Source organism: Chenopodium album, chromosome 8, assembly GCF_948465745.1.
Source record: "Chenopodium album chromosome 8, dcCheAlbu1.1, whole genome shotgun sequence".
Classification (NCBI taxonomy): domain Eukaryota; kingdom Viridiplantae; phylum Streptophyta; class Magnoliopsida; order Caryophyllales; family Amaranthaceae; genus Chenopodium; species Chenopodium album.
The window spans coordinates 7,259,761-7,393,989 of NC_137841.1; the positions used below are offsets into that span (position 1 = coordinate 7,259,761).

At 34.6% G+C, this 134,229-nt stretch overlaps 8 protein-coding genes, 1 long non-coding RNA gene and 1 other non-coding gene across 14 annotated transcripts; 6 read left to right on the forward strand and 4 right to left on the reverse strand.

Annotated features, from left to right (window-relative positions):
• The first annotated feature begins 13,547 nt into the window (after positions 1-13,547).
• LOC145642700 (putative inactive purple acid phosphatase 27) lies at positions 13,548-21,639 on the forward strand. Its single transcript, XM_081693873.1, has 13 exons — positions 13,548-13,891; positions 14,670-14,757; positions 18,134-18,403; positions 18,640-18,748; positions 18,850-18,964; positions 19,072-19,204; positions 19,472-19,659; positions 19,764-19,950; positions 20,065-20,132; positions 20,317-20,410; positions 20,516-20,704; positions 20,887-20,967; positions 21,102-21,639. Exons 1-13 carry the CDS (start codon positions 13,548-13,550, stop codon positions 21,156-21,158), a joined length of 1,923 nt encoding a protein of 640 aa, XP_081549999.1. The 3' UTR covers positions 21,159-21,639.
• Positions 19,566-26,748, reverse strand: LOC145641684 (pentatricopeptide repeat-containing protein At3g58590-like). Of its 3 annotated transcripts, none has more exons than XM_081692594.1 (4): positions 26,621-26,748; positions 22,686-25,347; positions 22,278-22,353; positions 19,566-19,684 (listed from the first exon to the last, which is right to left on the reverse strand). In XM_081692594.1, exon 2 carries the CDS (start codon positions 25,338-25,340, stop codon positions 23,034-23,036), a length of 2,307 nt encoding a protein of 768 aa, XP_081548720.1. In that variant the 5' UTR covers positions 25,341-25,347; positions 26,621-26,748; the 3' UTR covers positions 19,566-19,684; positions 22,278-22,353; positions 22,686-23,033. The 3 variants fall into 3 exon arrangements, with proteins under 3 accessions (XP_081548720.1, XP_081548722.1, XP_081548721.1); XM_081692595.1 differs by lacking the exon at positions 19,566-19,684 and adding an exon at positions 19,810-19,942; XM_081692596.1 differs by lacking the exons at positions 19,566-19,684; positions 22,278-22,353 and adding an exon at positions 19,805-19,942.
• Positions 26,749-37,091: 10,343 nt separating this feature from the next.
• On the reverse strand, positions 37,092-53,173 carry LOC145641685 (crossover junction endonuclease MUS81-like). 3 transcript variants are annotated; one of them, XM_081692599.1, is made up of 15 exons: positions 52,843-53,173; positions 52,078-52,166; positions 51,920-51,944; positions 51,239-51,325; positions 50,962-51,087; positions 49,709-49,922; positions 43,333-43,540; positions 43,128-43,186; positions 42,639-42,781; positions 41,263-41,320; positions 40,322-40,480; positions 39,031-39,110; positions 37,998-38,235; positions 37,771-37,857; positions 37,092-37,520 (listed from the first exon to the last, which is right to left on the reverse strand). In XM_081692599.1, exons 1-15 carry the CDS (start codon positions 53,037-53,039, stop codon positions 37,410-37,412), a joined length of 1,881 nt encoding a protein of 626 aa, XP_081548725.1. In that variant the 5' UTR covers positions 53,040-53,173; the 3' UTR covers positions 37,092-37,409. The 3 variants fall into 3 exon arrangements, with proteins under 3 accessions (XP_081548725.1, XP_081548724.1, XP_081548726.1); XM_081692598.1 differs by having other exon boundaries at positions 51,866-51,944; positions 52,843-53,172; XM_081692600.1 differs by lacking the exons at positions 43,128-43,186; positions 43,333-43,540 and having other exon boundaries at positions 51,866-51,944; positions 52,843-53,168.
• A 65-nt stretch (positions 53,174-53,238) lies between these two features.
• TRNAV-CAC (transfer RNA valine (anticodon CAC)) lies at positions 53,239-53,312 on the forward strand. Its single transcript has one exon. It is a non-coding gene; the product is annotated as a tRNA-Val (tRNA).
• A 2,098-nt stretch (positions 53,313-55,410) lies between these two features.
• On the forward strand, positions 55,411-56,111 carry LOC145555767 (uncharacterized). The gene is made up of 2 exons (XM_081617489.1): positions 55,411-55,485; positions 55,573-56,111. Exons 1-2 carry the CDS (start codon positions 55,431-55,433, stop codon positions 56,049-56,051), a joined length of 534 nt encoding a protein of 177 aa, XP_081473615.1. The 5' UTR covers positions 55,411-55,430; the 3' UTR covers positions 56,052-56,111.
• A 10,462-nt stretch (positions 56,112-66,573) lies between these two features.
• LOC145642701 (uncharacterized) lies at positions 66,574-68,441 on the forward strand. Its single transcript, XM_081693874.1, has 2 exons — positions 66,574-66,913; positions 68,392-68,441. The coding sequence occupies exons 1-2, from the start codon at positions 66,574-66,576 to the stop codon at positions 68,439-68,441; spliced, it is 390 nt and encodes a 129-aa protein (XP_081550000.1).
• An 895-nt stretch (positions 68,442-69,336) lies between these two features.
• On the forward strand, positions 69,337-71,213 carry LOC145555768 (uncharacterized). The gene is made up of 2 exons (XR_014091551.1): positions 69,337-69,666; positions 70,917-71,213. It is a non-coding gene; the product is annotated as an uncharacterized LOC145555768 (long non-coding RNA).
• A 10,406-nt stretch (positions 71,214-81,619) lies between these two features.
• Positions 81,620-83,811, forward strand: LOC145555769 (protein JINGUBANG-like). The gene has a single exon (XM_081617490.1). It carries the CDS (start codon positions 81,872-81,874, stop codon positions 83,162-83,164), a length of 1,293 nt encoding a protein of 430 aa, XP_081473616.1. The 5' UTR covers positions 81,620-81,871; the 3' UTR covers positions 83,165-83,811.
• Positions 83,812-97,771: 13,960 nt separating this feature from the next.
• On the reverse strand, positions 97,772-99,432 carry LOC145642702 (uncharacterized). Its single transcript, XM_081693875.1, has 2 exons — positions 99,112-99,432; positions 97,772-99,019 (listed from the first exon to the last, which is right to left on the reverse strand). Exons 1-2 carry the CDS (start codon positions 99,430-99,432, stop codon positions 97,772-97,774), a joined length of 1,569 nt encoding a protein of 522 aa, XP_081550001.1.
• Positions 99,433-106,104: 6,672 nt separating this feature from the next.
• On the reverse strand, positions 106,105-113,080 carry LOC145555770 (glycosyltransferase-like KOBITO 1). The gene is made up of 11 exons (XM_081617492.1): positions 112,640-113,080; positions 111,932-112,081; positions 111,768-111,820; positions 111,135-111,243; positions 110,908-111,042; positions 110,749-110,793; positions 110,013-110,200; positions 109,088-109,229; positions 107,186-107,232; positions 106,982-107,069; positions 106,105-106,794 (listed from the first exon to the last, which is right to left on the reverse strand). Exons 1-11 carry the CDS (start codon positions 112,976-112,978, stop codon positions 106,519-106,521), a joined length of 1,572 nt encoding a protein of 523 aa, XP_081473618.1. The 5' UTR covers positions 112,979-113,080; the 3' UTR covers positions 106,105-106,518.
• Positions 113,081-134,229: the final 21,149 nt, after the last annotated feature.

The window sequence follows — 134,229 nt, forward strand, 5'->3', positions numbered from 1 at the left end:
TAATTCTCATTAATTTTATATATACATATCATGTTCTATTTCATGTTTAGCCATACCGATCTTACTAGTTTGTAGCCAATTCGTTTATAAGTGGTCCGGTTCATAAAACAATTCGACTTGCAAGCGGTTCGGTTTATATACAGTTTGGTGCAAACGGGTTGCGGGTTGTTAACGGTTTGGTGTAAACGGTTTTTATCTCGGTTCAAACGGTTTCAGGTTGAAAGTGGTTTCGGGTTAGAAACAGTTCGAATCTTTTTCGGTTCGGTTTGATTACAGTTCGGTTTAGAACTGGTTCGGTTCATTAATGGGTTCGGTTCTTATACGGTGTAATGTAATTTGGATCAGTTCGGTTTTGGGTTCATTCACATACGGTTCGCGTCGGTTTTCGGTTTCAAAAAAACGGTTTTTAATCGGTTCGGTTCTCATTTGGGTCGGTTTGTTTCGGGCAGTTAAACGGTTTCGGTTTGAAATTTGACAACACTATGCATAGTTTTTTTTAGAAAAAATGTTTATTATTTATTATTGCATTATAATATTTACTACAATGTTATATAAAAATTTTCTACAATGATAGTTAGACAAAATATATTTAATGTTTCATCATCTATTGAGCTTATATGTTTAGAGTGGAAGCTTAAAAAATGTATATTATTAGCTATCAATATCTTATATTTGTAGGCATCGCTCGATGTGCGCCTACGTAAAAGCATGTGTAATATGCTTGGCACTCATAGGAATTGGGAATTGACATATACGATTAGGGACAAGGAAAGTAGGGAGCCGCCAACAAGTTTTTAAGGAACTTGTAAACCGTTCACGGATCATTTAAGGCAACCACGATAAAGGGACAACGAAGGCAACAACGATTGACCCGTGAAGGTTACACCCCATTCATAATCCATGAGATTACTAACTCCATATGGTTCGGAATCATGAAAGGAGGATCGGGGATGATGGTACGAAGTGAGTCATGGAGTCACATTCGCCCGTATTGGCCTCTATTCGATTCTTATAATGAAAAGTGATTCCTGCGATCTCAAAGGCATACAAACAAAGATTCAATTTTCTCCAATCTATTATTAAGCTAAATTGGTTGAATATTAATGCAACACATAATTCTAAAATATTAGTGATCACTTGATTAAACAACAAGATTAAAAAGGATCCTAAACCGGTTGTCCAAATTATCTTATTAGGCGTGATTTTCAATTACATATTCCCTTTAAACATGCTATATGGTGATCAATAAATAATAATAGAATAAGCATTAATATTGGAAGCAATTCAACAATAATAGCGTTAGTCAAATCAAATATAAATCAACCTAATCATGATACTAGCAATATAAAATAATAAGAGTAATTAAGTGAATTAATTACTCACTTTCCGCGTTTCCTTGAATTGCTACATCATGAATAAATTGTTAGTAACTTCAATAAAAATATAAATCAAATGAAAATTAAATTAAATTAAGGTAGATTTGATTTGGTCCAAACCCTTATTCAATTATACCTTTCACGCCTTGGTTTAATTATAGAACTTTGGGTATTGTATGGACTCCTTGTAATGCTTAGGGGAAGTATTATGGAAGAATAGGGAGGCTAGTATTTAGGATAAAGAGGGAGAAGAGAATTATTTTGTGATCAAGCTTGTTGATTATTGAAAAAGGGAAGATATGAGATCTATTTATAGAGAAAAAAGAGGGGTCGAAGAATCAAGAAAATATCGAGTTCGAATCGGATTAAAACTCTTGCGATAGACAGCAGTTTTTGCGGTTTTTGTTTTTATCATATCTTTTGATCCACAAGTCGGAATGAGATGAATAAGATATAGTTGGAAATATCTTGAAGTCTACTTTCTAACCCAATTAGAATCAGATTAAAATATCTTATAGAATAAAAGATATAGCTGAAATAGTGAGACGGTGTCAGTTTTGGATAGAGTTTGACATTTTATTCATATCTTTTCCGTTATAGCTCGGAATTGATATTATAATATATAATTGGAAAGATAATTTCAAGGGCTATCCAACCATATAATATTTGGATAAAAACTATGAGGTGCAAAAATAATATCTGTCTATCTTTGAACGTCTTTCAATTCGAATAGAATTAGGACTTTCAAAAAGAAAAGTTTTATTGAATTTCAAATTCTTTAATCTTATGTTTTCAAAAAGGATAATTAGGATCTTCTAGAAACTTATAGAAGTTTCTAATTAATCCTAATTGGTTTAGGAATTGGATTAAATCATTTGGACCCTCCACGTGATCATTGGGTCGTAGGCAAGGTGGGCTTATGTTCGGTTTGGGCTCAATTCAATATTTTGGCCATAACTTATTCGTTATAACTCGGATTTGGGCTTATAATATATCGTTGGAAAACTCTTTTCAAACCCCATCCACTTATTCAATCATTGGACCCAGATTATGGACCAAAATAAACTGGATTAAACGTTTTTATAAAAAGGATACGAAATGAATGATTTTAAAGGACACGAAATGAATTATTTTGGGTTTAAAGGCACGAAAAGAGGAAAATAAGTTATGATTTGGGGAAATGAGATAGAATTTGGGTTGGTTTATGAAATGGAAATATGAATTTAAGCACTCCAAGAGATTAAATACTCAACCCAACCAATAATGGCGGTGAAAGGTTGTTCATCATCGGGTTTGGTTTTGGGGAGACTTTTTAGGTGTCTACAATATTGTTGTTATAAAACCCCGACCCCAAACAAATTAGGGAGGGGCCTATTGGAACAAAATGCGCATCAAGGGCCAACAACTGTCCTCACAAACCAACACGAGTCATTTCGGCACATTTTGTCCTCACTCATGCGCGCCCCAGGAAAACTTCCCAGGAGGTCACCCATCCCAAGACTACTCCCAACCAAGCACGCTTAATTGTGGAGTATCTTAGCAAATGAGCTCCCTAAAAGGAAGATGGACCTTGTTGATATGAGTAGTATATCAAATCTTTTTAAAGCAATCATGAGGGGTATTACATACACCCCCGCAACTGGGTAGCTAAAGTGTTACATCCAGTCTGGCTATGGCCATATGGCCCCAGAATTCTCCCCTGCTAGACGACTGACATAGGATTAATTATCCACGGTCAGCACGCGGTCGCAGGGTTGCTCTAATACCATTTGTAACACCCCGACCCCAAACAAATTAGGGAGGGTCCTATTGCCACGAAATGCACATCAAGGGCCAACAACTGTCCTCACAAACCAACACGAGTCCTTTCGGTACATTTTGTCCTCACTCATGCGCGCCCTAGGAAAACTTCCCAGGAGGTCACCCATCCCAAGACTACTCCCAACCAAGCACGCTTAATTGTGGAGTATCTTAGCAAATGAGCTCCTAAAAGGAAGATGCACCATGTTGATATGAGTAGTATATCAAATCCTTTTAAAGCAATCATGAGGGGTATTACAGTTGTATATTGAAAAGATTCAAAAGTAGTAATGAGTATACAACAATATTGATGCCAAAGTCAACTTTTGTATTTTTAGTTTTAAACCTACTTAATCCTAAAATCTATCAAGTAAAAGGAAAGGGCAAAAAAAATTAAAAAATAAATAAATTGATGACATCATAAGTGAATTTGGAGGGAAATTTTTTAATGAGATCTTGACATGTACGACACTTTAAGAAATTGATGAAATTGGCACGTTTTGTTTTAGTAATAATTAATAGATGAGTCAAAAGAGACAGACGTAAAAAAATACTGGTCGCTAGTAACCAAGGTATTTTAATTTGGCTCCCTTAAATTTTGTATTTAACCTTAGTCTTTTTTTTTTGGAAAAATGGAAAAGAAAAATCCAACCTTTGAGCGGTCTTCTCATAAAAATCCAACCTTCCATTAATCTTATAAAAATTCAACATTTATAGCCCACCTTCTTTAACAGGTCCATTAGACCTTTAACCTGTTAAACAGGTTAATTATTTTTTTAAAAAAAATTCTCACTTTCCTTCTCACTCCTCTTCTTTCTCTCTCCTCTCTACACCACCACCAGGCCACCTCTGCCACCACTTACTGTAGGAGATTATAGGTACTAATTGCGGAATAAACATGAATCATATTCATATAGTACCTAATCCCAAGATCTAATGCATAACACATAAAGAACATATAATTGTACCTTTAAAGCGTGATTCCACGTGCGATCGAGCAAGAACAATAGGATATAAAGAACCTCAAGTGTGATTCCTCTACTTGGTCCATGGGCAAAAGTTAAACCTCCACTAATGCTAGTTAGTCGTGATTGAACGCTTAAATCAACCTTCAACGGAGAAGAGAGACACGAGCTAACCACGAACCACCACGACGAACACCACAAGCCACCACGAGGGGGCGTCGGACGCACGGATGTGAAGGGAGAGGGGAGCGCCGTGAGGTGAGGAGAGTGTTTAGGGTTTTGGGACTTGGTTGCTTGTTTCACAATCCACTGAATGTTGATTGTTATCTCCAACCTTAGGCATGGATCTTATTTATAGATCACATCTCTAAATAAGAGTCCATGTCAAGCCCAAACACCTTATCCTAAACACACTACTCTAGACCAACACTCTAAATGGTATGTCATAATCTCATGAGGCCCATTAATGGGCCTCTTACTTGTTTAACCCTATACCCTTGTTGTGTGACCTTATAGGATCCATTCTATTGGGCTTTGGACTATTTAACTAGCACAAAGATCATTTGTCATATCTAGCAACAAACAATAACGATCCAAAAGAACGAACTTATTATCTCCATAATAGTGATCCTTGATATATCTAATAATTGCACTTGTCGAAGACACAATTCCTTCACTTACCCCACCCTACCCAAACCCCAAACCGAAACCCTCTTCCTCCTCCTCCACTCTCTCCTTCCAAACCAACGCCCCACCCAGCCTCCTCTTACCTCCCCATCCCTCTTTTATGCCCGCCATAACCACCACCCTAACATCTCCCTCACCCAACCCCAACAACTGCATCTAAAGGGTTTTTGAAATTGGGGCCGAAAATATGCAATTGAGGGTTCTCTATTCGAATTGGTGGTGCGATAATGGAGAAGCACCGTAGTGGAGCGGCACCGCCAAATTGGGTGGCTGGAATGTTGACGAATGCTTGCGGTCAATTAGGGCTGCTATGGTGGCTTAATTGTTGCAGGTTGTTGCTGGTGACTGGACGCAGCTGTGATGGAGTATGCAAGAGAGGAGTTGCGGCGGTGGAATTGTTTGGTACAGGTTGAGTGAGGAGGTGGCTGCAACGCCGGCTAATTTAGGTGGAGATGGAGCCGGGAGTAGCAATCGGTGTGGGTTGGAGCAGGTGCAGCGGCAGTATAATTGGTTGTTGGTTTGGGATTTTGGGCTGCTACTATTGGTTGGCCGTGATTATGGCTGGGCGGTTTGGAGTCGGTGGTTGCGGTTTGCGAGGTTGCTGCAATGGAGGGTGGAAATGGAGATATTGGGCGGTGGTGTGAGCTGGATTTTTTGATTGGTGGATGTGACTGTTGTGGCGCGGCAGTGTGATTGTGTTGCTGGTGTCTTTGGGTTTCGGTGGGCGGTGGGGATGGGGTGGTCAGGGACCGTGGGGATGGGTAGTTAGGGAAGAAGGTGGGGTTGGCTTTTCTGATTTTATTTTGTTTAATTTTTAATTATTTTATTTTGTTTTATAATGATTAAAAAAATAATTGACCAATTAATGACTGACAAGTGACACATAACTTATAAAAATCGGTCATCAACAGATAATGGATCTGTTAGAGAAGGTGGGGTATAAAAGTTGGATTTTTATGAGATTAATAGAAGATTGGATTTTTATGAGAAGACCGCTCTAAGGTTGGATTTTTGTTTTCCATTTTTTTTTTTTTTAATCCACAATAATGTTTACGAATGGTTAACCTTAGTCTTGTTGCATGTTATCCAATCAATTGTACGTGGTGGTGTGTAATCTTGTGTAGTGTCAATAGTATACAAAATAAATTAATTGCTTGCTTTTTCGGATAGAGTATGAAAATGTAACCGTTGATGTTAGACCTTTCATATCGTTGAAATGTTGCAATCATACGAACGGCAAGAGTTTGAGCTAATTAAGGATAATGATCCAAGAAAAGGACCACCAAAAAAATCAAATTGATTTATGATACTTATTGTCATTTGTACCTATTGATTAATATGTCTAAATTGGGGTGCTAGAACCTAGAAGTACTTGCCGACTACTAGGTGTTTATTTCATTTTTAATCTTCAATAACTCTATACGTATTATTACTAGAGTAATAGAAGTACTTATTGTAAATTTGTAAAGATGGCGTGATTGTCATAAAAGACAAACGTTTAAGAATTAAATTGACCAAGATTACATGATTTTCTTATTTTATTTATAATGTGAATAATAAGAGGCAATGATATAAACGACAATCAATCACTAGTATTGTTCACTAGTATTACTAGTGTGGCCACGGATTTGCCTGTTAGTTGTATAATACTCCGTATGTGACTATGTATGGCTATATAAGTGGGAGTTGTGAATATGATTAATTTCAAAGTAGATGCTAATTACAAAATTTTTGGTGCATTCGGGTAAACCATACACATACATCGTTCTAGAGCACAAATCGATCTAGGCCTATGCACATTATAGTAATATTAGTAATAGTAACATTATAGTATAATTAAGTACAAAATAAGAAGCTCAAGTGATGGATAGTTCAAGTGGTTAGAGCTTCCCTCCCGATTCCAGGAGATCCTGGGATCGATTCTCACCCCCGCCCTTGTGGCTCTCTAAACACCAAAAAAAGTACAAAATAAGAAGCTAAGGTTGGTGTGGCAAATATTAACACGTAACGTTTGCCTCCAAGAATTAATGAATTTATAAAAGCTGCCGTATTTAGTTTAGCAAGTTTATAGTAGTATATTGCTTAGGAGTTAGGACATCCTCAAGGCCTGCTGTCACCGTTGACTTTTATTTTTTATTTTTATTTTTATTTTTTTGCGTCTTTTTTCTTGGTTTACCTTTTGGACTACTCTGAATTTGAAGGTCAGTTTTGGATGGTTAGGTTCCAATCCCCAATCAATTATTGTTATTGCAAGGAATAAAAAGCACAATCCTCCCTACTAAATACAGTCCTAATCACAACTGCACCAAAAACCAATTGGTTAACGTGTTGAGATACTTTCAACCTAGCTAGCTTCCAAGTGCACGACTTAGTTCATAATTAATAATATAAAGTTTTTAATCCATAATATTTCCTCCATGTAATTGATGTGCGTTAAATTTTGATATTAATTGCAAATTATACTTTGACTAATCATTGTGATTTATAAATGCGATAAAATTTTATCCTATGACATCTTATTTAAAATGTCTCTGTTTTTGTCCCAAAAAAAAAGTCTCAATATAAATTTAATTAACATCAATTTTTTTTAATTAACCTTTAAATGTTCATATTTAAAAGATATTAGTCGTTAAAATTATGTATTAACAAATAAAAGAAACGTATCAACTAAAATAGAATGAAATATAAGAAAATCAGTTTGGAAAAATTGACAGGAATATTATGACCTTTACCCGGTCCGCCAAAAATAAAATCACCTTTTGATAATCCTCCAATAAAACGACCTTTGACATGCATCTTCCAAAAATAGAACGAAACCGGTTAGTAACCTGTTTAACAGGTTTCGTGTGACATGTGTCGTTTTGTAATTGGTAGATTGGTTTTTTTTTTCACAATTTTTTTATACCAAAAAAATTGATTTTAATTTTTTTTAAAAAAAAAAACCCCAAAACATCCCTCACCCATCAGCAACTACCACTCGACCACCAGTCCACCCCAACCAGCCCTGAACCTTATCACCGGCCCCACCCTCACCTTTCTCCGGCAATCCTACCCTACGCTCACCAGCCTAAAACCCCCACCTCACTATCGGCCCGAAACCAAACCCACCATCCACCATAATCGAAACCCCTCAAAAAGGAGCCAGATGGTTTGGGATTGAGCAATTGAGCGAGGGTCAGGGCGGAGTGGTTTAGGGATCTAACGCGAGGGTTAGGGCGGGATGGTTTAGGGTCTAGCCGAGTAGCCAAGGGTCAAGGAGAGGATGGTTTGCTGTGTGTTCTGGCGGTTTGGCGAGGATCGAAATTGGGGTCAAGGTCGGAGAAGGGGATGTTTGCATGGTTTGGCAAGGGTCGCAAAGGTCGGGACGGTGCACTTTGGTGGCGCTGTGAGGGGGTTGACCGAGGGTAGTGGTGGTGTTGTGCGGTGGATGGTGTCATGGTGGTGGCTGCTGCAAGGGAGGCTGAGATCAGGGATGGAGGTTGGAGGGATGAGTTGTTTTAATTAAGTTTTTTTCAAAAAAAATAAAAATTAGTTTTTAAAAAGAATATTTTTAAAAAGATATATGTTAAAATTAAAATTAAAAAATCCAAACCAATCAACCTAAGAAACAGGTTACCAGTCATTTATCCTATTTTTGGAAGATGCGTGTTAAAGGTCGTTTTATTGGGGGATTATCAAAAGGTGATTTTATTTTTGGCGAACCGAGCAAAGGTCATAATATTCATGTCAAATTTTCAAATCAGTTTTCAAACTTGTAATTATCCCTACAATTTTTCAAATCCTTAATCTTTAGTCTTTCCATGATCTTTTTAAAAATTAAAATTAGTAATAAATAAATAATTTCTCATTATTAAGCTTCCAACATTATTTCTTGGTGCAGTGATGTATTGGCGCTGGTGTATTATAGTCTGTTCTAACCAATTAATAAGATTTATCATTTTTTTTTTTTTTTTTTGGTGTTTCACCCGGTTTATCCTTTGGGCTAATCTGAATTTAGAGATTAGTTTTGGATGGTTGGGTTCCAGTCCGCTCCCAATTGTTGTTGTCGGGGATTGAACGCAAATCCTTCCTACCAAGTGTACATAGTCTCAATCACTATTACACCAACATCCAATTCGTAGATTTATCAATATTGTGAATCTACCGTGAATCAAAATGGGCATTTCAATTGTAATAGTGTAACATGCATAATCAAGAAGTTCTAGTCAAATTTCATTAAATTGTATTAAAAGTTAAAAGTCTAATCTATTAACTATTACAAAAACAGAGTATGCTGACGTCACCGTTGCATATATGTCGCTTCCTTACTAAAATAATTTCCCGCCTAAATGCAAGGATGATGTCATTTTCTTCTTCTTCTTCTTCTTTTTTCCCTTTTTTTTGTTTGTTTGTTTGTTTGTTTTGCAGAGCTATCATGTTTTGCAATTTTGAAATTTAAATGTTGGAACTTTTCACATTTCAACTAAAACCTATCAATTTATCCTAAGAATTTTAAATATAATACTAATAAATTACCTCCAACGTTTTTTTAAGGCCAACATTAAAATGTATATTAGGTGACGTTGAACCGATAATATTTAATTTCATAATTTTGATGAAAATTTAAAATTTTAAAATTACTTTTTTTTTTTTTAAGGTGCATAATTCTTATATAGGTTTTATATAAACCATGCATCGCACAGGTTTCAATTAACCTAGTTATATTGATAGAAGATAGTTATATATCTATTCTGTTTACCTTTTTACTTATTTCAGGTCTAATAAGTTCTGATAAATTCAATTAAGTTCAAATAAGTTTAGTTCAGGAAATATAAAATTTAAGAAGGGCTACCAAGTACAAATTAAAATTAAAATAAGTTTTAATAATAAGTCTGATCTAGATAAGTTAAGTTTAGTTAAATTCAAATAAGTGAAAATTAGGTAAATTGAACACACCTTAATGGTCGATTGATAATTATTATTTTTCTTTTTGTGTTCCACCCGGTTCACTCTTTGAGTTAATCCATATTCAAGGATTAGTTTTTCCGATTGATGACAATATATATTAATACGGAAATTTTGCCAACAACTACCATTTAAATTACCATTTTTGAAAACAATTGCCATTTAAATAACCACTTTTGATAACAACTACCATTAAAGTTTTTTTTTTTTTTGTTTTTTTTTTAAAAAACTACCACAAAAACACAAAAGGTTTGAGTAGCACTACCACATTTATTGTTGTCGGGAAAAATCTCTATTTTAGGGGCATATTTAATAAAATTACCCTAAAAAATCCAAATTAAATGAAAAATATTGCTCTACATTAAAACTAAATTGGATAATACCCACTTCAATTGCTCAAAATCCCCCAATTTCGTGAATCCCTTAATTCAAATTTTTTACCATGCATAAACCCAAATTGTAAGATTTAAGTGCGAAATAAATCAATTATAATGCGAAATTAAAGATAATTGACCTACAATTGTGTTAGACTAGCAAAATCTCATGCACAATTGATTGAAATTTTATAAGCTAGACTCTCTCAACCGGAAATATTCTTGCCAGAAAACTAAACATGATAGTGCTACTCAAAGCTTTTTGTGACTTTGTGGTAGTTTTTTTTTTTTTTTTTTTTTTATAAGAAAATTTTCAAAAGTGGTCATTAAAACATGGTAGTCGTTCTCGAAAGTGGTCTTTAAAATGGTAGTATTAACAAAATTTTCTTTTAATAACTTTGTAGACTCGTATGATATAATCAAATTTGTATGGTATACAAGAAGGTTGGGTCTACAATAAGTTATTGTAGACCCGGTCTATTCTAGTCTTTGTATGTGAGATTTTAAGTTTTTAACTAATTAAGATAAATATGTAAAATCATATAGAATCATAGATCTAAATATCTAATCGTATGGCTTACATAAATCCGATAAGTAAGATCTCAAGATTTGAGTTGTGATTTTGATCAATAACTATGGTTTTCAATCAATGGCTTTCAAGGCCTTAATTATTCCTCTACCTTGCCTTAATTGCCATTAATTAACTTGAAAATTATTTTTCTCTACCTTGCCTTAACATTCATTAATTAATTTGAAAAGTATTACTCCCTCCGTCTCCAAAACTTTGACCCTTTTGGAATAATTTTAGTCCCAAAACGATCGACTCATTTGCATTAAAATACCCACCAATTTACAACAATATTTAAGCAAAATTAGTTTTCCCATAAAAATTTTATTTTTTCATATATTTTTAATATCTTATCTCTCTATTTTTTTACAAACCCCATGTGAATTTATCCTTTCAATATGTTTTTTATTTCTTTTTATTTAAGTTTCTTAATAATCGCGAAATCAACCCAAAAGGGGTCAAAGTTTTGGAGACGGAGGGAGTATCTGTTATAGTACTTATTTTATATTTAAACTTAGGTTGAGTATATTTAGGGTTGAAAATTAAGGTTGTCCATGATTTAATTTAATAAGTGAATAGAGAAAGTTTTTTTTTTTTTTTTTTTTTTTTTTGACGAGAAATAGAGAAAGCCTTACTCAGCCTAAAAAAAAAAGGGTAGCCTTACTCAAAATAAAAAATAAAAAATAATAATAATAAAAAAAAAAAAAAAAAAAGGTTAAGGTAGCCATGTGGTGGATTATAATACGTAGTATTATTTTACCGAGAATGTCCTTTTATATAATGTTGTTGGTACTACGTATATTAGTACGCATTCGTGGATCAACTCTCGGTATTATCTAACAATTTCCGTTTGACAATAAAAGGTTACAATAAATTTCGTCCAAAAAAAAGGGGTTTTAATAGATCAATAATATAATTGAGTAAATTTGAGACTTTGAGTTACGTAATTTAATGAAGATGAGATGATCTCATAGTCATGACGTATAAAAGCTAATTCTCCACATTTCTTTCTAAAGCTAAACTTTTAGTCAGGTCACGAGACAGCGACGCTTGGCATTCCAACTTTTCGCCAAGTGTCGCGCCACGTTGGATGTACTTAGATAATACCAATACCTGCTAGAATCGGGACATGGGTGAGAATTGATCCCAAGACCTGCTAGAATCGGGAGGGAAGCTCTAACCACTTGAGCTATCCCTCACTCTCATAAAATACCAATATTATTATTAGTCATTTATGCCTACTACATAGTTTAAATCGTTACAAAAACACATCAATTCCTAACTAATTGTGTATTAAACATATATTTTGAAATTTGACATTTTGATTAAAAATTTATTTCAAAATTTAAAAAACAACTCGGGCATCGCACGGGGCACAAAACTAGTTTTAAATAAAATCAATTCAAGCCCGTATAAATTTAACCCTTCTCTTACTAAATAATGATGAAGCTAGACTTAATTAAGGACAGGGGCCAGTCTAATAAAAATATAGGGACAATAGGGTCATATATGAGCCAATTCAATTGGCTCGAGTAGGGCGAAGCACCAATTAGGGGCCATGGCTCTCATAGGACCCAACTAAGCATCGCCCCTGTTATTAAACCCCATAAGGCCATAACTAAGCAAGGCTTGTTCTCATGTGCTCACATTAAACCCTATTTTGTGATTAATAGATCAAGACTTTAGCAGTTTACTCCCAAATATCATCTCCTTGCCTAATCTTAACATGGTATTAGAGTTACTCTAAATTAGGGTTCTAACATTTAGCATTTAACAATTTAGAAACTTTACTTTTTCATGATACAAGGCTGACCAATATGATGTGCAACAATGTATGTTGTGATCAATTATTTAATTGTATGCCGATGAAGGCGTTGTAATAAATTATATAACAATGCAAGACTAACCAATATAATAATGTGCAACAATATGTCAATATACAGTATATGTTGTAATCAATTACTCCGTACTATTTAATTGTATGCGATCAAGGCATGCAATGTAAAATAAATTATAAGTTTACAATTGCAAATTAAAAAAAAAAAAGTATCATTGTTGCCAAAATAAATAAGATAGGAAGAAAATTCCACGATATTAAAAATTTAGTGTTTCATTATGTGAAATCTTAATAATCTTTTTTTATTCTCATGTTTCTTTTTGTATGTTTCTTTTTACAAAAATATCAATACACACGCATAAATATGAAAAGACAAGTAAACTAGTTAGGACCCTCAATTTAATACTTCGTATGTGATTTCTGTCCGTTAATAATTTCGAATTTGTGAGTATTCACATGTTAGTATACATTGCCAAAACTAATTTCAACTGAATTTAGTTTTTACTTTATTTTTTAAAAAAATTTTATCTAATCAATATTATTACACTGAGTAATAATACTAGAGAGCATATAAATAATTGAATATACTGTATGATAATCAACATTGCCATGGTATCGTTTGAAAATCCAAAGGAATATTTCCAATATATACACTATAAAAATCAAATTGGATAATCCCCATCAATTATGATTTCCTTATTTATTGTTGACTATAGACATACAAAAATAAATTGTGAATAAACTATACCAACCAAAAAAAAAAAAATGGTGTGAACACAAAATTATGTAAAAAGAGGTTTTCAAAAAAAAAAAGAAGAAAAAAAATCTAAAAAGTGTTTCAAGGTTTATCACAAGCCACATCATAAAAAGGCAAATCAAACTAAAACTTTACACATCACTACTCTTATAAATACTCATCATATAATTAATCTAATTACAATTTGCAAATCATTTACAAAAATAAGTGACACATACATGAAAAGAACGAGTAAAACCATGTCACTCCCTACATTTTTCAACCCCAAATTTCTTATAATTTTCACCATCAAAATCTTCATTCTTAGCTCAACAATTTCTAATGCACTTCCAACATCATCATCTCTTTCAAATGTCCAATTCGAGGCCGAAAATTCGCATAATAATGAGCATGAAATACCCCTTTTTCGAAAACTTAATAGACGACACTTGATTGATTGTCTTTCTTCTAACCCTTATCTTCAAATTAGTGTCAATACTTCTTCACGTCTCTCTAATGAGCAATACATCAATGTCACCGTCTCCGGTATATCGCGACCGTCCGATAAGTATTGGGTTGCCATGGTTTCTCCTTCTCATTCTAGGTACGTACATAATTAAGCTCGTTCTTATTCTATGTCATCACGCCATTTTCTTGTTCACGAGGTTAATTTTCTCACAAAAAATGTTAAAGAGTAACAAAATTAACCGGGTTTTTCTCTCAAAAAGAAGAAATTTTCAACATTACAACAAACTATACTCAAAATTTTTTTTGGTATACCACATATAATCATTTGATTTTCCTAAAAATAAGTACCAAGAGAACGCTAATTAGTTTCAACTCCATATTAGTTATGTATCACTTAGTACTTGTTTAATAACTAATACATAACATTTTAACTACTCTCTTCATTTTTTTTTAGTTTTACTCATGTTTTATTTTAATATATTAATTCTTTTTTGTCCTATTCACTGTACTTTACCTTATTTTTGACATTTTTTTTTTTTTTTTTTTTTCTGATCCTTTGATTTTACTTAATTACACATTTCTACACTCGCTCTTTTATTTTATTCGGTTTTTTCTTACATAAACTCACATTTTTACATTTGATATTCAAACTGGATATAGACTATAGTGAAGTTAAATTAAAATTATTTATATGTTAACAATTAATTGTATTGAAAAGTACGTATCAACCAAATTATTATACACGAAAAATTGAAAATTTGAATGAATCTATATTGTTGTTAAACTTCTTGAAAGCTAAATTTATTTAAAAGAATATTGTAATAATTTGTTTTAACATTTACTTCTTGAAAGCTAAATTTATTTAAAAGAATATTGTAATAATTTGTTTTAACATTTAAGTTAATATTTTTCAGTGTGAAATACTGCCCTCTTAACACTTTGTTGTATAAACAAACCGGGGATTTGAGTAATCTTCCTCTTCTTTGCCATTATCCTGTCAAGGTATCACTTATTTATTTATTTACTTATTTATTTACATATTTTTCATGTTAATAATATTTGTTAGAAATGTTGAATATATCAAGGTTGCATTCATATTAACAAATTATTTATGTTGTCTATTATTCTTTCAATTATTAGAGTATATGATGCAATGTTGAAAGTTGTGGTAACCATCTTATAGATGATATATGCGTTATTTATGGATCGAACATAGTATAGAATAAAGTATTTTATGCGAATATAAATTAAATAAAGTATAACGGTTCAATGATTAAATAATTGAGTTGCGGAATGTAGAAGTTAAGATGATATCATATATGTGGTATGTCATGGAAAATGCCTAAATTTTATTGAAAAGGAGAGAAAGATATAAGTTAAGTTGTTTATATCCACATACATCTAAATGGGAGGCCCCCTAAAATGGTACTTGAATTACTTTTTAACTAAAAATTACGAAAGAATTGCCTAAACTTTTAGTTATTACTTACCTTAATTGGTTATAATTAGTAAGGTATAATTTAGTTTAGTGGATGAAGTTTCTTAAGTTACGGTTTATTATATCATGTCATCATGGTTCACACGGTACGTAACATGTTTGTGATAATAATAGGAAAAAAAATATATAATAATAATAATAATAATAATAATAATAATAATAATAATAATAATAATAATAATAATAATAGCTAGCTTAGACTTGTTAACACGTTAGATTTTTAGTACTATGTATATTATTATAATACTTCAAAAAAAATGTATATTATAATAAAAGACTTAAATATATAAATTATATTCTTTTCAAGAACTTCAACTATTAATTAATGATCTAAAGATATTTTTCTTGATTAAAATTTATTTTATTTAGTACACTGTATGTTTTTATTGATTAGAATTTTTTAGGAAGAATTAATTGTGACTAAACTTTTTTTTGTATTAATAAGAATTAATTGTTTTGATCCACTAATACTTTTATATATCATACTTGTTGATTTTAAAGCTATAATTAGTTAATTACTAACCAAAAGGAATTAATGATCGCATTTGTTAAATATAAAAATATTTCAATTTTTCTAGTTGGAGGGAACACGCTCTTAGCTAACTCAAGTGACCCTGCATTGATCGATCATAAGGTAATGGAGAATTTCATAATAATAGAAGCATTGACAAAGTTGTACCAACAACTAATTAGAATGCCATCTGGCCTTAAAAAAATAAAACGTAGTTCTTCTATATATTCCAAGATAAAGAAACATTTTTATTTGAATTGCATAAAATTGAAGAGATAAACCAACATATACCTCCTCCATTATATATTACTTCAACACATTATTTTGGCAAGCTCTCTAAGATGAATATTAGACTATAAACATACAAATTAATCATAATAATTTTACCACCAATAAAAAGAATATATTAAGTAGTTATGGTTTAAAATTTATCACTTCATTCATCGGTTAATCTTTTTTAATTACTTCCTCAAATATAAAAAGTGTTGCAAGTAAAATTTAAAAAATAATAATAAATAGTCTCTTGTTCATTTGGAATCACTAGAAAAGCTTTAACCACTTGAGTTATTTCTCGCTATATAAAAAATAAGAAAAAAAAATCTTAGAGTATTATAAGTTAATAAAAGTCACTTTAAATCCACTAGTTTATGTTCACACATTTATTATTGGTCGACATTATAAGTACCGTGTCTTAAATTGGTAGCACTAGATGACTAGAATTATCTTGAACCAGTTGAATGTAGATCAACTTTTTCCAACTACAAACATTGGCATCAAATGTCACATGAATTATATTCAAACTGTTTCGATACAAACATACGGAGTATCAAAATTGTAATCAAACATTTTATGTGAATGCTTTTCATCCATACTTCTTCAATAAAAACCAACCACAAACTCTTAGAATTAGAATCAATATCCAGCTATCAACTCATGGACCAACACATGCATTGATCTTGAAAAGAAACTTTTAACTTGTATTCAATTCGAGTACTTAACTCCATCTGTTCTTTTGAGATTGTTCAATTTTCCTCATTTCACTCTACTTAGGGCATGTTCACTTCAACTTAATTTCAGTTTAGTTTAGTTTAGCTCTTAATTTTCTTCTCTCATTAAATATTCATTCCAGTTCAATTTAGTTCAATTCAGCTCCAATCAGTTCAGTTCAGTTCAATTCAGTTCCAATCAGTTCAGTTCAGTTCAGTAAATGTGAACAGGTCCTAGACTAGTTTGAATGAATCAATAATTTTGTCTTCATGCATGTGAGGTAAGGGGTAAAGTACAAAATAAAGATATGGTGTTCTTATTATGGATTAACAATATAACGTAATTAAAATGACTTTATTGTCCATAATAAAACGAGGCAAGGATAGTATTAGTTAGGGTACACATGTTAAGTTCTTATATATTTTTATTGATGTATATTTATTGTACTCTCAACAAAAACCAAACACAGAACATGTTTAGGGTAAAAATTACCCTAGACAGGTGTCCCAATAAGAGAAGGCCACGTGTCGAGCTCAGGATGGCCCATGTGGCTCAACATCCTCTTGAAACATGGGCCGATGAGAGGTTGCCACGTGTCGAGCTCAGGACGGCCCACGTGGCTCAATGTCCTCTTGACACTTGGCGTCCTCAGATGTGTTTCTGGAATGGCGGCTTTCAAAGGCCCAAACTTCTAGGAGCGCCGTAAAACGGCGCAGCCCACTAAAATCTAGGTCAAGTGACCTAGGTAGGGGCACTTTTCCCAACGACCCTATAAATAGGGAGATATTTCCCCACTTTGGGGACACATTCAATCATTTATTACACCCTTATTCTCTCACATCAGAGAAAGACCTGAGCTTGGAATCCGAGCAGATCCCCACCTAAATTTTCGTTCTTTTTATTCCGTTTCCAGTTACTGACTTGATCGTCGGAGGCGGAGCTCCAACCACCCGGGGTCTCCGTTATTTTGCAGGTACAGCCCAGCCGGATCAGACTTCGTGACGTAACTCTCCCAAGGGACAAAAACACCCAAAACAGAACATATTTTTATGTCAAAATAAATAACGTTCATGCTCATACTCGTACCTGATACTCATCCCACCTTTTAATCCTTAAACCCTCATTTTTACATACCAAATGCTCCGCCAATTTTCAAAAACTTCCCATAACACCCCCCCCCCCCCCCCCTATGTTCCCCGGCTGCCCAAAAGTTTGTTATGAATACAAAAATGTGTGTAACCAATAATCCAATATGAACTTAGCATATATTACTTCTTTTTGTGAGAAGGGATTCCATCGAAATTGAATTAAATTTGATAAAATTGTTTCTTAATTTAATAAGACTTTTTATTCCTAACTTCATTCTTTGCTCAAAATTATAGGCTGCATTTCTGAAAAATGATCCAGATTTCTTAACCTGCAAAAAGAGTGAATGCAAGAAACAAGGAGCTAATGGAAGCTGCAGTACCAAAACTTGCACCTCATCAATTATATTTCATGTCATCAACATACGAACAGACATCGAATTTGTGCTCTTTGACAACGGCTTTAATGCACCTTGCATCTTAAAGAGAACTACACCTCTTCCATTTGCTACTCCTAATAAGCCACTCTATGGACATATTTCAAGCGTGAACTCAGCAGCTACCTCGGTAATACACATATACAACTAAACTCGATAATTAGACAAATCGAACATTATGTAGTTAATATTTGAGGCCTTCCTCTGTCTAATCTCAGAGCTAAGAGCTAACCAATCACCTTGAGCTGAGACCGAGGAAGTACCAAAGTTTACAAAAATATATTTGGAAGTTTTCTTTGTCGTCATGGATTAGTAGATTAGAATTTTAAATTATGAACTTCGTAATAATTTAAACAAAAACTGCAGATGAGAGTAACATGGGTGAGTGGAAGTATGGAACCTCAACAAGTTCAATATGGTAATGGCAAATCAGTAACATCAAATGTTTCAACATTTACACAAGATGATATGTGTGGTAATAACCCATTGCTAATATTTGAGCAAATTTCATTATCTTTTCCTGTAAATTTTACATGTTTTTATAATCTTGGATGTCCAAATAATACAATCATATAGGTGGCATTGTGAAGAGTCCTGCAGAGGATTTTGGATGGCATGATCCAGGTTATATACATACAGCTGTTATAACAGGACTTCAGGCTTCTGCAAAATTTTCCTACAAATATGGAAGGTTGTTCTTCTCTACTGTTTGACACACCAATAGTCTTATTCCCCCTTGGTTCTTTGAGTCTTGAATTGTGTCCTCAACAAGTTTGTTTCTGCTGCGCTGCTGTGCAGTGGTGCAGTTGGATGGAGTGATGAGGTCCAATTTAGAACACCGCCTGCAGGAGGATCAGATGAACTGATGTTTTTAGCTTTTGGTGATATGGGAAAAGCTCCTCGAGATTCTACAGTAGAGCATTATATTCAGGTAAGAGCCATAGCATTTTCTCCTTTTAAGGCATGTAGGCCAGAATTAGTCCTAATGTGCTTAAGACCACAACCTTGGCTAGAATCATAGTTTTCTTGACCTGCATTTTGACAGTGCGGGTTAGATTGTAGTAAGTCAACAATCCTAACCATATATTGCATTCGTCAACAATCACTAAATTTAAATAACTGCTTTTGACTGCAGTCATATAAACATATTTGATATTTCATCAATTTCCAGCCAACTAACCTTAATTTATGGCATTAGCCAGGATCACTCTCAGTGGTGGATGCAATGGCAGAGGAAGTTGCTACAGGCAAAGTGGACTCCATCTTTCACATAGGTGACATCAGTTATGCCACAGGTTTCTTAGTCGAGTGGGACTACTTTCTTCACCTCATCACACCTTTAGCATCTCGAGTATCTTACATGACCGCAATTGGGAACCATGAAAGGTTCATTATATTTTTCTTATCTGATCTGAAAATCCAAACAAACTCGCAATCAGCATCTTTATTAATGCTTCTTTCTTGTTTCAATTGTCTTGCCAAAACAATAGGGACTACGCTGATTCAGGATCAGTGTACCCAACACCAGACTCCGGTGGAGAATGTGGTGTTCCTTACGAGAGTTACTTCCAAATGCCAACCTCATTAAAAGATAAGCCTTGGTACTCCATTGAACAAGGTCCTGTTCACTTCACTGTCATCTCAACCGAGCATAAGTGGACGCCAGGTTCTGAACAGGTATAATTCAATCATTAATCCTCATTTCTTCCTAAATAAAAATTATTTTTCTTCTGAATCATTTTCAGTAATTTTTGGTCCTTTGATTACCCTTCTTCCGTTGCACTTTTGCAGTACAATTGGATGAAATCAGATATGGCTTCAGTTAACAGGACAAGAACTCCTTGGCTAATATTTAATGGGTTAGTTCAATATTTTCCATCACTATTCTTCGCTGTGTAGTGGTTTAAATAGTCCTTCTGTGCAACTTTACATATCAATGGTCAAAGAGTAATCTTAGAAAACAAACTCAGGAACAGAGGGAGTATTACAGTTGTAACCTTAATGAAAGCCAATCTTGACACAAAAGTTATGGTTTCATTTCAGGCACAGGCCAATGTACACTTCTGCAAAATCGGCTCTAGTCAGTGTTGATCCGTTATTTGTTACTTTTGTTGAGCCATTACTACTCCAAAACAAGGTTAATTCTTCTCATCAAATGAATTTATATTAGTATATATTTGCACTAGTAAATGAAATTTTTGGTTTAATAAAAAATTTGACAACTGTATATGATTTGTGTTAGGTTGATTTGGTGTTGTTCGGGCATGTTCACAACTACGAGAGGACTTGTGCATTGTATAAAGGCAAATGCAAAGCCAAACCTGTGAAAGATGTGAATGGAATAGACACTTTTAATAACTCAAACTATGCTGCTCCTGTTCAAGCTGTTATTGGGATGGCAGGGTTCACTTTGGATGAATTCTCACCTATAGTAAGGCCTTGTTAACTTTTTCCATAGTATAAGGTCTTACATGTTATTTGAATAATTTCATAATTTAAACAAGTATATTGTTTTGAAAAAAGAATATTTGAAAAAAACATAAGTTTCAATTCATTCTAAATATTAATCTTCATCAAATTATAGAAATGTTTATTAACACTATTTTGTTACAGGCACAAGATTGGAGTTTAAAGAGGATTAGCAAGTTCGGTTATTCAAGAATACATGCAAAAAGGGAAGAATTGAATTTTGAGGTTTGTTTTTGCAAAATAACTCATTATGAATCCATTAAAAGAAAAAAAAAATATTGAAGCACTCTTTAGACATTATTGGTAAAATTTCTTATGTGACTATTTTCGAATGTAATTCTTCTTTTCATACCTTGCAGTTTGTGGACTCAAATACAAGGCAAGTCGAGGATTCATTTCGGATTATAAAGAAGTAAACTTAATCGAGGAAGGGAAGTTTTTGCACTTGTTTCATTTCAAACCAACCCATACATTAGAACTAGCTCAAAGCTAATCAAGGAAAGAGAGTGTGTCCCCATCATGTTTCATTTCAAGTCCCGAAGAAGAGTTGATCAAGGATAGTTTTTTTAATCAAACTAGCTAGTTTCGTATAGAATCATATATAGTGTCAGCAATTTCAACACATACAATAGTACATTCTTGTGATTCATTGAAAAATTAAATTTGGCACTTTGTATGAAATGAAATGTGTACATGATCATAAGAAATTGATAGGAAAAAGATGGTTGGAATTATATAAAGTTATGTGAATTTTTGTATGTGGTGTTTGGAAGCTTTCATGTTCATATTGGGTGTTACTCAGGTGATACTGTTTGTATTCAGTAATTTCAGTTTTTCATTATAAGATACACAATTATGCAGCTAAAATTTTCTTTACCAATTGTTTAGGCCTTTGTCTCATAATTTAGGCAAATATGGACTTTATAATATAGATTGAGAGAAATACATTCTAATTTTTCCCTTCCTAACACAAAACAAAACAAAATTTAAAAAAAAATAAAATAAAAAAAATAAAAATAAAAAAAATGATGCATTAGAAACACACACATTTACACAATAATGATAGTCTCCGGGAAAATCAGCTCAGAAAATTTGAAGAAATCTGGGGGGGGGGGGGGGGGAGCGAATTTCAAAATGACCATCAATTAATAAATAATCAAAAAATGAAATTAAAAAAATAGCCCTTTGATTGGAATCTTTGGATTGAGAAAGTTGAAGAGAAAGGAAGAGAGGAGAAAAAAAGGGATCCATTCATCCATCCGCCCTTGTTTGGATACCATTTAGTAGGAGGGAAGGGAAGGGAAAGGAAATGAAGGATTCATTTTCACTCCATCTTTAATAAACTATAAAATGTAACCTTACCTTCTCTCCCCCCTTCCTTTCCTCTCCCTTCATTCTGTCCCCACTGCCTTCTTCTTCAATCCCTTCCCTTTCCCTTCTACATTGTTATCCCAACAAACCGTAAATGAAATAAAAAACAACAAATAAAGCTCTATTTAAATTATAAAATGAAAAGCAAGAAAGGGAGCCCTAACCTAAGCCATTAGAAGGATCTTCAATGGTGTGGTAAGTATGGCAGAAGAATGACAGTCTGAGAGGAGATATGTTGTGCTGAGGAAAAAGTGGCAAAAAAAAAAGGAGGAAGCTAGGGCATATTGCCAGCTAATTCACATTAACTGCAACATAAAACAATCAACCAAAATGACAAGTGTTGGTGAAACCAACGATGCCAGATTAAATTAATGGTTAATGGTTTCCTATTCAATACCAGCATATAGATTTGAGGGTTATAATATGCAATGAGAAGTTTGTCATCTTTCTGGAAATTGTTAAAATTAACAAACCCAAAATTCAAATAATTCAATAACACATTATTCAAATAAAAATCAAAGAATAAACTCAGATTCTAAAATCTAACAGTAAACCAAAATAAAAGAACTTACAAGTTAAAAGCGATTTCCATCAAATTCAAAAGCTTGAATTGGCTTGTGCACCGTTACTGTCTTCATATTCTTGATCACTCTCACTGTTATTTCTGGATTTGTTCTTCAATTGAGAGGAAATTAGCAGAGAGAAAGAAGATGGTAACAAGAGAAGCAGTGTGAAAGGGGAGATATATAGTGCTGAGGACATAGTGGGAGAAAAGGAGGAAGACCAACTAAGAGGAAGTGAGTCTGCACATGAAAAGCAACAAATTTCATGTGATCTTCAGGTGCATGTAGCTGCTACAGTGTTTTCACCATTTACACACTCAGATCAATATTCATAAGCATATATCAGTTTCATACTTTTTAATGGTTGGAAATATGTCTCTTGCAGCCTTCTAGGAAACTACGCCATATAAGAGCATTTGGAGGGAATGGCATGCTAGTGATCACTTGCTCTGCTTCCTTTAAATGCCCATGACGAGCTAATAGGTCCACCACACCATGATAATGATCCATCCCTGGCTCAAGATCATATAACCTTTGCATTCGTGAAAAGAGCGCCATTCCTTCTTCAACTAAGCCTCCATGTCTGCATGCTGAAAGCACAGCCACAAATGATACAGTATCTGGCTTGATTCCCAGGAGCTCCATTTCCTTAAACCTTTTCAAGGCCTGTAATACAAAGCCATGATGCCCAAGAGCAGAAATTATAGTAGTCCATGTAATAAGGTTCTTATCTTGTGTAGCATCAAAGACTTTCACCGAATCTTCAACACATCCACATTTTGCATACATGTCTATTAGGGTGTTGCAAACAAATGTGTCACAACGTTCAAAGTTGGACTTAATTAGGAGACCATGGATGGAAATACCAAAAGCAAGGCAGCGCAGACTGGTGCAACTACACAGGACACTCACGATTGTATAATTGTCAGGATAAATTTGTAGTTCCAGCATGTGCTTAAAAATTTCAAATGCTTCAGTATGATAGCCATTATGAGAGCAAGTAGACACTAGAATGTTCCAAGAAATAATGTCAGGTTCATCCAGCTTAGAGAGGATCTCCATAGACTTATCAGACTCCCCCTTTCTACTATAAGCAGCAGCTATGACATTGGAGGAAACCACTGGAATTGGTGTCTCCGCATAATTGGCAATGAGCAATGCATCAGATATTAGTCCATTTTTGGCATACGAGGTAATCAGCGAGCTAAACACATACTCATGTTGAAGGTATCCCGTTCTTATAATCAAACAATGGAGCTGTTGCAGCTCAAGGACAGAAGATACTTTCAGCACCGTAGAAAATGTAAACTCGTTAGGACAATAACCAAACTGAAGCATCTCTTGAAATAAAGATAAAGAGCTGCTCTGACTTTTAGAAGTGACAGCTGCAATCAAGCTGTTCCATGAAACAACATTTCTATCACATATTTCATCAAAGCACCGTCGAGCACAAACTAACATATCGCACTTCCCATAGAAGTCAACCAATGCACTACCCACAGAAACATCATTTTTCATTGAGTTTTTTATAACCTTAGAATGGACATAATCTCCACAAAGTTGTATCCGCAGATTGGCCGAACAATTGATAGCACCAACATAAGTAGTTTTGTTAGGCAAAATCCCTTCGCAGAGCATATGACAGAGCAGCTCTAATCCCCTGCCAGGACTGTCACTTCTCGCCAACGGCCCAATCAAGGTATTGTATGTCACAACATCACGAAATGGCATATCCTCAAACATTTTTACAGCCAAAGAAAAGTTCATGCATTTCACACACATGTTGAGAAGGGAATTTGAGGTAGAAACTTCATGAGTTAAACCGGTTTTAATAACTAGACTATGCACTTGTTGTCCTAATTCTTGCGCCTTTTCTCCCGTAAAACCAGACAGTAAACCAACTATAGAGCCCTCGGAAAGCTTATAACTTGCCCTGGTCATCTCACGAAATAAAAGCATAGATTCTTCCATGAACCCATGATATCCTAGCAAAGATATAACAGAATTCCATGTGACCAGACTCTTGTGAGGCATATCTTCAAAAACTCGAACAGCCTTGTCAATACACCCATGTCTGCCAAACATACCAATTAAAGCAGTCCCAGCATGAGGTTCAGCAAATAGCAATCCATTCTTCAACATTAACCCATGTAAAATAAATCCTCTCTTCAAGTCCAAAGAAGAACAAGAGAGAAGACCACCAAAAGTGAATTGGGTCGGTCTAAAACCACAAATCCACATACAAGAAAAGAGTTCCCAAGCATCATCCACCTGCTCATTGCGACTATATGCACTCATTAAAGCATTGTAGGAGACCAAGTTCTTTTGGGGTATTTCGTCAAATACCTTATGTGCACTCTGTAACTCATGGAAAGAAGCATACAAAGAGATAATGTTATTAGCAAAGTAGGTTGATTGTCTAGCATATGAACCCAGAGTAATGGTAAGAGCATGTAAGGATTGTACTGCTTTGAGGGTTGCAGCTTTAGTGCATTTATGCAGGAAATCATGAAGCTGTTCATCTTGATATCCAATTAAAGTATGTTGGAGTGTACTGAACAATTGACAATGCCTTAAATTAGCAGTAGAAGAACAAGGCAATTTCAACAATACAGAGCACAAAGATTTTCGGAGGTTTGCGCTTGGTATATAGGAGGTGATCATGTACAACCTGCTAAAGAAGAAAAGTCAGTCGAGTAGACCCAAGTTCAGAGATGAATTACAATTACAAGTTACAACCCAAAGTCAAAATTAAATAGTAAAAGGAAAACATAAGTGCTAGAATGGAGTGTATTCTTAATACCAACAATGGCAAAGTTATGAGTAATACATCACCTGCTCAATTAACGATGCTTTTTTTTTTCCTATATCATATGGTAGCATAAAATTTTACTATAAAGCCAATGTAGGGAATATCATGTAAAAATCAGACATGATTTCACGACAACAATTAAGGACTAGTATAGTATATGTATATCTGCTGAGAACTAAATTAGAGTTAGTGCAAAAGGTATAGTATAGCAGCCTTCCCAAGCGAGCCTCCAACAAACCCCCATGACGTGATAGGAAGGATATTACGGGAAGCAATGAGGAAATATTTTCCTGCCAATGGAATCGAATGAGGGGAGAACTTTACATCCAGTTGAGAGGGCAGGACATCCCGACCCTATAATTATTAAGCTTTTGCAATGATACTTGGATCAACTCTATTCGTAACCATTTTTTGCATTTGGAACTTTCTATCTTCTTGGGTCGATAATCAATCGACTTTCATTTGGATAGTGAGTAGTTTTTATAATACTAAGCTTTGCTAATCACCTTAAGAACATGCAATTGCTATATCAATCCTCATTGCTAATCATATCATTTAAGAACCCTCCTCAATCCTCACCTCTTAAGTTGACTCTGCAACCATCCTCAAAGCCACAACCGTCTCTGAGGTAAGGCAGCAGAGGCGGCCACCTCGGCCAAGATAAAAAATTCCACTTTTATAGTTCCGCCCTAACATTAAAGGGTTTCGCAACACATTAGCAACCACATTTGACACAATTATCAGATTGAATTCTTCTCGTTTAAGAATTCCAGGAAGAAAATTTCCATTTATATAGTTCGTAACTAACATCAAAGGGTTCTGTAACACATTAGCAACCACATTTCACTCAATTGTCAGATTAAGTTCTGATCGCTTAAGGATATGATAACCAAAATTCTAACAACAAAACTTCTCGTTGGAATCATTCAGTAACTATAACTAACTGTTCAATTATCTACCTAAGAAGAACCCTAAACTGACTATAATCTAGCAAAGAAATTTCTCGTTATAATATTTCAGTGTTGATAACCAATAGTTCAATATTCTACCTTAGAAGAACCCTAAATTGAATGCAATGACTAAATTAAAGATTAATACTTGAATGTGAAAATGAGATTCGATGAAAGATTACCTCAGAGTGAAGCTACTTCAATGGAGGAGAGAGAAAGCTCAAGAGCTGCTTTAATGGAAAACTCAGAGTATGCTTTCAATGGAGAAGAGAGGGGGAGCAACAATTTCCTTTGAATTCAGCAAAAGAAATTTTTCAATTTTTTTAAAACGATGCTGCTAATGAGCGCCCGAGACGTTAGTTAAGGATAAATTATATTACTTGAAATGGTATTAAGTTAGGAATTCATAACAAAATTACGCGTTATTCGGTGTAATTAATGTTAATTTTACTCTAATATTTGCACTTTAATTCTCTTATCTAACGCCCCGGGAGCGCTCATTAGCTTTTGCCTTTTAAAAAATACCTTTATTACTAAGGGAAAGGCTAATGAGCACCCAGGGCGTTAGATAATAAGAGGAGTAAAAGTGAAAATATTAGAGTAAAAATAATATTAATTACATTGAACGAAGTGTGATTTTATCATGCATTCTTAGCTTAATACTCTTTCGGCCAATATAATTATTCATTATCTAGCGCCACATAGCTCTCATTAGCAAGATCTTATTACTAAAATGGTTTTTTTTTAAAAAAAAAATAATAAATAAATAGATAACCACCTCTAAATGATTGAATGTACCTTTTTGTTGAATTAATCACTTTTTTTAATTAAAAAATATATTACCCCTAATTTACAAAATCAGCAGGTTTCACTACCCCTATCTCTAATTCTCTATTCTAGCTAGTTTTCCCAATATGGATGCAGTAAGCTTTGAGTGTCAAGTTGCTAAGAGACTAAGGGTCTGTTCTAATTTACTGAACTGAGCTAAATTGAACAAAATTGAATTGAACTGAACTGATTGGAGCTGAACTGAACTGAATTGAATTGAACTGAACTGAATATTTTATGAGAGTAGGAAATTAAATTAGGAACTGAACTGAAATAAACTGAAATTAAGCTGAAGAAAACTGGTCCTAAGGTACGAGCGTGTGTGGTTTTTTTAATTTACATTAAGATCGTATCAGGTTTTAAGTTAGTAAGTTACCCAAAAAAAGGAAAAAGTATATCCCAAATTGGCTAAAAGTTACCCGATGTATACTAATGTTATTGTAAACCGAATGGACACAAAAGTTTTTTATCACAATCGGGTGTACAACATTAATTGTACATCTATTGTAATATTGTATTAAAATGATCGAAAGTCACCCTAAAATGAATAAAAAGTTATCCCAAAAATGTTCTAAAAATTCTAAAATAGACCCGATTTATAATAACCTATTGTGCACCCAACCATCTAGCACATCATTTGAAATGTGATTATATCATATAAAATGTTATTATAACATTCTAAAGGTGTAAGTACGTCATTCAAAAGTGGTTGTATCATTAAAAAAACGTATCAAGCAGTAATTATATCGTTCGAAAGATAAATCATTTTTTTTTTTTTTTGAAGGAGAGGGGCAAACCTTTGTTATATCATCCAAAGATAATAATATCATTTGACTAAATTACTTAAAATACAACTATAATATTCAAAATATGACTCATAACAACCTAATTACATAATCTAAAAAAGTGATTATATCAACCAACATGTGACTATATTATATGAGGGTGTCAAAGATTGGCTCTAAAATAATTTAGTGTAGATCGGGTCCATACAAGACTTTTTAATAATGTTATCCAATACAAATAAAAGTTATCTACTTTACAATTTATTGGTAAACTCTTTTATATGACTTAAAATCAAATCTTAGTGATCGAAAATAATTATATATTGCCATTGTAAAATTTAAAATTATGTCGTTGTCTATTAAAACAGGATCGAGTATAAAATTACTAAAATAAAGACAAAAAGTTGACCCAATTGGCTAAAATTAAAGTTGTCATAATATTATCACAAACTAGTAGGTGTATCACAAACTATTGGGTGCGGGAGGAGACAACGTGACGATGAAGACGACGGCGACGATAAAGACGATGAAGATAAAAATGATGGATGAAGACATCAATGACGACGATGACGATACGGTCTGAAAATGGTGGTAGCAATGGTGGTTTTGCGATATAAATCTAGATTTGTGATTAGGTGAGAATGGAGGAAGAGAGAGAAAGAAGTGGTGGAGATGGGTTCGATCGGAAGATGGGTAGTGGTTGGTGGGTGCGGTGGGAGTTGCGGTGGGTTCGGTGGGTGCGGTGAGAATAGGCGTGAGAATTTGTGGCGTGAGGAGCCAAATAGTTTGTACATAGAGGAAGAAGAGGGAAAGAGGAGAGAGAAGGAAATAAAATAAGTTTGTATATATCATTCAATACACTTAACATATAAGCCAATTAATGATTGAAACATGTAAGCCAACAAAAGGAACATATCAGCCAACAAATGAAGTGTATCAGCCAACAAAATAAAACACATAAGCCAACAATTAAAATACACATATCAGCCAACAAAATAAATCATACGTATTAAGCAGGGGCGAAGCCAGGATTTTCAAGTCCCGGGGCCGGACTTATTAGACAAAAGATTGATGGAAAAAATTAAAGTGTACTAATATTTTATTGTCACCAAAAAATATTACTTAAATCGTACTTGATGACTTTTCATAGTAGCAAAATCATCAATCAAAGATTAAATATTAAAATCTACGACAATCTCTTTTTCTATGTATACAACCAAAGCATCTCTAAGAAAATCATCTTCCTTTTTACACCTTAGTTGAATTTTGACAATATTCATTGCAGAAAAGACCCTTGTTGAATATTAACTATTTGTAAAAAAAATTTGTCTTTGAAGTGGAACCCTCATCTTGTTGATTATTAACTTTTTTGTAAGAAAAATATAGTGTTTTTTATTTCATGAAGTAATCTATATCAATACAAAAACTACAATTCTCAAATTAAGTAGAATATAACCCTAAAAATTGGTCCTAAATGTCCATTCAATAAATTAAAAATTACCCAAAATTATTAAGTAAATAAACATATTAAGCAAGTAAACAATTAATCACCCTCCTTCAAAAAAAAGTAAACTGATTTGGTTTGCTAGAAACCCACATTGAATAAAAAGTTTTAATTAAAAAAATATGTAGGAGATGGGATTCGAACCCAGTCCACTGGAAAAATTAAACATTACCCAACCAACATGACAAGGTATATTTATTGTTATAATTGTGTGTCTTGAATATTATATATACTAATTTAAAGGGGGGCCTTAAACTAAAATATATGGCCAGCAAATCTGGGCCGGGGAGGCCGGGCATCCACTAGCCCCCCCCCCCCCCCCCCCCTCCCTTCGCCCTTGGTATTGAGATGATTATATCTTATTTTAGATTTTTGCCTACAAGTTTTTACCTTTCACTTGAAAGGGTTTTTCTTGTTTTAGGCCTTAGTAATTTATTTTAATTACTTAGATATATTTGTTAGTTTAATTCGATTAGTATAAGATAGCTTAACTTTAAAGATCATATTTGCAAAATATTATCTTTACAAGTTAGGATAAGTTTCCTAGTCAGATTAGAATTTGTTCTACACGATTGTAAGCTAATTGTTTAGCTTATACGTGGTTAAGAATTAATTAAAAAAAATCAGATTTGAATTTTGTTTATCATAGAAAAAACGTGAGCTTAGCTCGTGTTTATGGTTTGTTAAACCTTGTCATTGTGCTAAACTTTGATTCTTGAACCGAGCCTTCAAGTATTGCCTCTCAACTGAGCCTTAGGAGTTCTATCGTTGTGTCACAAAAATTCTTTAACTCGTTTTCCTCAAGAAAAACGAATACATACAACTATAATCGTATAATAAACATATTAAAATTCAAGAAAGGTTTAAAGATTGTTTCTTTTATTTAATAAATATATCAGCCAACTAAAGAAACATATAAGCAAAATAATGTCAGCTATCAGTCAACGAAAGAAACCATCAAAAATTAAAAAAACATATCAACCAACAAAAAGAATATAAAAGCCAACACAAAAAATCATACCAGCTAACAAATGAAACATATCATCTAACACATGAAACATATAAGCCAACAAGTAAAACATATCAGCTAAGCCAGAGGCACGGAAATTTCTGTGCGGACATTTGCATGCAATACGCTCTCAAATATTATTCAATTTACACTAATATTATTGTAAATCAGTTGTAAACAAATGTTTTGTTAATTTATTATGCTACTAATATATCTCCAATGTCTTTACTTTGTGCCTAGGTTGCAAAATAATGAGTTCGGATACGGATATGGATACAACACAAATACGGAAAAACGCCAATCTCAAAACAGAGTACACAGATATAACATGTAACAATTCACACAATATATTTAAACTATTGAATTTAACAATTTATTCAATAAAATCACTAAAATAATGTAGTATCAAAAATCAAAATTGCATTATATATTAGTCCGTCATCTAATAAGCCAAAAAAAAATAAAAAAATAAAAAAATAAATACATGCACATAGAAATATAGAATTGTGAATGCAAACATATAAATTACCCACTAATTGATCTCTTTCCCCCTTCTAGTTCTATATACAGTATACTCGGTATCATTTTGGTACTCTATTGGATCACACATTATATTATTAACAATATTTTAATACTCCCTTCGTTTTTTTTTTTTTTAAATGCATCACTTCCATTTTGGGGTGTGTTTTTTTTTAAATGTATCTTTTTTATCTTTGGTAACTTTAAATTATATTTTATTATTTCTCTCTCTTCTATAAGAGCATGAGCAATGGTGGGTAACTCACAACCATTACAACTCATCTCATTCATTTATCTCTCTTCCAAATCATATTCCACCTCACTTTCCACTATCTTAAAGCTACTATTATGAGTCACCTCTTTTTTTTTTTTTTTTTTTTTTTTTTTTTTTTTTTTATCTACAATGGTAAGGTTACTCACCACTCTTTCTCCTAATTTTTATCAACCCATCATCTATTCTTTATTTGAATTTGTAATTATTGAACTTACATAATTATGTAATAAAACTAAGACATTGTTAATTGGTTTATTATTTTAATTGGAGCATTATATTTACTACAAAAAAAATCTTAATAATCACTTAAATATGTAAGCTTTTTTTTTTAATTTTTGAAATGAAAAATACAATAGTAATATAAAATTTAAATTACAGTTTATAAAACAAAGAGATACATATAAATATAAAATACAATCTTCATTAAAAGTGATTTTGCTCATCTATTCATTCGTTGCTGAAACATCCCCATATATGCTCAACCAAGTCTTTTGTTAGTGCAATATGGGTCTCCCTATCACGAACATTATATCTATTTGTCATATAACCACTTAAATTGAGTCTATCCAATTGTCCACTTCTCAAGATAAATGGTTGATTGTTGTTACCAGATGATGACCCAACTACATTTTGCGGTTGATCATTGATACTTCGGATGCATCGTAATGAAAATATCCATCTCGCTCATCTTCAACAATCATATTGTGCATGATAATACAAGTCATTACGATTTTCCATAAAATTTCAGTCGAGCATACTAGACCTGGTTGATGTATTGTTGCAAATCGAGCTTGTAACACTCCAAAGGCTCGTTCATGATCTTTTTGATAACTCTCTTGCTTCTTGGTAAATAATTTGTGCTTAGCAGTTTGTGGGCGCTTGATTGCTGGGATAAATGTTGCCTGTTTTGGATAGATACTGTCTATAAATAATAACCCATATTGTATGTATTTCCATTGACATTAAAGCTAACCTCTGGAGCTTGGCCCTCACATATATCAGAGAATACTGGTGACCGTTGGAGGAAATTTATATCATTACAAGAACCTGGTGTACCAAAAAAGACATGTCATATACACAAGTCTTGTGAAGCAACTAGATAACAGTTGTTGTTTTACTTCTACGTTGATACACTCCTTTCCAAGCACATGGACAAGTTTCCACTCCCATTGCATGCAATCAATGCTTTCCATCATACCAAGAAATCCACGACTATAACTTTCACGTAGGAGTCGTTCAGTATCCGTTGTATTCGCCCTCCTCAAGTACTCCGGTCCAAACTCAGAGACAACTCCTTCAACAAAGTGAACGAGACATTCCCTTGCGGTACTTGATGCGAATTTAAGATATTCGTCAACTGCATCGGCTGATATGTCGCGCGTATGCTAACATCCGAATTGCTGTAATGCATCATTTTTGGAGGGGGGATGCACCTAGTCTTCCGGTGGCATTCGACCTTTGTTGAAAGTAAACATCACTTTCGCTTAATTGATTAACAATGCGTGTGAACACATTCTTACGCATCCGAAACCATCGGTGGAACATATCGTCTGTGTACAATGGTTGGGACTAAAGTAGTCGTTATATAATTGTACATCAGCATATTCTCGATCTCTTGGTACATACCACCTTTGGTACGTAGGTTTAGGAGTGAAGGGAGCCTGGTGAGTAGAGGTTACAAAGGGAACAACAACTGTATTGATCGCTTCCTCGATCAATTCGTCTTCTTTTCGCCTTTGGGTAATTGGTTACCACTCTATATAGTCGTTGACCATGTAATCAAATAACCCTGAACTAGATGCATTAGAAGAATTTGAATCAGAGTTCATTTTGTAATAATTTTTGGTTGAGAGGAGGAGAGTTTTGTTGCAAAAATGATACTTATTTTTATGTTTTGAACCATGAAGTACAACCCCCTTATACATAACTTCTAAAATAATTCAAAACAAATAACTAGTGTTTATGATATATTGGTACAAAAGTATAAGATATATGATTTTCGATAAGGTTTATACATTTTCTACATTTGTGATAGGGTTTATAGGTTTCTTTTGTATGACATTTCAATTCATGGGTACACATGACAGTTAAAGATAAGATTTTCTGATGATGCATATAGATTTTCTGTCAACACATGTGACATTTCAATGTAGCATTATTGTAGGTCGGTCATATTTTACATATTTTCAAAAGTTACTACAGAACATTTTTCAATATGGAATTGATATTAATAATTTAATTATTTGCAACAAATAATTTATGATGTTAACAAAATTAGAGAATTAATAATAAAAACTTCAACTTCATTGCATTAAGAAAGAACTAACAACAAAATATTACAAAGGAAATTTAAAACAATAAAATTAAAGTAATATTACATCAATTAAAAATAGCATAATACATGGAGTTTAATTAACTTAATTGATATTTAAACTAACCCAAAAGATGTGCAAATTCTTACTTTAGTTGTACATAAATTTCTTTTTCATCTTCTGATAGAATTGGTTTTGCAAGAAGGACACTAAATAGCTTGAACCTTTTTTCCTCCTATTTTTCTAAGCTTTGGCGGCATCTCGTTCCTTTTGATACTGTAGCATACGTTCCGCTACATCAATACGCCTCTCATCAACATCTTTATGTTGTCCTATAATCACATTCATCTCTGAAAGGGCTTGAGTAAAAGACTCTAAATTTTGAATTTCAGAACTACAACCATTTTGAATTCTTGAATTAACAGCAGATTTACCTTTTCTTTTCGCTGCTTTCACCCCATCCGGACGATAACGAGTTTTTGGACCTTCATCAGTTCGATTATCTGAATCTAATCTTTCTGAATTGCCACCGTCACTAGAAGGTATGTCTAGATCTATCGGTCTCCATTTGTCTAAGTCTTTCAACATCTCCCAACAGCCAATTAAACCAAAGCGTGAACCATTACACGTCCCACTATATATTTCATGAGCTTCAGTCATCTCATCATGAATGTTGGTACCACACCTATACCTTTTTTCGCTTCATTATAGCAACCAACCCATGTACTCACATCTTTATTTATTCTTCCCCACCAACTTTTTATAGATCTCAAAGTTCTTAGGCGTATGATGGATTGATTTTCTTGTCTATCTTGATCATAAAGGGATTTTATGTTCCTCCACATTATGGCCAAACTTTGATCTGTTGCCGTCTCTGGATCTTCAACTGCACATTCTACCCAAGCCGAGACGAGTACGTCATCTTCTTTTGCAATCCATTTTTTTCCCTCCCACTTGTGTTGCTCCTGCGCGAAGCTTCAACATCGTCATCATCAACAGCACCATCAACATCATCATCATCAGGTTGTTATGAAACCCTTGGATTCTCGGGTGGGGTTAAGTTATTACAACTTCTTTTTCCCTCAGGAATTGTTGGACTATTTTGAATTATTTGATTCCCACCATAATGTTGTGACATTGGAAACATAAAACCATATGGTAAATTTTGAGGAATTTGTTGTAATTTTGGTTTGAAAATTGGTTTGGGAATTGTGGGAAATTTTGGTTTGAAAATTGATTTGGAAATTGTTGTACAAATTGTTGGTTTGGATGCGTTGGTTGGTTAGGAATGTTATAAAATAACATCCTTTGAGCATTTGGATTAGTAAGGTTACTTGGATCAAAATGAAATTTACTTTGAAAATTTGGAGAATTGGAAGTTCTGTAGTTTGAATTATTTTGAGATGAACCACTTCCATAATTAGGATTATTAAGATCCATAATCTGAAAATATTTTAGCAATAAAAAAAAGAAGGGTAAAATTTTTAGTATGAAAAATTATATCAATATTAGGCTCTATTTATAGATAAAATTATAAGTATGTCACTGGTGCAATTATTTTTTGAAAAAAAATTAAAAGCCTTGTATATTTCACCGTAACAAATATTATCGTTGTAAAAATAAAAGTGCAAAAACTAGCCGTAATTCAATGAATTCAAATACTGCTTTGAAGGTGACATTTGTCATGTTTCTATTGGATAATAGCAAAAAAAAAAAAAAAAAGTAACTTGTGGGTCAGTTACTCATTAGTGGGGCGTTCTCCTTACTACGGGTAACTTGTGACTCACTTTCCACAATGATGAGTTAACTCACAAAGAGGAGAGAGAGTGTTGCGAGTAGGGTTCTAACTCACCATTGCTCATGTTCTAATACTCCATCCAAAATATTTAAGCATTTCTCTCTCTTTTATGGTCCCCACTTATATAATTAGGGACCGTTTGGTTCGCACGAGGGAATTGGAATGGAATGAACAAAGGGAAAGGAGAAGAATGGAATGAAAATACCCTATTTTTGCTTTGTTGTTTGTTTTTAAAACAAAGGGAATCATTCCCCCACCACACCACCACCACAACAACCACCACACATTTCATCAATTTTTCACTTCCCACCATTTCCGGCCACTGCCGCACCTCCTCCACCACTCGCCGCCCTTCACCGCACCTCACCCTCCCCTCACCGCGCCAGCCCCGATCTCCCCTCCCCCGAAAAAACCAGCCCTAGCCCCGATCTCCCTCTCCCCCGAAACCGTCGGCTAGGGTTTCGAGGGTGGTGGGAGGGCTAGGGGACGATTTCAGGGGAGAGGGATATCGGGGCTAGGATTTTCGAGGCTAGGGGTGGTTTTTGCAGGGCTAGGGGTGGTTTTTGCGGGGGAGGGGGTGCAGCAGCGGTCGGGGGAGGTGCAGCGGTGGTCGGGGGAGGCTCGGCTGTGGTCGGGGGAGGGGCGGCGGTGGTCTGGGCTGGTTTTCCGGTGGTGTTGGTAGGTGTGAAGGTGGTGATGTGGTGGTGTGAAGGTGGGTAGGGAATGGGAAAGTCTAGGGGGGGTGGGGAATGAAGTTGGAAGGATTTGGGGTAATGAGGAGGGTAAAGGGAATGATTAAAAGTGTAAAACAAACATCAACAAAGGGAATCGAGCCAGTTGATTTCCATTCCCTTTCTTGATTACCCCCAACCAAACGGCCCCTTATATAAATCAATCTCTCTCACATACTATTTATTTCATGACATACATTGTACTTTTATCAAAATAAATTAATCACCCACTTGCCCCACTTGCACAATATAATATTAAAGCAAATTACTTTCCTAAAACTCCGTGTAAATACATCAAGTGATGCATTTAAAAAAAACGAAATGAGTACTATATTAGCTCACATTTAACAATGTGCTATATTGTAAGTATACTTTTACCCTGTCTCTCTTACTTCACTTTAATTTCCATTGGAAAAAAAGTTGAAAAGGTGAAGTGACGTATCAAAAAGCAGAATGGATTGTATCATAGTAGGACACTGTATTTAAATGTGTTCAAGACATATCATTATGTGTCGAACAAATGGTGATGTCGAACACAAACACAGCTTTTGGGTGAAGTGTTCATTGTGTTGTACTAGTAACTTAGCAATTATGGTTTGTGGTTAAGTGTGCATTCTCCTGATTAAATCTAATTACCCTTGATTTTCATGTAATATGTAAAATTATCCACCTTTTATTTTTATTCAAGGGACCCGACTTGACCGACATATTTGTTCATTTAAAACTTTGACTAATGATACCTTTAATTATCAATAACTTTAGATTTAAATTATAAAAAATTGTTTTTGTTTTTAAAATCATCCATTGAGACCGATTTTAGCAAGTACTCATATGATTATATATAATCTCATGTATGACGTACAAACATTGGTCGAAAAGGTGCATATAAATAGTGTCAAAGTCAATACTAAACACTTAAAAAAAATGAAGGGTGTGTTTCTCTAAGGCAAATAGGACTTGCCCTAAAAACTACGAGTAATATTAATCACAAAATAACCAAGTTAGACTAATAATTCAGACATTCTAGGTCTACCCTTCCTAAACACAAACTAGTGTACTGTAAAAGATGGAAGCATACAATAATTGAACTTCCAGTCATCATACCTAAGTACTAAATGACAACCTTCTCTGGGCAGTGAGCTTCAACAGATATAAATACATAGTTAGCTTGAATTATCCCAGAATTTGTTTGCATCAAAAGGAGGTTCCAACTAATCTTGCCATACAAAGCGGTAGATATTTCTACTAGCAGCAGCACTGACTGCACCCTCACTTTTCTTCATCAGCAACTCCTGCTGCGCAACAATATCCTTATCCTTATCCTTGCAGAACAGAGAAAGGCGAAAGTAATCCATTAACAAGTGTTGGCCTTAATCACCAATCATAAAGACACAAATTTAAGAAGTGCAGCTATCAGGCGTATCATAAATCAGTATTAAGTGATAATGACAATATACTCACATGTATGCAATTGAATATGTTTATGGTTTCGAGTCTTTTAACTAGAACATATCATGCACAACATAATCGAATATGGATCAGAATTAACAAAAACAAAGGAAAACTACTCACTAAATCAGCATATGCATGAGCAAGAGAGAAGAGAGTAGGATAACATTCCAAGACAGCCATGGCAACCTCCTCAGTCACCTGAGGAACCTGCAAAACCATAGAAGAGTAATTCTAGATGGTAGGGAGGGGCAGCTCAGTTGATAATATAGACAATCTACATTGCTGAAAACGAAAACTTGAACTTCTGAATTAAAAATAAAAAAGGTCTGAGCTACAGCCAAACCCACCTGCATGAGCTGTATGGCAAAAACATCACTAACTGTCAACTTATCAGCATCTTCACATGTTTTGATAAACTTGTTATACTTGGGACAAACACCTGCGGTTTTGCATCCTTCAGCTGATGAAATCAGTTTATAGTGATCAGTAATTGCCAGAGTTAAACAGCCATATCGGTGAAGAGTATCAACCAGGCTTGTTGTTCTTTGCACATCAAACCCCTCCAAAATCTCTGTAGTAAAGCAACTAAAGAAGACCACAAATAGGAAACAGTTGTCAGCACTTTCATAGATAATTTAGCAGTTAAACTTAGGAGATATTACCTCCAGAAAATTATAATAAAGTAAAACATAAAGAAAACTATAATCATGCAAAACATGAATGAAAATTATAGACCACATCAGCGCAGGAACAACCAATGAGTAAAACAGTTCAAAGTCACTTCTTTTATTTTATATAAATGCAACTTTCACTACAAAGGTGCAATATAACTTCTAATAGCATAGAATAGCACCCTTTTTTATAAAACAGATGGATAAAATAGCAACAACTCAGTGACCATAATTAATATTCTTATAGGAAAGTAACCATTGTTGATGAAGCTTCACATGTAGCTGAAGATGCTGTGACGTTCCTCTCAGAAAACCAAAAGGCCAGTGAATTCTCAATCAAGGTTATTCTGTAGATCCAAGAAATTTAATATTTTGCTATCTTCTTCTCTTCTTGTTATAATGTGGAAATGAAATGAGCAACTCTGCTTTGAACTAGACAACCCAGATTAGTTGTCTATCCAAGCTACACTCCAATATTCAATGTTCATGCAGTTTTCAGTCTTGCCATACAGCCAAAGTCTTTATTAATGAAAATAAAAAATAAAAAAAATAAAGGTAACCCATCCAATACCCCTGCCAAATTCATCTATGGCCTGGCAATCAGCTGCTCACTTGTAGTGGAGGAGAAGGACAATTATGCTATATACATAGATGCACATTCTAGGATATGCAGAAATGCACATAGAAATATAGAATGATAAATTCTTACGCAGTTTTAATGCTATCAGCTCCTTCACAAGCATTAGGATCACCTTCCACCAAATATATAATCTTCTTCATTCCAGTTCTCTGAAAGAACAGTTAAGTTCCAGAAGCATGAGAACAAGATCAAATAACCCAAAAGCTGAAGAAAATATTTGCATAATTATATATTCTAAAATAAATTGTTAATGTTACGTCGCTTAGGGAATTATATAATACCAGGATAGTCAGAGTTCTTAAAAAGAATCAAATGATGAATTCAGAAACCAAAGATAGGCAAAAGTGAAACAGAAAGAGAAGATTCTCATGAGATTGCAAACAAAAGAGAATCACCAGAAAATCAATAGACAGGTGGAATGGTTCTGATATTGATAGTTCCTATAGGAAGAATGCAGGATACCAACCAAAGCTTCTCTTTAAGGAAATTGCTCTCTTAAACATTCCAAAAGTTCTTAAAACTGCCTATATTATTTTTACTTTTTTACAGGAAAAATATAAGGGATGATTTTGAAAGGAAGAATATTAAAAACAAGCCACAGACACCATCTTTTCAGGCCATTGATTATCATTAGTTAGGTAAATAATTAGAGATCTCAAACTAACATAGAATAGACTACAACAGGATTCACATCATAAAGCCAATTTGGAAGACAGATTAAAGCATGGATTCAACTTCTGAATCACTCTCAAAGATACAAGAAAAAAAATCTAAATACAAAGACACATTCTAAAATTTGTCAAGAGTAATTGAAAAAAATCATACACAAGCATATATTTGGAGAAAGCATAATTTATCAACTTAACTTCAAATGAATTCTAAAAACCACATTATATCTCAATTCTCATTAATAAACTTGACATATTTAAGACTCCTGCAAGGAAAAACACTTACAATTTATTTAAACTAAATAGCTGGATAACTATGTGACAAATCATTTATGATGAGGACCTCAAATTGTTACTTTGCCCCCTGTTCAACTCCTAAGATAAAAGCTGAACATATAATCAGCTCAGCTGCAAATTGAATCTAGTCATACACTTGAATAAAATATTGTAACATCATTACAAAAATTAGACATTCAAAATTCCAAAACAAACCAAAATGCATCACGCCACGAAGTACACTCTGCACATTATGACCTAAATCAAGCACAATTGATCTGACTAAGAGGAAAGAGTTTTAATGACCTTAATGAAAACAATGATTGGAAAAACTTACTAAGAAAACATAGTTTCATAATCACAACCCGCCACGGAATCATGAGAACCTTAAAGGTTTAGTTCTTTAGACTGAATACCTGAAGTCTCAACTTCTGATCCTTGTAGCGGTTATCTCTTATTGAACTACGTAGGTCATCAACATTTTTCCTCTCAACAATGAAATCAAGAACATATTCAGTGGAATCTTTTTTATGACGTGCAATCCAGATAGCATCTCCAACGGGCAAACGTCTGACCTGCAGGAATATCAGCAGCACCAGTCAAATGAACCGGCATCTTTGGGGCTTGCAAAGATCACTTCAAATATCTATGCATCTTACTTACAAATTATCTCTACGGTCCATTAATGGGAGGTCAGAAAATTTTTGAGACATACCCAATTAAGAAAAATGTCCAAATCCATTTCAAGTGACTTTCAGCTGATTGTAGTAAAAGCTACAAGTTGACCTTGTGCTTTTTATTATACCCAGAGCAATATAGAAATGAAAGAGGAGAAAAAAGATGCACCAAGAGTGGAAATTTACGTCCACAACATTCTCCAGAATTATCTAGCTAATAAGAAAATTTAAAGGACTGCATTCGAGCATACTGACACAAGCTCAAAGTACCACTTAATCACCTACCAATGGTGTCATTTATAAACTTCCTTATTTACTTTTAAGTTTTGACTGCTCCACAATTCTTGATCAATAAGACCCTATCAGCTCAATTACCAAGACGAGCAAAAAAACTAGAAAAATACGGTCATTACTTCATTTATTCCCATCTTTTAAAGTACTGCTTGTATAAAGAGATGCAAATCATGCAATTAGTACTGTTAAACTATCTTTTTATAACTATTCATCATCAAAAGATGACTAACTAAGTTAAATGGATAATAGTGAATTAGAAAACCCAAACAATAAAAATGATGTAATTTTGTAAGAGGGTGTAATCTCAGAACATCTGAAGTGAGAAAAAGACCAAGTTTTATGACAGTTGGACAAAAATATAGAAATATTAAGAAGCAAACATTTACCTCTATTTGAATTTTATATTCCTCAAAGATCTTTTCTTTAAGATTTCTTGACTTTGTCCTGAAACCAGAAAAGACAAATCAGACTAACAAACAGCAAGTACACAAATCATATCATTAAGAAGCTAGGAAGACATCAGCAATGAGGCTACAGTATATATGCATGTCTACTACTAAATTATTCTCCCACAGAAGAAGAAAAAAAAAAAACATTATGAGAAAAATAATTTACTTGGAAATTAAGTGTGTTCTCTTCATTTGAGTTTCACTTATCTTATAGACTTATACTTCATTTCTTTTTATTTGCAACACTTCTCATTTCACGCTCACCAATGCATTATTTCATTCACGAATGAGGCAAATTTAACTAACTCCCACATGACTATTTTTCTTAAACTATAGATCATTCAAACAAGTTAAAGAAGAGTATATGAACAGTGCATAAGTCAAAGGGTTGCGAGTAAAAAGAAATGGAGGATGTATTGTCTCATCTGATTAGCCTTAAACCTATCTTTATCTAAACTTATTAACCCTTATCTTATTTAAACTTATTAGTCCATACATATAATATCTTATTTTATACAGTATTATCTAATTCAACCTTATTAGAGCTTATAATGAAGTTTTATTATACCTTATTGAACCTTATTAACCTTAAATTGATATTATCTTAACTTTCCAATTCTTGTCTAATTTTATCTTATCTGGATTTGTTAGCCCTTAGAGCATCCCCATCAATGAGCATTTTTTTGCTCATGAGCAAAAATGGTGAGCAAAAATGGTAGAAGATGTTCCCCATCAATGAGCATATTGAAAAATGCTCATGAGCAAAATGAAAATTGCTCATAGGATGAGCATTTTTTAAGATGAATAGTAATCATGTGGGGTCCACAATGCAAGTAAAAAAAAGAATTAAAAATAATATAGTAGAGAGAAATATAATAGGATATTAGTAAAAGTAAGAGAGAAGATGTACTAGAGAGAGAATGGGGAAGAATTTTTTTTTGATCATTGGTGGGATAAAAATATGATTACAAAAATGCTCATGGGTTAAAAGAGAGAGAAAGTGGGTAGAGAGAGAATGAGGAAACCAATTTTTGCTCATTGTTGGGAATGCTCTTATATTACCTTATGTTATCTAAATTTATAGGCATTATCTTACAGACACTTAACTTAATAGCTTTCAGATAAGTAAAACTAAGATGAGGAGAACAGAGCCTTAATATTAATGACCAATAATTCCATCATGAAAGTACAACATACAATCAAAAGGAAGAAAGAAGCCAGAACCACCACGATGTGAAAGTAAAACGAAATTGAAATTGTATAGGAATGCATACAGTCACAGCCCGAAGTATACAAAAGAGATAGTGACCCACTTGGCAAAGTGTTCTCGGTCATCCAAAATCAAGACGATTTCGTATGTATCTTCGAACTTCTGCAATACTTCAAGTGGTGGCAGTCTAAGATCAACTGGACTGGTTTGGCAAGCAGGTTGACTAGCCTTTTTTCCCTGAGAATCCTAAAACATTTTCAAATAGAAAAGGTGATGAAAACCAAATTCACAAAATTAGTATATCCAAAGTAGCAACAGAATTTCCATAGAGCCAATAGAAACCAAATGTAGCAAAAAGAAAATATGCCTCCTCAAATTTTAATAATTCCAGACGTGTAGCCCATCCACTTCAAACAGACATAAACACACTTTCCAAATATAATCCAAAATTCAGAAGGAAAAACGCAGCATGAAGGATTAAGCTAGTTGCTTGCTTTTAATTTCTAATATTTTTTTAGAGATAAACATGCATGTGCAATTGGCAGCTTTCAGCAATCCTCAACAAAAAAAGGTAAATTCGTTGATTACTGACCAAGGTTGATGAGGAAGTAAGACCATTATGATTAACTACACCAGTCACCTTTTGTTCACCTTCAGCATGAAAGAAAATGGAGGAAAAATATAAACAAAAATGACAGTGAAATTTGATTTCTGAATTAATAGGGATGCAAAAAAGATCAATGATATAAATTATCCAAAATCCAAGACTTATGATATGGCTTATTATGGCCCTTTACCCTCAACATATCTACAGCTAGTAGATGCATCATCAGAATTTCTTCTTCCAGTTGGCTGAGGATCAGTGTGAAGACCATAAACTTCGTTTTCTCGCAGTTGGCAAAGAACTGTGGGCCAGAGTGTAGATAATTCTTGGGTTGGCGAACATACAGAAACTTCAGCTAAAGCATGTAAAACTTGTTCACTTGTGTAGCCCAAGGTTGTGAACTACAAATGCAAGATTACAGAAGAAATACACATTATTTCTTTTGCAGAAAACAATAGGCAGCCAACCTTTTTTTTTTTGTTAGGTGGAGGGAGGGGTTGTCAAGTATTATGCTTTACACTTGCATCCAAAACTTCAATCATGAATTATCATATAACATAGCACATAAAACACAAAATCAAGATTCACAGAAAAAACAAAGCTATTACTGGTGATCTTCAACCTTAGAGTCAATACGCAAAAACATAGCTAAGCCTCCATCACAAAATAATAGTAGTGACAAAAGAAGATTTTGACTTATGAATTCATCAAATAGAAAATGAAGATACTGCAATACACCCACAAGCCCCACCCATTTTAGTGTATAGCAGGAGGCCAAGGAGGGGACAGGATCAGCAGGAAGGACAGGATCAGCAGGAGAGGCAGAGCACTTCTCCACCACCTACACAAGCAACGGGCCTCTGATTGTAGCAGGGAACACTTTTTGGCGCATTAGCCTTTTAACTGTGGTAACTCTAGCTTGTTGACAAGTTGTAGTAAATTAGCAATTAAGGCGTTTGTCCATTTATGTATGAATTGTAGTAGTATAAATAGAGGGAGGCTAAATTAGAGAAAGCAGGCAGAAATTTGTAAGAAACTTTTGGAGAGTAATGGCCTAAAGCCATTGTTATCATTCACGCAAGCATTTAGCTTTAAATCAATCAAACAACCTTCTTTCTATAATTTATCGTACCACGTAGTTCGTTGCAGATACACAAAATATCGACTTTCTGAGAAAATCATAAAACCATCAATCCTCCATGTTCATGAGCAAATAAAAAAGTTATAATGCTCATTAATGAGCCTGAAAGTTGTTTTCACAGTCCATGTAAAATAATTTATGCAACTTTGCTTTCATAAGTTTGGATTTATGGTACTCTTAAGCAAGTGTATATGAAGCTTTTTACAGTTAATTATCATAAATTCTCCTCTTTTATTTTTAGTTCAACCACTTTTCTTAGGCTACTATATTAAGAACTTGTTCTTTTCAACTTATTTCATTAACTTATTATTTATACTTACAAGAACCAAACAAGATCAAATCAGACTAAAAAAAACAAAAATCAAACTAGAAGTTCTAATATTTGTTTACTTACACATTGGGACAAATCTAACGGGATACATTGATGTAAAGATACAGTTAATGTTTATTCAGACCATGAAACAAGATCAAATCAGACCAAAAATCTGAAAATGATAGAACCAATGTCAAACATCCCTACAATATATGGTCAAACTAAAACAGAACAAAGAAAGTACAAAAAAAAAAAAACAAAGCAAATTACTTGTCATCACAATAATTAGATTATTTAGATTAAGGTTATAGTTAAATGATAGAGTAATTTCAATTAATGAGCTATTGGTAAGACTAACTCCGCCAGTGGGTTCCCCGCTGCCAGTCCCAAGCCTGGATAAAGGAGGAGGGTTACGGTAGGCCAGTGACAGCCAGTATAAAACTTCGTCACATCCAATGACATGAGCCAAACAGATATTTTCGTGGGGGCGTTCCCTACTCAGCGACGCGCTGCACTTCCTAGACCCGGGTGTAGTGATAAGTATGCAAGGGTTGCTAGGTCGTCGCCCAGAAGCGACGCGCCACATTGCCCGAGTGTGGTGTCAAATGAGCAAGGGCGTGCCATTGGGGCGTTCCCTACTGAGCGACGCGCTGCACTTCCCAGACCCGGGTGCAGTGATAAGTATGCAAGGGTTGCTAGGTCGTCGCCCAGAAGCGACGCGCCACATTGCCCGAGTGTGGTGTCAAATGAGCAAGGGCCTGGAGTTGGGACCAGGAGGGAGCGTGGGAGAAAGGAATTTAGTTTGCGGATTGGTTCTTGGAATGTGGGGTCTCTTACGGGAAAATCAGCAGAAGTGGTAGAAGTAATGAAGAGACGACGCGTGAACATCATGTGCCTCCAAGAGACAAGATGGACAGGAGAAGGAGTTCGAGGCTTGGTTTTGGGGTATAAGGTATGGTATGTTGGGCAAGAAACGAGCCACGAGACAAGGAATGGTGGAGCTAGGAACGGAGTTGGTGTGGTTCTCGATGAGAGGTTGGCAAAAGAGGTGATCGAGGTCTATCGGAAGAACGATAGGTTGATAAGGCTGAAGTTGCTATGTGGCAAGGAGATTGTGAATGTTATCAGTGCTTATGCTCCCCAAGTGGGTTTAGATGCGGAAGAGAAACGACAATTTTGGGAGGATCTAGACGAGGTGGTACAGGGTGTCCACCACTCAGAGAAGTTATATATTGGAGGGGATCTAAATGGGCACGTTGGGGCGAGCCGAGATGGCTATGGGAGTGTCCATGGAGGCTTTGGGTATGGGCAGAGGGACGCCGGTGGTGAAGCTATTATGGATTTTGCCCAATCATATGATTTAATTTTGGCTAATACTTGGTTTAAGAAGAGGGATTCACACTTGATAACTTTTCGGAGTGGAGCAAATGCAACTCAAATAGACTTCCTGCTCACAAGGAGCATAGATAGACAAAGTTGCCTAAACTGTAAGGTTATCCCAGGGGAAAGTGTGGTCACCCAACACCGGCTATTGGTAATGACTATTCGTCTGAAAGAGAAGGCGAAGAAAAAAGTTAGACAAGAAGAACCGAGGATAAGATGGTGGACCCTAAGGGATGCAAAGGCTAAGGTTTTTACAGAAAAGGTAATTGAAGAAGCGGATTGGGATGGAGAGGTGGATCCGGACATGACTTGGTTACGAATGAAGAACTGTTTCCTAAGAGTGGCCAAAGAGGTCTTAGGGGAAGTAAGGGGAAGAACTTCGATACAGAGAGATACTTCGTGGTGGAATGAAGAGGTGAAAGCAGTAATTAAGCAAAAAAGGGAATGCTATCAAGCCTTAGGAAAATGTAGGAGTGATGAAACCTTTGCAGCGTATAAGGAGGCTAAGAGTAAGGCAAAGGCAGCTGTTCGTCAAGCGAAAGAAAAGGCATATCAGGAGGTTTATGAAAAACTTGATTCCAAGGAGGGAGAAAGGATCATTTATAAGATGGCAAAGAGAAGACAAGAGGCAAGGAAGGATATTGGCATGGTGAAGTGTGTCAAAGATAAGAACCAAATGGTCCTAGTGCAAGAGGAGGACATCAAGGACAGGTGGAAGGGGTACTTCGATGAATTATTTAATGGAAGTAATGGAGTTGTGATAGGAGATACCTCTGTGAGTGATGAAGAAATCAACATGGAGTATGTGCGAAGGATTAGGAGAGTAGAGGTGGAGATTGCACTGAGGAAGTTGAAACCTAAGAAGGCGGTTGGCCCTGATGGGGTACCGATAGAGGTGTGGAGGTGTTTGGGTAAGATTGGTATTGATTGGTTAACAAACTTTTTCAACAAGATATGGACGGCTACAAGGATCCCACAAGATTGGAGGAAGAGCACCTTGGTCCCGGTTTATAAAAACAAAGGAGACGCTCAAGATTGTTCTAACTACCGAGGAATTAAGCTTATGAGCCACACTATGAAGCTGTGGGAAAGGGTGATTGAACAAAGGTTGAGGGCATACACAAGCATTTCAGATAACCAATTTGGTTTTATGTCTGGGAGATCTACTATGGAGGCAATCCATTTGATAAGACAAATGATGGAGTTTTATAGGGTAAAGAAGAAAGATCTTCATATGGTCTTTATTGATTTAGAGAAGGCATATGACAAGGTGCCAAGAGAGATACTTTGGTGGGCAATGTTGAAGAAAGGTATCCCACGAAGGTATGTAGACCTAGTTAAGGATATGTATCGGGATGTGTCAACAAATGTGAGGACATGCGGAGGGTTGACAAAAGATTTCCCTATTACAATCGGATTGCATCAAGGGTCTGCATTAAGCCCTTTTCTTTTTGCAACGGTTCTAGATGAATTAACTAGACCATTTCAAGATGAGGTTCCATGGTGTATGTTGTTCGCGGATGATATCGTTTTGGTGGATGAGACTAAGGACGGGGTTAATGTTAAGTTGGAGCAATGGAGGCAAAGGTTGGAATCTAGAGGGTTTAAGCTAAGTCGGAGTAAGACTGAATATTTGGTATGTCGTTTTGGCAATCAGAGGGGGACAAGCAATGAAGTGGTGAGTTTGGATGGAAAGGATTTGACCATGAGTGAATGTTTTAAGTATCTTGGGTCGATCATCCAGAAGAATGGTGACATTGATCAAGACGTAACCCACAGAATTAAGTCAGGGTGGCTTAAATGGAGAGCGGCCACGGGAGTGTTATGCGACCGCAGCATTCCCCTACAGTTGAAGGGAAAATTCTACAGGACTGCCATAAGACCAGTGTTGCTCTATGGTACAGAATGTTGGGCTTCTAAGAAAGAGCATATTAAAAAGATGGAGGTTACGGAAATGCGCATGTTAAGGTGGATGTGTGGAAACACTTTAAGAGATAGAATCAGAAATGAGGTTATTCGCAAGAAAGTAGGTGTGGCAGACATTGCAGATAAATTAAGGGAAAATCGTCTGCGTTGGTTTGGACATGTAAGACGGAGACCCGTGGGTGCACCGGTGCGAAGAGTGGAAGAGTGGGATCATGGAGGGATTAAACGAGGAAGAGGGAGACCAAAAATGACTTGGTTGGAAGGAGTGAGGAAGGATATGAAGTGCATGGATTTACGTGAGGATGAAGTTTTGGATCGTAAGGGATGGAGGAGAAAGATTTATGTTGATGACTACACGGAATAATCATATTTGGTTCATGTTAGCCGACCCCACTTTTGGGATTAAGGCTTTGATTGATTGATTGATTGATTGATTGAGCTATTGGTAAGACTAATAATAACTAGGGTTTCAAAGCACTGTGACATTTACAAGTCCCCAAACAAAATGGAGAATCAATGAAAAGGAAAAGGGATATAGACAAGAAATTAGAATATCTATGTGCATTTGCAAAACTGTACCTTTTTCAACAATATATTAATATAATTTTCTAAGGTCTTTTTATTTCACCCTTAAAAAAATCGTGAAAAAATTAAAAACGTGAAAAATAAGTTCTAATAAGGACCAATAATGGCAATAAGGGGTACCAAATTCATTTTACAACTAAACTTAAGCTCATTCAATTTGCTAGGATTTAGCACAGAACAGAGTAGTCAAAGCAAAGAAAACAGAGTAACAATGGCAGCCAAAAGATAGTTATATTGCAAATCAAAGTAACTTACAATACACGCCTTCTTTCGAGAGGAAGGTTCTCTCCACAACAAACTTCTTAACAAATTTTTGCATGCATTTCCCTTGACCCCAATTCCCTATTAATACCCAAAACTGAAGCAAGCAACCGACTCTAGAAGCTGCCAGAAAAAGGAATCAAATAACAAACTCCATAGCTAATTTATTTATGGATTACTATTTTACCCTCTCCCATCCAAAACTGATTTTCTAACAAAATTCCCTTCTCAAGCATTGCTAACATTCTTGGGCCTCCTTGCATAAGTGAAGCGGATACTAGGCCTAGTCTGATTCCTTGCACAAGCCAATATATTATATCATATTTTTTCGAGTAAAAAGAATGTACTCCAAGACAATCAAAATAAAGATAATTAATATAGAACTCCATGTGTCCTGCAATATATTTCATCATAGGAAATAGCAGAATTTTAAAGAGTTTCTTTCTTTGGTGGGACATGTAATTCCTTGTGGAATAAAAAGGTACACAGATCGAAGATAGTGGGTAATTTTATGTAGAGGAAAGACAGAGTAAGAATATGTTATTGGAAAGAGTGTGTAGATTTAAATTTAAGGAGCATAATATGCAGCATGCAGGGAGTAGGTGCCTCCAAATGAATTTCAACTAATGCGCACAACCTAATATTCCACATGTTTGCAGTATCCTACATATAATGAACCTCAACTATGTTGACTGCAATTTCACCTCAAAAGACTTTTCACACTTTTACTGATAAGTCATGCAAAAAGATGCCACTGTATAAGTTATTACTGCCAAGAGTGCCAACATTATCACCATGACTACAACTAATTACATAATACTAACAAATCCGGACCAAAGAAAGTGATGAAAGGTAAAATATACGGAGGCAATGCACCAAAGACCTTACAGTTATGAATGTGATATAATTTTGATATCTTTGAGTGAGAAGTAAAATCCAAATGAGATTAATAAAATGTACCCTCTCAAGAAACTCCAAAGGAATATCATCTTTCATGCCCTTGTTCTGATGAGGAGATGTGGGTGAAACAGTAGCTACAAGCTCCATAATCTCTTCTTCGTCATCTGAAATTGAAGCTTCTTCTGTGTCACTAACATTTGCAGCAGAATCAAGCATACCTGATCGAGACAAACACTCGAGCGCTACTTCACGACCCTTGTCAGATAACATATATCTGTACAATAGAGATTTTTTTAATACTCCCAAACAAATTCTGCCTAGGAGTCCAATCAGTCCATGTCATGACCTTTATTGCACATAATATGAAATAGAGGCAGTAATAAAAAATAAATAAAAAAGTGTACAACAAAGTTACAAAAGTGAACAGTCCACACTAATATAGTTAGTAGTAAAGTAATTTCACCTTATAGATCTTCATTACAGAAAAATGATGCATTTATTGTAAAACGTCCTAAAACAAAATACTCGCATATTTCATGAATAGAGAAATGATAAATTATTTCCTTACTATACCCAAACTATTGTTTCAAATTTTTTAGTAATAACTAAAAATAATATTTGACATTCCTAAAAAAAATAGGCAGCTAAAAAACCAAGAACCCAAGCAAGCCACGCCAATATGCTTTCCTAACAATTTAACATTGCCTTGTGCAAAAGTTCATAACATAGCCAGCTTACTTTGTGCTTCTTTCTCAGCTTTACTTCGTTCTTTCTTTAAACAATATTTTGCCCAGAACCTTCAGGGCCCAACTACTACATTCCTCACACTTATTCGAATTTCAGGTTTCAACTCTAACACAAGTACACATTAAGTTTAAATTGCATTTGAATGCCAATGATTATACTAATCATATTTCAGATGCCTATATCTAGAAAGAAAGTCAAATGCCAATGCAAAAGGGGCCATTCAACATTCAAGGCTATACAGCTGCACATGTGTGTGCAGCACAAGCATTAAGACAATTGCAACAATACATGTCATATCACAGTCTTATAGAATACAGTAAACATGATAGTAATGAAAAAATTCACAAGACTATCCATTTCCACAGGGACAACTACAAAAATGATGAATTATTTCCAAGACAAAAACATCACATACAAACAGCAGCTAGTTTTCTGCTTCATTACTAGAGCACTTAAAAAGAATTGACTAAGACCCTAAGAGAAGCTATGCAAATTCATATTTACATAAAATAAGCATAGTAAATACATATGACTAATTGCAAGGAATAAAAGAATAGAAGCCATACTTTGCCGGACAACTGTTCTTATATACAAGATTTTTGTCAACCAATGTCGTCATTGCACTCCATCCACTATACCAATCCCTAGGGGAACTACCAAATTGCTTCTGCTGACCTCTGCCTGCTTCTGGCCTAAGTACATACCAAATGAACCATAAGGTTAGATGTCTTTCATTAATAGCCATCCAAGAGTAAATTCAGCATAAACCAGACGTAAGGATTAAGGAGTATCAATAGTTTACAAAACAAGAAAAATAGAAACAGGGTAATCAGATCATCGTACGCTATTGGCACTCGTGAGAGACCACTAGCTTCAGCTGCATCAATCAGCTCTTGCTTATGCATAAATTCTTTTCCATTAGTAGTTGCCCTGATGAGGAAAAACACAGGAAGTAAGTCTACTTTGCAATAATATACTAAAAGCTCAATAAATTCCACTTATCTCTTTATTAGTTTAGAATGAAAACCAAACAAATTTTAAGGCTACATTTTTAAAAAGAAAAAAAATGTTTTCATTTTCCTTTGTTTTGTATTGTTAAGAAGTGGAACACAATTTTTCTAAAACTTTTCCATGGTGGATAACATTTTCCTTTTGTAAAGAAGGAATGTTACATTCGGCTCCCTTACATCTCCTTTTCCACTTCCATTTCCGTTTTCATTAACTTTTCTTTAACAAAACTAACAAAGGCGAAACCCTTTTACAATTGTGTTTACTCTTGATCATTATTTTCCATGAAAAATGAATTTTGATTGAAAATGGTTTCCATTAGAACAAACAAAGCCTTAGAAGAAAATCAATCCTTTCCAACAACAATGTGAATATTAGTATGGCTAGCAAAATCTAAGAAATCAAATAACTAACAAAGTTAGTTTCCAAGAGCATTCTAATATATCAAAAGTAAGTCCATACCTATGTAAAGAGATCAACAATGCATAAGCAACAGAGTTTTTTTGTGGTATATACCTTCTGGGGGCTTTAGCCTTCTTACCTGGATCATTCAATAAAATTAATAAGCAATGTCCTCTCTATATAGTTAGAAATTTATCAACAGAACTCACACCATTATTCAACAAAAAAAAAAAAAAAAAAAAAAAAAAAAAGGCTGAAAAAGAATGCAGTACCTCCATTCGCCAAATTATCATCTTGAGAAGCATTAGAATTACTGTTGAAAAATCCTTGCATCTCATTCGCAAGCCACTTCCCAATACCCCTAGCCAATTATTTTAACAAAAAATGACAACACAAGTATAAAGAGGGGAAAAGCAAACAAAGTATTGTCAAAAATTTAACTTCACCCCATTAATTTTACCCTAACTAACCCATTCATGAAATTAAACTTCACACATCCCTAATTTCCTTTGGCTAAAATCCATTCATGAAATGAAACTAAACCCGCCTCAAAATCTCACCTAACTAAATCATTCATGAAATGAAACTTAACCCGCCGCAAAATCTCACCTAACTAAATCATTCATGAAATGAAACTTAACCCGCCTCGAAATTTCACCCTAACCAAGACCATTCATGAAATGAAACTTAACCCAACTCAAAATGTTCACCCTAACTAGAACCATTCATGAAATTAAACATCACCCACCTCTAAATTTTACCCTAACTAAAACCATTCATGAAATTAAACATCACCCACCTCCAAATTTTACCCTAACTAAAACCATTCATGAAATCATACATTTAAACAAAACCAAGTCCCAAAATTCACTCAAACTAACACCATTCATGAAATTATCCATCACCCACCTCCAAATTTCACCCAAACTAACCACCATTCCTAAATTTAAACTTCAATTATCAAAATTCCAGTAAGCAAACAGTAATTATAACAAAATTAGACAGAAATTTGAGATTAACAAAAAGATAAAACTCACTTAATTGCTTTAAATTCCTTGAGAGTAGTAATGGGGGCTTTATGATCACAAACATTAGTGAGAGCTTTTTTAACAGTTTTCTCAATATTTTGGGTACGAGCTTGGAGATTTTTCTCCATCCTTTCATTCCGCCATTGTCGCATGTACGCAACCAGCGCATCGTTCTCTTCACACACTGGTCTCTTCTCAATCGCCATTTTCGTCGAGGAGAGAGAGATTTGATCAGAAATTTGGTGGAGTTTTTGTAAATTGCTAGGGTTTTATGGAAATTAATTTGGGGTTTTGTATATTCATGTTTTTGTAGAGCGAAAAAACCCCACTATTTTTCTCTCCTAATTTCAAATGAAAACATTTATTTGTTATAAATTTGATATCAATGGTTAATTAGACATGTAAGTCTGGGTGGTGTAGTCGGTTATCACGCTAGTCTCACACACTAGAGGTCCCCGGTTCGAACCCGGGCTCAGACATTTTTTAAGCTTTTAAATATTATGTTAATTTTAATTTGTTCTTTCTTGTACTTGACAATCTTTTTTTTTTTTTTTTTTAAAACACATCTTAATTAAATTTTAACGGAGTGATTTCGCTAAAAATTGTTTAAACAAACAAAAATTCCACAATTACTCTACTTCTAATTAAAAAAATCCCTTACATATCGTCCACATCATACAAACAAACAAAAAATCAAATTTTTTGTATTTAACCGTGTAAAACCGCTAATTTAAGAATTTTAACATGATTTGAATTGTATTAAAATCTAAATTCAACAAATATATGTGTTTTATAGTTTTTTCTAAAAAAATTCTAAATTAAAGTAGTCTGAGTGAAAACAGAATAAGATTATGTATGTGATGTTTTTACTGAACTGAAATTATTTTTCCTGAACTAAAATTAATTTTACTAAATTGAACTGAATTATTTTTACTTAATATTATTTTTTTTAAGGTGAAGTGAACAGGACCTTAGTTTATTTTCCATAAGTTAAGGGTTCGTTTGGCATTGTTGCGGTTTTCAGTTTTTTGGTTTTTTGTATTTTAAAAGTGTATGATATATATAATGTAATGAATAAAAAATTAGTCAAACTTATTAAAATCATGCTAATTTTGAAAACTGGCAACAGAAAAGTGAAAACACCTTTTTCTTGTTTCCTGTTTTTGGTTTTTTGTTTTTAAAAAAACTGAAAACTCAAAACAAAAAACAATGCCAAACAAGCCCTTAGCATTAGAATTTGTTTATTTTCTTATGATTTTCCACTTCTCTCCTCCTTGTCATTGTACAATTTAAATGGAGTTTTTGTCCAATATATTTTGGGTCTATTCTACTAGATAAGGTATTCTTTGTTTAATTTATAGTTTATACTTCTTATAATTGTGCCTATCCTGTTTTAAAATCATGGATACTAGCACCAACTTAATAACACCCTAAGTTTACCAAATCACAATTCTTAAATTAGATTATTTTATAATAAGAAACATTCTAGATATTAATTTTATTCTCCATAGTATGATAGTATCATAAATTCATAACCATTCAAAATAAATTTGTTTTCAATAAAGTCTACTAATGTACAACCAACATATAATAAGATAAAATAAATTATTAAAAGTCAATGCATTTGAACCTCAAGTGATGATACAATAAATTAACAACGTATAGCAAATCCACTTTTCTTACATTGGTAATTCCATTTCCTTCATTCCAAGAATGAAGAATCAACAAGGGCAATTGAGCATATAGGTTTTTACTATTCTTTAAGTAAACATCTTCTTAAACATGCCACTTCAAGCAAAATTGTAACCCAAAACGAGAACGATGTTGAAATTCATCAACACGATTAGTTCTCTCTATGTTTGAGTCATCTTATATGAATTATCTTATTTATTTATGAAAGAATTGAATAACATAACAACTACAGAGTATATATTTTCAAACGAACAAGGTAATAAAAATGAGACTCAATTAGAACTACACGTCATTAGTGTGTATTGGTGAGCTATATAAGAATATTGTAAGTATATAATATATTGGGTGTTGACTTCTTAATTCTTATTTACTTAGTCAATTGGCCTTTAAACATTAGAATATATATCATCTTAGCATGTTTGCTACTTGCCTCATTTACAGTTCATTTTACATCACTTCTAAATAAAATTATAATTTCCAAATTCCAATTAATACAACAAAGTACATGCCATTATATAAAATAATGCTCCAAATCTACAAAGTCTTCTATAGAACGTGGAGAATTATGTTCTAGAACGCAAGTTAAATTCCACAACTTCACAACACAGCAAATGTTCATGCCAACATTGTTAATATATTGTACCTCAAAATTCTACTTATCTTAGTTAGATTTAAATTTACAGAAGTTCCTAGCTAAATTTTCGACTCAAAGCGTAGATTTATAAGTTACTACATTACCTAAAAATAAATATGAAGGTGAGTTAATAATTTCTTCTTCAGCTATTTATCGTTACAAGATGTACTTGTGTACTTTTTTTTTTTTCCTAATTTATTAATTCGATAGAAGTTGATTCAATGATCGTAAACATGAATTTTTTCAGCAAAAGATTGTAGTTAAAGTACAAATGCGGTGTGGAAAATGCAGGAAAAAGGCGATGAAGATTGCTGCAAGTGCAGAAGGTACGATTTATTACTCCGTCTAATGGTCTTATAAGGTGGATCATGTAAAAACTTACCAAAGGAATTCTGTACTGTAATGTGATGCAGGGGTGATATCAGTAGCGATACAGGGGAACGACAAGGACGAGATTGTTGTGATAGGAAATCAGGTGGATTCAGCAGGTTTATGCACGGCGTTAAGGAGGAAACTAGGGGATGCAAACTTGGTGAGTGTAGAAGAAATCAAAGATCCAAAGCCGGAAGAAAAGAAGAAAGACGAAAAACTCGAAGAAAAAAAACCAGCAGCAGCAGCTGCAGAGGAGAAAAAAGTCGAGGAAAAGAAGCCTGCAGAAGAACAGAAAAAACCAGCAGCAGCAGAAGGAGGAGGAGATCAGAAGGAAAAGAAAGACGGAGGAGCGAAACCGGAAGCAGCAGCAGCTGCAGCTGCAGAACCAACAGTTGTTAATTATTATCATTATCCTCCTAATTATTATCCACCCCCTAATTACTGCGGCGCTAATCAGCCTCAATGTTACTTTTACACCACTCATTATGAAGATAATCCTGCAGGCTGCATCATTATGTGAATAATGTGATTTTATTGTACTGTAATTTTCTTTAAATTGACATCCAAAAAAAAAAAAAAACATTTATTTTAATCCGTTGGCATTATTAGCATATATAATTTTATTAGTTTTTTTTGTATGATTTTGTTGTTTTGGTTGAGTATGGTAATGCAATAATGAAACAATTTCAAGCTGTAATTTAAGTTTCTTGCTTGTTAATTATTAGTTTAGTTTTTATGTTATTTTCAACTCTTAATTTTCCTTTTGTATCTTTTGAAGATTTTCCTCAATGACCTTAATCGTTTATTTGATTAGAAATTTCATAATTTCTCCTCATCATGTGCAAGATATCTCTATAGCATTATTAAGGTTAATATATATATGCATCATGCATGGTTGGACTTGATTAGGTAGGGTGCTTTGTGAGAAGTTTGGAATGTGATGATTAAACTAACTAGTGTAGCTATTTATAAAGATTGGCTACATTTGATATTTTAAGAATTGATAATATTTTGAAATGTGGCAGTGGAAGGCTTGGAAGCATAGGTATGGAAACACTGTTTTTGGTTCGGTTAATTACAAGAAAAATAAAATCTTTAACGATAAGAATTAGTGGGGTCCAAAAGGCAATCGAAAATGATCCAGCCAATACCTTTCTTCATGACTTAGAATTCTCGTTACAAGATGAGTTAATTCGTTACATGAGCAGGAAGAAATGTATTGTTTGGCTCGTTCCAGATCGGATTGGCTTTTAAGTGGTGATAGGAACACCAATTTCTTTCACCTATTAGCTACAATTCGGAAAAAAAAAATGCCTAAAAAGCGAGGTGGGGGAATGGATTTCTGATCTTACTGCTATTCATGACCATATTATTCACCACTTTGCCTTTCTCTTTTCCACAAACCCATCTGATCTTCCTGACCCCCCATCTCCTCTCAGTTAATTTCTTGCTCGTCCCTTCCATCTATCTCTGAAGTGAAGGATGTTGTGTTCTCTGTGGGTGCTCTCAAAGCACCAAGAGAAGATGGTTTTCACGCCTTTTTCTTCCAGCACTTCTGGGAGTTTGTAAAGGGGGACTTTCACAATTTCCTCTCCTCTACCTTCGCCAACAAAGATGTCCCCCCTCCATAAATAAGACAGTGATCTGCCTGATCCCCAAGATACAAAACCCAACAAAAATTGCTAGCTTTCGTCCAATCAGTCTTGTAAACTCTTGTTACAAATTCCTGTCCAAGATCCTTGTGAACAGAATAAGGCCTAAGCTTCACTCTTTTATCACCCCTATCCAGAATAGTTTCTTGCTGGGAAGGGGGACTGATATCAACTATATTATTGCCTCAGAGATTATTCACTCAATGGGGAAAAAGAAAAAAGGAAGGAAAGGCCTAGTTGCTTTGAAAATCGATTTAGAAAAGGCATATGATAGAATGGAATGGCCTTTCATCCGTCACTGCCTTCTCTATTTCAACTTTGACTCGGATTCAATTGACCTCATTATGACTTGTGTCTTCTCAACCTCCTCTTCCATCCTTATTAATGGCAAGCTTTCCTCTTCTTTCACTCCTTCTAGGGGATTGAGGCAAGGGGATCCGTTGTCTCCTTACTTGTTTATAATTTGTATGGAATACCTCTCCCATATGATTCATAAACAGTGTGAGATTAAAGAATGGACTCCCTTTAGAATTAGGGAGGAAAGACTCAAATTTCCCACTTACTATTTGTCGATTATGTGTTCCTCTTTGGGCAAACCTCAAAGAAAACCCTTCACTCTCTCCTAAACACACTCAAAATTTTCTTCAATTTGTCGAGCCAAAAGATAAATGATCTCAAAAGCTCCATCGTTTTCTCTCCCAACACCCCTCAAACAATGATTGATGACTTCGAACAAGATCTCAATGTTACTGCCTTCCCAGATCTTGGAAAATATCTGGGTTTTCCTTTAACAATAAAAAAACACTCCAAAAGAAATTTGAAATTCATCATTGATAAAGTGGGAGGAAAGCTAGCCTCTTGGAAGTCCAACATGCTTTCAAAAGCCAGGAAAGCAATTCTCATTCAAGCCACCCTTCAATCAATTCCCGAATACTACATGCAAGTGCTCCCCTTTCCCAAATCCATTTGCAAAAAGTTGGACTCCATATGTTTAAACTTCTTATGGGGGAGCTCAAATGAGTCCAAAAAACTCACCTGGATATCTTGGGATAAAGTTTGTCATTCCAAGAATGAAGGGGGTTAGGCTTTACTAAGCATGAATGAACATATCAATACTATCTCCCTAACAAAATAATGTTGGAATCTATACAATAAAAAGGGATGGGCAGCCTTGTTACTTAGGGAGATATATATTGATAATAAGAGATATTCAACCCCTTTCAATAAAGGTTCTCTTGTTTGGAAAGGCATAGGCAGGGGATGGAATCTCTTTGAGAAAAATCTTAGTTTGGGATGTGGGAACGGGGAGAGACATTAACATCTGGAATGACAGATGGCTTTTGCATCAGTCCCTTAGACAGATGCAAATACATCCCATCCCCTCAAACTGTTTGCCCCTGAACCTTGCTGACTGTTATTCTCTCTCAAAATCTATCGGAGCTGGAGCAGCTTATCTTATTCGAGATTACTGACTCCTTTTTTTGAGCTGTTCAATTCAGTTTTAATCACTAACCATCCTGATAATGCTTACTCATGCTGGAGTTATAAGGGTAAATTCCAGGCTTCCAAAGCAAGATTAGAGCTCACAAATAGCACCACAAACTGACACCCCTTGTTCGATTGGGGGAAAATATGGAAACTTTAAATTCACCTCAAAATAAAAATGTTCTTATGGCAGCTTGCTTGGGACAGAACACCTAATAACCTTAACCTGCACAAAAGAATTCCCAACCACCATCCTTTTCTGCTCCTTCTGTCCTTCTCAGGAAGAATCAAACTTCCACCTTTTCCATTCTTGTACTCGAGCTAAAGAAATATGGAATTTGATCCCTCCTCCTTCACCTCTTCAAACTGCAACTTCATGGCAAGATTGGCTTCAGGAAAATCTTTGCATCTCTTCTCCTATTCACAATGGAATCCCTTGGAATTTCCTTTTCTCTTTTACCCTATGGCATATTTGGCTCAGAAAAAACGCATGGATTTTTAACAAAAAAAAAAAAAACAACAATCACACAAATCATCCTCCAGTGCATATGGGTTGCTTTTGAGTGCCATTTCTCATTGCCAACTCGAAAAGTCTAAAGCCCTGCTCTCCTACCTGGTCTCCTCCCCCTTTTCCCTCCCTTAAAGTTAATTGTGATTCTTCCTTCATTGAGTCAAATAAGCAAGTAGGTGTAAGCGCAATCTGCAGAAATCACTTGGGTGATTGGATAGAAGGGATCACATGGAAAAGCTATTGTCCTACCAGCCACGATGTTGAGCTTAATGTTATATACCAAAGTCTGCTTTGGGTTAAAGACAGAGGCTGGGAGAAAGTTACTATTTATTTAGATTCTAAACGAGCGGTTGAAGAAATTAATTCTAACTAGACTCTTGCAAATTCATTTGTTTTGATTACAAATTACAGGGCCCTGGTAAGGGAGCTCCACCCTTTGGAATTGCACTTTGAAGGGTGAGAAGCAAACTCAGTAGCTAACTTAGTGGCGAAAGATGCGAGGATGAACCTGGAGATTATGAACCAAACTTGTTTTTTGTATAATCCACCTCCCTATGGTAGCTTTTGATAGAGAGCGTAGCTCAGAACATGTTAACCAAACTTTTAATTTGGCTGGTGATGTCCCAGCGTTGAATATTGGTGTTGTAACAAACCTTAACTTAAGTAATTAATCCTCGCCTTTCGCTAAAAAAAAAAAAGGTATGGAAAAAAAATATGCTACTTAAATCACATGTTAGAAAATAATTCACTCGAGGGAGGAAATGAGAAAAATCACTCAAACGAGTCACAAGAGGTTTGAACTCTTAACCTTAACACTAGTAGAAAAAACGCTATTTGTAACTAACAAAAACGGGCTTTTTGTAACCAATGCAACATTGGTCGTTACAAGCACTGGGGTTACAAATAGTCATGTCATTTGTAACGGACATTGTCCGTTACAAATAGGTACCTATTCTACTAATCTTAACGAGACAAACCACCTTAACTTTTGTTATTTTCTCTCTAATTGAGTTGTATCACAGTTTCATAACACAACTAGTATAAATAATATAATAATATAGTATTAGTATGGAGACGTATAGAGTAATTAAATATTATTGAAGAATGCTTTAATTGCCTAGCTAGCCTAGCTAGTTTCTACTCTGTGGCTGGCTACCTTCATTCATATGGGCTTTGGGGTGCCTTTAATAAGCACAATGCTTATATTATTGTATGAATTTAGTGGAACTAACCATAACCATTACTCCCTCCATTTTATTGACTTCGCATACAATTTAATTTTGTGAGCCAAGGTTGGTCAAAGTGAGAAAATCAATATAAAACGGATAGAGTAGAAAACATATTTGATTACCCATATTTGGTTTCTAGCAACATATTATGACCTCACCTTCCTAGAATAATTGAATTACAATATAATGACCTCACCTCCCACACTTCAAGCCCAATCGGATCTTGTGTGAGGGGGTGTAGACACCTACTTTTGGCCTCTTATCCCGAAAGGAAGTGCAATGATGTTACAAAAATCCGTTCTTCATGCTAGATCAAAGTTAAAGTGTTTATGGACTATGAAAAGAATTATGAAGTAAGTTGAAACCCATATTTGAGACCAATTTATCTTAGAGCCTTGTCCCATTACTAATTAGGCCTAAAACGTGTTCATACATGTTTAAACTTGATTAATAACGGACCCAAATGCGTCAAATGCAATGATTACATTCAATGGAACCTACATTGTTAAAAAAAACCGAGCCAAACAGATGAACCAACTATAAAATACCATGAAAAGACTACAGATGAATAGCCCTTTCAAAGAGCTTTCCAACGGTATATTATAAGCCCAATTCCGAGCCAAAACGAAGAAGCTATGATCAAAACACTAAACCGGGCCCTAAAACCGATACCCTTGCACTCCAACGGCCATAACTTTTGATCCATAACATATTTTAACCTAATTCTAACGGAATTAAAAAGTAAACATTCATAGATTTCCAATGATGTCTCACACGCCTTAATCCGACTTTGCAATCAAAAGTTATGGAAGTTTTTAAAAACGCGTTTTCGTATAAGGCAAACCGCAAACCAGCACAACTCAATCAGTTGTGCGCGCGACTCATTGAGATGCGCGCGGCATCAGCGCGACTCCGAGAGTTGCGCCACCATCTGACGGCGTGGCTCTAAAACTCTAAACCTAGATCCCTACGCCTATAAATAGGGGTCTTCGTTCAGCATTATGGGGACCGAAAAATCAGAATTAAAAACCCTATTATTCTCAAAACCCTAATCTCTCTACTTCTCTTACTATCATACTACTTTTCCCTCTTTCTTCCCAACTACTCTTCAACCCTAATCCATCCATTGAAGCTCTTGAACGTACGAATTGAAGAAGAAAGAAAGTCCATAAACATATTAAAACGGAGATTTAGCATAAAAGAAGTACGGTTAGTTTCCTGAGCACTTAGATAAATCACTTTTCTTTTATTGTTTAAATAACTTTAATTGTTTAATTAGTGTTTTTTGATCACTTTAAAAAAACTTTTAATTACTTAATTCACATAGTATTCTTTTGTTAATCAAGAATAGAATTTGATAATTAATTGTTGTTTTGTCACTTAAGACAAGGTGAATCTTGTTAATTTATATTATTGTTCTTTCACAAATATTATTAAATAAGAATAACGACTTTCGCAATGTAATTCCTACGTGATTAATGTGTGTAAATAAAATAAACTAACTTAGTTTTAGGTATCGCGTTGCATATATTGTTTGGTAATGAAATTGTGAAAAAGGAAGAGCTGGTAGAGGCCGTACTAGGGCTAAGATAGCGATTCCCCTCTAAAGGGAACGTTATCTTAGTACCCTCGCTCCCGAACTCATTTCTGGTTTATGTAGACCAATTTGGGCATGGGTAAACTTATGAATCGTGCTAATTATTCCATGAACTCCATATGGAAGAAAGGCATGAACGAGGTTTATGAGTTTTCCTAAAACTCATTGGCGACTCCTACTTGTTTCTTACAAAAAAGCGTGATGAGAGTATCATTTCTAATTCAAGGTCTCCCAAACAGTCAGGAATTCAAATCCTAATACACCCTAACAAGTGTAAAGTCCTAGGCTTTTAAATGGCCATGGATATTTAAGGAGAGGACCCCTTACGATGGGAACCCCCTCCTTACAGGGGGCAACATAGAGTATAAAACATATTATTAGACCTCAACTATCAGCTTATGATTGAGTTAGCCCTTTGACATATCTCCACAATCAATCTTCTTCTATATATCCATATTTAGTACGGAGTAAGTGTTGGGAGAGGATTCTTAGCAAGCTACAAAATAGGAAAAGATCAATCAAAGAATACAATAATTGACTTCACTCACACATAATAAGGAAACAAGTTGAAAATAGAAAGATGCATGGTCAAAGATACCAAAGAATATTCAATAAAATTCTAGCTCATCAATCAAGAACTTGATTGGGCTAATCAAGGAGTCAACAATCAATTAAAGATCTTATGAAGACTATGGTATCAATCAAATAAAGCTAAATAGTGAAATGAATAACTTGATTGACGGAATATTATCCGCGCAGTGGTCCCAACTGAGTACAGACAGTACGGACTCAAGTGCACCTTTCTGAGTAAGTCGATCACCTTACTGAGCCTTTTTGAGTAAGGCAGCTTCCCTTCAAAGCTCGGACCATTTGAAGACACGTAATGAATGCTTGGGCAACAAGCACAATCAAGTCCCATGATTGAAGGAGCGAATCAAGGAAATATCAATCACCAAGTCAACATTTCCTAAGATATGAAGATTCCAATCAATATTGTCAACATTACCATATATAATAGCAAGGATTTGTCAATATTTACCTTTATTAAACTTACAAATCATTATAAATAGGATGCTCTAACTTTGTAATAGAATTCATTCACACATTCATACATTGGCTAATACAATTTACCACACTTTTTATATTAAAATCTCTAATTTATGTCGTCTGATCCTTACTAACACTAGTTCGTCCTTACTCAGAAATGCCTCTCTTATCTTGATCTTTGTTATTTGATTTATAATTATAATTATAGTTCTATTGTTTTATTGCTCTTGACTAATTCATTTGGAGGTTGTGTTTATTTTCTTTTGGCAGATTTGATTACTAAAACCCCATAAAACCTTTAACAAATTCCTAGCTTAGAAACCCTTTTCTAAGATTTGTCCTAAACAGTAAGTGGACTCTAATGTCTCTAAATGAACAACATTTCCTTCAGCTAGGCCTTGGCAGCTAGTGTTATGGCTAAACTAAGATATGAACTAGATTAAGGGCCTATTCTGTTCAGCTTAATTTCAGTTTAGTTTTGTTTAGTTCCTAATTTTCTTCTCTCATAAGCAATTCATTTCAGCTCTATTAAGTTTAGTTCAGCCCCAATCAGTTTAGTTTTGTTCAGTTGTTTTCAGCAAATCGGAACATGCCCTAAAACCCTATATAATGCGCGGAGTAATTCACCATGATTCTCTTGATCTAATCTAAATTATCGAATATACTTGTACATTTTTTCTATTATTTTAAAATTTGTTTTCATAATCTTATATATGATCTGAACTCGTTTATTCTAATTATAAAAAAAATCAACTTTTTTTTTTTTTGTTTTTTTTTTTTTTTTTTTTTGTTGAGGAAAACTTTTAAAATTTTCTTTTTTTTATTCACGTCCGCATTTTATTTCATTTTATTTTATGAGAGAAACACAGTTTGCCTCACATTTTCAAGATAAAATTATAATTTTTCTAAATGTAGTAAGATATAAGAATATTACTATACAATACAAGTATAAAACTCCCTAGTCTTTGACCATTAGATTAAAGCTGGCTTTTCCTATAATTTGGGTTCACAATTTTGTTACCTTGTAGATAGAGTATTGTTCATATTAATAGAAAAGGATAAGTATTTTAATTTGCTGTAAAATCTCGACAACATTCATTTTTTATCCTTGCCAACTCCGTTAAACACGAGACATTTACAACTTCACATCCTCGACCATTATATATTAGTCATTCTCCCTCAAATCAAATTACGGCAAATTAATAAACTAATTTTATTATTTCTTTTAGTTTTTTTCTTTTTTTATTTTTATTTTTTATTTTGAGGGGGACAATCTCACAAATCTACATTATATCAATGGCATCACTAGTAGCTCCTACGGTCCGTTCTACCGCAGTTGCCCTTCTTATGATAGCTTATGTTATCGGGTTTATTGAAAGTCACAACTCTATGGTTTATGGCCAGTCATGCGACGGTTATAGGCCCGATATGACAGGTCTAACTAGCTATTGTAACATGTACGTGAGAAAAGACGGCCCTAGTATCCAGCCCTCCGAAGATTGTTGTCGTGTGATAAGGAATGCTAATATGCATTGCTTATGCAAGTATGCTACCAAAAGTTTAGAAAGTATTATTAGCGTTCCTAAAGCCGTTTATGTTGCTCAATATTGTGGTGTTGTCCTTCAAAGTGGAGCAAAATGGGAAGTAAGTATCTCAAATTTCTAATTATATATTCTCTTAAATATGTATTATTGATGACCCTATGATAATTTTTTTTTTTTTTTTTTTAATTTATTTCAATTACTACATATCTATCTGTTGATTTTTAGTTGCAACAAAGAAGTATTATTTGTGAAATACAAAAAATTCCTTTGTTGCAACTAAAAATTAATGGAGATAGTTTAAAACTTATTGGATTTCACCTTTTTATCTTTTAATGCAAGATTGATACATCACATTGGCACTTCTCTAATAACGTCCATACTTATTTTGGCAGGTTACACAATTCCAAATACACCATGAACGCAATTCAATTGTGGTGTTACTATATAACCGGTTGTATCTTGTATGTTATGTATGCACTATGATGCCTACTAATCACATACGAGAATACGAGAATAATGCATTATGATGCCAGAATGTAAATGGGATGTTATAATCTTTGTATTTGATTGATATTGAACTCCATCAAAAGTTTATTCGTAAAGTGATCTTCTAATTAATTGGAAATTTGCCAATAAATTTTTTTACTTAATTTTGAATAAAAAATTAATGTTCATAAACAAATTGCATCATTTGCATGTGTCAAAAAGTCAAGTTAGGAAATTGTATGATCCTTTTTATCTAAGATCAATATGGAGCAAATAATACAATAACTTGAGCTTTCTAGACTCCCAGGCCAGGCCAGATCAGTTATCAGAATATTTAAAGATCCATCCGAAAAATCGAATATATATATATATATATATATATATATATATATATATATATATATATATATATATATATATATATATATATATATATATATTATGGATTAGATTCAAGTCTTATATAAATTTTATTTATTACTATTGCCGACTTCATCGTTCCCTAATAATTGATGCAATCAAACTACCCATACACTATTTTGACCTTACATATAAGTAGTTAAACATCAATAAAAAAAAATAAAAAGTTTATTAAATAAATAAAAAAAAACGCATTTTGTGCACAACTGGCCACACTATGTGATCTTTTGTAAGAGAACAAAGTAATTTAACCCCTATAACACTGACTGAGTAATCTCTATAATACTGAACGAGTAACCCTTGTAACACTAAACGCGAATAACCACTATAACACTGACAAAGTAACCCCATAATGACTGGCGGTGCAGCTAGTCATATATAAGATTTGGTGTATAACTTTACATTAATATCTATTTAAATAACATTTTATATGACAATTTATTATTACTATACGTTAGTAGAAAACCAAAATCAAAATTAATACTACATAGATGAATAGTAAAAAAAAGGGTCAAGTGTGTCAAGTGAAATGATAAGAAAGATAAATAAAATTGAAAGAAAAAAAAAATACCTTCTCATAAAATTGTAACATAAGCTAAGTTACTCAGTATCATAAAGAAATAATTAAGAAAAATTTTACTATATAATATGCAAAATCGGGTTTGTATCTTAATGAGCTATTCTGAAATGACCTATAATTCAAAATTTTAAATGGGTAGGAGTAATATTACATTACCTCCGTTAATTTGTAGTTTTAATAAAGTAACTTTTTATATCTCACAAATAAGGTCAAAGATCAACAGGGTAGTTTAAAGAAAAACGTACGGAGTAGTAATTAAGGAAATGCAAGTCAATTCCTTGTCAATGAAGTCCAAGTCAACACGCGCCAAACTCGTCAACGGTCGAACCTCAAAGTCTCCAAACGACCAAACCTTATTCTTTCTCTCCAACAACCCCAACAGAACAAAAATTATCATTCACAATTTAATTCACATCATCAACTACAAGTTATTCACTCCCTTAAATTAAACCACAACATAATTAGATCCATAAACCATAGATTATATCAATATGGTACCATTAAAATCCCCAAGAGTACGATTTACCACTATTACCCTCTTAATGATCGTTTATGTTATCGGGTTTATTAATAAGCACAACACTATGGTATACGGCCAGTCATGCGCGGGAGATATCCCTAGCCTCGTTAGCCAATGCGCTAAGTATGTGCGGAAGGTGGGCGCGAAATCCCCACCTTCCGCACAGTGTTGTGGTGTGGCAAGGAACGCGGATGTTGTATGCTTATGCAAGTATGTTACTCAAGGAGTCGAGAAGTTTGTAAGTGTTGATAAAGCGGTTTATATTGCTCAATATTGTGGGATTCCATTTCAACATGGTGCTAAATGTGGAAGTAAGTTTTCGTATTTTCTCTTATTCTATTTTAAGTGTTTTATACCTTTTTGTTTATTTGTATGTTTATGTATTGTCTATGATGATCAATTGTTTTTCCTTTGCTTTATGTGTCATGAATTCTTTTTTTTTTTTTTCTTTTTTTTTTTTTGGGTGTTTAGAGAGCCACAGGGGCCGGGGTGAGAATAGATTTCAGGTTATTTTGGAATCGGGAGGAAAAGTGTCATTAAATTAAAATATTGGTAGCCTTGTTTTATTTGATGACGGTTAAAACTTTTGTTGGAATACTTTTGGATGGTTTGGTGTCCAATAAATCAATATTACGGAGTAATATTTAATAGGAGTAATTTTTTAAATTATATTTAAAATTTTGTATGATTTTCTGAAATTAGCTAAACATCCAAGAATCATAAGGAGTTCTAGGTTCTTTAGTTTTCAAAAAGCTAAGGTAAGTACAAATGTTGTAAAGATAGCCCATAAACTAGATGTCTCTAGTTCTCTACTAGGAAGGGCTTGTAGTTTACTTTCTTGGCTGTAAAAAAAAAAAATGGGTGTCGTTATAAAAACTTGAGCAAAATAAACAAATAATACTTCAAACCTTTTAAAGTTGAACCAATATAATTTGTCACAACTGAAACTTATTGTTTATTTAAAATCAAGAAGTGGTCAATCAAGAAGTGATCTACGAAGTTGGGAAATTATGCAGTTAGTTATATCCTTAAATTAGTGAATACAAGCTATATGATCCACCTTCAAATTCAGTGGTATTTTGTGTATATAGAAGGACAATCCATATTGTTTCAAGGTGTATCATATATATATATGCACTAGTGTGTGAAGCACGCACGCGTTGTCTTGAAAATATCTACATAGATGATGTTTTTATTATTACATGCAAAATGCATAGCATATATAGGCAAACATTTGTAAGTATATATACTTCCTCTGTTCCTTATACTTACAAAAATTCTCATTCACATATGCCAACAATAGAAGGTATAAAATGGATAAAGTCACATATATGCTTATTCGATTAACATGAATTATATGAAAGTATTAAACTAATTAGGAAACGACATGAAGTGATATTATTTGGTTTGCAATTTTGCAAACATCATATATTGAAATGTCTAGGTAAGTTGAATTTTTCATAGAAATTTATAGTACTCATACTAAAACTAATACATTTGGAAGAAATTAAATGAACTTATATATATGTGAAAAACCCACTTTATTAGAAAAAATCTTCCTATATTCAACCAAACAAACACTACTATGTCACCTTATTTAAAATGGCCTACATTTCATATCTTCATTCGGTCATTCCATCATATTCCACACATTATAAATTTCACCAACTAAATGGATACCAAACAAACACTTGTTAATCACATTCCACAAATTACAAGGAGCACACGTTGTTTTAATCCATCTATTATACCATGAGCATGACTACATAAAGCCTATTAAATTTTCTAGTATATCATGAATATGTTTCATTCTCTCTAGAAGAAATAGCAATTCTGTAGGAATTAGACTTTTTTTTAGTGGTATACCTTCAGAAGTGGTATACCTTAACAAGTGGTTGCATTTAAGGGCATAATTTTAAAGAATCCCTTGCTAAAATGGGGTGGTTGAGTCCATTATTATTCAGCTTTAAATAGTTCCCTCCACCAACTTTCTTACCCCAATATATTATGTTAATTGATTTAAGATAAAGTCTATACTCTATAGGTGTCACTTAAAACATAGAAATGAGTCAATGACTATGTTGGAGTGTTGGACATACCCGGACCCAAATCTCTATCACCAACCACCCCAAAAAATGTCTCTAAGATGACTAATAGGTTGTTCGGATTGCATTTAGTTTGATTCAATTTAATTGCAACCAAAATTGGACAGTAAATAAGTTTGATTTCATAGTTAGGGTCTATTTGTTTCCCACTCAATTGTTAATAAGCTATTTTGTATGATGATTAATTAATATATTGACTTATTGATTTTCTTTCCCGGTCAATTTTTGTCGATCTTTCTAATTATGACTTCTAGGACAATATGAGTGGATGATTTTAAAAACCAAATTAAATGAAAATTTTTATGATAGATCTCTTGCAATATATATGTTGCTTCTGCATTTAAAGTTGTAGTATCATTTTGAATTGACACGTTTGTTACACAACACACCATAGTTAGCGCGCAATTCTGGTTCTACCGGGACATTTTAGTAAATTGCTAAACTAAAAAGGAAGTATAGTGGGACCCAAATTTGCCTATATATACTTCCTCGACCGTCATTCATTCTTCCATAGAGCAAATCAAATAAAGAAAAAAAAATAAAAGAGAGACAAAAGAAAGTGAGAAAATATATCGATCAATTCTGATTCTTTCTTTTTTTATTGATTCTTTTTCTGATCGAGATGAATATGGCATTAGCAACTCCTACATTGCGTTTTACTACAATTACTATCCTTCTTATAGCTTCAATTTTTGCCTTTGGCAACGACAACTTCATGGCTTACGGGCAATGCGAAGGGGATATTTCGGGTTTAATTAGCCAATGTGCTATGTATGTGAGGAAGACGGGGCCGAAAACTCCGCCCTCCTCACAATGTTGTGCCTTAGCCAAAAAAGCTAATATTCCAAGCTTATGCAAGTATGTTACTAAGGATATTGAGCAATATGTTAGTGTTGAGAAGGCTGTCTATGTTGCTCAATATTGTGGTGTTAATTTTAAGCATGGCTCTAAATGTGGAAGTAAGTGTCTATTAACTCAATCTTTTTGAATAATTAACTCTTTTTTTTTTTGCCTGAAATCATAGCATTTTCTTTTTAATATGGACATGAACATGATACATACTAATATACTATATCTAATATTACTATTACTTATATTGACATTAAGTAAATGTTCGCTTAATATTGTCTTTTTAGGACACTCAAATATTACCTTCATCTTTAAAAGCTTTTTTTAAATGAGATAATTACCGTTAATAGAAAAATGATTCTTATGAGATGGACTAGTAGAGGGAGTATTATTATTGTTACATAAAATTTGTGAAATAATAGTAGAGCAGATAATATAAAAGTAAAATACCATAAAGAAAAAGCTAAGAATGATTCATGATTTTCATACATTAAGGGATATAATAAAAGTAAAAAAATGATAGAAGACTGACCAACACGAGAAAATCATCACATCAAAAATGAAACAATGAAATTGTCTCCTACACTCCTACTACTGTCGGTTGCCATGAAATAAAATATTGATGAGAGATTTGTATTTATGTAATGATTGTGAATTTGGCAGTTTGGGATAATTAAACGTATAAATATTATGTTGTTGACTTCTTATTAATACTTGTATGTTAATGTTGTTTGTTGTTATTAGATGACCAATTAAACAGGTATAGTATGATTGGGTAAGAGTTGAGTGAGTAGAAATTTAATTCAATCTTGTGCACTTAGAAAATTGTCTACGTGCGTTTAATTTGTGTCTATGTTAGAGACTGATTCGTGATTTAATGTTCGCTTAATTTATGTTGATTCATGATTTAATGTTCGCAATATGCAATATAATTTATTATTGAACGTCTTAAGATGACAATAAATATATACGTAGTATAAAATTTTTTTGCCTCTTCTAGCGATCAGGAGAGGATCTTAATTGAGGGTCGTAATGACATTGTCTTCCAAAAAATTTTAAAGAGCAAAAGAATGTATTATTCGAATATGAGCTACAAGTATTATAAATTAAATAACATATTATGGAAAAATGATTAATTATATATTTATACTGTGTAATTATATTTTTAAATAGAGGCTAAAGGTTTAACGTGACTTCCTCTAATTTTTGGTCTAAAATTTGCCTATGTGTAACTAGCTAGCTACCCATTCTTATATGGCTCATCCATTTTAGGTATAAGAGTACCAACTACCAAGTACTCCTTTTCGATGTTGTAAGATTTGTAACATTAACATTTCTAACTTAATACCTTTTTTGGCAGGTTACACAATTCCATGAGCACGTCGATGACAATTATGCCACCGAATACAATACAATACAATAAGCAAATGTTTAAATTGTGTTATGTATGTACTACAAATAATAGCTAAGTTAGTTACGAGCATAGTAGTTTTATATAAAGTAAACTTGTAACATGTATGTTCTTGTTAGAGGACCAACTTAACCAAAAGTTTAAGCTGATGGTTGAGGCCCAGAAATATGTTATATACTCTATCAGTTCTTTCTGTTTTTTTAATGAATAAACTCTTTTTATTAATAAAGAAACACTTTTTATTTATCTGTTATAGTAAAAAAAAAATGTTAAGGAAAGAACAATTGAACAAAGGTCTATTTATGATTATGAAAATAAAATAAGGGTACGAGTACAAATTAAATACAAATTCGAAAAGGTATGTATCTTGTGTCGTGTCATCTAAGCTGGTGATGGGCTCTTTTTTAAGCGGGGTCATTGTAGTGTCGACCTGACTTAAGCGTACAAACACTGAAACACTACAGCCAAATAATATTTACTTACAAAATAAGTAATTTTTTAAGACTAACAAAGGGATGAATGAGCTGAATTGCACAAAACTACATATGATATTATGTGAGAATGTGAGATATGAGAATCATATGTACAATATTTTGGACCATGAAAAGGCCTCATCTTGTCATCTTCTTTTCTCATGGGCCTATCCTGCACACTACATTCATTTTCTACCTGGCAACTTGCAAGTTATACCGTGAGAAATAATCCAAACACTGAGAAGTCAAGCTAAGAACTACTCGTTCTTTAATACTTCGTATCTAACATTCTATTGAAACAAGTTGTTTAGGTCTATTTTATTACTTGGTCAAATGTATTATGGAGTAGTTTGAATGGATTTGTTTTGATCTAAACTAGTCTGATTTAATGTAATTGTCGGATTAAATTGATATTTTTACACTAATGTAAACAAAACATATTACTTCCACGTAATCCTAATTAGGAAAGTCACAAACAACTTTAGATTTAATCTCTAGACTCTAACAAAAAATAAAGACATTCCCAATTCGAACACCCTAACTCGAATCTTATGCCAAGTAGATACGATTGTACTTATTAACTCAGGGTTCGTTTGGCATCACTATATTTTTTTGTTTTTTAAAATCACATAATATATGTCATATAATGAATCAATAATTAGAGCCTGTTCATATTTACTGAACTGAACTGATTGGAGCTGAACTGAACTGAAAAATTAAAATGCATAAAAATATATGAAAATATTTATGAAAATTAATGATAATATATATAGTGGATTGTGAAAGATATAAAAGTGTTTTAAAAATAACTCTGTATTTTAAATTATTAAATTTTTGTGTATTATATATTAAATATATATAAAAAAATAAAAAGTATTCTTCAATATTTTACTGTAGTCAATCGTTGCTTGTTGTACTCTACAAAATTTTGTTCGTTTACATGAACTAGGGATTCCATTCACGCATCAAGTTGAAGTCATGGGACCAACAGAAGATCATACAATGTACGATGATAACAGAAAAGCAGCTATGGATATTGTACGAAACCAAATAACTGATCAGATATGGGAGTCAATTCAGAGGAATGCCGAGGTAATAGAGCAACTTAATGAAGAAGAAGAAGACGAAGAACTAACCGATTATGAAAGCTAGTAACTGTTGTGTAGTACTCTCATTTTGTCAATGAGTTCAACTATAAAAAAACATGTGACCATTTTGAACGACGAATATAATTTAAAATAATAATAATTATTATTATTTTTATTTTATTATTATTATTATTATTTTATTATTATTATTATTATTTTATTATTTGTTGTAAAATAAGGAGAATTTTAAAGATTGAGAGGGAATTGAAATGTGTATTCTACTTGTCTTTCATATGATAGAGGTATACATATATATATAGTATAATAATTGATAGAGTTTGCTTGGAGAATAATAAACCCTAAACTCTAGAAAGTTCTAGAGTGATACAAGATGGATATCTACAAATATGTTTAGATAAGATTAAACCATATATCTAGAATATTCCGGAATGATATAAGGAGCATAATGGTCATCCACACGATATTTCATAACACTCCCCCTTGGATGTCCATTATCGAAGACTGTGCCTCGTTAAAACCTTATTAGGAAAAACCCCGTGGGATAAAAACCTAATGAAGGGAAAAGAGTACAACATTCTTCGTAATACGCTCGAGATGCTGTCTCATTAAAAACCTTACCAGGAAAACCCAATGTGGGACAAAACCATGGTGAAGGAAAAAAGAGTGCAGCGCGTATTTTCTCCCCCTGATGAATACATAACTTGAGATCTTCCAGTGCCGCAACAATGAATCCAATATGTTTGGATATCTTCTCATATGTAGTAAGTAAAATATCATACATTGATCTTCGAATCTCCTAAGCTGAAGTTGCATCTTCAATTCTTCAAGCCTTCACATGAACATGTGAAGTGTTTTCATTTCACCATACATGTGTTTATCTCTAATATCATTATTTCAAATCTCTGTTTAATAGTTGATTTATAAATTAAACTTATGCGATTATGACTTCTTTTGGAAGTTGTTAATAATAGAAATTGATGATCATTATTTGATCAAACATTTATTAATAATCATTTGATCACAAAACTTGACATTATTAATCACTAGTAGAAAATATCAAAGTGGCACCCCCTAATTGGCACCGGTTCAGTCCAAACCGGTGCCAAAAATGGCCTACAAAATTGGTGGGAAGCTAAACCAGAGTAAAAGGCACCGGTTCACTTCAAACCGGTGCCAAAAACATAAAGGCCACCGGTTTGAACCGGTGCCTTTTGAACCGGAGCCATTAAATATTAAAAAAAAAAAAGGCCCTTTAAAACCCCCCAGCCCTAACATATTCACTCCACTCACCTCCTCTCAGCCGTTTCTCTTTCTCTCTCCTCCTCTCATCCTCTTTCTTTCTCCTCTCCTCCTCTTTCTCGATCTCCTTCCCCTCCTCTTTCTCGATCTCCTTCTCCTCCTTCTATTTATCTTCCCTCATCTCCTTCTCCTTGGTTTCCTCCTCCCTCATCTCCTTATTCGAATTTAAAAGGTTTTTTTTTCGATTTTGATATATTTTTCTTCGAATTCTTGGTATTTAATTTTCGATTTCATTTATGGGTATTATTAATGTTTTTCGATTTTGATTCATTTTTCGATTATTATTTGTTTTTCGATTTCTGGGTATTTTTTCGTTTTTTTTTTTAATTTTCTGGGTTTTTAACTAATTTTCGATTTTAATTTTTTTTTATTTTTTTTTTAATTTTCTGGGTTCTAATTTTTTTCGATTTTCTGGGATTTGATTTAATTTTTTCTTCATTTTCTGGATTTTCAACTCATTTTCGATTTTCATTTTTTCGATTTTCTGGGTTTTAAATTTTCGATTTTAATTTTTTCGGTTTTTTTTTTAATTTTCTGGGTTTTAAACTAATTTTCGATTTTAATTTTTTTTAATTTTTTTTTATTTTCTGGGTTTTAATTTTTTTCGATTTTCTGGGTTTTAATTTAATTTTTTCTTCATTTTCTGGATTTTCAACTAATTTTCGATTTTCATTTTTTCGATTTTCTGGGTTTTAAATTTTCGATTTTCTGGGTTTTAAATTTTCAATTTTAATTTTTTTCGGTTTTTTTTTTAATTTTCTGGGTTTTAAACTAATTTTCGATTTTATTTTTTTTTTTAATTTTCTGGGTTTTAATTTTTTTCGATTTTTTTTTAATTTTCTGGATTTTTAACTAATTTTTGCAGCTAATACATTTTAATTGATTTTTTTGGATGAACTAATTGGCGCAGGTATACTATTTGCTTTGCAAGCCCAAAATATTGCACATAATCGAAGAATCAAGAATCAAGAATCAAGAATTGTGATGTTTGGGGATTTTTTTTTATTGTGATGTTGTAATATTTTTTTTTGGTTATATTGTAGTTCTTTTTTATTTATTAATATGTGGTAATTGTTTAATTTTATAATTCGTATATTGTAATTTTTTTCTTGATTATATACTGTAAATTTTCGGTTATATTCAATGATATTTGATTAATATGTTGTTGTTCTTATTTATTTTAGTCAATTTGATTTTTAAGTGAAAAATGACAAACAAACAAAAAAAAAAAAAATTTTTTTTTGGGGCTTTTTGGCACCGGTTAACCGATGCCAAAGACTTTCAAATAATTTTCTGTGGGCTTTTTTGGCACCGGTTTGAACCGGTGCCTTTTTAAACCCCTTTTTGGCACCCCTCACATTGGAACCGGTTCAAACCGGTGCCTTAGGCCGGGTTTGAACCAGTGCCAAATTCATTTTTTCACGTAGTGAATGTCATTCTTCAATCTCATATGAATTATAACATATGTAATTATATACATTGATCATGGTTCTTCTGGACCATAAGAAAACAGTCTCACGCATAAGTATCCCGTTTCTTTAGAAGTTTCGTAATTAACTACACGATAATTTTTCTGCGAATACAAATTGTAAATCTCACTAACTCTTATGTGCTCAAACTTCAGGTTGAGATGTCACTGATGTATTTACATAGACTTTTCAAGAGTTTGATAGTAATTGCATTATTCTAGAGATAAACTTTATAGGGCTAGATATATAAATACGTCGTATATAAGTTCTTCAGGAACTCTTCTTACATGATTCATAACATGCAATTAAATAGGTGTGATCAATAATTTCATTACAATTGTAAGCCAATTGGAATATAAATATATCTTTCTAATTTTCATCAAAATTGTAAATATGTCTTACTATACTTTGAATGAACATTCACATACACCACATTGTAAGAAATCAATCCATGCAATATGATATATAAAATATGATAACATATTAAACAAATTATACAATGAGTAATGCATCTAATTTCCTACATATGTAATAAACCATTAACCTATGACTCACATGCACATGAATATAAGACTCAAAATGATGCAAGACACTGTACAGTGTGGATTTAAAAATCCATATTTCATTGGACTTCGGGTCCATGATAAACTTATGATCATTATCATTATGTCGACATTAAAATGTACATATATTTCAGATCCCTTACTTATTAGTCCATTCCATTATGCATATGCATATTATTCATCGGTTCCATTATGTACCGGTATCATAAAATTCCTTTAACTTACATTCCGCATGCTATTTTACTATGATATCTGAATACATTTCTCATTGGTACCATCATAATTTTTCTTACATCATATGCCATTTATTATAATAATTCAGATATCTATACCAGTTTTAGGGTATTTCATACACTATGGTATTTATATACTATTACACTATTAGTGTCAACTGCATTATCTTACCAAATATCATATCTATTAAACATATCTTTATTTTGGAACCGATCATATACAATCTACACTTTAGGTGTAGTGATTCAAGTACAATTGGCAAGATTTTATCTCAATGTATACACATAATTAATATGACCAAAATGTATTTTCAACGCTATGCAACATGAGTCATAACTGAATACAAATCAAATCATAAATGTGCAACATATCTTGATAATATATATACAAAAGTTGGCATATATATAACTTTTCAAACTACCATTATAGGGATAATATATATTCTTTATTTATTTATTTATTTATTTATTTCGATTTTCCCAACTTTTGCTATTTCTTCTCCCCCTAAGTTGGTAATATATCTCTTTTATAGGGGCGTCTAATTCTATACCAACTTAGTATATAAATTTGCATTAAAATTCATTTCATTGGGAGGATCACAATCAAAATTTATCTCTTCTGGAGAACAATTTCGATGAAGAATCATTTATTCATTAACTTTATATTTCATGTGTATTTATTATTAAATTTTCAATAATATTTTCTCTTCTGGAGATTAATGTCAATGGGGAGACATATGTTGTGCAGTTGTACGTTTTTCTTTCTTCTCCAATTTAATATGTGCTGACATATAATAGCCCCAATCAAAAGAATTGTTATACAAGCATAAATCACTTGCTCGTAATTCTAGTAGGTGATGATCTTCTGAATCGTTAAAGACTTAAATAGTGTATTTGATGAGCTTCTGATCACTTGATAGTTGACAATAATATATAAGTTATTTGGGTGAACTTCTGGTCAGCCATTACTCCTTTATCAGCCATTACTTTTTTATATAAAAAAAAAATCAAAACATGTTAAATCTTGAAATTTTCATCAATACAAATTATTATAACTCACAATCCAAATATAGCTCAATCTCTATATTACGTCTTGCCATTCAATTCATTTTATATATTTAACATTGAGAAAGTGCAGCACATTATCAAATGAAACTTCATGTTTCCATAACGGGTAATTATTAAACCCGGATGACCTAATTTAATTATCACATCCAATCACTTCTCTAAATTTGAACTCTGGTTAGTTTTCAACACTAGTGATCACTTTATTAAACTTACTATATGCATGGCCATGAATGTGATGTGATTTTAGAACACCAACATGTGTTTCTTTATACAATTTGCAAGACAATCAATTAATATTTTATCCAATAATTACTCATACTCAACTGGAGTTTAAACTATAAACTTTGATACAAGTTAATCTTGTTGGATATTTCATACTCTTCTGGAGTCTTTTATATAATCATGAAACATATGAACTTTACTAAAAGTGATTTCTTCTAGAAATGTAATGATATTTACCACTTCCTCAAATTTGTCATTGTCAATAGTGACTCCTTTCCTTTCCAAAGATACTTAATTATCTTTAGAACCTATTGATTTATCACGCTTCAGGCATGATATAGGTTCATCAACAATTGATGTTGTACTCTTATGACATCAATTTTAAATTAGAGCATTTACAACTAGTATATGATAAATGTCATTTGTTTATATCCATCTTCAGGATGGTATCATTTCAAAATATTTAATGAACATGTGGTCACTTCTATTAAATAAATCGTTGATATTTAAGTTATTGTATGTATCAAACTGACTATCAATATATTTTATTATTTATATGCAAGGGTTACATACAATCTCCCCCTAATCCTTGCATATGGGGGTATGGAATGAATCAATCCAACAACCTTTAAAATCCTTGCAACTTTTAAGCCATAAATTCTTTTGGCAATGTCATGTATCAAGTAAAGTGTTCCTTTTAGCAAAAACATGCTTATATAAAATTATACTTATAGAACACTTATCATGTTCCTCATGCCCAATTACATTCATCTTAAAAAAAAAACAAAACCTCTTATATTTATGGGCATAATAAAACGTTGATTATGTATAGTTTCTCACAATGTCATGTTTAATTACTTGAACTCATAACACACTTTTTGCTATATATTTAATTAATTAAAGAACTTCAAGTCTATATGTTACGAGAATATATACCAATCCATCTACATTTTTCATATTGAGAAGGTAAAAATAAGACATGACATAATCAGTTCGAGCTTTAATCAAAACATACCTTATTCGATCCACTCAACTATACTAGACAAATTAAAATTAATCTTTGGAAACATAAGTAAACATGACATCGTGTTTATAGAATCACGTTAGTATGTAGTGGATATCTAAGCAACATGCTTTAGCTTTGTAGATCATGCACATTTCTTTTATGTTCAAGCTAGGAACTTTAAGTCTATGTGTGTGAATACTCTTTATAAATATAAGGAACTTCAGGTCCGCACATCATATTCAATTTACATTCATTCCAATAATCTAACTTCAAGTAGGTACATAATACTATAATTGAATGAGAAGGTAAAAATATGAAAACCTACTACTTCACGCTTTAATAAAAACATACATGAATCGATTGAATCAACTATACTGTCGGATCAATTATATCAATATATTGCCTGATAAAGCTTAATTAGAAAATAGAAACAAGCACATAAGCAACCAAAATTAACACGTTCACGTTAGTGGAAAACCACATGTTTCATATCATACTTGAAATTTAAAAACATAATTCAATACATAAACTATAAATAGTTTCACATGTGTCTTAGGCTTATTTCGTACAAACATTCAAGGCATTAGACATAGGATTTCACAAACAAATTATATGTAAATAATTGCTAAATCAAACCATTCATATTTGCTATGAAGCATAGAGAAATAACCAAACTCATTTACTACGGATAGGAAAAGTAATACCAAAATCTAGCAAATATATGTAATACAAGTTCATGAAAATCATAAGTTTATAAAATTAACACCAATAATAATTCTAAATACCCTTTTAGATTCAAAATAAACAAAACTCATAGTCAAAACAAAACTACTAATTAGTTATTTTCTGCATCAAATCCAACTATTCCCAAATTGCTCATTGAACTCTAGGAATAATAAAAATACGAAAATTTGGGAAACAATATAAACATATTATGTAAATGTTTAAAATTAACAATAACAGGCTAGTTGAGAATGAACTTTCCTGATATCAAAACCTTTCCCACCATAAAAACCAGCCTTATCGTCAACTTCATGCTGTCAACGTCATCTGCTAGCCTGTAACTCATGAAAACGTAAAAGAAAAGAAAATAAAGTATAGCCCTTGATTAAGGCTAATCTATTATATTATGGATATATGAGAAAGATGATTCAAGATAAACAAACCAATGCAACCGAAAAATAATACGAGCAGTTCTTTGTAATTAAATAAAGCGGCACTACCATTAACATTCCAAATTATTAATACCATGAGACTCCTTGTACTAGACCCAAATTAATTAATGAGGATTGGGAATGATATGACATTCTTGAAACGTGTGATTTCATTATTAAAAGATCAAAACCCATGCTCAAGATTAATCACCTTCTAATTTCTTCCCAAGATGCGACACAACAAGATAATAATGAGTATAATTTAGCACATTCAGTATACAACGAATTAATCATTAACCTAAGAAATCAACAATAAAATTTACATATTGATTAGAGCTTTGGTGCTGATAACGTGTTGTAAAATAAGGAGAAATTTAAAGATTGAGAGGGAATTGAAATGTGTATTCTACTTGTTTTTCATATGATGGAGGTATATATATATATATATATATATATATATATATATATATATATATATATATATATATATATATATATATATATATTACAATAATTGATAGAGTTTGCTTGGAGAATAATAAACCCTAAACTCTAGAAAGTTCTAGAGTGATACAAGATGGATATCTACAAATATGTTTAGATAAGATTAAACCATATATCTAGAATATTCCGGAATGATATAAGGAGCATAATGGTCATCCACACGATATTTCATAACATTATTATCATCATCATCATCATTATTATTATTATTATTATTATTATTATTATTATTATTATTATTATTATTATTATTATTATTATTATTATTATTATTATTATTATTATTATTATTATTATTATTATTATTATTATTATTATTATTGTCGTTGTTGTAATATGCTAAAACATCTAAAACAAAAAATTAACAACTGAGCTGAACTGAACTGAACTGAGTTGAACTGAACTGAACTGAACTAAACTGAACTGATTGGAGCTGAACTGGACTGAACTGAACTGAACTGAAAATAAGTAAATATGAACAGGCCCTTAGTCAAAATTATTAAAATCATGATAATTTTGAAAACTGACAACATAAAAGTGAAAACACCTTTTTCTTATTTCCTGTTTTTTGTTTTTTTTTGTTTTCAAAAAAACTGGAAAATGAAAACAAAAACAATGCCAAACAAGCCCTCAATTTTCAATTTTTGATAGAGTTAAACTCAATTAAATAACATTTTTTTTAAGGAGAAGGTCCATCTTAGGAAGGCGGGATGTAAGGGAAATCCCTCTTAAAATGTGCTTGGTGAAATTCGATCCCTAACTTTACACCTAAAAATCGGAGAATTAGCCAACTACTCTAGTCTCCTATCTCAAATAATTTGAGTTGTCTCGAGTCTCTCAATTCAGGGTCTATCCTCCTCGGCTTATTTTTAGCTCAGTTCAGTTTAATTCAGCTCCAAACAGTTCAGTTCAGTTTCTAATTTCCTTCTCTCATAAAATATTGAGTTCAGTTCAGCTCCAATAAGTATAGTTCAGTTCAATTCAGTAAATCAGAATAGACCCTTCGCACTCTTACTTACACACAGCACACAGGCCCACAACTATCCTAATAATCTGACATTAGATTGTTCTACGCGTCCCAGGAAGCAACAATACATTAATCTAAAAAGTACTTGCTACCCACAACAAAGAACAAAAGAATGACGGCCGGCAAGCAAGGAACCAATGCAATACATTATACATACCATTATCATATTAAGCTAATAATAAGACCAATTAAACGACTAAATGCACCACAAATAAAGTTTAATTGCAATAAAAAACACTCAAATAAGCAAACATTGATACCAACTAACGTGACATGGAATCCTAACATTGGTCCACAATCCCACATTTGGCCAAAAACTTTGAAACCTTCTCCCAAAATACAAGTATATTCATCACAAAAATATAAATAATTTATATACATTTAAAAAAAATAACAAAAAATAAAAATAAAAATTGCATTACAGCCAATAAAATTAAAAAGCCGTTAAATCGGTCCTAATGTGGACCCCAAAAGCTACTAATAAAAAAATAAAGTTTTTATAAAGCCAAATTTTTTATTTTTATTTTTATTTTATGAAATCAAACTTTGCTTTATTTTTTCCTTAATATTCAAAATTAGCCGTTGCAGTTACACCCTCCCATTCACAACATTTAAATATTCTACCCCTTCAACAAAGCAACCTCCCCTCCCTCCCTTTAATTCCCTCACATTTTCCTCCGCTCCTCTACCACCAAATTTCCCTTCATTTTCCTCCCTCGATTTCGTAACTTTTCCTATTTTTCCAATTACCCGTAACAACGTTATACGTTCTATACAATGTGTTCCATTCTCCTTAACCCGAAAAGATCACTATCTACCCCGCTACTATACCTATCTAGTAGCGCTACGAATAGCAGTAGTAGTACTAGTAGTAATAGTAGCGAGACAACCGAGGATAACCCGAATAATATTATTGGTTATCCTCGGCCGTTTGAGATAGTGAAAAATGTGGAAAAATTAATGGCAGGGTCAACATCAAAATCGTACAAGCTCCTAGATGTACTTTCGGGTCATGTAGGAGCGATTTCGTGTTTAGCGTTATGCGGCGAATTCGTGTTGAGTGCGTCCCAAGGAAAGGACATTATTGTATGGCAACAACCCGATTTACGGCTTTTTACTAAGTTTGGTGCGGGAGAAGGTTCGGTCAAGGCGCTTGTTACGGTAGGAAATAAAGTCTTTACGGCCCATCAAGATAGCCGAATTCGGGTTTGGAAGGTGTCTAAGAGATCGGAGAACGTGTTTCGACTCGTGGATACGCTTCCTACGACGAAGGATTACCTAGGAAAGTGTATGAAACAGAGTAATTATGTACAAATTAGAAGGCATCATAAGAAGTTATGGATTGAACATGCTGATAGTATATCATGTTTAGCAGTTGAAAATGGGTTAATTTATTCTGGTTCTTGGGATAAGACTTTAAAGGTTTGGAGATTATCTGATTTAAGGTGTTTAGAGTCAATTAAAGCACATGATGATGCAATTAACGGGTTAATTGCTAAAAATGGGGTTGTTTACTCTGCTTCAGCTGATGGGAAAATTAAGGTTTGGGGTAAGGAGAGTGGTAAGAAAAACTCGAGTTCGAGCTCGAGTTTGCATAAGTTAGAGGGGGTCCTAGAGGGTCATAAGGATGTTTCAATGAATGCCGTGATCGGACCCGATCACAGCAATGGGGATGGGGATGAGAATGAGAGGGTGTATGGAGGTGCATCAGATGGGTATTTGATGGGGTGGGAAAGAGGGAAAGAAGGGGAATGGAAGTTGGTTGTTGAGGTGAAAGCACATCAATTGTCAATATTATGTTTAAGTTTTATGGGAGATATTTTGTGTAGTGGATCAGCTGATAAGAGTATTTGTTTATGGAAAAGAGATGATCATTATAATATTAAAGATGGATTAAGAGGTGGGATTAGCAAAATTGGGGTGATTAGAGGGCATGATGGTCCAATTAAATGTTTACAAGTATCACCTAATTGTGTTGGAGGTGGGTTTTTGTTGTATAGTGGAAGTCTTGATAAAAGTTTAAGAGTTTGGTGGGTTTCTAAGGATATTAGTGATGAAGATAAACATTGAATTTCATACAAGATCTCATCAATTTTGAATTTTTTTTGGGTGTTTAGTTTTGGTTGATTAAGAAGAGCATTGATCATTAATTTTTGAGAATGTCCAATGCTTTACAAGTTGATTGATACATTATTTTTTATTTCATTGTTTGGTTCTTTGATGTATTCTTCTTGTATGGTTTGTATAAGGTGTGGAGTTTGTAATTGGTAGTTTGATTTGTAATTTTTTTATTTAAGGAGTTGTTGCATAGGATATATGATGACAAGAGTTTTGGTGTACACTATCCATTAGGAAATGTTAATAGTGATGGATAGTCTATTGTGTTGATGTGATGTATATGCTCATAAGTTGTCCGTTATACTTTGTATTTCATTAGAGGTTGTAATGATTGTTATAATAAATGAAAATCCGTTTTGTCTTGAATTAGTTGTTTTATTTATTTTTATTCATTTATTTATTTTTTTTATTATTATTTTTTTCTTTAAGATTTATTTGAACATACAGTTGACAGTGGAAATTGTCAAGACATATTTTTTAGATCACACTACAAAAATTGTTAACAAAGAGTGCAATTTGTTACATCTAAAGCAGACGAGTTTATTTATATCCCTTTGTTAGGTCAAATAAACATGGTAAATTGAGTTGTATTTTGAGTGGTTCAATAATAAAAACAATAATTAAGGCGGTGTCTTATTGAGAAGCAAGAAGCGCGAGAAGATGTCCTCTTTAAGTCCTCCCTAGCCAAAGGTTCATCTCGTCTTGGCAAGGTCCTTCCTATGTAGGGGTTCAAATCTTGTATTGGCCACTTATTTACAAAATATTTGAATATTATGCAAGTATTAGTTGTATTGATTATTTTTTTTTCTAGCTATTCATTATGATTTATTTGAACAGTTGACAGTGGAAAATGTACGCCTACATTTTTAAGTTCACACTACAACAATTGTTAACAAAGAGGGCAAGATAGATATCCCCTTGTTAGCTCAGGTTAAACAAACATGGCAAATAGAGTTGTGTTTTGAGTGGTTCAACATTAAAAAAAAAAAAAAATAAATATAATAATAATAATAATAATAATAACCTCTGGTCCTTTGCTTTTTTCTTTGGTTTTACAACCTCTGGTGTGTAAAATTAGAGAGACTTTTGATGTATGTCTTCAGGCTTGGTATTTAGATGACGGCACGATTATTGGAGACACTTTGGTGGTGGGGCAAGTTCTGCAGTTGATTATGGAGGAAGGACCTCGTTCTGGGTTATGTCTTAACGTGGAAAAAACTGAAGTTTTCTGGCCTACGGAAGACCCTCGAAGCAGGCTGGTGGGTGTCTTTCCGCCTAATATTGCTCGACCTTTGCGTGGTGTTAGGTTGCTTGGAGGTCCCGCTAGTTCCGATTCTGGTTTCTGTGGTGAGCTTGTAATGCAGAGGGTGACCAAGACCATTGCCCTTATGGATAAGGTCGCTATGCTAGATGATCCTCAGTGTGAACTGTTGTTACTTAGGGCATGTACTGGAGTTTCAAAACTCTACTTTGCATTACGTACTTGTCCTCCTAGTACTTTTGAGGTAGCTCAGCGCACTTTTGATGGAGCTCTTCGATCTTCCTTGGAGCGTATTGTTACCGCTTCGGGGCCTGGGTTTGGTGATTGGCAGTGGCGGCTTGCCACCTTACCATTTGCGTTTGGAGGGCTTGGTGTTTATTCTGCAGGTGATGTTCGTCACTATGCTTTTCTTGCTTCTCGGTTGCAGTCTGCTGGGTTGCAGACACAACTTCTTCGGCATACTGGCATTGTTGGTCTTGGACGAGCCTTTGAGGATGCGTTGTGTCTGTTTAATGGAATAGTGGAGTCTGACATTTTGAGTAATCCGAGTGAGGTCGCTGCCCCTAAACTCATGAAGAAATTGGCAGATATGTATTTCACAAAGATTACCGCTTCTGCAGAATCTGCTTATTCTTTAACTCCTCGACAATCAGCATTGTGGAAATCACAGCAGGGTGATCACACCTCTGCTTGGCTTCGGGCGGTTCCTATTTCGGGGTTGGGTCAGACGATGAACGCCAAGACTTATCGCTGTGTGTTGTCCTATCGGTTGGGTGTTCCATTGTTCTCTATCTCGACGTCGTGCTCTGCTTGTTCGAGGGTTTTTGCTGGAGATATTTTCGGTGATCACGCGGTGTCTTGTGCTGGTATTGTGGGTATTAAACATCGGCATAATGTTGTTCGGGATACCCTTGTTGATGTTTGTTATCGTTCTGGGATTTCAGCGAGAAAAGAGGTTGACATTGGGTTGGCTGGAGGGAACGACGAGGCCCTCAGACCTGCGGATGTGTTACTTTATTCATGGGATCGTGGTCGCGATGTCTGTATTGATTTGACAGGGTCTTCTCCTTTGACACAGTCAGGGCTATCTGACTTTATTCCTGGGCGGGTTGTGGCTGATGCTGCTCATCGGAAGCGGGTTAAGTATGAAGCTCGATGTCAGGCGATTGGATATGGTTTCATTCCCTTCTCCTTTTCTTCGCTTGGGGAATTAGAGAAGGAGGGTGTTGCGTTACTGAAGCGGATTCAGAGGTTCTCGATGACGCAAGACATTGGGGCTCGTGCTGCAGCTCATATCTTCACTAGGGTAGGATTTGCTATAGCTAGAGGAGTGGGGGCCCAGATTGTATCTCGGCTTCCCACTAATTTATTGTAGGTTGTATGACTTTTGTTTTTGATAATAATAATAATAATAATAATAATAATAATAATAATAATAATAATAAAAAAGGTGGTGTCTTATTGAGAAGCAAAAAGGGCAAGAAGAGGTCCTCCTTAAATCCTCCTTGGCCAAAGGTTCATCTCGCCTTGTCAAGGTCCTCCCTAGGTTTGGGTTCAAACTTGTATTGGCCACTTGTTTACAAAATATTTGAATGTTATTAGCTAGAGGAATTAGTGAATCACCAAATAGTATTGTTATTTGGATTTATATTCTACCTCCGTTTTTTATTCTGTGTAACAAAAGGGTGTTATTTTTTAGACATAAAATATTCCTTTGTTGCACATAATAAGAAACCGAGGTAGTATGTAACTACTAACTAGAGAAAAAGGACTTGTTTTTGTTGATTATATCCTAACTTCCATCAACAATTTGTTCAAGACCAAAAGGGGGGAGAGGAGAAAGTGAGACATGAAAAGATAGACAAGGAGTGGTCATTTGTTTGCAAATCAAACATGGTACTCAAAGGTGATTTATAATATAAAGTATTTATCATAAAATAAAATAAGACCAAAATGGAGATATTAATTCTATTTCATTTATTTTTAAACCTCAAAAGGTGTAACTACTACCTACAAAAGCACCATGTTAATGGATGCTTGCTTCGAGTACTGCGAGTACTAATTATGTTCTCCCTTCATTTTATAAGGGTTTGTACAACTTTTTAATAGCTTTAGCTATATCAAATAATTTGCATTAGGACCAACCATATATGTCCATAATGGATTTGGTTAATTCTGATTAGAGATCGATAAATTAAAGTCTATAACGTTTTAACTGCCCCCGTGAATTTTTTTAGTTGCAATAAAGTAATTTTTTATGTCTCACAAAATAATATTCCTTTGTTGTAACTAAGGGCCTGTTCTGTTCCGTTGAAATTCAGTTCAGTTCAGTTCAGTTCAGTTCCACTACAAGAAAAATCACTTTTCGTAGCGATTATTTCGTAGCGATTGTTCATTCGCTACAATATGCAAGTATGTTTGTGAAATAATTAAGGATGTCGTATCATTTTTACAATCGCCATGGTTTACCCATCTAAAATCGATACGAAAAGCATAATAATACATATCCACACTATTTTTACACATTTATATAATTTTGAAAAATCGTATCATTTACAATCGCCACTAAATCCTAAAAATCGATACGAAAAGCCTTTTCAACACTAGATATATAAATATTGTTTGAAAAAGAATACATAAAATATGTCATAGCTTATTGGTGAAACATTTAATATAAGAGTTTGAGGTTGCATGTTCGAATCTTGTAAAGATCATACGCATGTTTATTTTTATTTATTTTTTTTTTTAAGAAAATGAGTTGAACATTTATAGCGATTGTAATCGCTACAATAATCACCACGATTGGATGTAGTTTTTCGTATCGATTATTGAGGCCAACCCCAGCGATATTGAAAACCACTACTAAAGGCTAAGGCAACGGGGGATATTGTATCGAATGACCATTCGTTGGGAAAGCTTTTTGTTGCAATTACAATCGATACTAAAGGTTAAAATAATCGCTACGAAAAGGTTATTTTCTTGTAGTGTTCAGTTCAGTTCAGCTCAGCTCTTAATTTATGTCTAATGATATTGCTAATGATATAAAGCCAAATTTCATTCTTTTAAGCTCTTATTACAACGACAACAACAACAAAAACAACAACAACAACAACAACAACAACAATAATAATAATAATAATAATAATAATAATAACAATAATAATTGAAATAATAATACTAATAATAATAATCAATAAATAATAATAATAATCATCAATAAATAATAATAATAATAATAATAATAATAAATAGTATATGTGTTTAAAATGTTTAGAGGTTTCAAGTTTTTAATATATTTTCCATACATTTTATAATATATTTTCCATACATTTTATAATTATAATTATATAGTATATTTTTCGTAAATATTTTAATATGTACATTTGTATATACACATATGTATAGTAATAAATAATCAATAAATAATCAAAGATCACTAATCCGTAGTTAAAAATCACTAATTAATAAGTTCAGTTCAGTTCAGTTCAGTTCAGCTGAGTTCAGTCAATCGGAACAGGCCCTAAAATAAAGTTAACAGAAGTAGTACTATTTTTGATGAATAATACATAATAATAATATGTGAAATCTTGTTAGTTTGAGTACAACTTTCTTAAATAAAAAAAGTAATATCAATGCTTATATTAACATATTATACATTGCTGTTGTCAAAAAAAAAAAAAAAAAAAAAAAAAAAACATATTATACATTCTAGACAACATACTTCGTATTAAATTCAAAGTATAATGTACTTTACATTTCTTTATCAAACTTTACAGGTCAAAAAATATAATTGAATCATGTCGAAATAGTATATACCTTACAGATGGGACAATGTTACCTCTCATTTGTGACTTATAGTTTTATGTTCTAACTACTTGTGACCTTAAAGGTCTCGAATGAATCATTGCATTCAGCCAATTCTTGGGCAAAAGTGCCAATATTGTTCATTTTATATTTGTGGGGAAAGCTTACAATCTATTTGTAGAAATTATGTGATTTATTATGAAAACTAGTGACATTATATCCGATACCACTTTGTTTTTTGGTAGTAATGGAAACTGAATCCATGTTTAGCTTAAATTTTCCAAATAAAGAGGTTTTTCTTAAGAAATTCCTTTTTTATCATATTGAGAAATGAAATTTGTTTTCATAGGGGCATTTTCATAAACAAATCAACAACTTTTTCATTATCGTGGGCTCCACAATTGAATAAAGTTGTCAATTTATTTACGAAAATACCATGTGAGAAACATTTTGTTTCTTACTATGAGAAAATGGGGCATCCTCGTTTTTCTTTTTGGAGCTACTGTGGTTTTCTTGTAACTTCTTACCTTAAAATTTAATTCATCCGAGTGAGTCTTGGATGGGAGATTTGAGTTTGTATAGGGTAAGATCTCGTTGGTTATCTGGTTAGTCTCTAGTTGAACTTTTCAAATTTAATATACCAGTAATTATTATGAACCAAAAATTTTGTACATTTTCAAATAGACTGTTTAATACGAGTAAATCCAAGTTGATATCTAATATCAACGACCTTTGTTAATATCAGGACAATGCTGTCATTTCACATGGTTTAGTAAGGGTACGGAGGTCATTTCGGCTGATTTAGTGAGGGGTAGTGGAGTAAATTCAAGTACAATACTACTAACAGTTAAAAGAAATCCACATTAATTGGTTTCCTCGCTAACTCCGTCAAAGCTACCACCTCCATTATCACTTCTTCATCACTAAAAATTGAAACCTATAATGGGGAATGTTCACCTGCAATGGTCAATTCGAAGAAGATGTTAAATTCCTAACCTTTACGCTTTGTTTGGATAGCAAAGAAGGAAGGAAAAGAAGGGGAGGGAAAATGGAGGAAGGGAAGGGAAAAGAAAGGGAGGGAGAGGTGAGCTCCATTTTCCCTCCAAATCTCTCCAATTTTGGAGAGATTATGGTTATTAAAGAGAGAGGGAAAATGGATCTCTCCCTCTCCTTCCTCTTCCTTCCCCCAATCTTTTACCCAAATAAGAGATTTTGTCCCCCTCCATTTCTCTTCTCTTCTTTTCCTTCCATTTCTTCCTATCCAAACAAAGTGTTAGGGTTAACCACTTAACTATGCCCTTTGTTTTACCTTTTATTCTTCTGGTTTTCGTTGATTACGGCGGCGAAGCTGCCAAAAATATGGTGGAGGTGGACTTGGTTGGGCATCTTCAATGGAGGACGGAAGGTTGTGCGTCGTCAATGGAGGGTGAGAGCTTAAGAAGACAAAAGCTCATAACATTCCATTAACGAATGCAAAACAGAGTAAACGACGTGAATATGCTTTAATTTTTTTAGCTTTTTTTTTCCCATCCACGTAAGATTTTGGATGATATAAACGTTGGGTTCTTTATATCTGATAGTAACTGGGTCTAGCTCGTTTAATACAAAGTACTTGTTAAGTTCAGATTGGAAAGCATCAGCACTATTAGGAATTATGAATCATATTTGTTTTGTAAAGGCTTATAAAAATTGTCATATCTCCTAAAATAGCAACAATTATGATTGGGAAAGGAATGAAAACATCGAAAGGATTCCCCCTCCCGCGAATCATTAGGGACTGTGATAATGTGATTACTGATTCCAAATGGAATAATAATTTGAGACTTTTGTTAAAGATTGTCTCAATTCTCTCAAAGTTATTATGTATCTTATGAACGAATTCAGGACTTTCTATTATGTCTTTCTGATTTTGTACAAAACAATGCAATTGCATGTAGGATTAACTATTACCAAGAAGGTAAGCAAGTTTATCCCCACCTTGATGCTATAGCAGCTTACAAAAAAGCTCTTCTGACGTGGGCTACATGGATCGATAGACATATAAATCCTCACAGAACCCAGGTTTTCTTTTGAAGTACAGCACCAGCTCATTTCAGGTTGGTTCTCTGCACTAACATATAACTTACATAAGATTATGCGCATCAAAGGTTGCAGTGAACTTTTTCACTCTAAAAACCTGTCTGGTTTGCTGAACAGAGGGGGGCAAAGGAATACTGGTGGACATTGTAGAGAAGCAAAGAGACCACTAAATGAAATGTACATAGACAATCTTGATAAAGATCATTGTTTATGCTAATTTTTGTTAAGTGGGATTGAATATCAAAATCTAGGCTACGGATCAACTAAGCAAAATATAATGTAAGACGAAAAATAAAAAGTAAGTAAACGACACAAGGAATTGGTGACGCGGAAAACCCAAAGAAGGTAAAAACCGCGGGTAGAATGAGGATCTACCAAACTTTCACTATGCAAAATAACGTTGGTTTACAAGTTTGTGGTATAGGATGAATGCTAAGAACTGATGCCATACTAGTTGCCACTACGACCCTTATATAGACGATTTGCTAGGTCATACCATAGCCGTTGAAAGGAGATAAGATCGTGCCCTCGATTTTAGGATGTTAGTTGCGGAGATTCCCTCTCTTCTGTTTTGAACTCTAACGGACTGGGATGGTTGAAGTAGGACTAAGTCTTGAGCTTATCTTTTCCCCAAGGAATAGGAGGCCGTTATTTGACTCGGTCTTCTGCTGATATTTCAAGATTCGTCACTCTCACGGCTTCGTCGATGGACGTCTTCGACGTTGACCTATGTTGACTGTCGTTGACTTGACCTTGCGTATTTTTACCCATAACAATTTGCCCCTAATTGCTAAAACGTGGGCGACTACACACTTTTTGGCAATTATTTAAAAAATAAAAATACAAAAAATGCAAGATGGAAAAATAAAAAATGAGAAATGACAGAAAATATAACCGAAAGATTTCAAATTATCTAGAGGGCGTTTTCGTCTTTTGCCACGCACGTTCTTCAGAGCAGTTGCTCAACTTCTCCCACTTCCTTACTCTAACCGTCATTTCACTCTTTATTAATCCTGCAACACGCTTCGCGCTTCCCCAAACTTCTACTCTCTTCCACTCTTTTCTCTTCAATTCCTCTTTTCCTTGCGAGGTTTTTCCGGTGGTTTGGTGGCAGCGTGCGGCGGCGATTTCGAACTTCCAGCATCTTCAATTTCCAGGTAATCTACTCTACTTCCTTTTGCATTAATCAATTTTAGGTGCAATGTCGAACAAAATTCCCAAAATTAGAACTAGGTTTTCTCTTCGCGTTGTTGAAAAACAAGGAACAATTGTTTCACAGCAGAATTCAGAGTCTCAGTCTAAGTCGTTGATGGCTCCAAACATGACGAGTAATTTCGTCAAGATGGCGGGTTTCCCCGGCACTACCTTTGCTTATATTCCGGGGCCCGGCCAGACGGTGGCGGATTGTCCTGAGGATTTCGTTGTTTTCTTTAGATACCCGTTTGCTGAAACGACGATTAAATTCCCTTTCCCACCCCTGGTTCGTTCTTTCTTTGAGGTTCTAGGCATTAGTCTGGGACAGTTAATGTCGTCTGGCTGGAGAATTTTGTCGGTGATAGTGGAATTGACCAAAGATTGGGAGGATCCCTTTACTTTGGAAGATTTGGCGGCAGGGTATGAGATAAAAATGGCGGAAAGTGGTTTCGTCAGTCTGTGCAAAAAAGGAGATCGGTTGGTTTTGAATACTGATGTGAATGACAGGGGTTGGAAGAAGTGGTTCCTGTTTGTAAAGAGGGTGTCGTTGGGCAACGACGGTTTGTGGTTGACGGAGGGATGGCCGACGAAGGGTAAGTTTTTCTATGGCGTTCGTATTCTCATGGTTTGATTTTAGCTAAAATGGTTTGATTCTTTTTTCTCATAATGCAGAGTTGGACTTGGGCTTTCTTGAGTCGTCGAAGACCTCTTCGTCGAAGGTAAAAGAGTTCCTTGCCATCAACCCTTCAACAAGAACATTTGTGCGAAAGAAGAAGGCGACGGGCGACCAAGCGGGGCAAGAGCAGAGTACTCCGTTGAGCACACCGAACCAAGCGGAAGATTCCGAAGAAACAATGTCGACTCGTAAGTAGTTGTTTGATTTCGTAGCGTCGTAATTATGTCATTGCTTTATAATTAACGGTCTCTAATGCTTTGCCAGAATCGGCCGCTCAAGGCACTCGTCGAGGTCGAAGTTTGACTCAACAAGAGGCTGACTTGCGAATGAGGAGGAAGCGAGGGTTGGCGTCTCGAGAACAGCAACCGGCGCCTGTGGCCAAGAAGGTGGAACCTGCTCTGACTCCGCCACCTGAGAGGACGGTTGGCGAGTCGGGAACTATTACGCTGTCGGCGACTCCTCCACGCAAGCAGCAGAAGACTAACGACGAGCCCTCATCTCCTGATATCTTGATGCGCTTTCCAGCCAACTTCCTGGATCGTCGCAAGGATGATCAACGTTCTTTGTTTCCTGCCTTGAATCAACTGCTGTTTCCTAAGTCTAGGGAGATGTTAGCCGGATCATCCGTTCTGGACATAGCATCTGAAGCGGCTTCGGTTCACTTATACGTAAGTTTTTATTTTGGGTTCGTTTTTACTTGTCAATTTGTTGTCTTTAAGGCTTGTAATTGGGGATGTATCTGGCCAGTGTCTGCAAAACTCTTTGGTGTTGAGGGACAGGGTGATCGGGCTGGCTAAGGAGATGCAAAGGTTGGATGGTGCTGCTAAGAACAGTGAGGCTCAGCGCAAAACTGCAGTCAATGTGTTTCAGATGACCAAGAAGGAGTTGGACGAAACAAAGAAGAAGGTGGATGATCTGGAGAAGCGGCTACAAGACCAGTCGAAGACGATGGAGGAGGAAACTCAGAAAATCAAGGATCAGTTGAAGGAACAAGCTAAGCATTTGGAGGATAAGGTGGGGGTCATTGCTGCCAAGGACGAGGCTTTGTCGAAGGTCCAGGACGAGTTGACGTCGACCCAGAAGGAGTTGGACGACGGGCTCTGGACGACTATGCTGAATTGGATATTAAGGTAAGGGCCAAGCTGATGAATCAGTTTTTGGATGGAAAGGCTTCAGAATGGCGTCCTCAAGAGGTGATCGACCGTTTCCTTGCAAATGGCGGGACGCTTGACGAGCTGGAAGAGGACGCTGCGGTGGCGTCGACCGCGGATTCAGGTCCTGGTCCCTCCGTCACTATTGCTTTGTCGGTCGCTGCGCTTGACGTTCAATCTGTCGAGGATCAGTCTGTGATTGCCGACGACCAACCGTCTGTTGTTGAGGATCAGCCTACTACTGTTGTCGACCAACTCGTCGGCGGTGCTGAGGAGTCGCGGGTTGAAGTTGTCGATGACAATGTCCGGGCTAATGAAGTTGTCGAGGAGGTCGTCGACGGGCTCGCTGCTGATGAGGCCGACGTTTGAAGGCCGTCGTTTGTGACAGTTTGAACTTTGCTTTGTTTGTGTTTTTAGACAATGTTTTACTTTTGCTTGCAGAACTTGTGTTTTGATTTGGTAACTTGTATCTTTTTGTTCCACTTGGGGGCAAGTGGTTCCTTTGACAGTTTGCTTTTGTTTTATATGCTAAGTATTTCTTCGCTTTTGCTCAAGCTGTTATCTGTGGACGTAAGGCAAAAAGTAATTAAAGTTTGTTTGCCAAAAATTGATAAGTCATTAAGTAGTAAAATTTGTTTACTAAAAATGGGAAATCAATAAGTAAGACGAAAAAAGGCTTCGAAAAACAAAAACTTTTTTATTAACTTTTTAAGACAACATGTCTAACTAATAATTGACGTTCTCAAATACAGATGTGTAGCTACTCAATATGCCTCGTTGAAGACTTTGTGATTTTAGGCCTATCGTTGCTTTGTTTGCCAATGCCCCTTGCGTCCCAGCGTCGACGCTGAACCCTGAAGACTAGTTCTTGGCTCAGGTATCGGGTGTTTGGCGTCAGACGCTAAGGTCAAATGTTGCCCTGGGCTTCGTCGTGCTTTCGATTGTCGATTGTACAAATACTTTGTTTGCTTTGCGAGGGATGCTAGCGTATCCGTCGTCCGTCGTCGTTCTTTTCCTTAGTCGTAATAAAAACTTTGAATGAATGAAATAAGCAGAGTGTTTTAGTTTGGACATTACCGTTTTGTCGACGAACATTTTCGATTGCCTGCCTAAAAGTAGTATTTTCTGAGATGGGTTGCGTTCCAACTTCGTGGAACGGGATTACCTTGCTGATTAGTTAATCGATAAGCACCGTTGCCAATGACTTGAGTAATTTCATATGGCCCTTCCCATGGGGGAGCGAGCTTTCCGTCGGCTGGATTCTTTGTATTCTGGAATGCTTTCCTTAGTACCCAGTCATCTAATTGGAACGTTTTGGCCTTGACGTTTTTGTTGAAGCTCCTAGCGACGATTTGCTGCTGTGCTGCCATTCTGATTAACGCTGCTTCTCTTAATTCTTCAACTGCGTCTAGATTATCTTCCATTTCCTCTTGATTCCTCTCCTCTGTCATGAGTCCGAACCTTGACGTTGGGAAGTCGGCCTCGACTGGCAGAACGGCTTCGCATCCATAGACAAGGGAGAAGGGCGTCTGCCCCGTCACTTCTCTCGGTGTCGTCCGGTTGGCCCATAGGACTGCTGGGAGCTCGTCAGCCCACTTGCCTTTTGCTGCCTTCAGCCTTTTCTTAATGGCTTCCATGACTACTTTATTGCTGGACTCAGCTTGTCCATTGGCTTGTGGATACCTTGGTGTCGATGTCCTCAACTCTATGCGAAATTTCTGCAAAAAGGAACGAGTTTTGTCACTAATAAACTGTGACCCATTGTCACAAACGATCACCGATGGAATTCCAAACCTGCATATAATGTTAGTCCATATGAACGAAATAACTTCTTTATCTGTCACCTGTTTCAAAGCAATTGCTTCAATCCATTTAGAAAAATAGTCGGTTAGTGCTAACATATATACTCTTTGACCTGGCGCCGCGGGTAGCTTCCCGACGATGTCCATTCCCCACCTCATGAAGGGCCATGGAGACAATGTCTGGTGAAGGGGCTCCGATGGTTTATGGACGGTGTTGGCGAATCACTGGCAGCTATCGCATTTGGTCACGTACTGCATTGTATCTTCATGAAGCGTTGGCCAAAAATACCCTTGTCGTTTTGCAATTTTGGCTAGTCTTCTCCCTCCGATATGACTGCTACATATTCCATCGTGCAAATGGCTGAGGATGGACTGCTGCTCACTCTTTTGGATGCATCTTTGGGATAACCCCGACGCTAATTTGCGGAATAGGACTCCGTCGATGATGTGGTATCGGTAGGCTTTGTATTTTAGTTTTCGCGATTCTTCTTTGTCATTGGGTAGGATATCTTTGGTCAAGTAGTCTATGATAGGTTTGGTCCAGTCGCCGTCGTTGTTGACGTCGTCGACTGGTAAGATTTCTTTAAAGGATACGGATGGTTTTTGTAAATGGACTAAAGGAATATTGGTGAAGGCGATCTTTTTGAGGGCGGAGGCTAGGTTTGCTAACGCGTCGGCTTGGGCATTTTGGTCTCTTGGTATTTGATAGATGGTAAAAGGATCACAGTGTTTGGATTTTTCTTTGGCTATGTCGAGGTATGCTGACATTTTGGAGTCTTTTGCTGCGAAGTCACCTGTTACTTGGCTGACGACGAGGAGAGAGTCGCTGTACACATCCAGGGATGTTGCGCCTAAGTCTTTAGCGACGGTCATTCCTGCAATCAAAGCTTCATATTCTGCTTCATTGTTAGTTGCTTTAAAATCACAAGATACAGACCTTACTATCATGTCCCCTTGTGGCGACTTTAACACCATTCCCAGGCCTGCTCCTCGTTGATTGGATGATCCATCGACGAATAAGATCCATTTGCCTTTGCCTTGGACGCTATTTATTTCCTCCAGCTCTTTGTCGGCGATAACCTGTAAGTCGGGGCTGAAGTCAGCCACAAAATCTGCGAGAGCTTGGGACTTAATTGTTTTCCTAGGTTGGTATTCGATGTCCATCGTGCTCAACGAGATGCTCCATTTACCCAAACGTCCTGTCAGATCTGGTTTTCTTAAGACAGACTTAAGTGGGTAGTTAGTCATCACCACTACGTGGTGGGTTTCAAAATAATGTCTCAGCTTTTTAACAGCAGTAATTAAGGCGAGGGCTAACTTTTCTAAGGCAGTGTATCTTACCTCGGCTGGGAGCAAGGTTTTACTTACATAGTAAACCGGAAGCTGCCCAGCTTCGTCATCTTCTCTTGTCAGGACCGCGCTGACGGCTACAGCACTGACGACAATATAAAGCTGCAAAGGTTCGTTAGTTTTGGGTTTCGACAGGAGGGGTGGCGTCATTAGGTATTTTTTCAAATCTTGCAAAGCTTTCTCATGATCGCCAGTCCATTCAAAACCTTTATTTTTTCTTAAAACTTTGTAAAATAAATGACATTTGTCTGACGATCGGGAGATGAAGCGATTTAATGCTGCCACTCGTCCTGTCAATTTTTGGGTTTCTTTAACATTTCGGGGGGATTGAATATTTATTAGGGCTCTGACTTGGTCAGGGCTAGCTTCAATTCCCCTTTGTGTTACTACATAGCCCAAAAATTTTCCAGCGGATACTCCGAATGAACATTTAGTAGGGTTAAGTTTCATACCATACTTTCGCAATACCTCGAAGGTCTGCTTGAGGTGATCGACGTGGTCCTTTGATTTTTTAGATTTCACCAGCATATCGTCGATGTATACCTCCATCATCACTCCAAGCTGGTCCTTGAACATCTTATTGACGAGTCTTTGGTACGTCGAACCTGCATTTTTTAGTCCAAATGGCATAACTTTATAACAATATATACCTTTGTCGGTCATGAATGCCGTCTTCTCCTGATCGTCGGGATGCATTAAGATCTGGTTGTATCCGGAGTAGGCGTCCATGAATGTTAAGAGCTCGTGACCTGCTGTTGCATATACCATGGCGTCGATGTGCGGGAGCGGGAACGGATCTTTAGGGCATGTTTTATTGAGATCGGTGAAATTAATACACACTCTCCACTTGCCATTCTTTTTACTGACGACGACAACATTTGCGAGCCAATCTGGATACTTGACTTCTCTTATTTTTCCTGTGTCGATCAGCTGCTGCACTTCGTCATTGATGATTTTATTTCTTTCCGGCGCAAACTTCCGACGCTTTTGCTTGACGGGCTTATGATTTGGGTCGATGTTCAACTTATGTGAGATGATGCTCGGGTCTATGCCACTCATGTCCTTATGCGACCAAGCGAAACAGTCTTTGTTCTCTCGGAGAAAGGCTAATATGCTGTTTTTGAGTTTGAGTGTTAGGTTGGCTCCGACACGAACGGTTTGATCAGGTATTTCAGGGTCTAAAGGTATTTCGTCGATTTCGAGGTCGTTGGGATTGTCTGGTGTCGGGCCATGCTGTAATTGCTATGCGGTTCTCATGGTTGGTTTAAGGGTTGTTTTGTAGCAGTGTTTGGCTTCGCGGGGCTCTCCTTTAATTTCTTGGACTCCCCATGGGGTAGGAAATTTGATTGATTGGTGGTAGGTGGAAGGTATGGCTTTCAATCGGTGAATCCAGGGTCGTCCTAATATAGCATTATAGGCTGATGGGCAGTCGACGATGTTGAATTTGGTTTGGGGGTTTAGGCCTCCTGCATAGGTTGGAAGGGTTATGTCTCCGAGAGTTGACATGCTTTCTCCACTGAAACCGACCAGAGTCGTCGACCTTTTGGTGATGTCGCTATCCTTTAATCCCATATCTTCCATGGCTCTTCTGAACAGGACATTTGCGGAGCTTCCTCCGCCGACCAGCACCCTTCGAAGCAGACAATTCCCGACGACCAAAGAAATTACCAAAGAATCTTCATGCTCCGCTACGATATTCACGTCGAAGCCATACTCCGATATCTCAGGGTATTGGGGGGCGTCGAGGATATCCTCTACCTGCACAGCATTAACAGAACGTGATCTACCTGTTGCCTCGTAAGGCTGATGTCGCCATGATCCTCGGGGGTTGCTAGCGGCCTTTCGATCGGACGAACTTCTGGAACTTGGATAGGAACTGCGATTGGCGATATCTTCGTCGAAGCGCATTTGAGCCACGGCTCTGGTCCGGACTTCTTTGAACGTTGAGCATGGATATTTGACCATATCTTTATACAGATCCGAGTATGTATGCAGCCCGCGGAGGAAGGCTTCAATGGCAGTCCTGTTGTCGACATTTTTTATCGAGACTTTCTCTTTGTTGAACAGGGACCAATAGGCTCTGATGGTCTCCTTAGGACCTTGGACGATCCGATACAGATCGCTGGTCTGCTTGTCGAACTGCCTGCTACTTTCAAAATGGGAATAGAATTTGTTAACCAACATAGAAAAACTAGTTATACTACCTGGTTCAAGCTTGCCGAGCCACTTGAGGGCGGGGCCTGTCATTGTCGCACCAAATGACTTGCACATGCATGCCTCCCAGCATTCGAACGGGATCGAAGCTTGCCACATTCGCTGCTTGTAGTACTCGACATGATGCTCTGGACAGGTCGTTCCGTCATACAGCGACGTAAACGTCGGGAGCGACAATCTTCTGGGAATCCGGGCCAGGGCCAACTCGTCGCAGAAAGGGGTAGCTGCAAATCCATCTGGAGCTTCTCGCTGGATAGGGATCGGCACGCCGGGCATCTTTTTCATCATTGACAAGACCCTAGAGTTCTTCTTTTCTAAGGCAACCAACCTTTGGAGTAGGATTTCCGTTCGATCGGGCTGCGGGTTACCTTGATCGTCGCCTGGAGTCCGGATGCTTCCTTGCCTAGCATTCCTGATAGGGGGTCCACGTCCATCTCCTCGCCACTAGATTCGGTATCAGTATCATGGGGGGACTCAATGATATCGAGCGACGGCATTTTGGGGATCAGGTCTAGCTGCCTCGGCCGGCGACGACGATTGCTTTGGGTGGATTCCAATTGCTGGTGGAGAGCAGCTGCATCGGAGTCTGACGCTTCTTTTTCCTTGCTGAGACGCTCATTGGATTCCCTAGCAGCTTCGAGATCGGCTTGAACTTTCTCATAGGCAGCTTTTAACTGTTCTGGGGTCATTTCGTCGGCTGACATGTTGAAGGCTTGGTGAGAGATTTTTAGATTTTACCTAGTTGTAGCCCCACGGTGGGCGCCAAATTGTTTATGCTAATTTTTGTTAAGTGGGATTGAATATCAAAATCTAGGCTACGGTTCAACTAAGCAAAATATAATGTAAGGCGAAAAATAAAAAGTAAGTAAACGACACAAGGAATTGGTGACGCGGAAAACCCAAAGAAGGTAAAAACCGCGGGTAGAATGAGGATCTACCAAACTTTCACTATGCAAAATAACGTTGGTTTACAAGTTTGTGGTATAGGATGAATGCTAAGAACTGATGCCATACTCGTTGCCACTACGACCCTTATATAGACGATTTGCTAGGTCATACCCTAGCCGTTGCAAGGAGATAAGATCGTGCCCTCAATTTTAGGATGTTAGTTGCGGAGATTCCCTCTTTTCTGTTTTGAACTCTAACGGACTGGGATGGTTGAAGTAGGACTAAGTCTTGAGCTTATCTTTTCCCCAAGGAATAGGAGGCCGTTATTTGACTCGGTCTTCTGCTGATATTTCAAGCTTCGTCACTCTCACGGCTTCGTCGATGGACGTCTTCGACGTTGACCTATGTTGACTGTCGTTGACTTGACCTTGCGTATTTTTACCCATAACAATCATATTGCTCGAGAGGTCATCAATACGATAAAATTAAAACTCCTGTTACATTTGTGAATGTAACAGGATTATCGTCATATGGGATAGATGGTCATCCTTCCAAGTATGGGAAAAACTTAGGAAAGAAGGGATCGTCAGAAGATTGCAGTCATTGGTGTATTCCCGGGATTCCAGATGCTTGGAACGAGCTGATTTATCATCAGTTACTTATAAAACAACAGAAGAAGTTGTATGCTCGGTGATCTCCTCGTCTAAAGCCGTATACAAGTCTATGGCTCTCACTACTCGTGAGTTGAAATAGTTGAAACAGTTGTTGTTTGTTCTTGGTGTTAAGCATTCAAAGCCTATGCAGTTGTTTTGTGATAATTAGTCGGCTTTGCATATAGCTAAGAATCCGATTTTTCATGAATGAGTTAATAAATGGTAATATTTCTATCTCCTATGTTTCGACAGGTCATCAGTTGGCAAATATTTTAACCAAGGCTCTTGGACGTCAGTAGTTTGGTTTTCTTTTACGCGAGTTAGGTATTCGCGATTCGCATGCTCCAACTTGAGGGAGAGTATTAGAGCTGGTTTGGTTTATTTATGTTAATATTGTATTTATGTTAAGTTTATCTTATCAGAAGTTTTAGGCTAATTAGGTTTCCTAATGTATTGTGTGTATATATGTGATTAATATCAATACGAAGGCTAAGCCGTTTTCTCCAAATATTTCTTGAGTTTAACAGAACTGAAATTAAGCTGAAGTGAACATGCCCAAAGTAACTCATATGATGGTTGGCCACACCGTGTGATCAGCCACATATAAGAATTTTTGCAAGTAAAAAGGTTGTTGCATATTATCACAGAAGAAGTCATTTTTGAATTGTTTCTTAAGATTGCATTAATCACTTGTTTCTTTGATTTGTGGTGACGTGGTGGTGGCCGGTGGCTTTGAGGTGAGGTAGTGGACAGGTGAATGAGGTGACAATGAAGCGGCGGTGCATAAAACATTTAAGTGTTATGCATATCATTTTGAGGCAAATAATAACATTTAGAACAAACAGATAAAAGGAATACAATTATAGTTGATTAACAACGAGTAACACAAACAATTAAAGATGAAAATGCTGCAATAACATAAAATCTACAACCAAAATCAATATTTGGTTATATTCAAGTTATCAATAAAAACAAGTCACTAGCGTCTTCCCAGATAGACATTATAGATTACAACCAGATGCAAGCATCTGGATATCCCGCATCATCTGGCAATGATGGATCACAGCACGTTCCCATATTGAGTCCTTGATGATTCCGGCAGAGTAGCTCTCCACAACACCTCTCATCAGCTGCAGAGCCTCCGCCGGGGCATGGCAAACCTTTTTCCAAGCACCATTCCCACGGCCATTCGAAGCCCATTCGTCTTGCTAGCGCTCCATCCGCTGGCAACGACGACGTCCTTGCCATTGCAAATTCTGTAATCATCAACACTTACGTAATCAATATAGGGATGAAGAAAATAGTTTAAATCACTACAATAATAGTCTTAGTGATCTAACTACTTGTGTAAGTCTTTTAATGACGTATATGCATGTACGACCAGTCACCATACTTTTCATTTTGAAATTCTTTCTCAGTTCTACTTTAATTGCAAGTTGCAACATTAAAAATTTACAACTATTCATATTGAGACTAGGGATATCAGGGGCAGGTCAAGTAAGTGACCCGCATCATCTCTGCCCCAATGAGATGGGTCTCGGTTTGGCGAGTGGTGGAACAAGGATGAAAATAAAAACCATACCTGCCATAGGTGATGGAGTGGGGGTGAATTTTAAATTGTACCCGCCCCATCTGTGCATCCCCACCACATACCCACATCTATATATCTTTAAAAGCAAAATTATATGCTTTTAAACTATTTTATAAAAAAGTTACGGAATTTTTTTTTTTTAATAGTAATCCGTATTAATTATGTAGGATTGTGTATTTGAGAGGCGAAGATTAGATGGGTCTTGGGTGGGGATTAAGCGAGTCTTTGGTGGGGATTAGGTGAGGGTGGATATCCAAGAAGGGGGTGGGGCGGGGATGGGGATGAATTTTGAACTTTTTGCGAGGATAGGGATGGGAATGGAGATGAAAATGATATGTGGGGATGGGGATTGGAATGTCAACATCTGCCCCGCCCCGCCCCACCCCGCCCCATTGACATTTCTAATTGAGACTATGCATACATACACAACTCTGCAAAGTGTGTCATGGCTGTGCCACGTAATCAGATTTATTTGTTACAACTTGCATAAGAGTTTTTTTTATACAAAAGTTGGTTAGAATATATATATATATATAAGGTTAAGATCTAATGAGAAGTTTCTTTAAAATGAGAAGGATGAAAAAAAAGTAATCTGCAAAAGTTTTTCACTAAATATGTATGCATATTTCTAACATCTACTAAATGTGCAAAATTGATTTTTGGACTAATAAAAAATTTGAATTTTTTGGGAAAAAAATGAAATTGTGCACATCATGTTCAAAATATATAAAATTAGATTCAATTTTTTTTTTTTTTTTTTTTTGGCATATTAGTTAAAAAAATATACACATTTAGGCCCCGTTCTATTCACCTTATTTTTGCTGAACTGAAATTATTTTTATTGAAACAAAATTATATTGGCTGAACTTAAATTACTTTTACTGAACTTAAATTAATTTTACTGAACTGAAACTATTTTTACTGAACTGAAATTATTTTTACTGATTTTTCAGTTATAATTCTTCTTTAAGATAACTGAATTTTACTGAACTGAAAGTATTATTACTGAATTGAAAGTATTTTTACTGAACTGAACTTAATTTTACTGAACTGCACTTATTTTTACTGAACTTAAAGTATTCTTACTAAACTGAACTTAATTTTACTGAACTGCACTTATTTTTACAGAACTGAAATTATTATTATTTAATATTATTTTTTTAAGGTGAAGAGAATAAGACCTTAATATAAATATTATGCATATAATGTCCTTCTCATCTTTCTCATTTTAAGAAACATTTCTAGTTTTATTTAGGTTTGCCTTCTCGCTCTTTGAATACATTAAGGTTGTGTTTGGGAAGATAGATTTCATTTCAAATGCATCATTTGAATTATGGAATTTGAGTATTTCAAATGACATGGTTTACCTTGTCATTTGAAATCCTTACCTTCATGGGTTATTACTTGGTAGTTGTATAATTTGGACAAATTCCTCATTTGAAATTCTTGGACATCCAAACACTATAATTGTCCCAATTCCGGAATTTCAAATGAAATTCTAGAATCCAAACACCCCATAAGAGAATTTCAATTCACATACTCACCTTTGACCATCTATTTTGATTTATAAATAAGAAAAAACAAACTTACAGAGTTAACTTCTTAAAGTGGAAGTACATAGCTAACTTTTTTTTTATAATAATAAAAGATTAAAAAAAATAATAAAAATAAAAATAAAAAATAAAAAATAAACCTGAAGATGATGCTAGGAGAAAGAGGAGTACTCCTAAAACAAAGGGCTTCCTCCATGCCATTTTCATGCTCGTCAACACCGTACGTTCTGATTATGTAATTTGGTTTTTGTTGGTTTTACATACACATCTTCATTATTTATACACAACTGAAAATTAATCTCCCCAATAATCTTTTAATTAACAAAGACTTAAAAAGAGTAAGAAAAATTTATAGAAGGTAGCTCAGAATCTTCCTTCACATAATTATGTAATCGTGCAATGTAATACGGCGTAAGATGTGCAATGTGATCGTCCTCAGATCAATTTATGAATCAAAAGTGGACTTTTTTTTATATTAATGGCTACGTTTTTCTTCATATTTAAAAATCCACCATCTCAATATACAATTAAGTTTAAGGGTTTATTCTAATCATTTTATTTTACTTATTTATGTAAAATTAAATTTAAATAAATTACTACGTACTCTGGAGGTTGTTTAAGAAAAATTTGCAAATTGCAGCCATTTAAAGTTCGTATTTTGCAAATTGCAGCCATTTAAAAAAAAATTGCAAATTGCTGCCCAAAAGTTTATATAAATTATAAATTGCAGCCCGATTCTACTTTTTCATCGATTTATAAGTTGAAAAATCTTCGATTAAGGTTTTAGGGGCCATTTTAGTTCTTAAGGGTTCGAATTGAGCTCAGAATTAGCAAAAAAATAATGCAAGTATCTCGTTTTGCGTAACAAAAATGTATCGATTTGTGGAAAACTGTGAATATGAGACACTTATGTTATTTTTTTGCTAATTCCGAGCTCAATTCGGTTCTTAAGGACTAAAATGACCCCTAAAATCTTAACCGAAGATTTTTCAACAAGTAAACCAATGAAAAAATTGAATCGGGCTGCAATTTACAATTTATATGAACTTTTGGGCTACAATTTGCAAAAAAAAATTAAATGGCTGCAATTTGCAAAATACGAACTTTAAATGACTGCAATTTGCAAATTTTCCGTTGTTTAAATAGGTAAGTTCATAAATAAGGGCTATTTAAGTAGAATTTATAATTTAGTTTGATAGAAAACATGCTTTCTAAGTAATTTAAAAAAGCCAACTAAAAAAAAAAAAAAAAAAAAAAAAAACCCTAAATTTTCTCTGTTCTTTCTCTTCAATTCAAACCTAGCCACCACAGTAAAACTTAGGGGCTGCCATAGATTTTTATCGATGGTAAGCCTCAAATTCTTCTTTAATTTAATGTTTTTAGCTATTAAAGATCACTAATATTATGGTGATTATAGTCAATCCTTTTATGTATGGTTTAGTGAGTTCTCTAATGGTGGGATGTTTATTATAATTTGTTTGTTTGTTTTCTGTGTGTGTAGGGATACAAATTTGGAAGATTCATCTATCTTGCAAATTTGTGGATTTGTGAGTCTGTTTGTGGACTTGAGAGTCTATTTGTGGATTTGCAAGTCTGTTGGTATGGGGGGTATAAATTTAGAAGATTCGACTTGCAAATTTGGATCTTAATGATCAATCAAGTTTTATCATTTTTGCGACTATACATCAATGAAGCTACGTAAAGAACGATGCAAAGACATCTAAATTTATCCAGGAGTAGTGCAAATACCATTAGTTTAGGGGTGTTTAATTCTTGTATTGAGAATTTAGATCTATTCCGGAATTATTGTGATTGCCAAATGACTATTATTATTAATGAAATTATCCTCCCTATTCCATTTCAAAAAAAAAAAAAAATGAAGAAAGAAGTGCTATATAAATTTTCAATCTCGATCCTAAGATAAAGAAATCAGAGCTTTGTACTTCGTATTATAATTACTTAAACTAGTGTGTAGTCCGGACGTTGCACCGGGTTGCTACTTTAATTATTCCTTGTGATTATTTGTATTTGATATTTATAATGTCTGTTTTTTTTTTTTTAATAAGATCTTGTAATTATCAATTATATACATTTATTTTCATGTTTGTAACATAATTGATAATTGCTTAGGGCCTGTTTGGCATCATTTTTTATTTTCAGTTTTCTGTTTTTTTGAAAACCAAAAACCAAAAACAGGAAACAAGAAAAAAGTGTTTCCACTTTTCTGTTGTCAGTTTTCAAAATTATTATAATTTTAATATGTTTAAATAATTTTTGATTCATTATGGGACATATATCCTATACTTTTAAAAAACAAAAAACCAAAAAAAGAAAACCACAGCAATGCCAAACGAACTCTTAGATGTTTAAATCATTATTCTTCTTCTAAGAGGTTTGGTGTTCAGAGTACTCCAAGATCTGGCTTTGTGGGTATTATTCTGCTTTATACTTAACTTTTTATAATCTTCTCATGTTAATTCCATCACCTATAAATTTAATTTACTAATTTGATAGCACAAGCTATTATTCTCTAGCCTATAAATTTTCATCATAATTTTAGGTTCATAATTTAGAGTACATCATCAATAATTAAATATTGTAATTGACTTTTAATGGAATCCAAAAGCTTTGACCTGCAATAATCTCAATGATTGAATTAATCGACCAAAAACTTGATAAAAACAAAAAGAAAGCAGTAAAAATAGATCCATTCAAAGAATTAGAGTATCACAAAGGTGCCTACGCTACGTCTATGTATATCTAAGTAGTGAAACAATCGCCTCTCATCATATCGACCACCAGTTTCTGTACATAATACGCGACCCCGATTTCTAGACTCAGGCACAGGGCTGGTACTAGAAATGAACAGGCCAAAAAATGTTCCGCTACCACCCTCTCCCTCTCTTTCTCTCTCACTCTCTATGTGTACAAAGCGCTTGGGCAATGATCGGGAAGAAACCATAAAGGTAAAACCTCTCCCCTCCTACTTCACCCCATTCTCTATACCAAACCATCTAAATTATCGTTCAATCATGTGGTAACCTAATGGGCAGAAGAATAGGAAGCTGTAAAATGAATAAGTCAGATCAATCATGATTCCTGCACATCATCGTCATCTACACCTGGTGATGGCAATGGTGGAACAGCAGCTTCATGAATAGCCGCATCTGTAAACTGCAGGACCTTCCTCGCAGTTGCCTGAGACTCTCTGACTTTACTCTTCCTTGAGGAAGCGACCAAATCATTAGGTCTTGTTGAATTAGAACTCACGATTGAAGATAAGAAATTATCCTTTGAAAGAGATGTTGAAGCAGATTCAATAATAGAAGTGAAAACACCAGATTCTCTCAAACCCTGAACAATCACCTGTTTAGTAGACGAAAGCACACAAGAATAAAAGTGAGAAACAGTAGCACAACACAACAAAATAGAGTGATCTCTCCTACTGAGTACTCTGAATAGACCATATTTTAGCCCAGCAGTATCACATCCATGTCTTTGTTATAAGCCTCGCAAGGTTTGATGATGTTTGAAAGGGAATAACAACACTTACCATGGGAGCATATATGCGAGTTAAAATGCCCTTCCTCAAAAGTTTCAGGTTTAGTGTTTTGTCTCCCCATACAACATGCTCTTGATACCTAAAATCAGAGACGCCACAACAAGAACAGTAATAATGAATCATATCCATTGAAGTAACGTCTTTCCGTACCAACCAATAAACAGACAAGAAGACCTCTTAGGCTCAATAACTTACCACTTCCTCATTTCTTCCTCAGTTGCAGTTGAAGCAATTATGAACGCCTGCCATTGGTAACATGTATTGAATCAACATGAGAAATATATCCATAAGAAGGTAAAATAGATTAATCAACACCATCGTTCATATCTTTAGTACTCGTTTGGTTGACGACAAGATAAGTGGGAAGTGGAAGCATTTAGAAAATGGAACAGAGCAAAACCAAAGGAAGAAGCACTTTCTAGTTCTTAAGAAGTTAAATTAGGGAGTGGAACTTCCTATAGTAAACCAAACAAGTTCATGAACTTCCTAGAAAACTAGACTATATAAACAAATAACTTCCTATGAAACTGTACTTTCTATACGCAACCAAACAAACAAAATATTGGCTTCCATGACAGCACAAGCCGAAAGCACAATCAGATGATAGCAATCAGATGTTGAATTCGAATTTAATCAAATACAAAATAGGTGGATAGACAGCTATTATATGAAAGGGCAGACATTGATACTTGTACTATCCCTATAATGGTTTCTGAATCCAAAGCTTAAATGACTTTTAGTTGCAGGCTGTATGTTCAGCAAGTTGTGGGCTGGATCAATTTTATGAAGAACAAAAAAAAAAAGGAACCTTTTCTGTTGGTAAAACGTAAAAGTAGCTGCAAGGAAATTTTGAGTAAGTGGCATGGAGAAGTGTTATGTGCAAGGCAAGGCTATTCCAAAGAGTATATGTTTATAACTTGGCTAGCTATTTCAAGATAGGTTATGCACAACAGATAGGTTGGGCAAGTGGAGCATTGAATGTTCTGCTACCTGCATTCTGAACAGCCTGACAATGAGCAGCACCCCCTTTTCAAATGTTCATTTCTGATGGGGTGTAGGGAAGCATTATGTTGATCTTAAGGCGTAACAGAATTTGTGCTGGGTTCAATGCAGAGAGAGAGAGCAGTGAATATGAGTAGGAAGACCTGAAGACTAGGGTACAGTCAAAGCTGAAAATAACCATTTATAATCTTTGGCTAATAGGAATTACTTCGTATAATATTTCAGGAAGGGTGTGAAATCTACAGATGCTGTACATCATAAAAGTTTTGTTCAAAGTTTCTAGCAAACGTTCTAAAGAGCTTAAAGGGATGATTTTGGTGTAAGAAGTGTTGCTTCTTGGAAGGCCAGTCGCAAGCTCTTGGCCTCTATCTGGCAGTCGGGTTCCTTTGAGACCTTGGATTTTCTAATGATAATTTTCTACAAATTTGGGTAACATGTTTAGTTACAAAATCATATGGAGCCTTTACCCATGCATGTCCTATCTCATCTAAGATACAGCATCTGTGGTATTTTCTGAACAAAGAGGAGGATTCTATCATTAAACATTAATGACGGTATGCACCCAAAGCCTCTCTCATTTCAGATTTTCCTACATGTTAATTGTCTAAATTGGCTTATAGGGAAATTAGGTACTGACAGTTGAGAAGATTATCTATAGCATGCTTGATTTGACAGACAGTCATAAAGCTTGACAAGGACAACAACAAACTTATAATCCAAGCACAGACAAGACTGTCATGCCTCTTAGGAAAGCCAACCCCATATTAATATCAAGCCCAATAAATAGCATAGATTATATTAAGGGAATCAACTTCTAGCAACAAATTCCCTATCTGATACTAATATGGTTCAGATTCATACCATGGGACTTCAAGTTTGGACTCTGACTATTACGGACTAACTCATAACTACAAGCCCAGGTTGTACAATAGACGAAGCCAAGAAAACTACTTTGTCAGTCATAACAATAAAAGCTTAATCATGTGGCATTCAAAAAAACAGAAGATACCCTTACTATCCAAAACACTTCACATCACAGAGAAAAGAAGAGGGAAAAAATGGATATAAAAAAATGTGGTTAAAACTTAAACTTACTGCTCTATCAAATTCCAGCATAAAGCATCTCTTAACATCCTCTTTTGTTGGCTTGCATCCACATCGATCACGTCTAGAAGTCAAGTCTGAAAATTTTGAATATGTATAGTGCAGAACAGCGGCTTCTTCGAATTTGATCTCACTACAAATAAAAGTAGCAAATGACATAAATCACTAAAATCATAAAGGAAATGATATACTCCATAGATAATTTTGCATAAATAATGACAAGGGAGCTGGAACAATTAGAAATGGGCAACACTGAATCATGGCCTCTTGCTTTAGAAAAATTGACTATCTGAACATCTAACCCTCCCCCCACCCCCTCTCTTTTTCCCTTCCGTAATTCACGTGGCTCTTCTCCTTCCATTGAGCCATTGATGACATTGCGCATCCTAAGCCGTGATGTCCAAGAAACATTGAGAGCAATCATCAAATGCCTTTGTTTGATCCCTTCAAATTTAAGCAAGCCCTTCCTACCCCATCTATGCCTTATAATACTCTGGAAACTTCATAGAAATAGTATCCCCTCTCCACTCATATTGTCCCACCAAACCTTTTTGTTATTAATGACATTACATGATATAGACCTCAACCTATATGCTCAGAGAACACATTCCTTGTTGCCTTATTCAGTAATAACTAATAAGTGGTTATGGCATCTTTCTATACTGGAAAGGATCTTTACAGGTTTAAGGTTGATCTAAAGAGGAGACGCTGATACTTAACTAACACCTATATAAATTGGTAGCAGCCGTAGCACTCTTTCACTTTCTTTAAACAAACTTTTTTTTTTCCTTTATGATGACCCCCCATGGCTACCAAATAATACCTATAAACTCCAAAGAGAAGATACATAACATAAAAACTTAATACATATTACTACAAAACTAATGTGCTTACAAGACAGAAAAAGTTGTCATACTTAGGAGTCTTCATATAGTTGTGCCACCGGTGGGCACCATTAGGACGCAGATGATCCTGTACTCGAGCAATCGATTTCCCATTACCATAGGTCAAGAAGTAATTGGGATTTCCACGAGTAGCTTCCTTGTACATGCCAAAGTACGTATCTTTTGGGAGATGATCGTAATTCTTTTTAAACATAGATACCTATTGCAGGAAAGCAACACAAATCAGTGGATGAGCTGTAGGGTATGAGAATAAAATGATAGGCAAACTATTATGTCCCTAATTATTTGACACTAATAAAGTAGGGACCGTAGAATTATGCAATATGTGAAGAAAAAAAAAATGATCAAGAATAAAAATAGTAATAACCATTGTCTAAGTATCCTATTTGCACAAACTGTGGTAAAATATAAACAGTTCAGCATTTTGGTATTAAAAAGTCATAACAATAACTAACAAGATTATAACACTCCCATCTGTTCTTTAAAATTGGTTTTAACCTTTAAGTTGCTAATTTGCCAGTAATAAAGAGCTGTGATATATGTTGAAATCTGAATGATTTGATTGTTTCAAGAATCAAGACAAACAACCTCTAAGGTATACAGCTTATAATTATATTGACGGGAAAAGTCAGTTGCAAATGTACTATAAAGTGTCTTAAGCTAGAAAGATTTTCAATATTATACTAATCATCAAATAAAACACAAGTCAGGAAAATTTTATCAAAGATCTCCATTCAAAGAGCCTACCTCACTGAAAGGATCTTGGATATCATCACGTTCCACACTGCTTTCCTGAACAAGAAATGGTATTAAATTAGCACCATAACAATGTGTATAAGAAAAAACATCTATACTAGAACAGATAACAATATAAAGCGGTTATTATGTTAGTGCATTTTTACTTACATAGTTCGGAAAAACAACCATATCCACATTCACAGGAACATCAAGCAGCAGTTGCCGCAATGAATACTCCCGAGTACCAGCCGGGTGTATTAGCTCATCAGTATCAAGATGAAGAATCCAGTCTGCACCATCATCCTAAAGATAGCAAGATCCATAGAAAAATCAGCCAAAAAAAAAAGATAAATAAAATATGTCAAGTGCTCAAAAACTAACTGGTATTTTCTTACCCTAGCCATAACAATTGCCATCTCCATGTTAAGTGACTGCTTCACAAATAACTCATAATTACAGGGCTTGTAAAAGAAACTTGCCAGCCATGTTTCATTCCAAATTCGGCTAAACAAAAAAAACAAAAGAAAGGAAGTCAATCGATTGAACATACAAGTTTTCAAATCAAAAACAACAAAGCCTCATATCAGTCCATCCAAGGGATCTAAATTTTCAAAAATGATGTGTAAGCCACTAGTACACACAGATAGCATCAAAACAAGATCAGATCAGCTAAAGATGATGTAAAGGCTATATGGATAGCCACAAGGCACGGTGCTAAGCAATTATACAGCTTATATACCAATAAGAAGAATCAACCATGGAACCGAACAAGCCTTAACCCAATAAGCGGAAGGTCAAAAAAAAAAAACTTCCAAGGATATAACTAGCTTTCACCAGGTTCAAATTACCCTGCTCCCAAACACCCTAATAATTGGGAAGTGTGCGGCAGAGAGTCAAAGAAAGATATAGGAAATGACAAAGAGAGCTCAAAATTGAACAAATAATTTCCTTTATCAATGCTGCAATTACAAATACAAGTTGGACAGCCAGCTTAACATTTAAATTATCAAAATGCAGGATTAACACACCTTCTAGCTTGTTGATCCTCTAACTCTTTTGTTCTATAGATAACTTTAACACCCTGCACATAGAACAGATGTCAGCTATTCAGATAGTCTTAAGAGAAACTACTGCAACTAAAGAAACCTAAATGTGGCAAAGGAGAAAGTCGAAGGACCGCAGTTAAACTCACAGGAATAGATTCTAAAACCCTTGTAACTTTTGGTGTTGCAGCCTTCCCTTCCACAAAAAGGTAAAATGTAGTGACCCCAATAACCTTGTGGAAGAACATCCATGGAAGAATCTGTTCCAAACTTGCTGAGGTACTCGTCGTGATCGCAATCTAATCACAACAAAATTAGGTCTTTAGTTCAAATAAAGACACATCAAATCGATACAGAGTATTTAGCTCCCTGCATGTTAACTTCTCAGTACAGTTCTCATTTTTTTGATTTCAAATCGATTCAGAATGTTAGATCTTAACTAATACAGTAATTAAAAAGTTCAAAACATATCAATTAAAATCTTCTCAGCTATTATTAGCAATTGAAATGCACAGATACAAGAAATGACATTGAATCAGCAAAATGCCAATTAAACTCAATTAATCAATTGCATCCCACAATTCAAATTTAAAAAACTGATCCATTTACAATCAAATCAGCATCCAATTAAAAAATTACAACTAATTCACATAAACAATAAGAAATCATGCAATCAATTCAAATCAAAATCCAAACTGAATCATAAATTTAATAGCAGGTCAAGACAAAACCCCATCAATAATCAACCAAATCAAACAATACCCATTTCGATTCAAATCAAAACAAACAAAACCCAGAATCAGATCAATAAAAAAAAACTCAAAAACCCAATCAATCACAATACAAAAACAAATTACCTTAGGCTTAAGATCGGTTTGATAATGAAACTTCCAATCACGATTATAAGGAAAAGAAGGCGATAAATGGCTTAAAAGGGGTCCACAATCAGAGCGCATAACCTTGGAAGTTGTAGTTGTAGTAGGAGGAGAACTATCCATGCCAGGAAACTTGTGTTCTTCTGCAGAGTAACGTGTAGAAGGGTCTGTAACACCACCACGCCATTGAAGAACAAAGGCGAAAGCAGCAAGCGTAAAAGGGAGAAGAGTAAGAAGAAGGAGGATTCTATAAGTGAAAGAATTGTTTGATGAAGAAGATGAAGATGGTGGTCTTAGAGAAGAGTGAAGTCCACCCGCCATTGTTGATGAAGGAGAGAGAATTTTGGAGTTTTGAGTTTTTGTAAAGGAAAATGAATTTATTTTTTGGTGGTATGTTTAATGGTGAAGGTGGGAAATGTGTGAAAAATTAAAAAATGGGAAAGAATTGATGGTTTAGATACTTGAAAAAGTGGGAAATTTTTGAGTTAAAAAATGGGTGAATGATTGAATTTGAATGTAAGATGTGAATCTTCACTTAATTAGAAAGCAATCACTTGATATGGAATTATAATATTTGGTGGTGATATGTTGATCTCCATAATTATATTGAATTGGTGATATCCAAATCACAATATGAAGTGTTTGGAATTTGGCTATGTTCAATTCACTTTTAATTTACCAAATTTGATCTTTAAAATTTTGATTTGATTTAATTATGGCCTGATTTGCACGTGAGATATCATATTCGTAATGAGTGTTGTTCAAATAGAAAGTTTTTGTATTTTTATTGTAAAATCAAATATATCTAGTGATAAGCAAATGCAAAGAAATAGGAATACATGGTTTGATTTGATGTGGTACATCTGTAAATTTTTAATGTTTGATTGTATAATCATATGTCAACTAAGTTTTACGTATTACGTCATAATTTTTCATTTTGGAGATTGTTATTTTTAAGCACCTTTTGGGAACTAGTGTGACATTTTCAGCTAAAATTAAATAAATGCACTTTAAAACTTAGTCCTTTAGGGTTTTTTTTTTTTTTAAAAAAAAAAAATAGACACTATTATTACAATGTTAATCAAGAATGTCATCTCAACATCAAAATCTTTTCAAAGAAGGAGAGCAGCGTCGTTTGGGGTATAGTATGTGAACGACATAAATACTAAGAGTTTTGTGTGCCGGTTAAAAAGCAATTCCCCTCTTTCATTTTAACTTCTTCACTCTGTCAAAATCATTCATCTTCTTCTTTACATATCTTATTTTAATGTGGTGCATATAAAGAAGATTATCAACAATCTTGGATAAGATGAGATTATCAAATATCTTAAGTTCCAAGAAGTAGTTAGCATAGTGTGGGTGAATATATGATCAAAATAGCAAGTGATTGCTTTAAAGGCTAGAATCGGAAGAAGGTTCAACAAATCATCATAGGTGAATATAAGGAGCAATAATATTTTGTTGTATAGGTCTGCATTAATTAGAAATCAAAAGATCAAATCCATTAAACACCATCTTAAGCTTACTCTTAATGTATTTGGAAGGCTTTATATGCTTTAATGGTCATAAAACATTTCTTTGAGATTGATGGTTGTTTGTTGAAAGGGTTATTTACAGGGTAATTGTTAGTGACTGTAGGAAAGGATGGAAATAATCAATCCAAATTGCTTGGGCTTATGCAGAAGTGAAAATCATAAATAGTAAGTGATCGTTGTTACAACCACTAGCATATGACATAGCTAGGGACGGTATGCAAGAATCGAGTTATGGTCTAATTCAATCTCCGCCATTTAAACAGCTAAAGAATATATAAACCTATTATGAAAATAAAATCATCAATTGGAAAAACACAAGGCATGAATTTAATTAATCATCAAGACATCAAGGATAGCTTAAGTTCAAAATTGTGGAGAATATCAAAAGGAAGCCCAATAAGACTACAACAAAAAAGAAGTGTCCAATGCCCCTAAAAACAACCCCAGCCATACATAATGAACTAATGCAGACAAGGTTTAACACCAATCAATAACCCCAATTTTCAAATACTAAACAAATTCAATGAAAAAAACACACCTCTAACTATGCATAACACGGGTGCTGAGTCTATTGACCTAGAGTATATAACTATCCTAATGGCTATCAAATACAAGTTGTGGTAAGCAACTTCAACATCTATTACACTAATAATGTATGTATTGAAGTTCATCATCCCAAATCATTTCAAGTAGCATTTCATTATCAAGAACATCAAATGCTCGGTTTTTAATCGTACATAAAAAATAAATAAAAAATTAAAAAAAAAACCACTAATGATTATTGCGGTTTTATTATTTAAACACTGTTGTCATTAGCGGTTTATTATTTAAATCCCTGACATAATTAGCATTTTTACGGCTTTGAATGAAAAACGCGCAAATTAAAATGTACAAAATTAGTATATGATTCTACCTTCCTATGAGAACTACTTTTGGAAAAAGTTTTTAAAAAATGACACAAATGGAGAATTTTTTTTTTCTTTTTGCAAATAAGTGTTTTTTTTTTTTTTAAATGCAATGCCTTAGAGCAACTCCAATGGTTGCTTTTAGGGACTAGCTTGCAATTTTAATAATTTTCAAGCTAATAGTCAAACCATTGGAGGATAGTTTAATAATTAGCTTGGCTGTTAGCTAAGCTAATTAGCTTAAAAATTAATTGTCTCTAATAAAATACTAATTATTTAAAAAATAAAGCTGAAAAATCTAAATGCTAATTAGCTTAACCATTGTGGCATAAATTAGCTAGAAGGAAGAATAGCTTTGCAATCTTATGTGGCATGGCAAGCTAATTTAATTGGCAATTAGCTTGTTGTTGGAGTTGCTCTTATAGTGACACGACATGCATGCCAATACAAAACTTTGACCAATTATATCTATAATTATGGATAACCATAATATATAATAATTTAAAATTAATAATCTACTCATCGAGACGATTCCAACAAGTACCCACACGACTATATATATATATATATATATATATATATATATATATATATATATATATATATATATATATATATATATATATATATATATATATATATATATATATATATATATATATATATATATTAATGAATAATTCACAAAAATTGATCAAAGTAGATTTCATAGATAATATCAAAATTCCCAATGGGACACTTAAAATAAAACGGAGGGAGTACACATGTAATAGAGTGTACGATGCCAAGAGCCCAAGACCTTCCCAAATGGAGAATTAATTTCATTTAAGCAATTTCAAGAAAATTGTACTTTGATTTTAATAACACTGGTGCTTTTTAATATTTGCATCACTTTGACTTATGCACTATTCATGTACTCTAGTAGTTGGGCATTTGTGTTGGGTAGCTAATATGTGTGTTGATATTTATTACCATTACAAAAGAATAAATGTTACTCTGTATTATGTAAAATGTCATCAGGTTACTTAATTACAATGCTTATTTGCAAAATAATATTTTATTTTTAAATTAATTATACTACTGTTCCCTTATTTTCATGCCTATAATCCTTTTTGCGTGTCTCAAAATCTTGTACCTGTTTCCAAAAATATCACATAATTTTATCCTACTCTATCTGTGTTTTAATAAGTGTTACACTTTGACCGACACACAGTTTTTGGCATGTTAATTGACTTAAATAAAATAAGAAATGAGTGAGGTAGCTAGAGTATTTAGAAAATTGTAAAAGAAAGATAATCAAACATGTAACACCCCCGATTTACTAACTGAAAATAAATAAGAATTAAAGGAAAAATAAACAACATTTAAATAAAATTGTGGAAGCATACACCTAACTCGGAGGTATTACTGCCACACTCAACAACATGTCAAGTGTTAAGGCTTACAAAATCCCAATAATTACAACCCAATAAACTATGTGAGCTATTTATACAACTTTACAAACTTGTTATAACAAACTAATCGAAATACTTGAGCTCCTTTAACTACAACCACTTGATCAACCTGTTTAGACAAACTTGACTGCTCACCATTAAGGACAAATTCCAAAATAGATCGTTGCAGGGCCACCATAAGAAAAAGACATGGCCGCAAACACAAGTAGCACAACAAAACAATACACACGTCAGCAAAAAGCTGAGTAATCACCACTTATCAGAATATAGAGTATAATATAATAATTAACATTACTATATCAATTAAACAATGTAGTTCGAAACTACATTACACATTGTACTCTGAAAATAACCTTCATCGATTCAACCTCGAATAATAATACGAACCTTTACTCAATATATCCCATAAGTGTGTCATGCTCGTTGTTCTATACCTAGCCTTGGACATGAGTAATTCGAATAAAACCAACAAGTATAAAAAACTTAAATACTCTCAATAACCAGAAAACACCTCAAACCAGACCACATGCGGGTCAATTCCCGCTGAAGGAGACCATAGAAAAATAAATAATAAAGATTGTACCTCATTCTTAACTCATGATATTCATCCCCTTACCAACATGCCAAGGACTAAGGTATATAACGCCGAGCCTCAAACCAAGAACAAAATAATAATTCTCAACCTTTTGATCTCATACATCGATCAAATAATAATTCACAATTTAATAATAATAACTCCACAATGGCACAAGTTCCCAAATAATATAACAATTTGATTCAAAAACATCTCAACTCTTAGGGAAAATAATACTAGCACCCAAAAATAATTAAATCACAACCTCAAAATAATACTCTTCATTAACAACCCTAAAACCTCGATAAAACAATACTCCCTATAACAACAATATGAAAAAAAAAAATCCCTAGAAATAATTTTACAATTAATTATATACAACAAGATTAATATGATATTCAAATCAAATCAAATCAAATCATACAATATCATAATAATTAATCATATATACAAAGAGTACCAATAATAAATCATATCACACATAATAATACAAAATATTATACAAACATCTCCAAAGTTCCGTGTGATTACTGAAGGAGTTATGTCTTCGATAAGTGCAATTACTAGATATATCAAGGATCACGATTATGAAGATAATTAGTTCATTCTATAGGGTCGTCAATGTTTGGTGCTAAATATGACAATTGATCTTTGGGCTAGCTTAATGGCCCAAAGCCTTATAGAATGGATCCTACAAGGTCACACATAAGAGTATTGGGTTAAACAAGTTAGAGACCCAATATTGGGCCTCATGAGTTCATGACATACCATATTGATAATTGGGCTTGGATAGTTAGAAGATTCTAATGGGTTTTGGACTTGAAATGGTTTTATTTCTAGATATGATCTATAAATATAAACCATGCCTAGGGTTGCATGATATAACAATTGACATACAGTGAATTGTCACACAAGCAACCAAGCTTCCCAAAACCCTAACTCTCTCTCTCTACTCGACCTTCTCTCTCTCCTCCCTGTCCGTACGCCCCCCCCCCCCCCTTGGGTGGCGCGTGTGGTGGCGCGTGGGTGGTGTTGTGGTGTGTTCGTGGCTCAAATCTCCGTTGAAGGTTGATTGAAGAGTTCAGTCACAACTAACTAGCATTAGTGGAGGTTTAATCCGTGCTCGTGGACTAAGTAGAGGAATCACATGTGGGGTTCTTGTTCTCCTTATTGTTCTTGTTAGATCACTTCTGGAATCACGCTTCAAAGGTATAATTCTTACGAAGTAATTCTTTATGTGTTATGCATGAGATCCTTGGTTTAGGTGCTCTATGAATATGATTCATATATTTCCGCAATTTAGTACCTATAATCTCCTACAGTGGTATCAGTTAGCCTCTTGCAATTACATATATTGAGTATAAATTCTTTGATAATCCATAATTTTAATTCAATTAGGAGGGAGAATAATTTAATTATGGGTCAATTATTATATTAAATGTGATTTAACACCATAGAATCATTAAAAGTTGTTTAATTTGCTCCATATTAGCCCTAATTTGATCCGAAAATTGCCCTATAAAATTCAAAAAATTCGAACCCCCACCCTATTTTTCGAAAATTTCGGAATCATAAACCCTAATTTATGAAATTTTGTGTTTTGATTTTGATATAATTCGATAGTTATGTGTTTAAAGAATTTAATCTATTTGATTTCATGTTAAATTGTGAATTTTTCATGATCAAATTATTTAATTTAAAAGTTAAATTGAATTGGGGATTAAATTCATGAAGAACCCTAGTTTTGAAATTGAATATGATTTAATTTTAAAATTAGAAGGACCACATTAATTTAATTTTTAATAAAAATGTTTTGTTTTCAATTAAAAATTAAAAAGAAAATGTATTTTATGGTGCGGCAGCCGCGGCTGGGTGGCGCAGCCACAACGACTGCCGCACCGGCGCTGGTCCAGGAGGGAGGGTGGGCTGGGCACAGGTCGGACAGGGACATCGCAGCAGTGCACCACCTTGTTGCGTGTGCTGCTGTTGCTGTCCTTGCGCCGCTGCAGGGCAGCGTACACCGCAAGGTGTACGGCCACCGTGGCCGGCTTCGGCTAGCCACACCACGGTGGCTAACGCGATTTTTTCAAAAAAAAAATTATTTTATTTTGGATAAAAATCAGTTTTTCAAAATTAAAAATTTAAAGGATAAGTTTTGATTTTGAAAAGATAATTAACAAAATTAAAGTGGTTAATTTTGTTAAGATAGGATAACTATGGAGCAAAAGATTCTATTTGGATAATAATTGATTAAATAATGTGATTATCCCATAATTATTTTAGGATATTAATTGATTTAAAATATGTGATTGGCAAGTAATTAGGATAGAATTTCCTAAAAGTTAGGATAATCATGGAAAATAAATATGATTTATCTTCCATAATTAAAATAAGATTTGATTCTATCTCATACCTAAATTAAAATATATGATATTTTATAATTGGTTATGAATAATATATGATATCATCTAATTGAAGTAATTAATTAAAATATGAGATATTTAGGAGCCATGTTTCCTTTATTGTGAACATTCGATGTTGTATTTTAGGAAAACATGATGAGTGATTTATTATATGGCATTTTATAATATATGATGTTATTTATTGCTATATAGACTAGTATGGCCCATAGATTCTAAATACGATCTGCGCATCGTTTCGTATATTTGTAATCTAAATACGATCTGCGTACCGTTAAGTATTTTTGTAATTTATTTTATTTTATTTAAGTAGTAGATAGAATAGAATAGTATTACAGGTTGCAGTTAATCCAAAAATCCATGGAGTGGAGGCCCAAAGGAGCAAGATGGATGAGATCCATGAAGGTTCAAGTGGGAGCTTTTGCTTTATTAGTTTTCTTATGCATTAGTAGATTATGCATGTTAGATTTTATTTATGTTGTCTGATGATGCGCTAGAGTTCACTAAATAATCACAACATAATGAATCTAGGTCCCAGTAATATTGAGGTAGCTTTTCTAATCAAAAACCGGATGAAACCTTCGATATTTATGATGGGTCATGCCAAAGCAGGGAGTCATATTATATCTTAAGGGAGTGGGGGTAAAACAAATTTTACACTTTTGATGGGTTATACTCAACAAGGTTACCTAAAGAGTTTAGAATCTTGAAGCTAAGGATAATAATTAAACATGTGATGGATAATTATTCAACCAAGAATTACAAAGAGTTGTAATCAGTAAAGAGTTTACTCACCTTGAAAATGTAATAGTTGATGGTAGGGCCAAAGTCCGGTCAATTATTGCACAAATAAAGGATCTTGGAATCATTCTATTCAATAGGGATCAATAATTGAATTGAATGAATGATTTAAAGTTACCAGTTTTATAATCGCTTATGGTACTTTAAATTTATTAAACATAATTATTGAATTTTGCCTCGTCTGTTTTTTGTTTGTAGATGAATAACTTATACGACAACATTGTTTTACCAATGAAACTTAACTTAAGGCTGAATCTCAGAAACTTCAAGGAATGGGAAAATGAGTTGAGAAAAGTTCTCACAAGCCATGGGCTTGAATCTCGTTTATATATTCCTATTGAGAGCAAGTATACAGAAAAATATGAAGCTGAAAGGCATGCTGAAATTGTTTCAAATGCAGAGAAAATCAGAAGGCTCATTTTAGAATCTATTCCAATCTGTTGGAAAAGAAAATTCAGGCACTATGAGCTAACCAACTTGCATAAATGTCTTCGTGCTATCTGTCGAGGTGGCATTGGGGCATTAGGAAGTGGAGGCTTCAAAGATCATAATGTAAGAGAGATCGTTAACTCGATCCCTTAGATTTACTATTCCTGGACTAACAACGTTAGGTATGAGGCTTACAATGTACATTGTAAGATAATGGCTAAGAAACTCATGCCTGGTCAGTCAGTAAGGGCCCATGTCAGGGAACTGATTGAAATGTTCAATCAGATGGATGTCCTTGGGAAACATATCGATGATGACTCTGCACATGATATTATCTTGTTCTCACTCCATGATGGTTTTGACAGTGTCAAGCTCACTCATAATGATGAGGGGTCGTCGGTGACATTGATCAACCTTTTGCTTAACCATGCTGAGGAGTTCCTGAAAAGGAGAGGAAGAGAATGCTTCTTTTGCGGTAGTTGGGCATGCCATACACCAGGGTGTCCCCACTATACACCAGTGAAAACAGAAGGTAAAGTGTTACTTGATGTTTTTGTTGTAGAAATTAATCTTACTTCATCTTCCACTTGGGTATTCGATACCGGCTGTGGTGCTCACATCGTTAATAACGTGCAGGGCTTGAAAGAGAGTAAGAAGTTAGAAAAAGGGGAAGTAACGCTTCGAGTAGGAAATGGAGCAAAAGTTGCTGCACTTTCTATTGGAAGTTATCACTTGAGACTTCTCTCTGGACTCATTTTGGTGCTTAATAACTGTTATTATGTACCAACAATAACAAAAACATTATTTCAGTTCCTGTTTTAGATTCTGAAGGATTTTCATTTAAAATAAAAGACAAATGTTGTTTTATTTCGAAAGAAAATATGTTATATGCTAACGCAAAGTTAATCAATGGTTTGTATGTCTTAGAATATACAACTCATGTCTACAATATTGATCATAAAAGGCAAAGAACAGATGGTTCAAACCCAACTTACCTATGGCATTGTAGGCTTGGTCACATCAACCAAAAGCGCATCCAGAAATTACATAAGGATGGACTTCTCTTTTCATTTGATTATGAATCATTTGAAAATTGTGAGTCATGCTTGCTTGGGAAAATGACTAAGTCACCCTTCACGAGTATAGGTGAAAGAGCTAGTGACCTTTTGGGACTCATACATACAAATGTGTGTGGACCAATGAGCTCAAAATGAAGGGGTGGATTTAATTAATTCATTACTTTTACTGATGATTTAAGTAGATATGGTTATATTATCTTAATGAAGAACAAGTCGGAATCCTTTGAAAAGTTCAAAGAATTCCATAATGAAGTACAAAACCAACTTGGGAAAACAATTAAAGCATTACGATCTGATCGTGGTGGTGAATATTTAACCCAAGAATTTGATGAACATCTGATTAATTGTGGAATAATTTCATAGTTAACTCCTCCAGGAACGCCACAGTTGAATGGTGTGTCAGAAAGGAGGAATAGGAATTTACTAGATATGGTGAGGTCCATGATGAGCTTTAGTGATCTTCACATATCATTTTGGGGATATGCATTAGAAGCAGCTGCCAGAGTACTAAACAGAAGCCCGTCTAAAGCAGTTGAGAAGACACCATATGAGATATGGACTAGAAAAGTTCCAAAGTTGTCTTATCTCAAGATTTGGGGATATGAAGCTTATGTAAAACGCTTACAAGGCGATAAACTACACCCTAAATCAGACAAATGTTTCTTTGTGGGTTATCCAAAAGAAACAAAGGGGTATTACTTCTACAATCGCGAAGATAACAAAGTGTTTGTTGCTCGCGATGGTGTCTTTCTAGAAAAGGAATTCCTGTCTAGAAAGCCATGTGGGAGTAAAGTGGTTCTCAAAGAAATTCGAGACGAGCAACAAATGGATGTGGATAACACCACATCAGAGGCGAGGGTGCATGAGTCGATTAATCATGCGTCGGAGCAAGCTAATTCCACTAGCGAGACTCTTATCGTCCCACTTGAATCTAATTCATGCGAAAATCTTCAAGGAGTTGGAGAGAATATTTCTATTGTTGCTGCTACCCCACGTAGGTCTGCTAGAATCAGAAACAAACAGTTTGTTGAGGTTTTGATAACTAAGTATTCTGAAATCTTCTTATTGGAGAATGAGGAACCTACAACCTACAGGCAAGCTTTGGCGAGCCCCAACTCAGATAAATGGCTTGAGGCCATGAAGTCCGAAATGGAATCGATGTCTGAAAATGAAGTGTGGACCCTAGTTGACTTGCCTAATGGGGTAAAACCTATTGGTTGCAAATGGGTTTACGAGATTAAAACAGACAAGGATGGAAATGCCTACATCTATAAAGCAAGACTGGTTACAAAAGGGTACAGACAGATTCATGGTATTGACTATGATGAAACCTTTTCCCCAGTAGCTATGCTTAAGTCCATTCGGATTCTTCTAGCGATTGCTGCATTTTTCGATTACGAAATTTGGCAGATGGATGTCAAAACCGCCTTCTTGAATGGGTTCTTGACGGAGGAAGTGTATATGATACAACCTGAGGGTTTTGAAGATCCAGAAAATCCTAAAAAGGTATGCAAACTTCAGAAATCCATTTATGGATTGAAGCAAGCATCCAGGATTTGGAATATTCGCTTTGATAAAGCAATCAAACAGTTTGATTTTGTCAAAAGTGAAGAGGAACCTTGTGTATACAAGAAGTCTAATGGGAGCAACATTGTTTTCTTAGTCTTGTATGTAGATGACATACTACTCATGGGAAATGACATATCAATGCTTGAGTCAGTCAAGGAATGGTTGAAGAGTTGTTTTTCCATGAAGGACTTAGGTGAGGCTGAATACTACAGACACTTAAAAATGTCTCCCCAAAACCAAACCCGATGATGAACAACCTTTCACCGCCATTATTGGTCGGGTTGAGTATTTAATCTTGGAGTGCTTAAATCCATATTTCCATTTCATAAACCAACCCAAATTATAGCCCATTTCCCCAAACCATATCTTATTTTCCTCTTTTCGTGCCTTTAAACCCAAAATAGTTCATTTCGTGTCCTTGTTATAAAAACCTTTAATCCAGTTTATTTTGGTCCATAATCTGGGTCCAATGATTGAATAGTTGGATGGGGCTTTAAAAGAGATTTCCAACGATATATTATAAGCCCAAATCCGAGTTATAACGAATAAGTTATGGCCAAAATATTAAACTGAGCCCAAACCGAACCTAAGCCCACCTTACCTACGACCCAATGATCATGTGGAGGGTCTAAATGATTTAATCCAATTCCTAAACCAATTAGGATTAATTAGAAACTTCTATAAGTTTCTAAAAGATCCTAATTATCCTTTTTGAAAAGATAAAATTAAAGAGTTTGAAATTGAATAAAACTTTTCTTTTTGAAAATCCTATTTCTATTAGAATTGAAAGACATTCAAAGATAGATAGATATTATTTTTGTGCCTCATAGTTTTTATCCAAATTTTATATGGTTGAATTTCCCTTGAAATTATCTTTCCAATGATATATTATAATATCAATTCCGAGCTATAACGGAAAAGATATGAATAAAATGTCAAACTCTATCCAAAACTGACACCGTCTCACTATTTCGGCTATATCTTTTGTTCTACAAAATATTTTAGGGAAATTATAAATGGTACACCCAAGGTTTGGGCTTTTATCAATGGTACACCAACTTAGTTTTTGTTTATCAGCGGTACACCCAAGGTTTAATACACTCATCTACAGTAACCCTAACGTTAATTAAAGGTTAATTATAGGTTAATTCACTTAAAATGAAATGACTAATTTTCCCCCTACTCCAAATACATTAAATCGCTCATTTCAAACCTCAACTACCTATATTAAAAACTCCTAAGTCAGAAGATCGTTCATCTTTTTCTTCCTTCTCACTTTTTCCCCTTTTTCTGCTGTTGTGAGGTTCCATAATCGATGGGAGAATTGAACAAAATTCTAGCAAATTCTGCACTTCATTGTTGATCGTTTAAGGTAAGTTTTCATCTGAGTCTTTGATTTTCTGACTTTCGCTTAGTTTTGGTAGTCTATAATTTTTTGTTTAAATGGTTGAATTTTGGTTTCCATGTACAATTGTTAGCGAATTATGGTTTAAACTATGCACAATGTGCCTGTGATTATTATATGTATATTTGTGTGTGAAAAGGGAAAATCAGAAAGGAGGGAATATATGGAGGAAGAGGGGGTGGGTAGGTAGAGTACATAAAGGAGGGAAAATGAAGAGGGGAAAAAAGGGAGGGAATTTTTTAAGTTAAAAAAATCGAATTAAACCCCAACTTAACCTTTACTTAATGTTTGTTTAACGTTAATTGTATAGTTGATAATCGTGTGAAACCTTGGGTGTACCGCTGATAAACAAAAACTAAGTTGGTGTACCATTGATTAAAGCCCGAACCTTGGGTGTACCATTGATAATTTCCCAATATTTTAATCCGATTCCAATTGGTTTAGAAAGTAGACTTCAAGATCTTTCCAACGATATCTTATTCATCTTTTTCTGATTTCTGGATCAAAAGATATGATAAAAACAAAACCGCAAAAACTGCTGTCTATCGCAAGAGTTTTATCCGATTCGAATTCTTATCTTTTCTTGATTCTTCAACCTTATTTTTTCTCTATAAATAGAGGTTATATCTCCATTTTTCAATGATCAACAAGCTTGATCATCAAATAATTCTCTTCTCCCTCTTTAGTCTAAACACTAGCCTCCCCATTCTTTCACTATTCCTTCCTTTAAGCACTCCAAGGAGTCCATACAATATCTGAAGTTCTATACTTTAACCAAGGCGTGAAAGGTATAAATAATTGAGGGTTTGGAACAAATCAACTCTACATTTATTTAATTTAATTTTTTCAATTTGATTTATATTTATATTGAAGTTACTAACAGTTTATTCATAATGTAGCAATTCAAAGAAATGCGGAAAGTGAGTAATTGATTCACTTAATTACTCTTATTTTTATTCTTGTTGCTAGCATCATGATTAGGTTTATTTATTATTTGATTTGACTAACACTATTATTATTGAATTGCTTCCAATATTAATGGTAATTCTATTATTTTTATTGATCACCATATTGCATGTTTAAAGGGAATATGTCATTGAAATCACGCGTAATAAGATAATTTGGACAACCGGTTTAGGTTCTTTTTTAATCTTATTGTTTAATCAAGTGATCACAATATTTTATAATTATGTATTGCATTAATATTCAACCAATTTAGCTTAATAATAGTTTGGAGCAAATTGAATTTTTGTTTGTATGCCTTTGAGATCACAGGAATCACTTTTCACTATAAGAATCGAGTAGAGGCCAATACGGGCGAATGTGACTCCATGACTCACTTCGTACCATCATCCCCGATCCTCCTTTTGTGGTTCCGAACCATATGGAGTTAGTAATCTCATGGATTATGAATGGGGTGTAACCTTCACGGGTCAATCGTTGTTGCCTTTCGTTGTCCCTTATTCGTGGTTGCCTTTAATGATCCGTGAACGGTTTACAAGTTCCTTAAAAACTTGTTGGCGGCTCCCTACTTTCCTTGTCCCTAATCGTATACGTCAATTCCCACTTCCTAAGAGTACCAAGCATATTCACCACATGCTTTTACATAGGCGTACTTCGAGCGACGCCTACAAATACATATTGGGGATCAAGATCCATCGAGACAGATCTCGAAGGATGATTGGATTAAGTCAAGAGACTTATATTGATAAGGTTCTTGATAGGTATTCCATGAAAGACTCTAAGAGAGGATTTCTCCCCATGTCTCATGGCATTACGCTCAGTAAATCTCAATGCCCTAGCACGCCAGAAGAGATGAGACGTATTGTTGATAAACCTTATGCTTCGGCAATAGGGTCAATCATGTATGCCATGATATGTACAAGGCCGGATGTTGCATATGCTCTGAGTATGTGTTGCAGGTTTTAGGCAAATCCAGGAGAAGCACACTAGACAGCTGCCAAGAACATCCTCAAGTACTTGAGAAGGACTAAAGGAATGTTTCTAGTATATGGTGGCGAAGATGAGTTGGTTGTCAAAGGTTATATAGATGCGAGTTTCCAAACAGATAGAGATGATTTCAGATCACAATCTGGATACATTTTCTGTCTGAATGGAGGATCAGTAAGCTGGAAAAGTTCGAAGCAAAGCACTGTCGCAGACTCTACAACAGAATCAGAGTATTTAGCTGCTGTTGAAGCAGCTAAGGAAGAAGTTTGGATTAAGAAGTTCCTAATCGAGCTGGATGTCATACCAAGTGCTCAAAAGGGAATCGAGTTGTATTGTGATAATAATGGCACCATTGCTCAATCAAAGGAGCCTAGGTCACACTTCAAATCCAAACATGTAGAGAGGAAATATCACCTCATTCGAGAGATCGTTGACAGAGGAGATGTCAAGATGTGCAAAATTCATACGGATGAGAATATTGCTGATCCACTTACTAAACCCCTTCCACTTCCAAAGCATGAGAAACATGCTAATGAATCTGGATTGAGGCAAATGATGTAATTAGAAGTTGTATTTGTTTTTGGAGAAAAATAAGTTACATATGTAATACATTCATTTGCAGAATTATGTTTAATCAGAAATTTTATTATTTCTCTTATTTAATGATGGTTTTCGATATTAAATAAAATTTTCACAATAATTATGGATTAATGGGCTCATCAGGTTGATGACTTGGTGAATGAAACCCCACAGGTGAAAAAAATCCATATATTATTTAAGTTCTTAGTTCAGAATCATTAAACTGGACATAAATGATTTCTTAAATTGGAATAGCATGTAAGATTGATTGGATAGTGCAGTTTCATGGGCTATAGGAGCATAGTGATGATGCTCGGTCAATCACATAGATATGCATGAATGATGCATGATCGAACTATAGACCTACTTTGAAGTTCAAGTATAGAACTTTCGGATATATTAGTGGATTCCTTTAACATGAGTGGAACATTGATTCCATTCAATGATTGACTTAACTGTGGTACACTCAAACGTCCAGCCGTAACTGGGGATTATAAAGGGTGTTTCCCGGTTGCTTCATGAATTGAGTGGGAGCTTTGGTTGCCACAAGATTGGATTGAGTCTACCTATACGCTATTTAATTAGGAATGTGTCTTGGCCCCTTGAAGAGGGAGAATTCAGAAAATGCATGGTCGTGCTCAAATGCATTACATAGTAATCATTTGTTCTGTGAATCTAACTCAGTATTTCAAGAAAAGATTTGTAGACTAATATGATCACGACATGAGATGAAATCATATTATCAAATTGACACACATTGACTTAAGGAATTTGAATATTGTGCACTTGTCTCAGACAAGTGGGAGATTGAAGGAGTTATGTCTTCGATAAGTGTAATTACTAGATATATCAAGGATCACGATTATGGAAATAATTAGTTCATTCTATAGGGTCGTCAATGTTTGGTGCTAGATATGACAATTGATCTTTGGGCTAGCTTAATGGCCCAAAGCCTTATAGAATGGATCCTACAAGGTCACACATAAGAGTATTGGGTTAAACAAGTTAGAGGCCCATTATTGGGCCTCATGAGTTCATGACATACCATATTGATAATTGGGCTTGGATAGTTAGAAGAGTCTAATGGGTTTTGGACTTGACATGATTTTATTTCTAGATATGATCTATAAATATAAACCATTAAACCATGCCTAGGGTTGCATGATACAACAATTGACATACAGTGAATTGTCACACAAGCAACCAAGCTTCCCAAAACCCTAACTCTCTCTCTCTCTACTCGGCCCTTTCTCTCTCTCCTCCCTGTTCGTACGGCCCTCCCCTTGGGTGGCACGTGTGGTGGCGCGTGGGTGGTGTTTTGGTGTGTTCGTGGCTCAAATCTCCGTTGAAGGTTGATTGAAGAGTTCAGTCACAACTAACTAACATTAGTGGAGGTTTAATCCGTGCTCGTGGATTAAGTAGAGGAATTACACGTGGGGTTCTTGTTCTCCTTATTGTTCTTGTTCGATCACTTGTGGAATCACGCTTCAAAGGTATAATTCTTACTTCTTTATGTGTTATGTATGAGATCCTTGGTTTAGGTGCTTTATGAATATGATTCATATATTTCCGCAATTTAGTACCTATAATCTCCTACAATATTATTAGATATGATCATGAGAATGAATTTATTTTTTTATGAAGAAAATATCAAATCTTGTTTGGTTTCACGCATTGGCAAAAGAAAAAAATGACGGCATTCTTTTTTCTTTTTTTTTTTTATAAAATAATAATGTAGGGTTAAAGGATATAAATAATATCAAATAAGATAAGAAAATAAAATTTAAAGTATACAACTCTAATTTTATAATTTGTAAAATCATAAAATATACGGGTATTACAAGACCGGTTAATAGTTTATTCACAACTTCACCAGTGATGAAAGTGAGAGAAAAAAAATAATTAAAAGAAAAGTAATAATGGGTTTGAATAAGGACAAGGAGAGAAAAATAGTACCAAAATATAGCCTTTTGCAAAAATAATAATAATAATAATAATAATAATAATTAAAAAAAAAAACGTTTAACACTATGAAAATATGACCATATTTAAAACTCTAACCTCCATTGTCAATTATGAAGGGGCTTCTATGTGAATACAAAAAAAAAACCAACTAATTCTCTCTCCTCCTTTCTCTCTCCAAAACCCTAGTCGATCTCCATTGTTGAATTTTGAAGGGGCTTCCATCGATTTTAATCGGTGGAAAACCACAATTTTTTTTTTTTTAGGTTTATAATAATGCTTCCTCCTTTTGTGATGAACTTTTCACCCTCGAAAGAAAGGGTTTCTGATCTCCTTCGAAAGACAAGGGTTTTTCGACCTCCTTCGAAAGACAAGGTTTATCTCCTCTTTTCGAGTGAGAAATTTCTTAGTTTTGAATCCATGGTAGTAGATCTAATGGATTGTCGTGAATTTATTTCGCTGGTGAAAAAGTTATCAAGTTTTCAAAAGGACAGATGAATCAGAAGGAAAACAACCTCACGGCTACAAAGGATCGTTAGATTGTCTCTCCAACAAGGCTGTAATTTTCAGCGATATAAGCGGGAGATGCTCCGCAGTGCAAGATCTACTCGACGATCGTAATGTTTATGAAGGAAAATTCTATTTGATTCAATATCTTATGTATTTATTAACGTTGAATCTCTATTGTAGATGTCGTATGACTTTTAATTAATGAAATATTTTTGCTACTGTAGACACCCATTTGTGTCTCCCCAAAACCAAACCCGGAGATGAGTACCTTTCACGTCGAATCATAATCGAATGAAACGAAAGTGTGGAAAGGTTTAGTGTTGCGGAAAGTTTTATTTCTTTTCTCTTCTCCCTGTTTTGGAAAACTTTATTTTAAGAAAACAGCCAATCCAGTTTGGTTGGTCCATGATATGGGTCCAATAGTGGTGTAGTTGGATGGGGCTTGCAAAGACCTTTCCAACGATATATTATAAGCCCAATTCCGATGAATATTGAGGAAGTTATGGCCAATTTACTAAACTGGGCCCGGTTTGAGCTTTATGCACCGCCCAATGATCTAGGGGAGGGACTAATGTGATTTATCATTCCTAATGCAATTAGGAATGGTTTTAGTCTTCTAGAATCTTCTAGAAGGTACTTTTCATTCCTAATTCAATTAGCATTGATAAGTTGACTTTTCAGAGTTTTAATCAACATCAAATAGCATTTTTGAAGGAATTATATTATTTTATCTTCCAGTACGGGAAATTTATCAGATTTTCAAAAACGCGTTGAAATCCAGTTTGGCGTCCAACCCCAGGCCTTGGCGCCTGGAACCAGGCTTGGCGCCAGGCGCTAGCCATTGGCGCCTGGCGCTAGCCACTGGTGCCTGGCGCCAGCTAGCTAGGGTTGGCGCCAATCCTGTTTTGCGATCGTCAGACTCTGTTTTGTTAAATTATCTTTTTTGGCTGATTTTCTCTATAAATATCGTATTAAAAACTCCGTTTTCATTGACCAATTCACCAATTCTCTCATTCTCAAGTATTCTTTAGCATTCAATTCTTTCTTGTTTTTCATACAAAATTCCGCATTCACAAGATCTAGAAACACCTAGCCATATTCGAAGTTGCCTTCGCCCTAGACGTGAAAGGTTTTAATTTCTGAGGGGTTTGGTCCCAAATCTCTCTTTCAATTATTTAATTTAATTATTTTGATTATTATTTTTTCCTTGAAGTTACTAACGTGTGTATTTTGTTATTAGAAAGAGGTACGAGGCATCAAAGTAAGTACTTTAATTGATTAATTGATTTATGATGTAGATATCATGTTTATATTGTTATTATGATATTCCTAGTATCATGTCTAGGGTATTTTTAATATTAAATATGATTGCTATGATGCCTTTTATTCTCTTCCTAATATTTATGATTGTTAGTATCATGTTAGGGTTAAAGATTTGATTTTTATTGCTTAGTGACATGCTAGGGTTTGTTATTAATCTTGTTAGTAACATGCCTAGGATCTTGCTATTTTTATTATGCTTAACATGAGCATGATTGTGATTATAATTGTTATAATTTATGATGATTATGAATATTATTATTATTGTTATTTTGATGATTATTATTATTATTATTATTATTATTATCAGGATTATTATTACGTTGCTTGTTGCTTATTATTTATTGCTTGATCACTTTTTATTGCGTGTTAAAGGGAATTTGGTACTTGTAATCACGCTTAATAAGATAATTAATAATCTTGTTAGGGTTAATTGTGATTATAAATTCAAGTGATCGCCAATAATAGTTTATTTGTGCATTAAATTCAACCAACATAGATTAAACAGGTTTAGGGTTAATCCTATTGATTGCATGTTAGTCAGAAAGCGCACATGAATACGAGCAGAATAAAGTAGAGGCCTATTATTAGGGCAGGTTCAATCTCTTTTAGGTTGGATTTGTACCTTCATCCCCGAACCCTTATTTGGTTCATGACCTTATGGAGTTGACGATCTCTTGGATCGTTAAGGGGTGTAACCTTCATCCTATGAACGGTTTACAAGTTCCTTAAAAACTTGTTGGCGACTCTTTTGCTCTATCTTCTTCCCTTTTGGACGCCACCGTACTTTAGTGTATGATCACAGTGGGGTTCGAGCTAGTGGGATTTAAAGGCTTGAAATTATTCCCTACAGTTTTTGGCGACTCCGCTGGGGAGGATTTCTATTTTAATTCCTGAATTTGTTTCGGCAATGATTTAGAATGAGTGGATGAGACTTGAAAAGTTCTAAGTATTTCATGTGCGTAATTTTGATTAACATTATTGTCATATGCATAAAAAGGTTCTCATTGGAAAGACCATCCGTAATGAGTCAAAAATATAGGATTTTACACGTAGGAAATTTGAGAAATGTCTTTCACAACTAGGACTGAAATAACACCGCGCGAAACTGGAATATTTTATCGAGCACAAAAAGCTGCTGAGGCATGTGGGAAGTAGTGTCAGGGGCCAGAGCTTGGCGCCACACTTTTAGCCGTAGCGCCGGACGCTAGTATTGGCGCCAGGCGCTATAGTTAAAAGTTGGCGCCAGTCTCTGTTTGCTGGCGCCAATAACCCTCTGGGAATTCATGCTCCATCTACCCAATTGAACGCTCCTGGCAACAAAGGGTACATCCGAGATGTTGAATTCACCAAACCATGGAAGTGAGTTTTTTCTAAAACTCGCGGTGTCCCATCCACTCGTGCCAACCCTTCACGGTTAGGCTTCCGCGCGGTGCATCCGGACAATTAACCATGGACCCTCTATTGACTAAACCATATCCCGAACTTTAGAGAACTAGAGCCATGGTTAGGTTGCGAACTCATTGCATCATATTGTGCCTACTTGACTAATTGTGCATTATTTGTTGTGCATATATATTCTATGTTTCTCTTAACCGTTTGTTGATTTGTGTTGAGACTAAAATTAATGACTTAAAGAACTTTGCCTATTTAATTAATTAATTAATAAATTTGAGTCAATAAAGTTTTTTTAAATCGGAATTGACCTAGTACGACTTTAGGCATACCCCAGTTGACTAATAATACCGAAAACAGTCCCAGACCGAAGCTCCAATATTGGCGCCAAAGTCTGAGCTGTAGCGCCACATTATAGTGTGTAGCGCCAGACATTTACTAAATTGCCTGGCGCCAATCACCATAATGCGACGCCAGTCCTGTCGCTTGGCCGACAGTTCGGATTATTTGTCGAGTCATCACCTAATGTCTAATTAATCAGTTTTCTGTTTAATTCGGTTAATTTTGCTGACAAGAATGCTTAATTGAATTAATGTTCGAGTTTAGGCACTAAGTCCCATGGTCTTACACAAGAGTCCAAGCATGTCATTTACACTCAATGCACACACCAATACACATGTTTTGACCATGATTAAGAGAGTCTTGTGAGCGCGCTTTTTTTTTCGTCATTTTTTTTAGGGGGTAAGTCGGATATTAATCCTCCAATAAATAATAATACTTAGTTCCCTAAAAATATGTACGTTTTTTTTTTTTTAAAAAAAAAAAAAAAAAACCATAAAGTCAAGTTGATTCGAGTCAAGTAATTAAAACGCAAATTGGCTTAATTTATAGCGCGTGGTCAAGAAAGGAAGGACGATTAATCAAAGATAACCTCTTCGTACAAGTCCAACTTTCCGACAAACCTATAGCCCGCAAGAGGAAAGCAAGAGTTATAATGGCAACTCAAGAAGAAGTCAATGACCTCAAGAACCAACTGGCTACTGTAACTGAGACACTGAAGCTTCTCTCACTTAAGATCGATGAACCCGTGAAACAACAACAAATGGACCTCATGCAAGAGAGCCTAAGCAAGTTGTCCAGCGACTACAAGTTTCAAGAACTCACATCCCAAGGGGTCTCGGTGGATAAAGATCTTCTTCCGCAAAAGTTCAGCGCCAACGACATCCCAAAATTTAGGGCAATTGACAACCCTTACTTCCATTTAAGAGCATTTGAAACAAGAATGAGTATCAAGGGTATCGATAAGAAAGTCTTCCCTTCTCTGTTCTCACTATCTCTCGAGACCGTTTGCCAACAATGGTTCTTTTCTCTCGAAAAAGAAAAGACCTCTACCTGGGAATCCATAGCAAACGCTTTCGTTGATAGGTACAAATGCAACATTCAAGTCGAAACTGACCATAGAGAACTTGAAATCCTCAAACAGAAAGAGAATGAAGGCTTCACTGCTTTCTTTAACAAATGGAGAGAAACCTCAGCTAAAATGATCGAGGTACCAAGTGAAAAAGAGTCCGTAAGACTGTTCATTAAAAATCTTCAAGAAAAATATTCCAAACATCTTAAATATCAAAATAACCTTCATACCTTTAAAGGCTGTTTATGATATTGGGATCAATATTGAAGATGAC

What these genes read in the sequence shown, in the direction of transcription:
- LOC145555769 (XM_081617490.1), top strand. Translation starts at nt 81,872, where the DNA reads ATGTGTTCCATTCTCCTTAACCCGAAAAGATCACTATCTACCCCGCTA.
- LOC145555767 (XM_081617489.1), top strand. Translation starts at nt 55,431, where the DNA reads ATGCGGTGTGGAAAATGCAGGAAAAAGGCGATGAAGATTGCTGCAAGT. An exon ending in GATTGCTGCAAGTGCAGAAG is followed by an intron (nt 55,486 to 55,572) that starts GTACGATTTATT and finishes AATGTGATGCAG; the next exon opens with GGGTGATATCAGTAGCGATA.
- LOC145642702 (XM_081693875.1), bottom strand. Translation starts at nt 99,432, where the DNA reads ATGACCCCAGAACAGTTAAAAGCTGCCTATGAGAAAGTTCAAGCCGAT. An exon ending in GACTCCAGGCGACGATCAAG is followed by an intron (nt 99,020 to 99,111) that starts GTAACCCGCAGC and finishes ATGATGAAAAAG; the next exon opens with ATGCCCGGCGTGCCGATCCC.
- LOC145642701 (XM_081693874.1), top strand. Translation starts at nt 66,574, where the DNA reads ATGGTACCATTAAAATCCCCAAGAGTACGATTTACCACTATTACCCTC. An exon ending in ACATGGTGCTAAATGTGGAA is followed by an intron (nt 66,914 to 68,391) that starts GTAAGTTTTCGT and finishes TAAATTTTCTAG; the next exon opens with TATATCATGAATATGTTTCA.
- LOC145641684 (XM_081692594.1), bottom strand. Translation starts at nt 25,340, where the DNA reads ATGATCACCTCCTATATACCAAGCGCAAACCTCCGAAAATCTTTGTGC.
- LOC145555770 (XM_081617492.1), bottom strand. Translation starts at nt 112,978, where the DNA reads ATGGCGGGTGGACTTCACTCTTCTCTAAGACCACCATCTTCATCTTCT. An exon ending in AAACCGATCTTAAGCCTAAG is followed by an intron (nt 112,082 to 112,639) that starts GTAATTTGTTTT and finishes TGTTGTGATTAG; the next exon opens with ATTGCGATCACGACGAGTAC. An exon ending in GAGGAAGAAATGAGGAAGTG is followed by an intron (nt 107,070 to 107,185) that starts GTAAGTTATTGA and finishes CTCTGATTTTAG; the next exon opens with GTATCAAGAGCATGTTGTAT.
- LOC145641685 (XM_081692598.1), bottom strand. Translation starts at nt 53,039, where the DNA reads ATGGCGATTGAGAAGAGACCAGTGTGTGAAGAGAACGATGCGCTGGTT. An exon ending in TGATAATTTGGCGAATGGAG is followed by an intron (nt 51,945 to 52,077) that starts GTACTGCATTCT and finishes TGAATGATCCAG; the next exon opens with GTAAGAAGGCTAAAGCCCCC. An exon ending in TTACTTCCTCATCAACCTTG is followed by an intron (nt 42,782 to 43,127) that starts GTCAGTAATCAA and finishes AAAATGTTTTAG; the next exon opens with GATTCTCAGGGAAAAAAGGC.
- LOC145642700 (XM_081693873.1), top strand. Translation starts at nt 13,548, where the DNA reads ATGTCACTCCCTACATTTTTCAACCCCAAATTTCTTATAATTTTCACC. An exon ending in TTTTCCTACAAATATGGAAG is followed by an intron (nt 18,965 to 19,071) that starts GTTGTTCTTCTC and finishes GCTGCTGTGCAG; the next exon opens with TGGTGCAGTTGGATGGAGTG. An exon ending in CAGTAGAGCATTATATTCAG is followed by an intron (nt 19,205 to 19,471) that starts GTAAGAGCCATA and finishes TTATGGCATTAG; the next exon opens with CCAGGATCACTCTCAGTGGT.